The sequence below is a fragment of the Girardinichthys multiradiatus genome, chromosome 11, assembly GCF_021462225.1.
Source record: "Girardinichthys multiradiatus isolate DD_20200921_A chromosome 11, DD_fGirMul_XY1, whole genome shotgun sequence".
In the NCBI taxonomy this organism is placed as follows: domain Eukaryota; kingdom Metazoa; phylum Chordata; class Actinopteri; order Cyprinodontiformes; family Goodeidae; genus Girardinichthys; species Girardinichthys multiradiatus.
The window spans coordinates 3,898,069-4,042,247 of NC_061804.1; the positions used below are offsets into that span (position 1 = coordinate 3,898,069).

The following is a 144,179-nucleotide window of genomic DNA, read 5'->3' on the forward strand; positions in this document are numbered from 1 at the left end:
CCGCCCGGTTTAGAATCGGGGACCTTTCGCACGGCTGTCGGCTGACTTAACTTTTCCCATTCGTTTCCAATGGTAGTTCTTAACACTACGGATGCAATAAATGTTTTGACCACTAGCGTAATTGTGGGGGCGTTGTTTCTTCCACTTCGAAAAAGGGAAACCTACGCTACAGTACCAATTGGGACACCTGTATATCTGTAAAGTTAAGTGTTTAATGATCAACCTCTCTGTCATTAAAATACTGTAATTTTGTTTTGTTTCACATTAGATAAAAAGTTTAACACATTAAGATCTGAATGACTCATCAATGACATTCAGGATGCTGTAATCTCTCCTGCCTCGATGTCAGTAGCTGTATTTTGTCCTAATGAGTTTTTACACCAGAAAACCTCCTCTGCTTTTAAGAGCTTTATCATAAAGATATATTTTATTTGACACTTAAGGCTACAGTCTTTAGTAGAGCTTCACAATATCAGGAAAACATCTAATTGCAATACTATTAGATACTGAATATCGCTATGTCGATATTGATTACCAATAACTTCTGTCATTGGTGGAAAGCATCTTCATTCTTATGCAAATAGACTGACTGGGTTTACTTCTATCTGAAGCAAACATTTTATTATGTTCAATTAGTGATTTTACTGCAGGTGCAAGAGTTGTTTGGTTTGGTTGTGGATCCTATGTCAGGTTAAAATTCTATCTAATAAATCAGCCTTAAGCAGTATATAACTGTACTTGTATTACTCTTAAAGCATAGTAGAATAAAAAGTCACAGAGGAGTTATGTTTTGAAACTAAACCATGGAGGTTTTCCAGTTTTAGGTTTCACCTGGATTTTTCTGCAGTCTGCAGGATTAACACCGCACTGCTGCAACATGACGGTCTAATTGTGTCATTGCAGTGATAAGCAGGCGAGTGAGTTCTCTAATAGAAGAAACAAAGGTGTGAATGACCCAGATTTAACCTCTAGACATGACATGCACTCACCTCCATGAGATACAGTACAAACTGCCACAGCCCAGAATCAGCTACCTGGGAGGGGACACATTCCATCCCCCTGGGTGCCTCATCTGCACTGACATATGGACACACACACTCATCACCTCTCCAGCTACATCCTCACCACCCCACACACACATGTCCCACTCATTTTCCCCCTGAATCATAATCTGTTCAGAGACTCACACAGAGCTCTGACATATTCCAGTGGGACCACTGTCTGTCACTACAACCCATTCACATCGGTAAAAAGCCTGGAGGCTCCAAAGCATTGCTCTGCTCCATCGTTACCTGCATTTGGAAGGATTTCAGAATTCAGCCCTCAGAGATAACATGAATTTGCAGACAAAATACTGATGATTACTTTGATATGTGACCTGCAGCCTATGGTTTCAGCCTCTCAGGTCTCCACTTGTTCCTCTATCATTCCTGTAAAGATGGAGCTGTTTGTTTTCTCTTCATGTTGAGCATCATTGTAATCAGACAGGTGTGCCCTATTAAATATTTGAGCACACAGCTGGACTGAAATCTGAAGAGGAGTTCTATGTTTAGGAGGCTGACTCAGGCAGACTAATACTATTTTCCTTCTAAGCATCAACAATGTGGAAATTCTACCTTTGTGTGTTAAAGTCATTTGGGCATGAAATGTTTATTTGTTGTCATGCATGGTGGAGGAGTTGTTAATACTGTTACCACAAGAAGGTCCTGGGTTGGAATCCGTGCCTTGAGTCTTTATGCATGTTCTCCCTCTGCATGTGTGGGTTCTCTCTGTGGCCTCCAGCTTCTTCACACAGTCCAAAAACATGACTGTTAGGTTAATTAGTGACTCTAAATTACCCGTAGGCATGAGTATGTGTATGCATGGTTTTTTTGTCTTGTGTGTCTTTGTGTTGCACCGCTTTGGTCTGATTACTTTTCCATCGTGTACCCTGCCTCTCGCCCAACAACAGCTGGAGACGAGGCGATAAAGAGGATGGATGGATAGATGTTGGTTAGGTATCAGACTCCTCAGTCCAGTTAAACATTGAGAATATTTTTAAATGTGTATAAGTATTTATGCTTCAGACTTTTTATGAAAGCATCATGGTCAGAAAAGTGCATCAAATATTTAATTACTTTACTATTAAATATTTAATTACTTATTATTTTACCTGAATTTTCTGGTACTTTCAGGCAGACCTCACAGAGTCTTCAACTAACCTTAAACATGATTTTTTTTCCAACAGTAATCATTTTTCTCTATTTGACAACACACACTGATATTTTAATGCCAGTTTTTGTTATTATAACCCTTATCATGTATTCTTAACTTTTAACGTTTTTACATCTTTACTTCAGGTACTTATGTTTTGACTATGATATGGTTATTACAAAGTATCAAATGGTTGATGGTTCAAAAGAGAAATTTGCAACAATGGTATTATGTTATTTAAATTAAGTTACCTTTTAAATCAAATTTGCTTTCCGCCCCAATATCAACAAGTTGCTGACGTTCAAAAGGGCGGTGTCCATGACGACAGATTAAAGTGGCAGTTCACTCGAGATTTCTCTGCCTACAAAGAAGATTTTGCTTTTCCTTCAAGCAATAAATGGACGGACTTGGACAATCACCAAATGATAAATTTTCTCATGGCGAGTTGTTATTAGCACACATGCAAAAACTTACAATGACCATACCTGGAAGACCTAAGGTTTTTCAACAAAATCTGCCAAAATAGCAAACACCACAACATTGTTTTCACCAGCATTTCACAATTTATAGTTTTGAATTCTGCCCCTGCATCTAAAAGTTAAAAAACTTCTACAGAAGAGTGAATACCTCCTTACAAACCAAGAGAAAGCACAAGATTAAACACAGAAAATTTTACTATATCTAGTTAAATTATAAGACATTTGGATCCCTGCTTAAATCGATCCATCCATCCATTTTTTATCCCAGGGTACAGGGGAGCCCTCAGTCTACGGGTGAGACCCTGCTTAAATCGATTCCATAAAATCATCTCGATTAGTAGTTTAAAAGATGTGAATTTGGCGCCATCTAGTGTACACTCTGCAAAACACGGCTCGCCTCTTGTCAGTAACTGGAACAAACGTATTACACCTGCAACAGAGAACTAATTGGTGCCTGCTTTCAACCTGTATTAAAACTGATCCTTCAATCGCTCCAACTTCAACCTGCATCATACAAACCAATTTCGGTATATATAAATATTAAGCTTTCGTTTTCTATTTATTTTCAGTATGCCAATTGACAATAAGGAGATGCTATGACAAGAAGGAGTTGTACCTCATGGTCAATGAGGGATGCTCATTGACCAACTCATGGCAAAGCATCATGGGCAAAATGACTCTCTTACCAAAGTTGATGCAGAGTATGCAAATGTTCAGGCTGCATCCAGGGATCCAAGCAACCTCTTGCATCCTACCATTAAACAGCATATATCTCGCTATGTGACTAAAACCCAGTACAGAGAAGATTTTGGAGACCCAACAGCTGTGGCATCACCTCACAGAAGGAGGTGAGACTGTAGCTGTTCCTGTGGTAACTATTCCACCTGCCACTGTTAACCCGCCCAGAATTAACCACTGGATGCCCTTTTGACAAAATCAGAAATTGAGAAAATTGTCAAAGACATTGTTCAGAAGCAGCAGGATCAGCAACAACCACCTGCAAAAAAAAGAACAAGGAGCTGTTTAGCTTTTGGCCAGCCAAAGTCATGTTTCCTGGGGGATGGATCTAGTGTTCATTTTTTTTTTTATCAATCAGGAGACGTGAAAAACTTTTACTGTTCCACTAAAGTCAATCAGACCTATGCAGCAGAGAGCCTGGCAGATCCAAGAATGCCATTTGTTGATTTTGCCAGCACTCCGTTTTTCATGAGAGAGCTTGAGGCTGCTAAGCAGCGCTCCGCAGCATCACAGCAGGTGAGGAAGGAACGAGAAACAAGAAGGCTAAGGAGGAACATCCCACTGGGCGGCTGTGCAGATTCTGCCACAGGCCTCTCAAACAAGGACCAAACAGTCAACATGTACACACCAGTTTTCCTGGTGTGGCAGGAAAATATATTTATTGTCCTGATAAAGGTTTTTTCCCTGTACCAGGCTGAGGGGTTGACCAGGGAAATGACATGGGCAGAGTTCTGTCAGTCTTCTTTTTATGAGGCTGAGAAGAGGAGATGGGCGGTGGAAAAGGGCAAGCAATGGCTGTCTAATCAGACAGCCATTGCTCTATGTTTTATGAAAACACTGCAAATATTCAGCCTTTTACATCACTCTATGTTCTTTACATGTTTTACTTTTTCCCTGTGTATTTCTATATAGAAAATTCTAATTACCTTTTACTATATAAAAGTATTTTAAAACATAGAGTACAAGTTGCCACGATTTGTATTTCTTGTGCGGCCTTTCAAATAAACATAATTGAACTGAAACCAAACAATTTTCTTATAGCTGTTTTCTCATTTAAGTAAAATATTGTGCATATGTATATGATTCGTCAAAGGATTCATTCTTAATGCTTTATATATTATAAACTTTAATTTGTTTTTTTGTTTTAGCACTAATTCACAACAAAGGCAAATTATTTAAAAAAAAAATAGGTCCTTTAGATATCCTGTCCAAATTCATTTTTATCCAAATATTCCAATTTAATACAATGCCATAACAGTTAGAATCTGATTTAATTCTAATTGAATACAAAAACTTTCAAAACATTGGATCAAAGAGTAAGTATTTGTTTAATGATATTCTTTCAATTTCTATCTAAAAACAAGACATATTGTATAAAAAGTACGTTTTCAACTCTTGCCATGACTGGGATATCTTCAATAAGAAAAAACAAACTTTACACTTTTAATTACTGAATAATTCCTAAAGTTTGTGGTTGTAACATGATAAAAGAAAATTGCAAGATTTGTATAAATATCAGGAAACTTAAAATTCTGTACAGATTTTAAAGTATGCAGTCTATTTTCTTCATATTTGTCGCTTAATATGATTCCAACTGCTTTTAAGATATGACGAAATTCACTTTTTATATTTCTGGTCTAACAACCAAACTACAGGTCCTTCTCAAAATATTAGCATATTGTGATAAAGTTAATTATTTTCCATAATGTCATTATGAAAATTTAACATTCATATATTTTAGATTCATTGCACACTAACTGAAATATTTCAGGACTTTTATTGTCTTAATACGGATTATTTTGGCATACAGCTCATGAAAACCCAAAATTCCTATCTCACAAAATTAGCATATTTCATCCGACCAATAAAAGAAAAGTGTTTTTAATCCAAAAAACGTCAACCTTCAAATAATCATGTACAGTTATGCACTCAATACTTGGTCGGGAATCCTTTTGCAGAAATGACTGCTTCAATGCGGCGTGGCATGGAGACAATCAGCCTGTGGCACTGCTGAGGTCTTATGGAGGCCCAGGATGCTTCGATAGCAGCCTTTAGCTCATCCAGAGTGTTGGGTCTTGAGTCTCTCAACGTTCTCTTCACAATATCCCACAGATTCTCTACGGGGTTCAGGTCAGGAGAGTTGGCAGGCCAATTGAGCACAGTGATACCATGGTCAGTAAACCATTTACCACTGATTTTGGCACTGTGAGCAGGTGCCAGGTCGTGCTGAAAAATGAAATCTTCATCTCCATAAAGCTTTTCAGCAGATGGAAGCATGAAGTGCTCCAAAATCTCCTGATAGCTAGCTGCATTGACCCTGCCCTTGATAAAACACAGTGGACCAACACCAGCAGCTGACACGGCACCCCAGACCATCACTGACTGTGGGTACTTGACACTGGACTTCTGGCATTTTGGCATTTCCTTCTCCCCAGTCTTCCTCCAGACGCTGGCACCTTGATTTCTGAATGACATGCAGAATTTGCTTTCATCCGAAAAAAGTACTTTGGACCACTGAGCAACAGTCCAGTGCTGCTTCTCTGTAGCCCAGGTCAGGCGTTTCTGCCGCTGTTTCTGGTTCAAAAGTGGCTTGACCTGGGGAATGCGGCACCTGTAGCCCATTTCCTGCACACGCCTGTGCACGGTGGCTCTGGATGTTTCTACTCCAGACTCAGTCCACTGCTTCCGCAGGTCCCCCAAGGTCTGGAATCGGCCCTTCTCCACAATCTTCCTCAGGGTCCGGTCACCTCTTCTTGTTGTGTAGCGTTTTCTGCCACACTTTTTCCTTCCCACAGACTTCCCACTGAGGTGCCTTGATACAGCACTCTGGGAACAGCCTATTCGTTCAGAAATTTATTTCTGTGTCTTACCCTCTTGCTTGAGGGTGTCAATAGTGGCCTTCTGGACAGCAGTCAGGTCGGCAGTCTTAAATTTAAATTTAACATTCATATATTTTAGATTCATTGCACACTAACTGAAATATTTCAGGTCTTTTATTGTCTTAATACGGATGATTTTGGCGTACAGCTCATGAAAACCCAAAATTCCTATCTCACAAAATTAGCATATCATTAAAAGGGTCTCTAAATGAGCTATGAACCTAATCATCTGAATCAACGAGTTAACTCTAAACACCTGCAAAAGATTCCTGAGGCCTTTAAAACTCCCAGCCTGGTTCATCCCTCAAAACCCCAATCATGGGTAAGACTGCCGACCTGACTGCTGTCCAGAAGGCCACTATTGACACCCTCAAGCAAGAGGGTAAGAAAGAGAAAGAAATTTCTGAACGAATAGGCTGTTCCCACAGTGCTGTATCAAGGCACCTCAGTGGGAAGTCTGTGGGAAGGAAAAAGTGTGGCAGAAAACGCTGCACAATGAGAAGAGGTGACCGGACCCTGAGGAAGATTGTGGAGAAGGGCCGATTCCAGACCTTGAGGGACCTGCGGAAGCAGTGGACTGAGTCTGGAGTAGAAACATCCAGAGCCACCGTGCACAGGCGTGTGCAGGAAATGGGCTACAGGTGCCGCATTCCCCCGTCCTGGGCTACAGAGAAGCAGCACTGGACTGTTGTTCAGTGGTCCAAAGTACTTTTTTCGGATGAAAGCAAATTCTGCATGTCATTCGGAAATCAAGGTGCCAGAGTCTGGAGGAAGACTGGGGAGAAGGAAATGCCAAAATGCCAGAAGTCCAGTGTCAAGTACCCACAGTCAGTGATGGTCTGGGGTGCCGTGTCAGCTGCTGGTGTTGGTCCACTGTGTTTTATCAAGGGCAGGGTCAATACAGCTAGCTATCAGGAGATTTTGGAGCACTTCATGCTTCCATCTGCTGAAAAGCTTTATGGAGATGAAGATTTCATTTTTCAGCACGACCTGGCACCTGCTCACAGTGCCAAAACCACTGGTAAATGGTTTACTGACCATGGTATCACTGTGCTCAATTGGCCTGCCAACTCTCCTGACCTGAACCCCAGTAGAGAATCTGTGGGATATTGTGAAGAGAACGTTGAGAGACTCAAGACCCAACACTCTGGATGAGCTAAAGGCCGTTATCGAAGCATCCCGGGCCTCCATAAGACCTCAGTGCCACAGGCTGATTGCCTCCATGCCACGCCGCATTGAAGCAGTCATTTCTGCAAAAGGATTCCCGACCAAGTATTGAGTGCATAACTGTACATGATTATTTGAAGGTTGACGTTTTTTGTATTAAAAACACTTTTCTTTTATTGGTCGGATGAAATATGCTAATTTTGTGAGATAGGAATTTTGGGTTTTCATGAGCTGTATGCCAAAATCATCCATATTAAGACAATAAAAGACCTGAAATATTTCAGTTAGTGTGCAATGAATCTAAAATATATGAATGTTAAATTTTTATCATTACATTATAGAAAATAATTAACTTCATCACAATATGCTAATTTTTTGAGAAGGACCTGTATATGTTGAAATTTTGACCTCTCAGGTAAACATGGGAGAGAAAGTGTCAAAACTGCATAAACTCTAACCTTGTAGGACAAGAAATGTGGTGGTCCTAAAGGTTAAGTCAGCTGACCCGTTCCCAAGAACTGGAGTTTGCAGAATTGTGGTTCTCCTGTTTGTCTGTGTGAAAGAGACATTAAAACACAACATATTCAACTGATTTAAAGAAACAGCTCATAATGATAAAATGACTTCACACTAATCCAGTAAGCTGAAATGACTCATGCTTTCCCATGTTTAGTCAGTCTTTGGTCACATCATCCATGTTTGGCTTTCTTGATATCTTCTGAGTCATATTTCTTTTGCTTGTCATCAGATGTTTCTCCTGACAATAATGTGACTATGGATGTGTCACTGGCCGCAGAAGGAAATCTTCTCCATTCCCAAACTTTAACTGCAAGTTTCTGAATCAGCAGGGACTTTTACACATCTGGTTCTGTTTGGTGCAAAACAGTTGGATGATAGCACAGACAATGAGTTTCTTTCAACACATTAAAAAAAAGGAATTATAATAATGAACAAACAATTGGTTCAATGGAAGAGAGCTAAAAGTGGGTGTTTGTTCTTTTTGCAATGTTTTTGTTCCTCTTTTTTGTTGCAGAAATGTAAGAAATAACAAGTTTACTTCAAAACCAACAAAAATGACACACACGCATAGAGATAGAATGCTGCAATAGAAATGTATTAGAGTTCTTGACAAATGACAGATTTTGGGGGAAATCCCCCTCTTGCAGCATTGTTGTACATTATTGGTCCTAGTGAGAAATAGAAGAGAAAAGCTAATGAGGCACCAACTCAACAACTTCTTTAAAGTTATTGAATTGAAAAAGATTTCTTTGTGTATGTTTTTCAACTTATGCTGTTTTTGAAGATGCTCAATCTGAAAGGCAACAGAATGGTGAGAAGTCCCAGGTGTTGAGGTTCCTTATGTTATCACATGAAACAAAATGGGCAATTCAGATGCCCAACATGTCAAGTAAATATGTCTACATATTCACCGACTATACAGTACCATGCAAAAACCTTAAATCAGCATGCCTTCCTTAATTGTTAGTTGTCAGACGCTCTTGAAATCAATCAAAGTGGTCTTGGTCAGTAGAACGCCAGGCGTTAATGATTGCCTTTCAAAGGTTTTCTTCATACTTTTGCTGATTGTTTTGCTCAAATTCTAGCTTACTATGACAGCTTAGTCTGAAGTGTGAGCCTAAAAAATATCAGCATACTGAAAAGCATGTCCATTTACTGTACAATATGTGCAGTCAATACTTTGACAGGGCTCCTTTTACATGAATTACTACATCAGTGCAATAACTGTATTAGGTATCCTCCCCACTGCTACAGGAGCTGTGTCGAGTATCCACCTACAGATCATTCCTCCATGAGTTGCTCGGTCTCCCATATCAACACCATTTCCTCTGTCTAAGATGACTCATACAGATATGAGGCAGATGTCATCTACTCAGAAAAAGGTAATTGATATTTACAGGACAAATTACTATTTTTTTACTGTCATTTCATTCAATCTTTGTTCTTTGATCAGGAAGACAGGGATGAACGTAAAGAGTGGTCTCACCCAATGCTGAGACATAACAGCCTGTATGTAATCAGCACTGATTTAAACAGTTTGATTGTTTAAATAAGAATTGTTAATATTGTCTAATTGCTCGAGATAGTTTTTTTTAACCAAATGAAGTAAAATGAAACATTTACATTCATCTGAAAAGATTTCTTTGAAATCAACAATAATCCAGTCCCTTTTCTCCTTAGCTCAGGGATGCCCCTTCTAACATTGTGTTTGGTTTAGGAATGGATTTCTGTAAGAAATGTTACAGCTGTAGTCCATGTCCTGGATATGTCTGTTTGATGGACTTAGTAGCACTCCATCCAGCTGCAGTCCTTGCATCACAATCATCTTAAGGCTTTGGCTATCCCTGTTGCTTGTTCATTTTTATGCCACAGTTTTTCCTTCCACTCAACTTGTGGACAGCAGTACTTGTTGACAACAGATGGTGTAATCCAGGACATGTTACTGTGAAATGTCCTCTTTGCAGCCCAGATGTTGAACTGTTAGCAGTATTTTTCTGTCCATATTATTTACCCAGAGAGTTCAGCAGTGTTATTTTGGCAACGGCTTATTTTCCAACATCAGCTGTTGCTAACATCTGGTTAGTTTAATTACACCTCACTCTTTGCTACACTTCTAACATTTCAACAGTTTGTCAGCTGCTCTAACAGAGAAAACAAAATATTGGTTTTGTTTTTATGCATATGTCAAGTAAAAATAAAATTGTGAGAAGTTGAAAAAGCCCTGTCAGGTGGTGCTGAAGCTATAGACTGAGATGCACTATGCCTGCCACATGGAGAGGGCAACAAAGCCATGATTGGGTGTGTGAACAACTATATAAACTTCTGTGTGGATCACACCCCAATAGAATGGTGAGATGCTTCCCAAGTAACAAACCCTGGATCAACAGTGACCTAAAGGACCTGCTTAACAAGAAAAAAGAGCCTTCAGAGAGGGAGACGGGGAATTATTGAGAAGTATATAGAAGCAACTTAAAGTCAAGATAAGAGACAGCAAGGAGGTGTACAAGAAGAAGCTGGAGAGCAAGCTCCAGCAAAACAATATTAAAGATGTGTGGTCAGGGATGAAGAAGATCACAGGCTTCAAGCACAAGGATGATCAGACGAATGGATGTCTGGACAGAACCAATGAACATGAACATATTCTTCAATAGGTTCAACTCAGGAACAAACTCGGCATCCATCTCTCCTGCCCAAAGCCAAACAGATGTCCCAGATGGCCCTCCTTTGATCCAAAGCTTCCCTGTCACGCCCTTAAATGGTTTATCTTTCACCACAGCCATGGACCCTTCTGCTTCTACAAGTTTGTCTTCAACCAATCAGAAGATGCTTTTTCTCCCTTTGCCTCCTCATTCCACCTGTGTGTCTCTGGAAGTCAGGTGAAGAGACTTCACCAAAATATTGCTGCAGGCCCAGATGGCATCAGCCCTTGAGTCCTGGAAGCCTGTTCAGAGCAGCTATGTGGGATTCTGCAGCACCTCTTCAACCCTAGCCTGGCCCAGAAGAAGGTTTCTGTGTTGTGGACCTCCTGCCTCATTACAGTACCAAAGAAAACTCACCCAACATGTCTTAATGACTATAGACCTGTTGCCCTGAAATCCCACATCATAAAGGTTCTAGAGAAATTCCTGTTGGCCCTCCTGATTAAGCAAAAAAGGAAGCATCAGCCCCCCTTCAGTTTGTTTATCTCCCTTGAAGATGCCATCATACTCCTGCTTCAACAAACCCAGTCATATGGACAAAGCCAGCAGCACTGAAAGCCATATTAGGGGATAAATATTCTGACAGTTAGATGTCTCAGGGAAGTACTTTCAAATTTGCCTCTTGGAATTGTAGGGATCTTCAAAGACTTCAAAAAGTTAATTAAGTTATGAACAAGTTAAAAGAAATGGACTCAAAAATTGTATTCTTGCAGAAGACTCATCTTCCTGATGATGATAGCTTGTCTGTGAGGAGGAGGTGGAGGGGTAATATATTCACAGCACCATTTACATCCCAGTCTAGAGGGGTGATGACACTAATACACCAATCTGTCCCATTTCAGGCTTACAATGTGATCAAGGATAAAAAAAGGAAGATATTTAATTATTCAAGGTTCCCTCTTATCAGAAAATTTAATTTTGACAAATATATATGGTCCCAATGCCGATGATTCTAAATTTTATAATGATCTTTTTATTTAACGTTTGCATCATTTAAGGGGCTACATCTAATAGGGGGATACCTAAATTGTGCACTTAATCCTAGCATTGACAGATCCACTGGTGTTGACCAATCACACAATAATTGTAGAGTTACAATTCATAGATTTATGAAAGACTTAAAACTGTTAGACATATGGAGGAAAATAAATCCACATGCAGTTCCTACTCTTGTTACTCAGGTACATTTCAAACTTACTGTCATGGTTTGGTTTTGGATCGGACCAAATTGCAGACAAGAGCTCGGCTTTCTTCAGAATTACAACACAAAATTTCTGACTGTTCATATGATAACATAATGATCTCAGATCATGCCCCATGCTATCTGATTTACAGAGACAACAAATTGAGAAGAGACCCCCCGAGATGGCAATTTCAACAGAAATGGCTACAGGATGAGTGTAAGAATTATGATTATTGATTAATCAATATTTATCAAGAATCATAATTTAAAATCATAATTTGAAAAAAAATATATTTCTTAACCAAACATCATTACTTACGAATCAAAATCAGAGGTGACCTCTGGTGTTGTAATTATGGCTCAAGGCCTTTGATAATTACAATTATTAAATTCACAGTAATAATTGATAACTATTACCAGATGTTACTGTTTAATCAACCACTTCACCGAAGGTGGGGGAACTTTGACCTCATTTTGACAGACAAATCACTCTTGCTCAAAATAAACACAAACGCTTTCTCTTTATCTACGTGAATATTTATTAAATCAACAGCCTGATACACCTCGCTATTCCGATTCAATAACTTCTACAAAAAAAAGGGGGTAAAATAAGTAACAAAACAGATAAACAACATTGAGTGTGTGTGAAGTCAAATCAGCAGTTATGGCAAAACAATAGAAAATATGGTACTGAGCAAAACGTTGGGAGGGGCCTCCACCAGGCTGCAGTCATAAAACCCCAAACATTGGAGCTCAGTGAAACACAAGGGTTCATAAAACGTTTAGGCGGCAACCAGTGGAAAAAGAATGAAGACAAAGGAATAGTGAGTTTTCACCATGAGGTTCTAGCAGTCCAACTTTAAGTTCACCTGAGACTGTGCTCAGGTGTTCAAAAACACCATTAGACACACACAGCTTCAAAGCACGGCGGCTTCAGAGTCCAACAGCAATCCAAGTTTCAATAAGACATTGCATGCACATACAACTTAGGACACATTGGACTATAAGTGCCTATTCTAAATCGCCCTAAAATCCTACTCTATCCTGCCCAAGCTATTCCTAATAGAAATAAAACAAAACGGGATTACTTGTTGTCATCTTCTCTGGAGAAGGGGGAGAAAGGGGGGGAGTAGTTACGCGTCAGTAACTAACTCAAAGGAAAAACAGTCAGTCTTCATCCTTTGGCCTCCTTTGGCAAAAGTGGAAAAATATGGCAGACCGTCAGCAGTCAACTGGAACAAAACAAGCATGAAAATTTCATCTCCTTGAAACCTCCGTGGATTTTTTGGTCACGTGTTAAATCCACATGTTCGATCGGTAAAGTAACGTTTGCTGGTCTTCTTATCCCAGGAACCTCTTTCATGTGTTTGGCCAGTTGGGAGAATGAATGAAAATCCACGTGTGATTTTCTTCTCCAGAAGGATGGGTGCATTCGTTGCGTGGTAACCGGTCTCGGTTTCCAGCGTGAAAAGCAAAGGGGAGAGGCATCATATTTGTTATATAGTCCACTGTGACATCAGAGCTGCGACGCCCCTTCCTATCAGCTGCAATTCCTGCTGGGAGTTGTGCTAGTAGACCATACTGGGGTATGTAGTAGCAAACAAATGGTCCAAAATGAGGGTCTGGTCAAGTATTTAGGAGAACAAATTTATGTTTTTTTTCAGATGAACACGACCCAAACAACAGCAGGCGTTAGATGGGAAGTGTTCAAAGCATTTCTCAGAGGACATATAATAAGCTATACAGGATCTAAAATAAAAGAAACTCAAATATCTAGACAACAAGTAGAAAGGAAAGTCAGAGAACTACAAGAAAAAGTTAACAGAAGAAGGGATCCGCAGTTGGAAAATGAGCTGTTGTATTGGAGGGCAGAATACAATAAACTTTCTGCTTCTAGAGCGGCATCTAGTCCCTTAAGACTCAAACAGAATTTTTAGGAACAAGGCGATAAGGCGGGCAAAATATTGGCATGGCAAATACGACAACTGGAATGAAGCGCGCCGATTGCGGAAATAGTAACCGAGGAATGCATCCTTTCAGATCCTGAAGAAATTTACTTGGTATTTAGGGAATACTATACTAAGTTACATACGGCACAATCTACTATTCAAAAGAAAAATATTCATCAATATTTAAGCAAGCTAGAGATACCCAAAATCTTAGACAAAAACAAGAATGACTTGGATTTGGAAATTACAAAGGAAGAAATTAAACGTGCAATAGATTAAATGAAATCTGGGAAAATGACTGGGCCAGATGGGCTTCCAATAGATTTATACAAGATATATAAAGGCAAATGACTAATCCCTCTACTGGACATGTACAATGAAATCAGAAAATCAGAAAATCTCCCTCCCTCACTGAATATGGCAATGATTACCCTTCTGCCAAAACCAGGTAAACCATTAAATAAATGTGAATATTTTAGACCAGTTAGTTTACTAAATTCAGATTTCAAAATAATCTCAGAAATACTTGCTTAGCGACTTCAAAACATATCAACAAATATAATTAATCAAGATCAAAATGGCTTTATCAAGGGGAGACATGGTTTCCACAATGTAAGGAGAGTCTTAAATATAATACACTTTAGCAATGGGGAAACAAACAAAGCTCTTCTATCACTAGATGCCGAGAAGACATTTGATAGAGTTGAATGTACCTTTTTGAAATTATGAAGAAATTTGGATGTGGGGAAAATTTCCTAAAATTGATTAAAATAATTTGTATAATAACCCCTCTGCAGAAAAAAACCCAAATAGCAACATTTTAAAAACCAAATGAAATTAAGAGAGGCTGTAGACAGGGTTGCCCATTGTCACCCCTGTTATTTGTCCTCGCCATTGAGCCACTAGCCATCACAATACACTCACATCATCGCCTTGCGGGTATTAGGATTGGTCCACATGAGCATAGGATTTCGTTATTTGCTGAAGATATTATTTTGTTTTTGTCGAACTTGAGTGAATCCTTAGAGTATGTTTTAGAAATAATTAATTCATTTGGTAATGTTTCAGGCTACAAAATTAATAAAATATAGTCTTCCATCTTGTTGCTAAATGCGAATGACAAAACTAATTCAATTCCAGAGCACAACAGTTTAATGTTGTGCAGCAATTTGAATATTTAGGAATACAAATTTTGCCAAGCCTTCAACAAATTGTGGAAAAAAACTATAATTTGATAATGAGAGACTTTGATGATTTTATTGACAGATGGATGCCATTAACAGTATCCATGATTGGGAGAATTAACATAATTAAAATGAATGTATTACCCAAGTTTTTTTATGTATTCCAGAATATTCCCCTGCCCCCTCCTCCTGGCTTTTTCAGACGAATAAGTGGGATGCTCCTTCGATTTATTTGGAAGAACAGAAGATCCAGGCTTTGATTGTCATTATTGTAGATGCCAAATGATTGAGGGGGTCTGAAATGGCCAGACTTTAGGTTAGGTTAGGTGCAGCTGAGCTATATGACCTTTTATTATTCCACAGATTCGCCGCACTGGGTGGACATGGAAGCTCAAGGGTTGCAAATAACATTCCCTTCTTACTTTTATTCAAATTCAATAAAAAAATAGCTTGAAAATACTAAAAATCCAATACTTAAAAACATGATTAGAGTGTGGAGAGATGTTAAAAAATTCTTGCACGATCCTTACAATTTATCTCAGTTCAGTCCCAATTGGGGAAACCAATTGTTTTCACCTGGCAAAACAGATGCCTTTACATTATGGTACAATAGTGGATTACAAATTATCAAAAATCTTTATCTACCTTGTTCAGATGTGCTAATGAGCTTTCAGGAGCTCAAAAATACTTTTCATTTGAATAAGAATAATTTTTATTGATACCTCCAAATCAGAAAGTTTATAAAAACTAGCCAAAACAGTCAGCTGGTGAAACCTAGTATGACAACATTAGAGAAAACCCTGTCAAAGGACTGTTGGAGAAAAGGTATAATTTCAGACTTTTATAATTTCATGATATCTGAAGCTCCCGAGGGCTCAAATGACTACAGGGTTGGAAGGCTGATTTATCATTAGATCTGTCAGAGGAAGAATGGCAGAGAGCATGTACTCTGGCTCATACCAGATCTATAAACGCGCACTTTAAAATGATACAGTTTAAATGATTAATGCGAGTATATGTAACACCGGTAAAATTAAATAGATATAATGGTGATATACCTGATGTGTTTCCAAAATGCATAGAGCACAGAGGTATTTTGATACATTGTATGTGGTACTGCAAGAAAATAATGAAATTTTGGGAAGAGATTAAGGATGTCTTTGAAAAGATTATTTCCAAAAGTGTAAAAACAGACCCCAAGTTGTTTCTGTTTGGGCTTTACACAAAGGGGCATAACTATACTAATTATGAACGGACACTTATGGATCTAGGCTTGCTCAATGCTAAAAGATGTACAGGGGTTGGACAATGAAACTGAAACACCTGGTTTTAGACCACAATAATTTATTAGTATGGTGTAGGGCCTCCTTTTGCGGCCAATACAGCGTCAATTCATCTTGGGAATGACATATACAAGTCCTGGACAGTGGTCAGAGGGATTTTAAGCCATTCTTCTTGCAGGATAGTGGCCAGGTCACTACGTGACACTGGTGGAGGAAAATGTTTCCTGACTTGCTCCTCCAAAACACCCCAAAGTGGCTCAATAATATTTAGATCTGGTGACTGTGCAGGCCATGGGAGATGTTCAACTTCACTTTCATGTTCATCAAACCAATCTTTCACCAGTCTTGCTGTGTGTATTGGTGCATTGTCATCCTGATACACGGCACCGCCTTCAGGATACAATGTTTGAACCATTGGATGCACATGGTCCTCAAGAATGGTTCGGTAGTCCTTGGCAGTGACGTGCCCATCTAACACAAGTATTCGGCCAAGGGAATGCCATGATATGGCAGCCCAAACCATCACTGATCCACCCCCATGCTTCACTCTGGGCATGCAACAGTCTGGGTGGTACGCTTCTTTGGTGCTTCTCCACACCGTAACTCTGGGATGTGGGGAAAACAGTAAAGGTGGATTCATCAGAGAACAATACATGTTTCACATTGTCCACATCCCAAGATTTGCGCTCCTTGCACCATTGAAACCGACGTTTGGCATTGGCATGAGTGACCAAAGGTTTGGCTATAGCAGCCCGGCCGTGTATATTGACCCTGTGGAGCTCCTGACGGACAGTTCTGGTGGAAACAGGAGAGTTGAGGTGCACATTTAATTCTGCCAGTGATTTGGGCAGCCGTGGTTTTATGTTTTTTGGATACAATCCAGGTTAGCACCCGAACATCCCTTTCAGACAGCTTCCTCTTGCGTCCACAGTTAATCCTGTTGGATGTGGTTCGTCCTTCTTGGTGGTATGCTGACATTACCCTGGATACCGTGGCTCTTGATACATCACAAAGACTTGGTCACAGATGCGCCAGCAAGACGTGCACCAACAATTTGTCCTCTTTTGAACTCTGGTATGTCACCCATAATGTTGTGTGCATTTCAATATTTTGAGCAAAACTGTGCTCTTACCCTGCTAATTGAACCTTCACACTCTGCTCTTACTGGTGCAATGTGCAATCAATGAAGACTGGCTACCAGGCTGGTCCAATTTAGCCATGAAACCTCCCACACTAAAATGACAGGTGTTTCAGTTGTCCAATCCCTGTATATCTTTATCTTGGAAAAAGTCACACAGACCGACATTGGATCAGTGGCTACGGCAAATTACATCAACTCTTCCACTGGAAAGAATTACATACATGCTGAAGAGCAAAGGGCACATTTTTTAAAATATCTGGAAACCTTTCATTTCATTCATTAAACAGAGAGGATTTGAAGAGGTCTAGGGCTGTAAAGAGACTGATGGGGCACTTGTTTTTTTTTTATGTGTTATTTCATTATGCTGCATGTAACTCCGGTTTTGTATATATTCTAAATTGGAAAAGTAAAATAATAACAGTTATGGAAAAAAAAAAAATTCTTTTATTAGTCTTATGCAGCAAACAAATTTTCTAAGGAACTGAATTTTGGGTTTTAATTTTCTGTAAGCCATAATCATCAAAATTAACAGAAATAAACACTTGTAATATTTCACTCTATGAGTAATGAATGTGTACAATATGAGTTTCACTTCCTAAACTGAATTTGTCACGGTGGGGTTTTGGGTTGGACCAAAGCGCAGACAAGAGCTTGGGAAGCGCATTTCATAGCAGTCTCTCAGCTTTATTCAAAAAGTCAAAAACGTAACAAAACACTGAACAGGGTCGAGATCCAAACACTTACACTACAGACAGTGCAGGAACATGGAGACTCATGGCAGGGACGAGGGTAGAGGGTCGAGTTGTAACGCAAGGAACCCACAAAACATAATGAAACAAACCAACTAATATGCAGAGAGAGAACAAAGGCAGGTAATCAAAGGAACTGAGGACAGGTGAGGCAAGGAGGCAGGAAGGCAGAGGGAACAGGTGAACCTAATACAAGTAATTAACAAGACACCGAGCAGACCTAAAACAAAAACTATAAACAAAGATAAATAAAACATAAAAATCAAGAATAAACATGAACCAAAGGAAACTGAGAACCTTGAGGGAACACAACAACCTAAGACCTAAACACTTAACAAAGTAGGAACCAAAAGGGAACCTTGAATAAAAAGTAAACAAACCTAAACAAACACTGACTGAACCAAAACTGAGGATGAAGCAGAGGAAATGAGGAAATAAAATAAAAGTAAACAATAACTAAAGCTAACCTATAAAGGAGGAAATAGAGAACAAAGATAAACTAGAGGAACAAGGCTAAAGGGGATCGGAGAACTAATAATAACAATAATAATAATGAAACCATTCTAAGAACAGGAAAGCAACGCCAAGGGAACAAATGGTGAGAGGAGAACACACTGGGAGGCAGAAGAAGACTAGAACTGTAGGAAAAACAGAAAACACGAATACAAAACCATAAACAAGAAACCTCTAGTAAACAGTAAACAAAACAAAACACAAAGTCCAAAATGTCACATCCTGACAGAATTACTGAAATAAGTAAGCTTTTTGATTATATTGTGATATATGGAGATGAAACCTATAAACACAGTAGTGGTCACTGACCTAAAATGGAGGAAGAGGACACTAAAACAGCGATAGCATTTATCATAAGCAAGAGAAAAATAAAGAGCTGTTTAAGATTGCCGCAGTTAGTAGCACTTTTGCCTTTCAGCAAGAAGGACATGAGTTTGAATCCCAACCTTAAGTTTTTCTGCATTGAGTTTATATCTTCTCTTCATGCTTGAATGGGTTTTCTCCAGGTTCTCTGGCTTCCTCTAACAGTCCAAAACTATGACTATAAGATTGATTGGTTACTCTAAATCGCCATTAGATATGAGTGTGTGCATGCATGGTTGTGTCTCTGTGTTGCTCTGTGATGGACTGGTGATCTACCTATGGTGTACCCCACCTCTCGTCCATTGACTGCTGGAGATAGGCATCAACTCTGCCACCCACAACCCTGCAAGGATAGTCAGGTACAGACAACATATAAATAATCAATGATTTCATTATTATTGTCATAATTTAGTAAATTTTCACCATTTTTATTACACTTAACAAGTGAAAGCCCCAGTGTGAGACTCCTTCCTTTTTTTTGTTTCAGAAATGAAGTTGTGCCATGTCCAAACACTGACAAAGAGGAAATGAGTTCTTGTGGTGCGTTGTCGACACACAGACTATTTAAGCAAAGTGCTTGCAGCTCTTCACCGACGTTGGACTTCAGTTTTCTGACTTTCAACATGGAGGAAATCTATGTCAGGCACTTGGAGCTGCTCGGCTTCGAGAAACGCTTCTTTCCAAGTCAGCACTACGTGAGTCAAGAAGTTCTTCAATCCGAAATACAAACTGTGCAAAACAAAAGACTTTAAATTCTCTTAAACCTTGAAATGTAGAGACACTTTAAAGCACATACAGACACACAGTGAGAGTCTGAAGAGAAAATATTTGTTGGTGTGTCTGATCTTTAAAAGTAACCCCAGTTCATGAGTGTCATGAGTTTAAAATGTTGTGCAGGTGTACAGGCTGATGGTGAAATGGAGCGACGAGTCAGAGAAGCTGATCTACAGGACGTATCCTGAGATCCACACTTTTCATGTTAGTTCCTCTGTAGTTCGCTGTCAAAGCTCTGCCTTATTTGAAAAATGCACGGCTTCTGAAAGGTTCCTTCTTGTTTTGTTTTTTTGTTTTTTGCAGAAATCTCTGAAGGAGATGTTTCCCATCGAGTCCGGCCAAATAGACCGGAAAGACAGAATAATCCCATCACTACCAGGTAAAAAACAGCACCGTTTATGTGTTTGACGGGTCCCCAGCCCCCATTTCTATCTTCTGGTGTGGTGGATGTAAGAGAATGTCAAGTAAGTTCACAGCTTTGGTGTAAAACCCCTTCATATGCTGTAATCATCTTCCAGGAAGCACCTGTCATTAACAAACATATGGTGCTAAATTCACTTCTCGTTTTTATCCTTTGAAGTACTACTGAAATCAACCAGATGAGCAGCAGCCAACGTTTAAAATCATGCACAGATAAGACAAAATAAATTAGAATGTAGTTGAAGGCAGCTTCAATTCTCTGATTGAGTTCGGCAGGCATAAAGCTGAACTTTTCTGAGGTCAGGGGGTTTTAGGTTAACCTGAAAACTTAAATCTCTTTCAGGTTGGAGACTTTTAGGCTTTAGTCTTGTTTTGCGTGTGGCACCAGCAGGTGTGAGCCTTTTTTCTGAAAATGTGTGAGAAGTTCAAGTTTCACCATCTGCAGCTGCCTATTTATAACAGCCCAAAGTCCCCTTTAAAAAATAAAGAGAAGATTCAGTACAATTTAAAGGAATGTACTTCCAAGCAGGAGCTACAGGAGCTGTGTCGAGGATCCACCTACAGATCAGTCCTCCATGAGTTGCTCAGTTTCCCCAATAAACACTTACTCCTCTGTCTAAGATGACTCACACAGATATGATACAGATGTCATCTTCTCAGAAAAAGGCATTTGACATTTACAGGACAAATGATTAATTTTTACTGTCAAATCATTCAATCTTTGTTGTTGGATTAAGACAAGTTGGATTAACAGCAAGTAATCAGCACTGATTTCAACACTTTGATTGTTTAAATAAGAACCGTTAATATTGTCTGGGAACTATAATTGTTTTTACAAAAGGAGCAAAAGCATTAAATGAAGGAGCCACTGTACACTCAGACTTTGAGGATAAATTTTAAACAACGCATGAAAAGAGTGGTTGGCCAATATTAACACAATCTAACCATCTGCCTGTGACACTCTTTGACAGGTGGAGTCATGACAGGGGTCATGTAACTTGGATGGTGTTGCAGTTAAATTATGCTGTAAGCCTGGTTGTATCGCTCCTCTCCAAGGCGGGCAGCCACTCCCACATCGCTTTAGTCTGCCCTACTCTGGCTTTCACGCTGCAGACTGGGCACTCTCTCCCATCCTGGGCAAGACCAGATTGCAAGTTGACTGATACGTCTGACAATTTAATAAGATTATAAACTAAATAGTGTGATTTATATGAAATAAAAAATCAAAAAGGTAAATATTTAGTTTTAATTGGTGGGATCTGAACTTGAAACAAGTTCTTGTGCAGGGTGAACCTGCACATTGCTAGAACGTTCTACATGCACAGATTAGCCTATAAAACCATGGTTTAATGTTTTTGGAGGCAATACTAGCTTCGCTTCAGTAATCATCATCATTGACCTGACTGCTGTTTGAAACTGTGACTCCATGGGCTTGCAACTGTGCGTGCAAATTAAAACAATATAACCAATTATTATCCAACTAGTGAAAATTGCGCAACAAAATTAGTTGTTAAATTGAATTTAACCATCTTCCCCTGAAGAAAGAAATTGAGCAAAGGTCCTGTGATGTCAGAGCAGTTTCCCATGAATTCCTAAAAGGACAGAAGCAACGTGAACACCTGGGTGGGTTTTTTGGATTTTATTATTCATGGGATTTGATGCCTCTGATGTTTGGTAAATCGATTTGTTTTCAGAGAGGAAGATCTTTATGCCTCCAGGCATCTATATAAACACGGTCCAACACTGCTTTCTCGAGTAATTTTGTTTGAACTGTTCTCAAAAATCATTGGAGATATTATGAAAACAGGCTGATGTCATCATGTACAAAAAATGTGTGTTTTTGGCACCTTAGTTGCTTTTTTCTTTTCAGGAAGTAAAGTAAAACTGTTCATTTTCTCAAAATATCAAATTTGTTGTTATGTAATCCACGACACATCTTCAGATTTAATTTATATTTGCAGTCATGAATTAAAGTGCTTATTTTCTGTGAAAATCATGCATCTAAAATCCTTAAATGACAGGAAAAGCTGATATCTAAAAGTCAGTTTATCATAAAAATATTTCAGACTAAAGTAAAAGTGTCTCTTCCACATGTTTAAATCATGCTTTAATGCATTGCACTGAGAGAGTTTAACATCATACTTTAATGTTTTTTTGGCTCAGAGGGAAAGATTCACACTTAGATCAATGATGAATAGGAAGGCAACAATTTATTTGAGTTCAAGCAAGATAGAAAGCAAATTAGAACCTAAATGTCGCATACATAAGAAATACTGCACTGTTACAAATGTGTAAAGCAGTGCATAGTGAGTCCTTTAATTTAAAGAAATTACAGAAAGGATTCCAAGCAGGAATGATGTTGGATTTGATAGAAAAAAGATATCATGTTGTTGCAGTTTAATGGTAACTTTTCCTCCATCTTCTCTCCACTTTTCTGCAGACAAAAACAAAGGAAAATTGAAGTGAGATTAGCTGCTGAACAGAACCAGAAAAAAACATCCAGGCCAGGATATTTTTACATAGTATTTATGGGTATTTCCCATGTTTGAGGTTTTCTAGTTTCTGTTTTTATTCAGGCTATGAATGTACAACTTATTACTCCTGTTTTGCATTTGTGTTCCTGTTGAAACTCTGAGGGAACTATCTGATTAAAAAACAGAACTACAGCTTTACACACTCGCTTTGTGAAATGTTACCAAACTTTGTTGCAGAATGGAAAGAAGAAGCAGAGACAAAGCTGCAAAGTCCTGCAGCTCGCTGTTATTTTGTCGAGTACTTCCGGCAAACATATCAACATGTCTTTTTAGCTTCTAAATTCTCCAAAATTCTGTTTGGGACTGGTGAGGACAGCAAGCAGGCAGGTCCAGTAACTCTACCCTCCTTTCTCAGCCAGGCCTTTAGAATAAGTGCATAAGTGAATAAGTGTTTTTTATCGCTGTCTCAAGAAATGTTGGGTTTTAAAAGCAGCATTTGTGACTTTAGAATCTCTAAACTTTCCTCATTAATGCTGCCATCACAGACGTGGAAATATGTTGTGCCATTAATACAGCTCCATAGAATCACAAAGCCTAGCACGGGGACTCCTATCTCCATACCTTCTAACAAATATCTGGAATCCCGATTCACTCCAGATTCCTTACATGGTTTAAAGTTCAACTCTGTTCCAATCTTTCTTTGAGGATCATTGTTAATATGTTTAATTATAACTGGAAATCTCTGACCATCTTTGAGTCTCACCAGGAAACTTTTTGGTCTTTTTGTTTGTCTCCTCAGCTCCACGGTTGGTGGACAGTCAGAAGTCGAGAGAAAACCGGAAGACCACTTTGGCCGAGTATTGTCAGTCGCTCATCAACCTGCCGGCTCACATCTCCCGCTGCAAACATTTGTCCAACTTCTTCAAGGTCCGACCCGAGGACGAAAACCCGCCTGCACCGTACACGTCAGTATATCACACTCGCAAACACACAAAGAAGCACCATATTTTGGAAAAGACATGAAAAGTGAGCAATCTTCCTACAGAATGAAAAGAAACGAGACGTTTGTGGAGTCCAGGGAGCTCACAAGAGGCACCGCTTCTGGTGGGTGTTGATGAAATAAAACCTTAATTTACTTTTATTACTGAAAAATGGATCTCAGCTATTATCAAAGGGTAAATCTGAGCAGTTTTGCATGTATAAAGTCAACCTACACGTCTGACTGATTTACTACCGATCTCTTGGTGATCACACAGTCTACTAGATGGATGATTTAAGTAAGATGTTGCAAGTGTTTGCTAAATTTTAAGGGGAACCACTGTTTTTCACCTTGCAGAGATTTCTGGCCCCATAATCCTGGACACCTACAGAGTGATCGCAGACTTTGAAAAGACTTCTAAACATGAGATCAACCTGCACACCGGAGACCTCGTAGAAATTGTGGAGAAAAATCAGAATGGTGAGAAAAGCATCAAAGTGTTGGACCAGGGACACATCCAAATTTAGCAGGATACTAATCCTTAGGGACTGTAGTTTGACACCTTTGATCAAGAGAGATTGTACATACAGGAATGGTCAGATATTCCCCTCTCTGTATGCTGTAACCTGGAGGAGAAAATGAAGAGCTGTATATTTATTGAGGTATGACATGAAAACAAAGTGAAGTCACGTGTTGGAGCCAAAATACACTAAGTTGTATTGTTATATTTAACTTAGTTAAATTATTAATGAAGTTATTATGGTAACTTTGGTTGTTTTATTTGTTCCTGTAGGTCTAGATTAAAATTTAAATGGTCTTAAAAGTCTTAAATCTAACTTACTGAACCCGTTTTCAAAATAAACATTTCTCAACAGTGGATTCTTCCCCCACTGAATTAATGTACTTAAATTAAAGGTTGGATTTTAAAAAAGAAAATCACTGTGACATTGTTCTACCGAATTTAATGGATTACTTTATTTCAAGGCTTTTCACACATTTTACCAGGGATTCCAATAGTTGTGGAATATGTTGTAAATAAGTGTGATAGATAGATGGAGTGAATGATCTGCTGATTATGATTTAACTTCATGTGTGGGGAGCTGGAAATTAGAGCAACTATATAGAGCAGAGGGAAGCCACCAAAACAGGGTTTGAATTATTTGGTCATGGAAGAATTACAGAAGAGTGATTCTGTTCCACTAATATTATACTCTATTTCCTACTGCCAACAGTCTTTTGATAAAAGTGCATGTTTTGTTAAATACACAAGAGACACCAGAGATCCATGGAAATGTTTTCTGTGAATATGTCAAGCTTGTTTAAAAACAAAATATGTTGAAATATAAAAGGACTTTTTACGCAATTTAACCTTCAGCAAAAACATTATAAACTAACTTGAACAACTTTTTAACAACATTAAAACAGTAGTTAAGGTCTTTACATGGACATCTTTTCACATATTTTCTTTTACCACATTTCTTTTGCCACACCCTCATTTCAATGAAACATTATCTGTAAGGTAGATTTGATGTGCATTTGAATTGTTATTGAGTTGTTGCTGTTGGTTTCAGGTTGGTGGTTCTGTCAGTGCGAGTCCAAACGAGGATGGGTTCCTTCCTCCTACCTGGAACCCCTTGATGGACCGGAGGAGGCTGAGGAACCTGAACCGGACTATGAAGGCAAGAGTTGTTGTGTTATTTACTGCCATCAGCAGCATGGTGGACATGAGTGTGTTTGTTTACTGAAAGAGAAGCATGTGTCTGCAGGAGAGCTGCACGTCACCACCCAAGCATACCAGGCGGAGCAGGAGGATGAGATTTCTCTGGAGGTTGGAGACACTGTGGAGGTCATTCACAAACTGCTGGATGGGTGGTGGGTCATCAGGTAAAATCTGAACAATAAACACTCAGGCTTTTTGTAATTTGTTCAAGTTGTCTCCATTAAAGGTGTTCAGGGGTTTTGAAGATTATTCAGCTGTTATTTGGACTTTGGCTTCCTTTTCATTCAGTTTCAGCCCAGACCTGACCATTTTCAGAGCATTGGTTCTTACAGTGTGCTGGCAGTGGCATATTATCTTTCTCTACTGGTATGCTCATGAACTTGGTTTCTGCATCAGCAGACCACTCAGGATGTTGCTGATGTCGAACATTTTTGAGCTTCATGTTATCAGCTGCAGATTGACCATAAAGGCAGACATAAAACATTCCAGCTTAATAAATGTGCATCACAGAAACCTCCAGGTCATTCCAAAGATCATACTACTACTCTAAATTTTGTTGTATATTGGGTTTTTTTTGCCAGAAAAGGAGAAGAGACTGGTCATTACCCTTCAATGTTCCTGCAGATGTCCGACAAGAAAAATCAAACAGGCAGGACAAACATGCAAAGACAGAAACCTCCACCGCGCAGGTATGCAGATGGTTTTGTGTTTAAAACCTAAATTGTGTGGTGCACAAATGTGTCAAGCTGCGGCTCATTAAAACAGGAAGGTATAGGTTTGCACTCAATTATTTTGCCATTTGTGGCTTTTCTTATGTCACTTCTGTTTAAAGGGAGGTGTTTCCTCTTTTTGGCAATAATCTTATAACAACTAATCTTATAATGACATTATACTGCAATGAATCTGGTCAAGCTTATTATTTACTCTCTAAATGTCTAGGTGGATGGGTAAATGTTCGTATTGATAACTTTTTTGCCAAAAATCAACTGATTTGGCGGCAAATCTTCCCCTACCAACTGTCCACTGCACCTTCTGTCTTTTCTGTCTTTCTCAGGTCCACCATCAGAAATGCCAAAAGCATCCACATCAAATCCCGGCAGAAGCTCAGCCAAGACGCATATCGCAAAAACAGTCGGCGTTACCTGCAGCAGAAGGGCGTCCTCGCTCCACACAGGAGCTCTGCAATGTCACCACTGAGGGAGAGGAAGAACGAGGGTAATAAAAACAAGCTTTCATATTTGCAGCTGGTTCAATATAAAAGGCACCACCTGATCTCTGTCCTCTGTTTTTATTCAACAGACAACATTCCAGAAGTGTCTGGATCCAGCTCCGAGAGCGAGCTGAAGAAGGAAGCTCCGGTCATCCCACCCCGGCCCAGTCCTGAGCTCATCCTGGAGCGCTGCACTGACAACACCTGCAAGAAAATTAGCATTAATGAGTCCCACTCTGGCTCCTCCAGCTAGCATCAGGTTCATCCAGGGATGAGACATTTCTCTTCAGTGGTGAAAGTCAGTGTGGTGATCTGGTTGTATTTCACCACAGCACCTATAATCTTTCTGACTGAAGAAAACTATCCACAAGCATTTAATTTTATAGTCTCTAGCAAACAGTCCTGTTGGGAAACATTTTTTGAGGCAAACTTTCAAAGAAACTATAGTTTCACACCTAACAAAACGTACTGACTGTGATGTGCTGTATCTGTTTTTCTAACCCAAAAATGATACATTGAATTCTACACCCCATGGCCTCCTCCTAATTTTAACTGGCCTAAATATATTTTTAGATTGCATGAGTTAATTAGGCCTCCTCTCATTGGGACAGAAACAAACTCAGTCTTTTCAGATTTACTCTCAACTCACTTTATCTTTATTTGCTTTTATTCAGAAAGAAATAAAGCTAAGAAAACATGGGTCAGTAAATGTTACTTCATCTTCTCTGTTTGTGAGCTTTGTTTTTATGTATTTGGTCAATAAATTTATGAAGCAATGAAACAAATGTGGACAGTTGTGGAGCGTGAAACAGAAAAATTGTTGGGTTTAGGATTTTTGTTAATTATCACCCTTCAGTTGTCTTTTTCATAAAACCAGAGCATGCATTCTGAAGGAGTTTTGACATTACAACCGAGATAATAAATGGAACAAAATCATTTAGAGTAATTTAAAGAGTAGATTGAAATGCGTAAAAGAGCTAGACCACAAGAACCATTGTGCTTTTTTTTTTCTTTCTTTTTTGTGCCTTGGAATGTAAAAGGTTGAAAACCCTAAAATATGACATTGACCAGAGGAACCACCAGGGTTCTTGGAAAAGGTTTCTAATCTGTTGGGCCTTTATTTTTCTGACATTTCTTATTATAAACTATAATATTGTAACCTTTATAATTATATTAATAATAAGAATGGTAAATTTTATTTGTAACGCACTTTACTTTTACAAAAAATTTCAAAGTGCTCAAGTCGGAGAAAAAAAAGATCTACTAATAAAAAGCAGGAACATGAAAATGCAGATAAAATACACAAATAAAAGTAGTCAGCCAAATAAATACACAAAGAGATAAAAACACAACAAAACATTTAAAGGGAGGTCAATAAAAACATTGGGTAAAAAATGTTTTAAAGCATTTCACGGTCTGTGGAACCCTCAGATGTGGACGCAGTGTTCCACAGTCGAGGCGCAGCGCAGGAAAACTGTGCGGAATCGAGTCCTGGGAATGTGAAGAGTTAAGATGGCGCATTACCATGCAGACAGAGGAAGGTGAGCAGATATTTTGTAGGCGATACAGAAAAGGCAAGCCAGTGAAGAGAACAGAAGGGTGTGATATGATCATGTTTACGCACTCTCATCTGGAACCGGGCAGCGCAGTTCTGAAAAAAACTGTTTGTTCTTGCCAGAAATCATGACGAGAAGTGCGTTGCAATAAGACTGGTAGGGACAAAGGCATGGACGGAGTTTTGCAATGTTTCGGAGGTGGAAGAATTAGATTTTGCAGATATGCTTAATATGGCTTCAAGGGTGAGCTGTGGATGAAAAATAACACCAAAATTGGTGGCCTTACTGGAAAGAGAAATGCTCTGGCCAGAGAAGGTAATACTGAGAATTTGTTGTTGTTGAATTTGATGTGAAGTACCAAACAGAATCATCCAGTTTTTGAACTGTTAAAATAATAATCCATGCCTTCCAGATAAGCTGTAAGTGTAGAAGCTTTAAAAAAATAAATAAACAGACCTCTAGCCTTAAAATGAGAAAAAAACAAATCTCAATGACCCCGACGTGATTTGAACACGCAACCTTCTGATCTGGAGTCAGACGCGCTACCGTTGCGCCACGAGGTCCCTTGACCACATCGTCAGTACTGTATGTATAGAAAAACTCCGAACAACCTGACAAACATTACAATAATAACACAAATTATACTGGGGGGGCACATCCATTGCATTGGAATGCCAGTTATAAAACTACATGTGGCCTTCTTGGCTCTTCGTTAGATGGTGCGTTCACACCGAACGCGGATTCCGCGATAGGAGCGGCCGATTTACATGTTATCCCTATGTAGAGGCGCGTTCAGGAGCGGAGCGGTGCGAAGGAGACGAAGGACTATGGAGTTAAATTTGTCTCAATATTATTCAATCAAACAAAAAACTAATCTCAATCAAAAAAAAAACCTAATCTCAATCAAAAAAATTATATTCAATCAAAAAAAACTAATCTCAATCAAAAAATATTAAGTTGTGATCAAAACTTTCAGTGTTTTTTCTCACAAAGAGTAAAAAGTTATTTGCAAAACATAAACTTTTATTTGCGCATGTCAAAAATCTTTGGTTACGAGTCTCGCTTTTTCAGTTTTGACACTCTATTTTTGGTTGAACTCAACGAATTTTGAGTTCTGGGAACATGAACATCCTGGGCGGGGCCTAAAGACGAATGCTGTAAGACGTTTCCTTATTGGTTAGCGCTGACTAAAGCAGCAGACTCTGATCCTCCGCATCTCTGAACTTCTGCTCGAACTGCAGGGTTTGCAGCGTCGCTTCAGTGAGGAGACATCAACTGTACAGAAGAAAACTGCGGTCACGCCAGCCGACACCAGCTCTCTCTTAAAGATTAGCGTCGCGCATACAAGGTGCTTTACGGTAATGGAGCAGAAAGGACGCCGATCCTGACAACGGTTGAGAAAATAAGAGGAAAACAGAAAAGTAACCTACAGAACATTTATATTAATTACATTTTTACAACTTTCACATTCATGTTTTATGTAAAAGAATAAATATTTTATATTTTACTGTACAGTTTTGGAGAAATATCTTGTCAAAATACCTCAAAATGCTCAACCATTATATGCATTTGTCCAACTTTCAGGAATTTATTTCTCCAAAACCAAGAGAGGTGACAACACAATCTCTTCAGATTTTATCAGAGGGTCATCTACGCTATAACCAGAATTAGTATTTCATAATTTCACTGTAGGTTTCTGGAGAAATACACAACTACCCCAACAAAGTACCACAAACGCTTCTTTTTGGTGAGGTCGATGAGATCCTGGGAAGTGGTCTGGACAGCTTAAAGTGCAAGAACATCCAGATCTCCTCTGACTTCTCCTGGACCGGAAACGCCCTTCGCCTGTTGAAGAAGGTACAACAACAGCTCTTCTTCATCTCCTCAGCTGCTTACAGATGTCTACAGGGCCACGGTAGAAAGCACTCTGTGTCTCAGCATGACAGTGTGGTGAGGGAACTGCACAGGAGAGGAAGTATCACGGGTTGTGAGGACAACACACAGGATTATGGGATGCCGTCTGCCCGACATGGACTCTGTTTTATACTACACTTGGGGTAGTTGTGTATTTCTCCAAACCTTTACAGTAAAATTATGAAATACTAATTCTGGTTATAGCGTAGATGACCCTCTGATAAAATCTGAAGAGATTGTGTTGTCACCTCTCTTGGTTTTGGAGAAATAAATTCCTGAAAGTTGGACAAATGCATATAATGGTTGAGCATTTTGAGGTATTTTGACAAGATATTTCTCCAAAACTGTACAGTAAAATATAAAATATTTATTCTTTTACATAAAACATGAATGTGAAAGTTGTAAAAATGTAATTAATATAAATGTTCTGTAGGTTACTTTTCTGTTTTCCTCTTATTTTCTCAACCGTTGCCAGGATCGGGTCCTTTCTGCTCCATTACCGTAATGTACCTTGTATGCGCAACGCTAATCTTTAACAGAGAGCTAGTGTCGGCTGGCGTGACCGCGTATTTCTGACTGTCGGCTCACTGGACCGCAGTTTTCTTCTGTACAGTTGATGTCTCCTCATTGAAGCGACGCTGCAAGCCCTGCAGTTCGAGCAGAAGTTCAGAGATGCGGGGGATCAGAGTCTGCTGCTTTAGTCAGCACTAACCAATAGGGAAACGTCTTACAGCGTTCGTCTTTAGGCCCCGCCCAGGATGTTCATGTTCCCAGGACTCAAAATTCGTTGAGTTCAACCAAAAACAGAGAGCGTCAAAACCAAAAAAGCGAGACTCGTAACCAAAGATTTTTGACCTGCGCAAATAAAAGTTTATGTTTTGCAAATAACTTTTTACTCTTTGTGAGAAAAAACTGAAAGTTTTGATCACAACTTAATATTTTTTGATTGAGATTAGTTTTTTTTAATCCAAATATTACAGATGGAAAATGAGCAGAATTAAAATTTTTTTTAAAAATGTAATAATTTTTAAATGAATGAGGAAAATATGTAACTGCATGAAAATATGACTGAAGACCTGGGATGAATTCTTAATTTTTGTAGAAGACATAATTATACTATTCTTTTGCTGTCATGTGAACTGAGTACTTGTATCTATAACAGAGTTGATTGTGACCGTAGTCTGACAACTGTTGTAAAATTGTAATTCATTGACAAAAATTTTCATTTAATTCAAAATGTAGTTAAAATCGTATTAGATGACAAAACAACTGAATTGTGCAAAAATAAATGACCAAACTATTTATTGTACGATATGTAAAATGCAAAACTAGCTTTAATAAATAAGTACTTGCACTACCATTTCTTCAGTTTATTAATTACATCTGCACCAATAAACTGTATCTGATCAAAACTGGACAAGGTAGAAATGTGCCCAAGTCCGAATGAGGGTTCATCCTCCTTGGCATCATTGGCAGCAGCTCCTTTTGAAGTCAGTCACCACATTTGCTGACCTCCCTGAAAACAATACAGAAACAATCAATATCATAGCTAGAAGGCAAAAAAAAAAAGTAAATGTGTTCCTCTGTAGGTTCAGCAGGCTACCATGGTTGGGTGTGCTGCATTAGGATGCACCAATCGGTCATGCTTACAATGAGCTAGCTGCAGTTAAAATACAACAAGCGAGTTAACATGCTTAATTAACTAAACCTGGCGATATAAAATATTATTGCTAAACTGCGATACAGAACAGTCAACTAAAGCCTCACAATATCAATATAATGTTGTATTTTCATCAACTTACCGTAAAAATCCTTACGAAGCACCGAGAATGAACTACGTCCAATGCTGGAGCTGCTGGTGTTTGGACCTATTAGCAGCTCCATGAACCACGTGACTTCCGCATTCCATTCTTTCTATAGAAGTCAATGGGAGTGTCGTAACTCTCTCTTTCTACGACGCTGCTTTAAAGAAAGCTGCGGTCTCACTTCCCGGGTATTGCTAAATAAAGGAAGGGTCATTTTTGCTTACATGATCCCTGGTGGTCTAGTGGTTAGGATTCGGCGCTCTCACCGCCGCGGCCCGGGTTCGATTCCCGGTCAGGGAACATGTTTTATGAAATGGATTTACTCACAGTAAATATTTATGAACATTTAGTAATACCAACTCCAAATACTTTCTTGCAAAGTTGCATAGAGTTCGGAACTTCACTTTGACCATCAGTGTTTATGTGCTAATGAGTGACCCACAGCTACATGAACTCTAAGTCTTGGAATTGTTTTCCTCATCATTTGTTTTCCAGTAAAAAAATATACAAAGTTTTTAAAGTTTTGTGGGATTTTATAAAAACAAAGACAGCTGCGCTCCCATAACAAGGGTGTCAAATGGGAGAGGACCGATGTTTCCAATATGCGACTCCATCTTCTTCCCTTTTCTCTATTCTTCAGAAATATTGCGCGACCTGATTTGCTGCAGGGAAGACCAAAAAGCTGGCGACATTTAGAAAGAACCGGATATAAAGCGATTGCTGAATCCCTACAAAATAAAATAATAAATAACAAAATAACATCGATAATATTAGTAATTGTCATGGTTAAATTACAGTGGGGCCAAAACGTATTTAGTCAACCACTGATTGTGCAAGTTCTCCTATTTAGAAAGATGAGAGAAGTCTGTAATTTTCATCATAGGTACACTATACCATGAGAGACAACTGTATATAATCGCAAGGTTGCCATTGCCTGTCCTTGCATGTATTTGCAGAAAAATAAATATTTCAGCTTATTGCATTTAAAAAGTTAGCAAAGTATGCTTGAGACTTTGGTGCACATTGATTGAGACTAAAGTAAGCTACATTTAAAAAATAAGTACTTTGATGCATGACTAGAATTGATTCTTAATTTACTAAAACCAGCCACCACAGAGACAGTTTCTTCCCCCAGGCTGTTTCTCTGATGAACATTTAATAGAGTACCAAACAACCTCATACTGAAGTCGCAATTCCACCTTGTATATGTGTATATTGTATATATGTATTTAAGGACATAAAGATATATGCAGAATATATCTCATAATACACACAAAAAAAATAGAAACCCAGAGAGCAAAGTGTACCGGAGTCAAATTCCTTGTTTGTTATACGTACGAACTTGGCAATAAACCTGATTTTGATTCTGATTAATTATATTTATTCCCTACTGGGAAGTGGTGTTTAGAACCAGCACACATTTAAGTTTATTTTAGTATGACAAATTAAGTAATTTTGTTTTTACTTTTATTGCTTTTAGCTTTTTTTGAGGTGACCTTGTGTGCCCTGAAAGGCACCTTTAAAAAATTATTTTGGATAATGATAGGAAGCCAAAGTACCTTGAGAGATCATAAAAGCTCCACTGAAAAAGATTCCAGCAGGGATTTAAACTGTTTCTTCTTGTTGCAATAGTGCTATCATCTGCATCACCACGCTGCACAGAATGAGTTTAGGGTGACTAACATGAGCTCCATCCATAGAGTGGCTGAAATTTGAGGTGCTTCAAGTAGAGCTGCTGCTCCTCCACATTAAAAGGAGTCTTCTGATCTGAATGTCTCACGTTGGAGGTTTTCTGGGTACTACTCCCACGGAGGAGTTCCAGGGCCAGACCCAGAACTGGACCAAAATACTTTGGGGGTGCAAACAAACTGGTAGAGCACAGTGGTTGATAAGTCATTTTCTTTGTTTCAGCTTAACAAAAAAATGAATAAAAATCTATGAAATGCTATTAACTACTTTGTACAGCTTTGTTTAACTTTGGCTTGGACCTCCTTCAATATGAGGAATGCCTTGAAATCCCCCAAAATGAGCTGGAAAATATCACTGGGGACAGGAATGTCTTGGTTTCCCTCCTGGACCGGTTACCCTAATTCAATTCAATTCAATTCAAAAATACTTTATTAATCCCAAAGGGAAATTAAATGTTTTTATAGCTCATATTATGAAGGTTTCCTCAAAGAGCCGTTGTAGATGCTGATGGCTGTGGGCAGGAAGGATCTCCTGTAGCGCTCCGTCTTACAGCAGATCTGAAGAAGCCTCTGACTGAAGACACTCTGTTGTTGTAGGACAGTCTCATGAAGAGGATGCTCAGGGTTCTCCATAATGTTCTTCATTTTATGAAGAATCTGTCTTTCCACAATGATCTCCAGAGGTTCTAGAGGAGTCCCCAGAACAGAGACAGCCTTCTTTATCAGCTTGTTGAGCTTTTTTAAGTCCCTGGTTCTGATGCTGCTTCCCCAGCAGATGATGGTAGAAGAGATCACACTTTCCACAACAGACTTATAGAAGATATGCAGCATCTTGCTGGAAACACCAAAGGACCTAAGCTTCCTCAAGAAGTACAGTCTGCTCTGTTCCTTCTTGTAGATGGGTTCACAGTTGCATCTCCACTCTAGTCTGTTGTCCAGGTGAACACCGAGGTATTTATACTCCTCCACCACCTCCACTTCTTCTCCCATGATATAAATAGTTTTTGACTTGAAAGAGGTTGTTGAAGGGCTGGACGGATGGACAGATGATGGATGGGGAAAAAAACACATTCTACACATGTTTCAAAAACATGAATGAGGAGGAAGGGAATATGGCAACTGGCCTGCCTGCAGTCTCTGACCTATCTCGAATAGAGTCCCATTGTCGTCGCGCAACATCGTTTTATTCTGAAAATCGGGTCCTGGAAACGGGTTCGTACTTTGCTGCTAGATGTCGCTCTGTCCTGCATCAGCAGGCGGTGCAGTGATACAGAAGGCTTGCACGAAAAGGACCCGAAGCTCCTGGCCCCGCTCCTCCAAATGCCTCCACCAGACACAGAAGGAGGACTGAGGCAGGGCAACCGGACAACAGGGCGGCAGGTGGCGAGACTGGGTGGGAACATGGTCGCGACGATAACAACAACGACCTGCTCGGTCCCATGGCGTCAATAAATCAAAGGGACCGTGCGACGTGACGGACGAGCATCACATAACCCAGGTTAGCGAAAATCACCTCATCCTCTAATAGATAGATGTGGCGCTCATTATCTGTCTGAATATCGAATGCATATTTTATTATATATATGCTTGTACGCCACCTATGTTCTGTAATTTAATAACGCTCTTACTGTCTGATGAAATGTATAGCTTTCTTATCCGTCCTACATTTCCTCAGTAAATATCTTACTATTTTCTCATCCGCAATTTAGTTTGCGGATAAGCAAATTAATTTAACATCTTTGGATCAAATTACGTGCAAGAAGAACCCATCTAACCCAGAAATGTGTCATGTATTGTATAGAAAATTATTTAATAGTTGACAAGAATATATGTAATGTTGTGCTCAATAATCCTAAAAGAAATAGCATTTTTTATTTTTTTTTGTCAAAGATGATCTGAATCGTGATCAGTTATCTGAGTTGCTCCTTTTTCTTATTTAATCTGAGCATTCCGAGTAGTGGTGAACACCCCCAAAGTTTTAAAACCTTCTTTCTTATTTATTCATTAAATTAGCTGCATCATTAGTATTGGTGATATAACCAATGAATAGAATTTACTCGGGTTCAGATAGCAGTTTACTATCAACCAATTCTGTTTATTACAAAAGCTCTGGATTGAAACACATCCAACTTCATCATACCTTCAACATAAAACTTTTCCAGTACAAAAAAAAATAATTCACTCTAGCACTTTGAAACACTAACCGTGCAAGACAAATAATATATTGTCTTTAGTAAAAAAAATAAAATAAAATAACGCTGGCCAGCAAACAAAAGATGCAAGAAAAGGCTCAACGTCTCTGTCCTTCGCATCCACAGGTAAACCTCAGCCGTCTTCCCGTCTAGCAGGAAAGCATATTAGCAGGCATAAAAATCAGGTGCAGTGCAGAATGTGAACAGAGACACACACGTCTCGGCTTCGCAGCAGTTCTGATACTGTAAAGCCCGCGGTTTCCCTTAGGAACAGCAGTCGTAAAAGCTGCATTCTGATATAAGGTTTAATAACCTCCATCACAGAAATATAACCACATAAAATAATGAACAACTTTCTGTCAGCATAAGATGCATTCCATCCAACACGACACATCTTAGAAATCGAAAGACATGAAAATTCACTTAACACGTGACTAGCAAACGATTATTTTAGCATGCAATGACCACAATAAAAACATAAGTTTGGTTTCTAAAACTCTACCAAATTATGATCGACCTAATACGTAAAATAATACAGTTGACAACACATTAACAATATTGCTTACCTAGCAGGAAAGCATATTAGCAGGCATAAAAATCAGGTGCAGAGCAGAATGTGAACAGAGACACACACGTCTCGGCTCCGCAGCAGTTCTGATACTGTAAAGCCCGCGGTTTCCCTTAGGAACAGCAGTCGTAAAAGCTGCCGTAAAGTGACGTCGCGCTTAACCGTTAAAGGGACACTACCTACAAAACCGAAACAATACTAATATGACAGTAAACACTCATACCACACAGACATATAAACAAAACAAAACACAAACAAAAGTGCAGCTGGGTTACATGACAACAGAAATTACATCGTCTGTTCCAAAAAGTGGACATGCTGCACACTGGTGATGATTTCAGCCGTTAACACTTCTTAAACTGAAATATTTTAGAGGAAAAGGGATTGCATGATTGGGAAATGGTGATTGTAGGAGGGACTCATGTCTCCTACAGGGCCTTGCATATGTATTTATACCCTTTGAACCTTTTCTCGTGTTCCATCCACAAACCTGAATGCTTGTTCTTTGTGTCATAGACCAACACATAGTGTGGCATAATTGTGAAGCTAAAGAAAAATTATGCTCTAAGGTTTTTAAATTTTCTACAAATAAGAACCTAAAGATGTGCTGTGAATTTTTATTCAGCCCCCCTTGAGTCAACACTTTGTAGAACCACCTTTCACTGCAATTACAGCTGAAGGTTATTTGGCCAGTGTCTCTACCAGCTTTGCACATGTAGAAATATTTCTGCCCTTTTCTTCTTTGCTATATAGCTGAAGTTCAGTTAGATTGGATGGAGAACGTCTGTGATTATCAACTTTCAAGTCTGGCCCCACATTCTTAATTGGCCTTAGGTATATACTTTGACAGGGCTATTCTAGCACATGAATATGCTTTGCTCTAAATTCTTCCACTAAAGCACTGGCGGTATTTTTAGGGCCATGGTCTCTTGCTGGAAGCTGCCCCAGTCTCTACACATTTGCAGCCTCTAACAGTTTTCCTTCAATGATTGCCCTGTTTTGACTCTGATCACCTTCCTGGCCCTGCTAAAGAAAAACATCCCCCCTGCGTGATACCGCCAGCACCTTGTTTTACTGTGGGAAATGGTATGTCCAGGTTGATGCGCTGTTGTAGTTTTCCTTCATGCATACCATTTTGCATGGAGGCCGAAAAAATTTAATTGTGTTCTCATCTAACCAAGGAACCTTGTTCCACATGCTATGCCCCCGAAATAGCTTATGGCAAACTACAAAGGGGGGCTTTGTTTTTCTAAACAATGACTTTCTTCTTGCCACAGCTTTGTGGAGTTCATGAATAATAGTTTTCCCGTCAACAGATTCACCCAACTGAGCCATTAGCCTTTTGCAGCTCCCCCTACGTTAGCATTGCTCTCCTGACTGTTTCTCTGATTAATGCTGTCCTTGTCCGACCAGTTACGTTAGATAGACAGCAATGTCTATATTTGGTGTACTTGCAGTTGTACCATACTCTTTTCATTTTTAGATGATGGCATGAACGGAGCTCTGTGAGATGGTCAAAGCTTAGAATATTGTTTTTTATCCTAACTCTGCTTTAAACTGTTTCTCAGCTTTCTTCCTCACCTATCTGATGTGTTTCGTGGTCTATATGCTGCTGGTTGTTCACTAAACCTCTGAGGCCTGCACAGGACAGCTCTATCACACATTGTCCAGTCGCACTTAATTTGTGCAGCTTTCCCAATTGAAGAAATGGATGCACCCTCACAGTTTTTCCACAACTGGATTCCACTCAAAGACCAAACAGTTATCTTCTTTTATCTTCCGATTATTGATCACTGTCAGGAAAATTGTTTTCTTTACAGTTGGTCCAAAGCAGGTAAAAACCTTTAAACAACCCCAAGAAAAAAAAAAAATATATATATATATTAACACATGTGGAATTATATACTGAACAAAAAAGTGTGAAACAACTGAAAATATGTCTTATATTCTAGGTTGTTCAAAGTAGCCACCTTTTGCTTTGATTACTGCTCCATTCACTCTTGGCATTCTGTTGATGAGCTTCAAGAGGTAGTCACCTGAAATGGTTTTCCAACAGTCTTGAAGGAGTTCCCAGAGATGCTTAGCACTTGTTGGCCCTTTTGCCTTCACTCTGCGGTCCAGCTCACCCCAAACCATCTCGATTGGGTTCAGGTCCGGTGACTGTGGAGGCCAGGTCATCTGGCGCAGCACCCCATCACTCTCCTTCTTGGTCAAATGGCCCTTACACAGCCTGGAGGTGTGTTTGGGGTCATTGTCCTGTTGAAAAATAAGTGATGGTCCAACTAAACGCAAACTGGATGGAATAACATGCCGCTGCAAGATGCTGTGGTAGCCATGCTGGTTCAGTATGCCTTCAATTTTGAATAAATCCCCAACAGTGTCACCAGCAAAGCACCCCCACATCATCACACCTCCTCCTCCATGCTTCACGGTGAGTACCAGGCATGTAGAGTCCATCCGTTCACCTCTTCTGCACCGCACAAACACACGCTGGTTGGAACCAAAGATCTCAAACCTGGACTCATCAGACCAAAGCACAGATTTCCACTGGCCTAATGTCCATTCCTTGTGTTCTTTAGTCCAAACAAGTCTCTTCTGCTTGTTGCCTGTCCTCAGCAGTGGTTTCCAAGCAGCTATTTTACCATGAAGGCCTGATTCACACAGTCTCCTCTTAACAGTTGTTCTAGAGATGTGTCTGCTGCTAGAACTCTGTGTGGCATTGACCTGTTCTCTAATCTGAGCTGCTGTTAACCTGCGATTTCTTAAGCTGGTGACTCAGATGAACTTATCGTCCGCTGCAGAGGTGACTCTTGGTCTTCCTTTCCTGGGGCGGTCCTCATGTGAGCCAGTTACTTTGTAGCGCTTGATGGTTTTTGCGACTGCACTTGGGGACACTTTCAAAGTTTTCCCAATTGTTCGGACTGACTGACCTTCATTTCTTAAAGTAATGATGGTCACTCGTTTTTCTTTACTTAGCTGCTTTTTTCTTGCCATAATACAAATTCTAACAGTCTATTTAGTAGGACTATCAGCTGTGTACTGTATCCACCTCCTGCACAACAAAGCTGATGGTCCCAACCCCATTTATAAGGCTTGAAATCCCACCTATTAAACCTGACAGGGCACACCTGTAAAGTGAAAACCATTTCAGGTGACTACCTCTTGAAGCTCATCAACAGAATACCAAGAGTGTGCGGAGCAGTAATCAAAGCAAAAGGTGGCTACTTTGAAGAACCTAGAATATGAGACATATTTTCAGTTGTTTCACACTTTTTTGTTCAGTATATAATTCCACATGTGTTAATTCATAGTTTTGATGCCTACAGTGTGAAGCTATAATATTCATAGTCATGAAAATAAAGACAACTCTTTGAATGAGAAGGTGTGTCAAAATTTTTGGTCTGTACTGTATATATAAATAAATATTCCAAATGTAATTGTATTATTTAAGTTTTACAGAAAGTATTTTATTTACTCAAACTGCAAAAAATAACACTAAGCTAAATGCTGTGAATCTCAACCCCTAAGAGGGCTTAAATGAAGTCAAATCAACAAAGTAATCAAACTTAATTTCTTTAACTTTAAAGTCAGTCAGTCATTTTCTACAGCTTATTCCATAGTGGGTCCCGGGGAAGCTGGTGCCTATCTCCAGCAGTCTATGGGCAAGAGGCAGGGTACACCCTGGACAGGTCGCCAGTCCATCGCAGGGCAACACACAAACAACCATGCACACACTCATTCATACCCCTAAGGGCAATTTACAGAGACCAATTAACCTAACAGGCATGTCTTTGGACTGTGGGAGGAAGCCAGAGTACCTGGTGAGAACCCACGTATGCACAGGGAGAACATGCAAACTCCATGCAGAAAGACCCACAGACAGGAATCAAACCCAGGACCTTCTTGCTGCAAGGCAACAGTGCTACCAACTGCGCCATCGTGCAGCCCTAAAGCAGAATGTTAGAAAATTGGACAGAAAATGGCACTCTACACACCTAGAGGATTCCTACTTAATCTGGAAAAATAGCTTGCCGTTGTATAAAAAGACACTTCATCAAGCTACTCGTACTCGCCGTCTTCTGCTTTATCCGGGACTGGGTCGCAGGGGCAGCAGACTCAGCAGAGATGCCCAGACGTTCCTCTCCCCAGACACCTCCTCCAGCTCCTCCGGGGGGAGCCCAAGGCATTCCCAGGCCAGCCGAGAGACATAGTCCCTCCAGCGTGTCCTGGGCCGTCCCCTTGGCCTCCTCCCGGTGGGACAGGCCTGGAACACCTCCCGAGGAAGGCGTCCAGGAGGCATCCGGTATAGATGCCCGAGCCACCTCAACTGGCTCCTCTCGATGTGGAGGAGCAGCGGCTCTACTCCGAGCCCCTCCCGGATGGCCGAGCGCCTCACCCTATCTCTAAGGGAGAGCCCGGCCACCCTACAGAGGAAGCTCATTTCAGCCGCTTGTATCCGGGATCTCGTTCTTTCGGTCATGACCCAAAGTTCATGGCCATAGGTGAGGGTAGGAACGTAGAATGTCAACAAAACAGTCAGTCAAACTTTATTAATACACTACAAACCAGCGTTCTGATAACTCCATTCACTCTCATGGTAAGGTCTCCTCTACATAGAATTCTATTGAATAGAGTCAACCGCACGTTAGGAATGCATTGGAGTCTATGAAGTTGAAGTTGAAATCAAACGTTAGTTAAAACGTGAAAGGGAACTTTTCCCTGATTCAGTAAACACGTAAAAGAAACAGTTTGATGCACTAAATCAAACGTTAGTACTGTTAACCTTTCCTGTTTCTGTCCCCTGACCGTAGTCTGATGACACAGGGGAGACGCTTTCTCCAGGGCCGAAGTTACTAGTTTCCTCGGGGTTAACTCCCTCACTCATACGTTGCTGAGTTGAGCATGAAGAAACAGCATCAAAACACTGAGTTGTTGACGAGATTCGGGGTTCTTTTTAATGACTTTGCAGCACGTAAAAACACAGGGCTTACAGACTCATACACCGCTGCTCCGGTCGCCGTCTCTACCCACCCCACACACACAATAATACCGACGTCACTCCTTCACTCTTGATTCTCAGCTACGGCAGCACACAGCGCCCCCTCTGTCCGGAGGAGTAATGTCAACATCTTCCATACACACACACGAAACATACACCCCACACACTGAGCTTCTAATCACATATAGTTCAGGCAATTCCTGCAACAGTACATTCAAACGTTATACACACACAAGTGGTGTTGGACTAGGAGTAAGCACAGTACAGGTGTTTACCGCTATTACTTTGGCGACACCCCTGACTACGGTAGCCGTAATGCTGCAAGCGGTGCGGCTTTGTAGTTTACCAGTCGTACTGAAACATTTGACAGAGCGCCGTGTACAACCAGTTTGGATCAACCAATTAACCAATTGATCCATATATAAGGCGCTCCGGATTACAAGGCGCACTGTCATTTTTTGAAAAAATTAAAGGTTTTTAAGTGCGCCTTATAGTGCGGAAAATACGGTACTTCTCTTTTTTCCAGCCAAACAGAGGTGTACATTTTTTTTATCTCTCCTAGTGCAGCATAGGCTCCTTCTCTGAATCTTAGTAGGACACCACAGATCTGGTTTAGGACAACTGGACCTTTCATCACCAGGTCATTCATAATTATCCCTTTGAGTTTCTGTAAGCTGTTCCATGCAAGTCTTACAGGAGTCGTCACTGAGTGCAGATTTGAAGCGATGAGGTGGCTAACATACCACACTGGGCCGTTCCATTTAACGATTGCTTCTTTAGACAGTTTAATTGCAGCTTCTCGCTCAAGCATGTTATGTACTTATTCATTGTAAGCAGCTCTTCGCTCAGGTTCTATGGCCAGTTGGTTTTCTCTCTTGAGGAACGATGCTTCAACTGCTTTTCTATTGTCTGGCAGGGATGCCAGATCTCCCATCCATGGGTACTTAGTGTGCCAATGAGGTTCATCTATGTGACTGTCTCCTGTATTATAAGTGAGGGCCTCTGTCACCACTTCAAACTCCCTTTTCTCAGCAACAGTCATCTCCTTGCCACCCGGCTGGCAGTTTCCACATCGACACCCTCCTTTGGTTCACAGGCGATGCCAATACTGTCCCACCTCCACCACTCCAAGACTTTGATGCCTGGGGTTGAATGGAGACCTGATGGTTTAATGGTAGTTGCTGTGGGGTCTCATGGGTGAGCTCCTCATATCTCAATGCAGCCATCCTCATTGACCTTGTAAAGTGTGTTTAGGTCATATGAGCTGTCATGGTAAGCGTCTCAAAGATTTATGGAGGAGTTCCTCCAACTAGGTTTCCCAGGGGCCATGCCACAGTACAAGGTTCCCCACTACTCTGATTTTTGTGGGGTCAGCTGACCTTTCCTGTGGCTTATAAGTAGGCTTATTTCTCTGGGTTTTCCAAACTCATCCAGTGGTATATCTGGGAAAACTTTGTGGAGCTGTTTTGCCATCACATGCTTGTGAATATCTGCAGTGCTATCAAGCCCATAACAAATAAGCTGATAAGACCTAAGGGTGCATTTGGGTGGTTTCACACAAATTTTCAGGGGGTAACATTTCATCTCCACACAAACTTTCATTCCTTCAAGTCCATGGACAATGAGCGTGAAGTCCTCACCATTAAGGTTTAGTCTACTTGCGGCCTTGTGGGTAATATAATTTGTGTCTGAGGCCAAATCAATTAAGGTGCCAATCCTTTGTCCAGCATTTGCAGTTACTTCAAGCAGCATCATTAACACTGGCTGTTCTTGCAGACCACTATTCATTAAGCAGTTTGTTGGGTCCTTTATGATGTTTTAAACCCCTATTGATGGAGTATTTGAAAATACATCTCTACAATGTTTGGCCAGTTCAGGTGACAGTTTCCAAAGAAATTCCTCCTGTTCCTCAGTGTATTACCTGCTGCTTTTATCCTCCACTGGACTAGCTCGGCTCTTCCTCTGGACTATGGTGCTTTTCTTGACTTCAGCACTAGATAATAATGGGCTTAGATAATAATGTCCAGATTGTCCCCATTTCTGCAACTTTGATTCCTGCACAAGTAGCTAGGTTTGCAGTATGAATTGTCATCCTGTACTTCCAAACACTTGGTACGTGCTCTTATTTTCTTGACAGCAGCTGTTTTCTCAACTAATGTTAGCATCTTGAACTGTTTGCAAAAGTAGAGCCTCTTACTTTGCTTTTCATCGCCACAGATGACACAGCCTACCGGTTCTCTGGTAGTACATAATTTTTTTAATCAGCTACATAGATAAGCCACTCCTTTTTCAGAGATTTATGACGCTTAGTCTCAATTGACTTTGTCATAAGAGGGTTCTTAATGGCAACAGTGTCTCCAAGGTCACTTACAAGGGTTGGACAATGAAACTGAAACACCTGTCATTTTAGTGTGGGAGGTTTCATGGCTAAACTAGACCAGCCTGGTAGCCAGTCTTCATTGATTGCACATTGCACCAGTCAGACCAGAGTGTGAAGGTTCAATTAGCAGGGTAAGAGCACAGTTTTGATCAAAATATTGAAATGCACACAACATTATGGGTGACATACCAGAGTTCAAAAGAGGACAAATTGTTGGTGCACATCTTGCTGGCGCATCTGTGACCAAGACAGCAAGTCTTTGTGATGTATCAAGAGCCACGGTATCCAGGGTAATGTCAGCATACCACCAAGAAGGACGAACCACATCCAACAGGATTAACTGTGGACGCAAGAGGAAGCTGTCTGAAAGGGATGTTCGGGTGCTAACCCGGATTGTATCCAAAAAACATAAAACCACGGCTGCCCAAATCACGGCAGAATTAAATGTGCACCTCAACTCTCCTGTTTCCACCAGAACTGTCCGTCGGGAGCTCCACAGGGTCAATATACACGGCCGGGCTGCTATAGCCAAACCTTTGGTCACTCATGCCAATGCCAAACGTTGGTTTCAATGGGGCAAGGAGCGCAAATCTTGGGCTGTGGACAATGTGAAGCATGTATTGTTCTCTGATGAGTCCACCTTTACTGTTTTCCCCACATCCGGGAGAGTTACAGTGTGGAGAAGCCCCAAAAGAAGCATACCACCCAGACTGTTGCATGCCCACAATGAAGCATGGGGGTGGATCAGTGATGGTTTGCTCTGCCATATAATGGCATTCCATTGGCCCAATACCTGTGCTAGATGGGTGCGTCACTGCCAAGGACTACCGAACCATTCTTGAGGACCATGTGCATCCAATGGTTCAAACATTGTATCCTGAAGGCGGTGCCGTGTATCAGGATGACAATGCACCAATACACACAGCAAGACTGGTGAAAGATTGGTTTGATGAACATGAAAGTGAAGTTGAACATCTCCCATGGCCTGCACAGTCACCAGATCTAAATATTATTGAGCCACTTTGGGGTGTTTTGGAGGAGCGAGTCCGGAAACATTTTCCTCCACCAATATCACGTAGTGACCTGGCCACTATCCTGCAAGAAGAATGGTTTAAAATCCCTCTGACCACTGTGCAGCACTTGTATATGTCATTCCCAAGACGAATTGGAGGCCCTACACCATACTAATAAATTATTGTGGTCTAAAACCAGGTGTTTCAGTTTCATTGTCCAACCCCTGTATATTGTCATCACAATATCAGCGCGTGCAATATTAATATAGTAAAGGACTGTTTGGAGTGCAGTAATTGTTGGCTAATATATTCCAAGTGTTTTGAACTTGCATTTTACATGTTAATGTAATATTTAGCCAGTTGGACATAGTCTCGTGACAATAGATGCTCACACTGGACACAAATGACTTTGCCCAAAACGCTAAAGGTCACAGAGGGATGGAAGAATAGATAAGACAGAGAGGAAATAAGAAAATAGGTATATATCACAACTGAATATACACTACTATTATCAATACCATATTTGGACTTCTTTAGGCGGTTTATAGGTAGAAATGCCCTGATTGCACTTTCTCAAGGTAAATAGCGATTTTGTTTTATAAAGCTACCTATTCTGATTTTGGCCAGTTGATACAGATTTACCCTCCTGTATCAGCCGTGAATGCAAAAAACAAGCACCCCAGTGTATAGAGCATATAATGAAACCAGTGCTTTGTTTATGTCTCTTGCAGAGGAGATGAGCGGAGACCTGAAAGCTACAGTGTGTTTCTAAGCAACAACAAACACACCATGGGCTACAAGGTAACATTTTTAACATTTTAAACATCTAAAACCATCCCACTAGTGTTTAAGATGAAAATTGGTTTCATTGATGGAGTGTGTAAAACCTCAGCTGGCTCAGTGTTCATGTGGGTGAAGATCTGGATGATTTACAGCAGCAGTAGCAGCTGCTGCAGGTGTCACGCTTGTTTCTTTACTCTGGCTACCTTTGGTTGTATGAATAACTCTGGTTTAAACACAACAAGCTGAAACAAAACACAGCAGAACACAGGGGTACTGAGGAAGAATACATCCTGTTTCCTTTTGTTTGCTTCTTGTTATTTCTGGTTTATTGTCCCTAGGTCTGTATCAACAAAGCCTTTCCTGTCTCTCATTAGGGCGAAAGTTTGTTTCAGTTTAGTTCATATTTAAAAAAACATTGGAGCGGAACAATAAAGCCCGAAATCTGTGTTCAGAAAGATGGGTTTCTGGAGGAGTTCTGGTTATTGAAATTTGACCACCACGATTTGTTCATGCAGAACAGATCCTATGAGTTTACTCACTTCCCCAAGTATTGACATATACTTTTAAGGAAATTCATAACTTCAAATTTCATGACCATGCGTGCTCTAACCTCTCACAGAGGACATGTTTAAGCTGGGATCGTAAGTTCTGCACACCTTAGCATCTTTTTTGGAAGGACTGATACCGAAGTGGGACGGCAGCACTGCTGTCAGTCACTGATTCTACAATGTCGGCTTTACTTATGTACAAGACATGACTGTGTTTCATCAAGTCCAAAGTCAACGCAGTCAGGGAACCAGGACGTTTTAGAGCACTTCATGCTTCGGTCTGCTGAGACGTTTTATGTAGAAGTGGGTTGACTGATTAACGAGCATACAGGCCTGGCTCAAACCGCATAGAGAAAACATGGAATTTTGTCAAGAAGATGAATCACCAAAAATCAGCTTCTAATAAACAGATTTATACATTTTGTCTAGCTCTAAGCCATAATCATTGACATTATAAGTAAAAAAAACACTTGAAACATATCACTCTGTTTGTAACAAACCTATACACATGTATATTTACTTCATATACAACTGTCAGGATAATCAAGGCATCCAGGAGGCAAAGTCTGATAAATACTTTTACAGAGGAGTTATTGTTGGTACAGTTAAGTTAATTGCACTGTTAAAGTAACAGTTCATATAGGAAGCTGTATAACTTCCTGTTCTGGAAACGCTAACAAATTATTAAGCAGGATCGGGTAAGTCTGCTTCTCTTGTTTTTCATGAACTTCTGCTAAACGTCCATGTAATAATGTTGTATGGATCATTGGTTAAGTTCCTTACATACAGCTAGATTGAGTCCATCATCGAGATTAGGCTGAAATGACCTGTTGCTGGCGACCAATCAGGTGCTGTGTGGTTTAACGCTTTGCTGATGCCTCCAGACGCATAACCGTCTGGCGCTGTGCCAGTCTGCCTGCAGAGATTAAAACATGCACTGCAGCAACAAACACACACACAGACTCTTTCCATTCATTGCTTTACCTGACTTCATAGGATCATACACACGCCTCTGCTGACTGTAATTATGTGGGAGAGTCTGGGGTTCTGATTTCAGCTGGAGGTTATTCAGGGAAAAGGATGCTGACTTTCTCCAAGACACCTAAAGGATCTTTTGAGGCTTCGTCTTTCAGAAGGGTTGATGAATGGCTTATGTATACATAAATGTGTGTTTTTGTGATGCCCCATGTGGGGACTTGGTGCCTTTTTTCCTCCCTGAATAAGAAGTGGTAATCTGTTCATTTATCGCAAGGTTTAAAGTTCTGAAGCACTCCCAGGAGATTAATGTGAGTGTCCTCTGGAGAGATAAAAATACAAATGTTAGAGAAGGCAGGGACTTGGGGTAAGATCTTTTTGCACATACTGATTAAGAGCACCATCTGTCTGACACTAATCCAAGTCGTACAGGAACCCAGTCTTTTGTTTCACAACTGCTGTTTGCTGGTGGTTTACACCAGCAGTGTCCAATAAGAAAAATAAACCGGTTAAATGAGACAAAACATGACAAAGTCATGTTGGGACCCACAGCCATGGATTGCAACATGAAAGATGCGGTACAAACTTTTCTGGAACTTTCAAAATAAATTGCAATTAACCAACTTCCAACATTTGGAAAAGGGGGGGGGTAACATCGGACTTCCCATGATGCCACTGGCCGTTTAAAACCCCCACCTTTCCAATGGTCCGATCTCTTCTACACAGGTCACACAAGGACCTGGACAGAGAGACCCAGCGCGCTAATGTCTCTTTTCTGGCAAACAGACATAACTCTTCAACTGGATCCGAGAGTGTCATACAATCATTGATCATATGCACAAGTTAAGTACGAATGAGAATCACTGTAGCTGAAGCTAACCTTCGTTCAAAGTGGATGTTTCTTCAAACTTCGTCGTCACCCGGACAACTCCTCAGCATGGTTCATACGAGGTTAGGGTTTGGGCAGAGAAAGATTTATGATGAAGTGATCTAAACAATCACATTTTATGAAGTTTGGTTTTGTTTGTGTTGAACTCAGCTATCTTGGTGCTAGCAGGCTATCTGCAGCACACGTGCTCAGTTTTGTGTTCTGTGTTTGTGTTTTTAAAGTTAAGACAAATTTTACTTGAAGGGTGATTTTAAACACAGAACGCGCCGTCCGCGCTTATGCATTTTAACCCTTTTATTAACTGTATTTTAAAGGTGTGTGTTTCATTCTGGTGCTAAGCTATCAGCTTCTTTAGTTAGCTTTCACTGCTAACAGCTACAGACACGTGCTTGCATACTTAAGCCTATTTCTCCAGAAAGATTTGGTTCTTTTGCAAAATACCTGCCTAAATATTTTACTATTTCCTTAATAATATTTATTTAAAGTATTATTTCAATAAATAAAGGCAGCTAATGAGACACCGTTGAGAATAAAACTAACCAGACGGTTGGTTTTATTTAGCAGATCATTGTTTGAAACATCATTTTATTAAAATAATATTTTATTTGATCTTGCATTGTGAATGGTTGTCTAAATGTTTGCTGATTATTGCCTAAGTTGGTTCCAAGACTAACTTAACTTCACTTCCAGATTCTTCAAGATAATCCTTGGTTCTCAAACATAAACATTGCATGATGATGTTGCATCACTCTTTCAATCATGGTTTTCAGTCATCTCTTTAATCAACTTGTTTATTTTGTACATAGTCCATTAGTCTTCGTTATTCTTTAATTCTGCTTGGTAGTTTAGTTGGATTGTTTTAGCAAAGTAAAGAGTTTGTTGATTGAAATATGTTTGATTTTGAGTTGACTTATTTTTGTTAATAAATTCTTGTATTTTAAGAAATTGTGTGAATTCATTCCATATATGTGCAGAGTTTATGCTGTTCAATAATGTCAGAGCTTGGCTCACTCTTTTTGATTTTGTCCGTATACCACCACCTTATTGGGCTGGCATTCACAGGACAACCCTTAACAGACCGAAATATTATTTGATAAAATATCAAAGTATTAATATTAAATATAAAATGATATATTCAGATTCGGCTGCACGGTGGTGCAGTTGGTAGCACTGTTGCCTTGCAGCAAGAAGGTCCTGGGTTCGATTCCTGGCCTGGGGTCTTTCTGCATGGAGTTTGCATGTTCTCCCTGTGCATGCGTGGGTTCTCACCGGGTACTCCGGCTTCCTCCCACAGTCCAAAGACATGCCTGTTAGGTTAATTGGTCACTCTAAATTGACCTTAGGTGTATGAATGAGTGTGTGCGTGGTTGTTTGTGTGTTGCCCTGCAATGGACTGGCGATCTGTCCAGGGTGTACCCTGCCTCTCGCCCATAGACTGCTGGAGATAGGCACCAGCTCCCCCGTGACCCACTATGGAATAAGCGGTAGAAAATGACTGACTATAAACAGATTCATAGTCACAACAGTCAACTCCCTTTCATTGGTGCTACCTCAGATGTTTCATAAATTACTTGAATTCCTTAAATTACAGACATTTTCATTTCCTAAGTTAGAAGTAACAGGAACAAATAGTTAAAATAAATTTTAGAACCTGTCAAAATAAGGTGAGCTCTTTCCATGTAATCCATACAACATTTATTAACTGCTCACAGGTAAATCCATAAAAATTACAATAAATATCCTTTTGTGTAATCCAAGCAATAATTATTAAAATACACAGTTGAAGCAGTAGAGAGTGAAACAAGCATATTCTCATATTCTGGGACTGAAAGATTGGAGAGGCCTGTGTGGAGCCACATATTAACTGTCTTATACTTTGCAGAAATATAAACAAGTGCATCCAAAGAAATGATGTATGATGATTTTCCATTCTTTTACAAGTATTAAATGAAATTGGTAATCTTTGATTATCAAGTTAAAAGATGTACGATTGAAATATGGTTAAGAACTGATAATTAAAGTAAAAGACATTAAGGTTTGAAATCAGCTATATATGAAAGAGATATAATGTTGATCAGTTGTGATGTATGAATAAATAGAGTGAAGTGATGGTTTTAAAACTTTTAAAGTTAGAGCTGAGAATGGAATGTGTAATGCTGTGTAAAGTTTAAGACTGAGCAGATTAGGGAGAGAACTAAGATGACTAGGAGTGATGAGAACCAGCTGCATGCTGACTGCGAATCTTTTGAAGACCAGCGCAAGGAATGGAGGATGAGACTACAGCCAGCTGCGTGGCTATTACTGGAATCTCCAAGGCCGATAAACAGAACCAGACAGTCATGATGACCACGACTGTCTTGAGCAATAACTAAGAACAGCTGATTGCTCTAAGTTTCAGGCTTCTGGAAGTCCTGAATCAACCTCATTTATGTCTCCGGGGTTTCCTTCAACTCTTCAGCCTCTGGAAACTACTGTCTTCTGAGACATATGACAACAAAGTTTCTCTTTAACCTTCAAAGCCTGGAGCATCAGTGCCTGTCCACTTAGAGGAAGAAAACTGAAGATTAAGTCGTATTTCCTTCAAGAAACCACTCGTTGTTACCAGAAGAAACGTCTCCATCAGGTGCATGGATGAGCCTCCGTCTTCAAAGCCTCTCCAAACTCACTAGTTTCAGCATCAGGGAAAGACAGGTTGAGTTGATTGATTCATTGCTATTATTGAAATTATTTTGTGTTGCCGAATTTAAGCTGTTACTGACCCCTGTAAAAGCGTTACTAATTAAAGAAAGCATATAAAATTTTAATTAAATCGTTGACATTCAATTATTTGAGTCACCGTATTGTTGGTTTTTCATTGGTGGTAAAAAGTATTGTTGCCTGGTTCTAAGATATTTTAGGAGGTTTTTATAGGTTGCCTTAATCAAGTTTGTTAAAAGAGCGCCCTTGGGGCTCGTGCCGAGTCATTAAAATTAACCTAGCCCATATACCACGAGCCAGTTGTAATATTAGGGAATGAGCAACCGTGAACAAAAGTGACTGTTGAAAGTGTGGATGACTGCGATGGGCTACTCAGTCGTCCAGACCTACAGCTGAAGAAGGGCGAGACTTTTGGATGAAGGCTGTCAGAGGCTAGGCGAGTCATTTCCCGACACCACCTTAAACAGAACTTTCAGTAAACCTGCTTAGTAAGATCTTTCAGGTTTAAGGAAGTCCGGACCCGTTGGATGGAGAGCTGGATTGAGGAATCCCCTTAGACATAGGGAAGTAGGAGGGAGGGGTAAGCTCACCTAGGAATTCAGATGGAAAGCAGCAGTGAGGTACTTCCAATCAAATGAATTGATGAGCAACAGTGTGAGCATGTCTATAAAAGCAGGGGTCGTGGCAGTTTGCAGGTGTGGGATACCTTAATGCCAAGATGGAAAGACATCAGCAATGACATCAAAAAAGAAACTGGGGCTGCCCATTAGTGTGAAAAGGTTACAAACTTCCTGAAGTTCATCATTCTACACAGAGAAAGATTATTCACTCTTGGAAAAGGTTGTTGTAGAAACTTTATTAAAGAAAGAAGAAAACCACTTTTTTGAGCATTATTTGACGTAAGTAAAGACAATGAAGAAAATTGGGAAGTGAGGTCGGACCCCCTGCAGCATGGCTAACAATGATAAGCCCCATGGAGACACAGTCATAAGGATGCTTTTTTTTAAAGTTTGTTGCTATCAACTCACAGACCATGTAAACATCATGTTGTTCTGTTTCATAATGTTCTATGAATGTGGTTTCTAATGGAATGTACCAAACAGTCTCTGAAGCAGGTCACAGAGTCAAAGTGACCTAGATAAAGTTCTTGCATGCATGTTCACACATGCCAGTGTGCAATCAATACAGAAAGCATTTTAGACAGCTGTCCAGGAGTGGGTGTCCCAGAAAATTCTCCCCATGGTCAGACTATACAATGATATAATTGCATCTGAGCGAACAACCAGAATTTCCAGACTCTAAAAATCCATGAAAATTGATAAAGATAAACTTTTGTAGTTTCTGTGTTGTTAATTAAAACTAGTAAATAGCCTGAATAATGTAATTTTTTATCAGATTGAGCTAACTTCAGAAGCAGTCCCAAACATTTTTCTGTATATCAGAAAAACTCTGGGTTTGTCAAAGAAAAAACAGAAGGCTGTAAACATCCAGTTCCTTTTAATTGTGGAAAAATGTTTCCTCAAGAGACTCTTTGTTTTGTCCTCTGGGTTCCATCTCAGAGGTCTTCAATGCTTTCTAGACATAGAAAGGAAGTACAACAGGAAGTACAGCTGGTCAGTCAACATGACTCCATCAAAAGCATGTATTTTTTCTATTCCATTGAAATGGATGATACAGTTAGGTCAGGGTTCATGAAATGTTATTGGTAATGTTTTCCCTCTTAAAGTCCAAAATGGGACCCTTCTATTGAAGTCTATTTCCCTTATATTCAAGCACTTTCAACCTTGGACATGTTCTTTGAGTAATTTGCAGTGTTGCAAATGTAGCTGTTTTGGGACAAGTTTATCTGTGCTTTTAATGGGCCATGAATCATTTTCCCACAGTTCTCTGGGATACCTGGGGCGTTGTTTTCATAAAAATGTACCCAAACATTGTAGAGTTTTATCACATGTAAAACATGCAACCATAATGGAGATTTCCAGCATCTCCTTCAGTGTTGCTCAGACCCTTCTCCGTCTTTTCATAAATTGTGAGGAAACGTCCAGTTTTTGTCACTCCACAAATGGTTTACAGACATTTTCTCCACTTTTAGATGACCGTCTTCACTATGGTCTGTGCTATCTGTGAAGGCGTGGACATTATTTTTCATCCTTCTCCTGTCTGATACTTTACAGCAGTAATGCCCTGTGATTCCTTGTCTGTTTAGCTGTTGGGTATCTGAACTTCATTTCTGGTTTAACAGAGTCCATTTAAATTAACGAAGTTGTGCTATATATAAAGGCTAAATAATAAAAGCAATGTAAAGTTTTTTCTAATATCTCTCTATTTTGTACTTCCGGTTAATCCTGCCTCGGCTTGTTAGGGGGCTGGTTCACATGTCCAGCGTTGAGGGGATGAGAGGCACATCAGATCCTGGTCACAAGTTGTTTCTACCTTTTATAGCGATTAATACACATATACACTAATTTTCAAAAAAATAAAGCAGACTAATTCAATCTTTTTAACAGCACAGTGAGGTTTGCATTTACCTCAAATTTGTTCCTTTTGTTTGTACTTCTAAAAGATATTCTAAGGACACCAAATTGGATCTTGGGAAATAGCAAACAACAAATACATTTACAAAATTTTGGTATCTTTTGATTCATTGTGGAGGATTTTATATTTATCTTTTCTGTCCTCTTTTTTCCTCAGTACCTCTCATGGGATTATAAGGCTTTTCCAGGTCAAATGAGTTACATAATCCCTTCAGCCTGTTGTTCCTGTGTCCCATGGTTCCCTCCCTGATGGGCATTACTGGAGAGTCTCTATGGGGAGGTGTCATTATAATAGTAGCCTGATTGTGCTTTCAGTGAATAGTGTCCTGAATGGAAAACAATTCATCACGAGGCAGCTCAGCCACAGACAAGATTGAGATTGGCTTGCCAGATCTTTGTTGTATAGCCAAGAACCAACAGCGTAACCAAGGAAACTGAGTATGGAGTTCATCAGGAGAGAAAAACAAGTCAAGTCCTAGTTTTTAAATGCTGTCCACAACCCAGAAAGTTTTCCTGTAACACTTTAGAGTCTGAACAGCAAATAAACCAGAAGCCTCCCACTGGAACAAAAACTAGAAGAAACTTCTGAAAATGTTGGCATGATGGTCAGTTACCTAACCTGTGTTTAAAATTTGTCCGATATTGACAACCACTGTTTATTACCATCGTGTTGGCGTTTGTGGAGAGGAAGGAAGGGTGTTGGCCTTGTGGTACTTGTTTCCCTTATGTGATACAGTAGGGAAGTATGTATAATATCAGTTGTTATCAGCCATAACAGCAATATTAATATCAGAAACGTTTCATATCGGTGCATCCCTAATATATACGTAGTTGGTAGGCTTACGTTACCAGTTCATAGGTATTTTCACCACCAAGTTCATAAGAACTTGATCTCTATGTCAAAACAAAAGAATTACACTATACATATAAGTTGGAATATGATATGTAACTATTGACCTGTCCGTTTGTCAGTTAGCAACATGAGCGCATAGAAGCAGGTACCTCACAGCACATTCATACTCGCAAGCAACTCCCAAGATTGTCTGGCATGTAACATTTTAATGTTTTTATTTAATATATTCAGAAAACATGGGAGACCACATCATGGAGGATGTTCAAACCACAACATTTTATTCATCAGAATTATTTATTTTAAAAACTTTTCACCCGAACAAGTTTATGCACAAAGCACCACAATGATAGCTGAATACCAGACAGAACTGTCACATGATGATTAAACAGAAGCTATCAGCTCAACTCTGTAGTGTGCAATCATAGTTAATCAGCTCATCTTAAATTGTACATTCAAGCTATACTTCAAAGTTTCAAAGACGCCAAATGCCACCAAATCTTTAAATCCGTCAGAAAGCTTCATTTAGGGGCAATCCTTATGGAATAGTATAAGCAAATAGATGCTTGGAGATGTTGGAGACAGAGATTCAGAAAATTCTGAGTCAAAAATTTAGAGCCAACCTTCCATTTTTCTTCTGTTTCTGTTTTTATGGCAGTTGGCAAACAACTTTCAGAGGCATTACTGTCACCTTCTAGATTGTAGTATGGATCAGAAGCTGTCGTTTCATCATATTCTTTTTATTCCTGTTTCTTTAAAAAATAAAAATAAAAATCACCTTGCATTTTTGTCAGTGTCATCACCACCTTTCCTTGCGTTGTTGCTAATTTCCCCACCTGGATCCACTCATCTGATTATCTCCAGCACAACCGGCAGATCCCTTTCTACTCCTATAGGTTTAGCTCTTTTTCACATTCTGTTGGACTTTTCCAGTCTAGTAGTTTTACTGTCAGTAAGTTGCTGTATTTTTTTCTGTTTGCTTTTTTATCTCCTGTGCATTTATGTTTCATCTTGCATTAAGACATAATCTAAATATACAATTATGGCAGACTTTTCAAAAGTCTGACACATTGGTAACTGCACTTTGTGGTCAGATTTGAGGAGACTGTTAGTCAGATTTCCATCACTGCAATGCGGCAGCTGGAGGTTATTCAAATACAATACAAAACTTATGTTAATTTTTATTTACGCACTTATACAAACCATAATCAGAGTTTGAAATTTAAATATCATGAAACCTTAAAATTTACTTTATTTTGAAAAACCAACACCGCCAGCTCCTTCCTGCCTGCGAAGCTGCTACAGTTATTCGTAGAGGGAGGCGAAAGAATTCCACATCCGATTCCGATCTACTGGAAGTAACAAAAATTAAACTGTGAACGCCATGAATGATAAAACTGAAGTGGTAAAAAGGGAGGCATTAAATCAAGGCAGTGTATTAAAACGGGCCACTTTAAATTTGATAACCTTAATATTTACAACATTAATATTTACAATGTTATCATTTTAATGACTTCCAAATTCACAGATTCTAATTTTTGCAGAGGCGATATTAATTAAAAGTTGGTTATTATTGCACTAAATTTGACCATGTTCAGTATTTCACATCTTCAATTGATTTCAAGTTAATTTTTGTTACTTTGACCCCTCATACCAAGGAACTTGGAGTGGACATATATTGCATTTGAATGACAGTAATGTAGTCAATTAATATAACTTTTGCCTTAATGCTTAATGTTTCAGATACGCTTTGAACAGCATGACGTAACCCCACCCCCACCAGCCAACCGCCGCGATTAAAAAAAAAACCTAGAGGAAACCCTGTATTATATTTTGTTTTTGTTGTAACATTTGGATTTTTCATAATCCTTTGAAGAATAACATTTATTTTAAAATTTGACTTTGCTTCTTGATTTCATTGGTTTCATAGAAATGAACTTTCATTTTCTTTTTTGAATGAGCATTTTATAATTTTCAGGGGGTTTTTTGTTAAGCAATTTTTTTTCATTGTGCATTGAGTCACTAAGTTAAAAAGAAATTTTAAGAAGTCAAAGGCAGAAATAAGTCAGTCATTTTCTACAGCTTATTCCATAGTGGGTCACAGGGGAGCTGGTGCCTATCTCCAGCAGTCTATGGGCAAGAGGCAGGGTACACCCTGGACAGGTCGCCAGCCCATCACAGGGCAACACACAAACAACCATGCACACACCTAAGGGCAATAACCTAACAGGCATATCTTTGGACTGTTGGAGGAAGCCAGTGTACCCAGTGAGAACCCACACATGCACAGGAAGAACATGCAAACTCCATGCAGAAAGAGCCCCAGCCAGGAATTGAACCTAGGACCTTCTTGTTGCAAAAGCAACAGTGCTACCAACTGCACCACCGTGCAGCCAGGTAGAAATAAATAAGACTGAAATACTAAAACTGAAAATTAGTTGGAATATAACTATAAGTTAGAGCAGAGTCTCACAAGTCAAAGCAAATGCATTAGTTTTGTCTTTAGCAGATGATTTATAAAGAAGCTGAAGAATGATTAACAGTAATGCAGTCAAGAAGAACAGACTAAAGAGCACGAAATAAATTTTGCTAATATTTCACCATTCCTTTGTTTAAAACAGAAAATAAAGATGTAATGTTGGTTGGTTGGAAAATTACCTCTACCTATGTGCATTTAAATTATTTACATTTGCAATATTTAATTGTTATGTATTATATAACTGTAAGATTCATTTTGTTTCTGAGATTCAAATGTTTCTATGTATGTAATAGTTCAAATTTCTTGTTTTTAAGCCTCTTTAAAAAGGTAGGTCATGTTTAAACCAATTAATCTTTGACCGATCTTAGGCGAAATTACTTAAAACAAGAGGCTATTTTGTCAACAGCTGTTGAAGTTATTCAGATGTGATGTAAGAGATCTCTTTATTAGTTTTATGGGCAAATTTTTTATCAAAAATTCTGGTACCAAAATGGATTTTCTTGGTTTTGATCCACTTTCTTCCTTGCTGTGACATTTCCTGCTCAGATTCCCGGAGCAGCGATGGACAGGGTCAGCCTGCTGTGGCGTCTGAGACGTCGAGCTCGCCGTGGAACCATCTGCATGACTTTCTTCTGCATCTCAATGGCTCTGCTCTATGCCCTGTGCGCTGAAAACAGCGTGCCTGTCACAGATGCCATCTTCGGCGTGCGAGCACGAACCAGGGCTCAGCCTCGTACACACTCCGTCATCAAGGTTTGTTGTCGTTCTTCATTCTCGGTGATGTTAAAGCTCCAGTTTCTCCTAAAGTTACAGAATGCACCACTAATTATCACTTATTTATTAAAATACAGATGAGTTGTGTAATCTTCCAAAACGAGTCTGAAAGAAGAATCTGAGGTTCTGTATATTTCTCAGGATTTAAAAACTATTTAAATTAAACCTAAAACTGGCACTTCAACCAAAGATTCTAAGATCAATCAGCAAGCACTTGTCAGTCATAGAATTGGGAATTAAATTAAATTCTCAAATCATTAATCAAGGCATTAATGATTACAGCAAAAAACAAATCCATAAGAAAAGACCAGGATCAATCAGTTCTATTCTGTAACTTCAAATAAAAGAGGACGTTTTATGACTCGGGAAGGAATCTTAAGATGCTTAGTGAACAGATGGAAATATAAGAATTATCAAGAGCTTATATAGTTTTCCTAAATAAAATGGTTTAACAACCCAGTTCTGAGTTCTAATGTCCAATTTTAACCATAGAGGGAAATAAGAGGGATGACAAAAATTCAGAGCCAGTCTCGATGTGTCAGCTTTCAGTACCAGAACAGCTGCAACAGAGGCCTAAAGGAGCGCCTTACTGAGTCAGACTTGGCTGTTTTCAGCATTACTGACAAGACTAGAAACTTTTTATATTTTTTGGAACTCTGTGGGTAGGAAGTTTCGGTGGAGCTAAATTGGGGCCATAAAGTTTGTTCAAAAGAAAAAAAAATTGAACCTGAAAAACAAAAGTTTGTTCGAAAGAAAAACATTTGAACCTGAGTGCCAACAGATAAAGACGAGGCCATGGCGACTAGAGCTCGGGTCGAATACTCCCGCCGCTCAGTCTGGCGGTTCTTCTGCTTTACGTTGAGAGCATGGGAAATCTCCAACACGTACTTAAAATGCTGTGCAAATCTGTCAAGATCATATTTTCTCCTCTGAGATTCGCCTCGTGTGTTCAGTAAGCTGTAAGCTGCTTCTATCGGTGAAGCATGTTATCTTTTAAAACCACATACATACATACATATAGAATATCAATGATGTTACAGATAATTCCAGTTCCCACAGTCCCTGAATGCAACAGCTGGGAATATGTTGTTCAGCTGCTGTGTTGAGCTGTCAGTCATGATTCCACACCCCTGTGATCTGAGGCCAAACCAGGACCAGAAGTTTGAAGCCGAAAAATAAAATCTGGAAGTGCGAAAAAGCTTGCATCTGAAAAGCAGTTTTGAACTTCTTTTTTTTTTTCAGTTTCACATCTTTTTTTTTCAGTTGCAAGACTGTTTTGCAAAACTGTGACCCCCTCAGGTGCTGCGGGGTGGAGCAAAAACTGCGTACATAGACCCTCAGAAGCATCCAGGTGTTGTTGCAAGTGACCCACACCGCCCAATCCCTGTCCTGTCCTCACCCAACCACACCGAGGACTGGGAATCTACACCAAAGCGGACAATAAAAACGAAAGAGTCTTCTGGCTTTTTTTCTCACCTGCTTCCCCGCCCCTTCACACGAGCTCTAGAGACCCTGTTTGGCGGCCGGCGTAAAGGTGAGCTAAGCGGCCGATCGGGGGACGCAGAGTTCTTCGGGCCTAAAGGGCTTTTGGGAGAAGTGTGGAATGACGAAATGTCCAGCAGCATGCTGGGTAGCAGGCTGAAGAAGGTGGTGCAGAACTATCAGGTGAGTTACTGCTGCTTTTACCCTCAGCAGATAAACTTGTTTCCTCATGCTTGCTTACACTAGTTCATGTACTTTCAGGCAATGAATAAATATGGAGTCAAGGTGTCTGGCCCTGGTGGCACCTCCAACCGGCCAAAGCTGAGTGGCCCCGAGCTGCTCTGCCAGGTCAAGGAGAAGGTAGAAGTCACCACTTTGACTGCGGATCTTCAGCCTTTCTCTGCATTGTCCTGGGCCCCCCTGCTTCTGCCGCCACAACAGCTGACCTCCGACCTCGGGCCATACAAGAGTTGTGCTGTGGTGTCTTCTGCAGGGTCGCTCCGCAACTCTGGACTAGGCAAAGAGATCGGTGAGTAAAGTGTATTTTGATATGTCTCCCCGTAATACAGCACTTTCCCAGGAAACTCTCTGTTAGGTGTTAGGAAAACATGATTTAACAGAATTATAAATGTTATCTTTAATAAAAATGTAATGCAATCAAAAGTAGTGTCAAAACAATCGTGAAACTGCAGGTGTGAAATCAGCAGCAGCCGCTGTGTGTAGGATCTCTGCTCCTTCCCTTCTGGTTGGTTCTGGCAGCTCATTGTCTGCAGCTGCAACGCATTCTCCTAATGAGCTCATGGGCTCCTTAAGGTAGCTGCTGATACAGACCTTTGCTGGAAACAGAGAATCAGGAAAGAGTGGCAAAAATGGTGGGATGAAGAAAAGAAAGGAAGATGGTTTTACAGAATCAACAAGATAGTAGGAGAAGTAAGAACTGGAAGAAGGAGTAGAAAAGAGGAAAGATTAATTACAAGATTAAGACTAGGACATACAGGACTTAATTCTACATTGTTCAAGATAAAGAAACATAATACAGGAAAATGTGATCATTGTGGAGAGGAGGAAACAATAGAACATGTAATATTGAAGTGTCAGAAATATGAACAAGAAAGAACAATTTTAAGGAGAGAATTTGTAGGTATTAAAGAAAATTTTATATTGAGAGATACTTTGCGAAGAAGTTTAGGTAGCAAACATATTCAAATTATAATTAGATTTTTCAAAAGCACTAAATTAATAAATAGAATTTAATTGTTGTAATAGTAAATAAGATTTAAAACCATGAAGAAACACACTCCATACCAGTCGGTGGCGGTAATGCACATCATAACGTTATTTGCCAACTGCCAAAAAATAACACAGAAGAAGAAGACCTTTGCTGGAGGACTACGTCGAAGAAGAACGGTTTTGGTGCGGCGCGGGAAAAACAAAAATAGAAATATATCGGATTCGGAAAAGGTGGATTTGGGCATAAACTGGTATGTGAATGGTTCGGTTGGAAATGGAGACAGGAAATGAGGAAGACATGGATTTTGAAGGGTGGACGCCAGCTGGGAGAGGAAGAGGGAAAGGACGTGGAAGAAATAAAATAGATGAAGGAAAGGGAATTGGTGATATCCAAGGTAGCAAGCGAGAATTGGAAGGAAGCAGTTCAGAAGAAGAAAGGATAGTTAGGAGGAAAGTTATGAGGGAGGAATTTAAAATAATATTGAAACTTAAGAACGAGGAAGAACAGGATAACATCAGCCCCATTGTGTTGTCAAGAAAGATAAAAAAGAAAATTGGAGATGTTGAAATGGTAAAGATTTTGAGAGATGGAAACTTATTGGTAGTTTGTAAAAATGAAGAACAAAAGAACAAGGCTTTAAAGGTGGATAATATCTGCAAGAAAACGGTGTTGGAGAAAAAAATCATGGGAGAAAATAAAAAAATTAGAGGAGTGATTTATGGGATCCTCTAGATGAAGATCTTGATAAAATTAAGAGAAGTATTATTGGTGCAAAAGTGAATAACTTGAAGAGATTGTCAAAAACAATAAATGGAGAAAAAGTAGGAAGTATGTCAATCTTCATTGAATTTGACGAAAAAGAGTTGCCACAAAACATCAAAATAGGTTATCTTAGCTTTCAGGTTAGACCTTATATCCCTCCACCACTTCGTTGTTTCAAATGTCAAAGGTCACATAGCAATGGACACATAGCAGCAGTTTGTAAAGGGAAGCAGAGATGTCCTAAATGTGGTGAAGATCACAAGTTTGAAGAATGTAAAGAAGAAGTACAAGAAAAATGTTGTAACTGTGGAGGGCAACATAGAGTTACGTATGGAGGATGTGAAGTAAGGAAGAAGGCAAAAGAAATACAGATTAAAATGACTAAAAACATAAGCTATGCAGAAGCAGTTAAAAATGTGAAGGAACAGAAAACAGGAAAGATTGAACAAATAGCAAATCAAATTCCACAGCAAAGAAAAGTACAGTCAGAAGAAAATTACAATATCAGTAGAAAAACTAATATTATTCGTAGCATATGTTATCAACTGTACTGACCAAGCCAAGCATAAAACTGAGAAGATTAAAATAATAGTGAGAGGAGCTGAAAAGTTGTTGGGGTTTAAGGAGGGATCGTGGGAGAACATAAATAAAAAGTTGGAGGTAGATGGGAGACAAGGACCATCTGGTGAAAGTACATGTTAATATTACAATGGAAGGCAAGAAGTTTAATCGCTAACGGACAAGAATTTAAAGGTTATATTGATAGTCTTGAAGAACAACCAGAAATGATTTGTGTTCAGGAAACATGGTTAAAAACAACATTGGATTTTGTGATAAAAGGATATGATGGTGTAAGAAGAGATCGACAGGAGAGAAGTGGAGGAGGATGTGGAATATTTATTAAGCAAGGGATACAATATCAGGTATTAGGGAAAGGGAAAGAACTTGAATATATAGTAATTGAGATATGGGAACAAGAAGGTAAATTTAAAATAATAAATTTTTATAATCCATGTAAAACATTGTCAATTGAAATAATGGAGGAGTTAAATGAATATTTGGAAGGGAAAGTAATTTGGTGTGGAGATTTTAATGCAAATAGTACATTGTGGGGTAATTGTAATGATAAAAATGGACAAGTTATAGAAGAATTAATGGAAATAAAAAATCTAGGATGTATCAATGATGGGAGGGGAACAAGAATCAATGTAAGAACAGGGATGGAATCAGTTATTGATTTAACAATGGTTTCAAATGGTTTAGCTGGTAGTTGTGAGTGGGGCATTGATAAAAAATCAACAATAGGTAGTGATCATTATCCCATTACAATAAGAGTAGGATTAACTTTAAATAATAGGAATATAAGTGTCAATAAAAAACTACATTTTAATAAGGCAGACTGGACTAAATTTAGATACTTGAGTCAAATAAACTTAGAGAAAGTAGATATGAGAATGGATATAAATGATGTAAATTAAAAAATTTGTAAGATAATCATGGAAGCAGCAGATAATTCTATAAAGAAAGCAGGGTGTAAAAGTAATAAGAAAATGGTACCATGGTGGACAAATGAATGTAAAGAAGCAATAAAGTTAAGAAATAAAGCATTTAAGGTACTAAAAGGAAATCCAATTTATAAGAATTTAATTGATTATAAAAGAAAGCAAGCAATAGTAAGGAGAACTATTAAGAAGGCAAAAAGAGAATATTGGAGACATTTCTGTAGCACAATAGGGAAAGAAACAAAAATAGAAAAAATTTGGAAAATAATTAAAAGAATGAATGGCATAAAGAGAGAGTTTGAATATCCTATATTAAAAATAAATAATATAAATATAGTAAAAGATGAAGATAAAGTTGAAATATTGGCAAGAATATTTAGTAAAATTAACAGTTCAAATAATATTAGTGAAGAGGGAAGAAAAGGAAGATAAAATACAAAACTTATATATAAAGATGTATTACAGAGTGTTGAAGAAACAAATAATCTGTTAAATGTTGAATTTACAAAAGCCAATAGCCTTAACATCAAATCTATGTAAAATAATGGAAAAAATTATTAATAGTAGACTAGTATATTATTTAAATAATAAAGGATATATGTCAAAGTATCAAAGTGGTTTCAGAAAAGGGAGGAGTACTAATGATCCAATGCTATGCTTAGAGCATGAAATTAGAAGAGCACAGGTAAATAAAGAAAGTGTAGTGGCTGTATTTTTTGATATAGAAAAAGCATATGATATGATGTGGGTGGAAGGATTATTAATTAAATTACAAATACTGGGCATTAAAGGGAAAATATTTAAATGGATCAAAGACTTTTTAACAAATAGGAAAATACAAGTTAGAATTGGGGAAGTGATCTCAGGAAAATATATAGTAGAAAATGGAACTCCACAGGGGAGTATTATAAGTCCGTTATTGTTTTCAATTATGATAAATGATGTATTTAAAGATATTGGAAAAGTAATGGGATGTTCACTTTTTGCAGATGATGGAGCTGTTTGGAAAAGAGGAAAAAATGTAGATTTCATTGTAAAGAAATTTCAAGAGGTTATTATTGAAATAGAGAAATGGGCGTTACAATGGGGATTTAAATTTTCAGTTGAAAAAACCAAAGTAATGATATTTAATCAGAAAAAAATAAACAAGGAAATAAAATTTTAATTATATAACCAAGAATTAGAGCAAGTAAAGTATATAAAATTTTTAGGATTATGGTTTGATGAAAAACTAAAATGGAATATACATATTCAAAAAGTTGTTGATAAATGTAAGAACATTTTAAATATTATGAGATGCTTGGCTGGCAGTGACTGGGGAGCAGATAGGAAATGACTAAAACAGATTTACACAGGAATGATAAGATCTAACATAGACTTTGGTTGTTTAGTTTACGGTTCAGCAGCTAAAACACATCTGGTTAAATTAGATATTATCCAACATCAGGCATTAAGATTATGTACTGGAGCATTTAAAACTACACCAACAGCAGCAATAGAAATAGAAATGGGAGAAACTAGAAATAAATTATTGGTTAAATTTACAAGGTAATAACTTGGATCATCCAATTTGGGAAATTTTAAATCCATGTTGGGAAAAAGAAAAGAAAGAAATGAAGAGTTTTGGATGGACAATTGAAAAGAAAGTAAAAAAATTTAAAATGATTGATTTAGAAATTAGTCAAACATCACCAATATCAATTATACCACCATGGATTCTACCAGAAGCAACAGTAGATATGTCAATAATGGAAAAGAAGCAAGATAAATCTTCCATAGTAGATAGTTATTCAGTACAGATACATTTAAATAATTATTATAGATATATTCAAATATATACAGATGCATCAAAAATAAATGGAAAAGTAGGAATAGCTTTTGTAGTACCAGAATTCAATCTAAAAATAGGAAAACGAATTACAGACGACTTATCAGTAAACACAGGAGAAATATTGGCTATATTATTAGCTTTACAATGGGTAGAAGACATAAAACCATTAAAAACAGTCATTTGCTCAGATTCAAGCTCTGCATTATTAAGTTTAAAATATAATCAATCAGATAATAGGATGGACATTTTATTAGAAATATTTCATACATTATACAGAATACAAAAAATGGGCTTGATAGTTATATTTGTGTGGGTTCCAGCACATATTGGAGTAGAAGGAAACGAGAGGGCAGATAAAATAGCAAAGAGGATAATTCAAAATCCTATTAGTTTTATAGTTAAAACAAGTAAATCTGAGGGAAAGAGTATTGTTCAAGGAAAGCTGATGGAAAAATGGCAAAAAAGGTGGGATGAAGGAAAAACAGGAAGATGGTTTTATAAAATTCAGAAGATAGTAGGAGAAAGAAGAAATGGAAGATGAAATAGAAAGGAGGAAAGAGTGATAACAAGGTTGAGATTTGGGCATACAGGACTTAATTATACACTTTTTAAAATTCAAAAGCATAATACTGGTAAATGTGATTACTGTGGAAAATATGAAACAATAGAACATGTTATATTAGAATGTCATAAATATGAAAGAGAAAGAAGATATATGAGAAGAGAGTTTGAAGGTATTAAGGAAAAGGTTAATTTATTAGATATTTTGAGGAAGAATTTAGGGAGTAAACATGTACAAATAGTGATTCGTTTTTTAAAGAAAACTAAATTATTTCATAGAATTTGATTATAGTAGATAAAATTGTGAAAGTATGGAGGATATAGAAGGGTAGAATACAATGTAATGTGTAAGTATGTCTATTTGTATATATACATATAGGTAAGATATATTTATTTATTTAATTTGTAGAATTAAATATATATATATAAATAGATAGACCGACACGAACCACACTCCATACCAGTAAGTGGCGGTAATGCTACTAAACGTTTGTTGCCAACCGCCAATAAAACCAACAAGAAAAAGAAGAAGACCTTTGCTGGAACATAACCTCAGTTATGTGGACTCCTGTCTGTCTGCCTATCTGCCTACCTGCCTGCCAACATCTGGTAATACTCCCTCCTAAGGACTGCACTGTAAATATTCTCATCACCAGTACTCTCTTTCTCTCTCCTTGGATTCCTGGGTTTACCTCCTCCTCCTCTGGCTTCTGGACAACTCCAGCTCAAGATTCCTTAAACAAAGTCTACAGTAGAAATAAACCTCATTTACCGTCTTATCCTGTGTGCTGAGTCTGTTTCATCCTGGTTTTGTTCTACTTCGACTATCTAAGCAATTCATGATAGTATGTTCCAGCCATCTAACATGTCGAAGAACAATTCAGATGATGAACAGACTTCCTTAAAGGAACGCCTACAATCTACTGAAACCATGCTTCAACAGCTACTGCAACAACAAAGGACTACGGATTCTCATCTCACAGAACTTGGTGGTATGGTTCATGCTTTAAGCGAAATCATAACCAAACTCTCACCTGCCTCTTCCAATCTTCCAGTTCGTTTAGAGAATCCTCAGCCACCCACAATTCTATCTTCTGGGATCCGAGAGCCTGACTTCCGTCCGTCTGAACTGTTTGATGGTAATCCTAATAACTTTGGTGGTTTTTCTCTCCAGTGTGAATTAGCATTTAGTCGTTCCCCCTCCCTTTTCCCTACTGCTGCCTCCAAGATTACTTATATTGTTACCTCGCTAAAGGGATCTGCTCTGCCTATTTGGCATCTAACCCTGTTGAGTCTCTTAGTTATGCCATGTTTGTCAGTCACTTCAAGAGAGTCTTCGATCAACCACTCCAGCAGGAGGCAGCGGCTAAGAAGATACTCACCCTCAAACAGGGAAGGAGAGCATTGGCGGAGTTCGCCGTCGACTTCCGGGTGGCAGCGCAGGAGGTGGGTTGGGATGAAGCGGCACTCAAGGGTATTTTTGTTAATTCCCTTGCAGATCAAGTAAAGGACCAGTTGGTTTTGAGAGATGAACCCGAAAGACTGGATGAATTAATCAACCTATCGATCCACATTGACAACCGTCTAAGAGAGAGACAAACAGAAAGGAACTACAATTCACAGTGGCAACACTCTCTGGCGCCTCGAACCACTTTCCTCAACGCACCCACTTCCTCGTCAGAGGGATCTGCGGAACCGGAACCGATGCAGATTGGTCACACTCGACTCTCCCCAGAGGAATGACAACGTCGCTTTGAGGGTGGTCTTTGCCTATATTGTGGACAAGGAGGACATTTTATCACAAGATGCCCCAAGAAGGGAAAAGAGAGGGCTCGTCAATAGGTCAGGGGACTTTGATGAGCTGATATCCCATTCTTCCCCTGTCTCTCGTCTGTGTTTTCCGGTCACTATTATTGTTGGCCAAGAGAAGTTTCCTGTTGACGCTTTTATTGATTCTGGTGCTGAACAGAATCTTATTTCCTCGGATCTGTTGATAAACTTCAAATACCCTCTCAGCCTCTCAACCATTCCCTTTCTGTCACTGGCATCACTGGTCAAACCATGTCTCAAGTGAGATTTAAAGTGCCTCAGCTTCACATCATCACCTCTGGTAACCATCATGAATGGGGCGAGTTCTTTGTTGTCTCTTCCATCTCTCCACAATTAGTTTTGGGGTTTCCTTGGTTGCAGAAACATAATCCTGCTATTAATTGGGTGGAGGGCAGAGTAGAGAGATGGAGTAATCTCTGTCTCCAGAACTGCTTAAGAACTGCTGTCTCTCACTCTATCAAACAACTCAAACCTTCTGAGCCTGTTGATCTGTCCAAAGTTCCACCTGAATACCACAATCTCGCATCTGTGTTTAGCAAACAAGGGGCTCTTTCTTTACCTCTGCATCGTCCCTATGACTGCTCTATTGATCTCCTCCCAGGCGCTCCGCTACCATCCAGCAGACTCTTTAATCTCTCCGGACCCGAGAGAAAGGTCATGAAAGAGTACTTTGAGGATTCTTTAGCATCTAGGATCATTCGTCCATCTACCTCCCTTGTTGGTGCCGGATTCTTCTTTGTGGGTAAGAAGGACAGCACATTAAGACCCTGTATTGATTATAGAGGATTGAATCAAATCACTATTAAAAATAAAAACCCACTACCACTTATTGATTCCATACATGAACAATTACATTCTGCCAAGATCTTCACTAAACTCGACCTGCGCAATGCTTACCATTTGGTCCGGATCCGAGAGGGTGATGAGTGGAAAACGGCTTTCAAAACCCCCCTAGGACATTTTGAGTATTTGGTTATGCCTTTCGGGTTGACTAATGCACCCGCTGTTTTCCAGGCTCTTATTAATGATGTTCTTCGTGACTTTCTCAACCTCTTTGTTTTTGTTTATCTGGATGACATTTTGATTTTTTCCCAGGACATAGAACAACATCGCCAGCATGTCAGAACAGTTCTCCAGAGGCTTTTTGAGAATCAACTCTTTGTTAAAGCCGAAAAGTGCGAATTCAGTGTCACATCTGTGTCTTTTGGGTTTTATTTTTGAGACAGGCAGGTACAGAACTGAACCCGAGAAGACCAAGGCAGTGGCAGAGTGGCCTACTCCAACTGATCGCAGGCAACTTCAAAGGTTCTTGGGATTTGCAAATTTTTATAGGAGGTTTATAAGGAACTACAGTCAGGTCACTGCACCTCTCATTCAACTCACCTCCTCTCTGAAAACGTTCCATTGGACTCCTGAGGCAGAAAGGGCATTTGGGGAATTAAAGACTCTATTTTCTTCAGCGCCCATATTGACCCATCCTGATCCATGTGCACAATTTATTGTAGAGGTTGATGCTTCTGACATTGGAGTAGGGGCTATTCTTTCTCAACGGTCTCCTCTGGATGATAAGGTACATCCATGTGCCTATTTTTCTCGTCGCTTGTCTCCAGCAGAGCAAAATTATGATGTGGGCAACCGTGAACTTTTAGCCATCAAGTTGGCGCTTGAGGAATGGCGTCATTGGTTAGAGGGTACTGAAGTCCCTTTTCTCATTTGGACTGATCATAAGAACCTCTCCTACATTCAAAATGCCAAGAGACTTAACCCCAGACAAGCCCGTTGGTCTCTGTTTTTTGCTCGTTTTCATTTTTCTATCTCCTACAGACCCGGTTCCAAGAACATTAAGCCTGACGCTCTCTCTCGCCGGTTCTCTCATTCTGACCAACTCAAGACTGAAGCTTCCATCCTACCGGATTTTTGTATTGTGGGCGCCCTCACCTGGGCCATTGAAAAGGACATCAGGGAGGCACAGAGGTCCAAACCTGACCCAGGTACTGGCCCAGTGGGCAAGCTGTTCGTTCCCAACTCTGTCGTCAAAGTTCTGGATTGGGTGCACAACAATAAGCTGACTTGTCATCTTGGAGTGACTCGTATGATCACATTTACCAAAAGGTATTTCTGGTGGCCGACTATGAATCTCAACATTAAAGATTTTGTTGCAGCTTGTCCCACATGTGCTCGAAACAAGAACACTAATCAACCCCCTGCTGGTCTTCTTCAACCTCTGCCCACCCCTAACCGCCCCTGGTCCCACATTTCCGTTGGTTTCATCACTGGTCTCCCGCCATCTGACGGTAACACAGTCATCCTTACTGTTGTTGACAGATTCTCTAAAACAGCCCGTTTTGTTCCTTTACCCAAGCTTCCGTCTGCATTGGAGACTGCCCAACTCCTGGTTCTCCATGTTTTCCGCATCCATGGCATACCTTTGGACATTGTTTCTGACCAAGGCCCGCAGATCATCTCGCAAGTTTGGAAGGAGTTTTGCAAAGCTCTTGGTGCCTCCGTAAGTCTTTCGTGTGGATACCACCCCCAATCTAATGGACAGACAGAAATATGCAACCAGAAACTTGAAGTTGCCTTGAGGTGCGTAATAAATGACAACCCCTCTTCTTGGTGCAAACATCTGACATGGATCGAATATGCTCACAACACACATACTTCCTCTGCTACTGGTTTGTCCCCCTTTGAGGCTTCACTGGGCTATCTACCCCCGCTGTTTCCCAGTGTTGAATCTGACATCCTGGTCCACTCTGTTCAGCATTATGTTTCCAGGTGTCGTAGGATCTGGCAACAGACCAGGAGGACCCTCCTACGCACCCTGGAACAAAATAAGAGGTTCGCTAACCGTCACCGTTCTGCTGCACCTGTCTACCGCATCAATCAGAGAGTCTGGCTTTCCACCAGGAATATTAAATTAAAAGATACTTCTAGAAAGTTGGCCCCCCGTTTCATTGGCCCTTTTCTCATCGAGAGGATCATCAACCCATCTGCGGTGAGACTCAAACTACCATCTTCCATGCACATTCACCCTACTTTCCATGTTTCCCAGATCAAGCCAGTCTCGGAAAGTCCCCTGAGTCCTCCCACCAAGCCCCCTCCTCCTGCTCGACTCATTGATGACCACCCTGCATATACGGTCAATTGTATCCTGGATGTTCAGCGTAGGGGGCGTGGTTTTCAATATCTTGTGGATTGGGCAGGATATGGACCTGAAGAGAGAACCTGGGTTCCCCGTTCTCACATCCTGGACCCTGCTCTCATCACGTCCTTTTACAAACGCCATCCTGAAAAGCGTTCTGGATTGCCTGGAGGCAATCGTTGAGGGGAGGGTACTGTAGGATCTCTGCTCCTCCCCTTCTGGTTGGTTCTGGCAGCTCATTGTCTGCAGCTGCAACGCATTCTCCTAATGAGCTCATGGGCTTCTTAAGGTAGCTGCTGATACAGACCTTTGCTGGAAATTTTTATAATCCATGTAAAATATTATCATTTGAGTTGATGGATGAATTAATGGGATACTTAGAAGGAAAAGTAATCTGGTGTGGAGATTTTAATGCTAACAGCACATTATGGGGAAAATGTAATGATAAAAATGGACAAGTTATTGAAGAAACAATGGAAATAAAAAATTTGGTATGTATAAATGATGGAAGAGGAACAGGAATTAATGTAAAAACAGGTACAGAGTCTGTGATTGATTTAACAATAGTATCAAATTGTTTAGCCAATAACTGTGAGTGAGACATTGACAAAGATACAACAGTAGGCAGTGATCATTACCCCATTAAAATCATAACAGGAATATTACTAAATAACAGGATTATATAAAAGATGGAACTTTAATAAGGCTGATTGGGAAATTGTTTTATATTTAAGTCAAAAGAAATTGGAAGAAATAGATGAGTCAATTGATATAAATAGTTTAAATATAAATATCTGTAAAAAAAATCTTACAGGCTGCAGAAGAATCAATAAAAAAAGGAGGAAGAAAGAACGATAAAAAAATTGTGCCATGGTGGACAAAAGATTGTAGTGAAGTAATAAAATTACGAAATAAAGCATTTAAAATGTTAAAAAGTAACCCAATTTATCAGAATCTAATTGAGTACAAAAGAAAGCAGGCAAAGGTAAGAAAGATCATTAAACAAGCAAAAAGAGAATATTGGAGAAACTTTTGTAATACCGTAGTGAGAGAAACAAAAATTTATCAAATTTGGAAAACGATTAAAAGAATGAATGGTATTAGAAAAGAATATGGATATCCTTTATTAAAAATAGATAATATAACTATAACGGAAGATAAAGAAAAAGCAGAAATATTAGCTAAAACATTTAGTAAAATTCATAGTTCAAATAATATTAGTGAAAAGGGAAAGAAAGGTAGGGAAATCACAAAGATGAAATATAAAGAATTAATGAAAAATAATGTAGATACAAATAAATTAATAAATGAACCATTTACACAAGGAGAATTGAACTTTGTAACCAGGAAAACAAAAAATACATCACCTGGAAAAGATCAAATGTACTATACGATGATAGAACATCTTAATGACAAAGCAAAAGACAAAATATTAGAATTATACAATAAAGTCTGGGAGGAGGGAGAGCTGCCACAGAGCTGGAAGGAAGCAATAATTATTCTAATAGCTAAACCAGGAACAGATTACACAAAACCAGAAAATTATAGACCGATCGCATTAACATCAAATATTTGTAAAATAATGGAAAAAATGATTAATAATAGATTAACATATGATTTAAATATTAATGGGTATATATCTAGAAATCAAAATGGGTTTCGAAAAGGGAGAAGCACAAATGACTCTGCATTATGTTTAGAATATGAAATTAGGAGAGCACAAATAAACAAAGAAAATGTAGTAGCTGTATTTTTCGACATAGAAAAAGCTTATGACATGATGTGGGTTGAAGGATTATTAATTAAATTAAATAAAATGGGTATTACTGGAAAAATGTTGAACTGGATTAAAGATTTTTTATCAAATAGAAAAATACAAGTAAGAATTGGTCAAGAATTGTCAGATAAATATATAATAGATAATGGTACTCCTCAAGGAAGTATTATAAGTCCGTTATTGTTTTCTAAAATGATAAATGATGTATTTAAAAATATTGGTAAGGACGTCGGTTGCTCACTATTTGCAGATGATGGAGCTATATGGAAAAGAGGTCGTAATATCAAATTTATTGAAAAGAAAATACAGGATGAGATTATTAGAATAGAACAATGAGCAAATCAATGGGGATTTAAATTCTCAGTGGAAAAAACAAAAGTAATGGTGTTTACACAGAAAAGGAAAAGAGAAAATATCAAACTAAAATTATACAATCAAGTTTTAGAACAAGTAAAAAATATAAAATGTTTAGGTATATGGTTTGATGAAAAAATTATATGGAAAGTACATATAGAAAAAATCATAGATAAATGCAAAAAAATATTAAACATTATGAGATGTATGGCTGGTATTGATTGGGGAGCAGATCGAACATCATTAAAAATAATTTATACAGGATTAATTAGATCAAATATTGATTATGGAAGTATAATTTATGGATCAGCAGCAAACACACATCTTATAAAATTAGACAATATACAACATCAAGCTTTAAGAATTTGTACAGGAGCAATCAGAACCAGTCCAATAGCAGCACTCCAGGTAGAGATGGGAGAGATGCCATTAGATCTACGAAGGAAACAGCAATAAATTACTGGATAAACTTACAAAGCAATAATCCGGATAATCCCACACGTGATATTTTAAAACCATGCTGGGAAAAAGAAAAAAAACAAGTTAAGAGTTTTGGTTGGATTATCAATAATATAGCAGAAGAATTTCAAATATATGAAAAAGAAATAAGTTCAATGTTGCCTTTGCCAGTAGTGCCACCGTGGCTGTTACCAGAAGCAGTGGTGGATATGGCGTTGATGGAAAAGAAAAAGGATCCAAAATGTAGATTAGATTCAAGTATAATACAAGAATATATAAACAATTACTATCATTATGTCCAGATTTACACAGACGCATCAAAAACAGATGAAAAAATAGGAGTAGCATTTGTAATACCAGAATTTAAAATAAAAGTAGGAAGGAGAATTACAGATGGATTATCAATATATTCAGGAGAATTATTAGCCATATTGTTAGCAGTGCAGTGGGTGGAGGATATAAAACCATTAAAAACAATCATTTGTTCAGATTCAAGTTCAGCATTATTAAGTTTAAAACATAATCATTCAGAGGGTAGACCAGACATTTTGTTGGAAATAAAACATACTTTATTTAGAATACAAAGAATGGGATTAATATTAGTGTTTTTATGGGTACCAGCACATGTAGGAGTTAGAGGGAATGAGATGGCAGACAGGATGGCAAAGAAGGCAACACAAAACATTAGTTTTATAATAAATATTAGTAGGTCAGAGGCAAGAAATATAATTAAACAGAGAATCAGGAAAGAGTGGCAAAAAAGGTGGGATGAAGAAAAGAAAGGAAGATGGTTTTACAGAATCAACAAGATAATAGGAGAAGTAAGAACTGGAAGATGGAGTAGAAAAGAGGAAAGATTAATTACAAGATTAAGACTAGGACATACAGGACTTAATTCTACATTGTTCAAGATAAAGAAACATAATACAGGAAAATGTGATCATTGTGGAGAGGAGGAAACAATAGAACATGTAATATTGAAGTGTCAGAAATATGAACAAGAAAGAACAATTTTAAGGAGAGAACTTGTAGGTATTAAAGAAAATTTTATTTTGAGAGATACTTTGCAAAGAAGTTTCGGTAGCAAACATATTCAAATTATAATTAGATTTTTCAAGAGCACTAAATTAATAAATAGAATTTGATTGTTGTAATAGTAAATAAGATTTAAAACCATGAAGAACCACACTCCATACCAGTCGGTGGCGGTAATGCACATCTTCAAGTTATTTGCCAACTGCCAAAAATAATACAAGAAGAAGAAGACCTTTGCTGGAACATAACCTCAGTTATGTGGACTCCTGTCTGTCTGCCTATCTGCCTGCCAACATCTGGTAATACTCCCTCCTAAAGACTGCACTGTAAATATTCTCATCACCAGTACTCTCTTTCTCTCTCCTTGGATTCCTGGGTTTACCTCCTCCTCCTCTGGCTTCTGGACAACTCCAGCTCAAGATTCCTTAAACAAAGTCTACAGTAGAAATAAACCTCATTTACCGTCTTATCCTGTGTGCTGAGTCTGTTTCATCCTCTGGTTTTGTTCTACTTCGACTATCTAAGCAATTCATGATACTGTGATCATAGCAGCGGTTTAGTCAGATAAAACCTCTACTTGTTGACTGTTTCTGCTGAAGTAGGTATCTGCCAAAAATAAAAAGGCATTGTGTTGAATGTTGGTTCCTCTTTTGGTTATTTCCGGGAAGAAGGGAATGTGTTGCATCAGTAACTATAAATTTGCCTTTCTCTGAAACTGTTTTGATTTAACCACAGACTCTCATGATTCAGTGCTACGGTTCAACGCTGCGCCCACCAACGGCTTCGAGAAAGACGTTGGCTCCAAAACAACCATCCGCCTCATTAACTCGCAGGTAAACCCACAAACGGTGACCGATTATGGTTACTTCTTTATTACATTCAATCTATATCTGTGGTTGAACGTAATCACACTCACTGCAGAAACTACAGTCATGGCCAAAAGTTTTAACATGTGTAGACGTGTTACCACCTTCGCATCTTCAAATTTAGATCGAATGGAGATTAGGTGCAAAGAATTTTATCAGCTTTAAAACATTTTCTTTTACTCTGTTTGGTTGCCCAAACTGATTGGTAAACTTCAATTCAGTAGTCATGTCATGAGCCCATGTGAAGCTGTAAAAGACTTCAGCTGAGATCACCCAATTGGTCCAATTAGACTGATTGCTTTAGAGGAGGAGAAGATGTTTGCCTTCTGATATTTAATGGATAATGGAACACAGAGAAAAAGATAACATCTCAAACTGTTTCATTGTCTGTTCTAAATGTTCTAAAGTATTAAGTGATTCTAGTGAGCAGCAAACCAAGGATGAGGCTACTGCAAGATGAACTGGGTGCAAAGGGTCAGTTCTTAATGCTGCTGAAGATTAGTTTCTTATTGTTACGATGGATAAAATAAAAAAATGAGGAAATGACCAAACTGATTGACAAACATGAATCTGAAGTTCAAGCATCTAAGTGATAGTAAATGCTAATATGAAGTTTCAGATTGTTGCAACGCTTTCACCAATTTTAATTCAGTTAAAACTGCGTTGTATACAATGCTCATTTTTATTGAAACCCTTTTTTTTGTTTTGTTTTGATAAAACAAATCCAGATAAAGTTGGATCAAACAGTAGTCTGTATTGTTTAATGTAAGTGATTCCATATTTCCCCTGGGCACTGAAAAATAATTTTCATTAAAACTGTAAGAGGCCCAAAAAAATATCATTTTAAACTGAATTAAATGTTTCATTAACAAAGCCATCTGTCTTCCATATCTAAGCCCAGGGCTCAAAGTTTTAGACTGAAAACTCTGAAAAAAACTATTACAAATGTGCAGAAACATAGAAGCAGTGATTAAGAGTTGCAGAGTGTCCAGAACACACTCGAACCATCTTGACCCTAAGCAGGTCAGCAGGTGTCTTGAGTGCATCTAATAGCACTGAAGTGAAGACCTTTGGGCAAGAAGGGTTGTAAAGAGGCCACTTTCGTCCAACAGAAACATAAGTCTGAAATTCTGCATAAAGTGTCAGGATGAATGGCAACAGATTGGTGCAAAGTTATTCTCCTTCATGAATCCTCCTTCTGATCTGGAAAAAGTGAGAGTACCATAAGACCTTTGTGGAGGTGCAGCATTCAATCAGCCACACATCAGAATTGGACATTTTGGTTTTTCCCCCTTGATCAGGTCTAAACGGTGATGTGTATATGAAATACAACAAAATTTGTTTGGGTATTAAATGCATCAAAACTAAAATCCCCCACTATTTTCAGACTATAAGCAATCAAATATCAGCATGTACTTTCATACACTTGTGAGTTTATTCAAATATCAGAACGGTTAATGAGACATGCTGTGATGCAGATGCGTTGCAGATTGGATATTTACATTTTTTATTTACTGTTTGATTTGGAACTATTTTTATCAAAAAAACCCGCTGAACATTTTTTTCTTCTGTCATGTTTGAAAGAACACAGTCAGTCAAAATCAGAGCAGCTTAGACTTAAAAGAAAACCCGAAATTGCTCTCAAACTAAAAAACCTGATCAATAGATCTCTATTCCCGATGATGCCAACATCAAAGGATCCTGATCCAATCCACGGTTAATGGGTAGAATTGGGAAGAACCCCACTCTCTTGGATGAGAAGCAAGCCCAGAACCCGGCCAAGAAGGGTAAGATGGAGCACCTTGTCATAAGGTGCTATGGTGGCTCAAAGATCACAACATTGAAATTTTGGACATGTGCTCTGGGAACTCTGCAGATGTTTGCCCCAATGAGAACATATAGTCAGTTCTGAAAAAGCAGACGTAGAAACAACCCAACTTTACCAACTCAAACAGTGTGTCTTCATCAGTCAGGTTTGGGAACAGAAGTCTATATTCAGCATGTCGGAGAATTATAAAAGTTATGAAGTATCAACTTTGGAAATGTTGACTCTTTAAAGAAATTACAGTAGTTGGATTTGCAAAAAGATGCAAACGAAACTAAAACTGAAGCTATAAACACAAGACATTTCCAACTGCAGAAACATTGGCACGTACAACATGAAAAACTGTTTGAATAGGTCACTGTTACACTAAACTGCCTTTCAGACTAGAAGTCTGTTTTAATTCCAAATAGCTGACTGGTTGCTATAGCAACAGTCAAACAGTTTCTCCATGTGTCACGGAGGGGTTTTGGAGCGGACCGAAGCGCAGACAAGAGCTTGGGAGCAGCATTTCAAAAAAGCAGTCTCTCAGCTTTAATCTAAAAAAGTCAAAACTTAAAACAAACACTGCAGGTACTGAACAGGGTCGAGATCCAAACACTTACACTACAGACACTGCAGGAACATGGAGACTCAAGGCAGGGACGTGGATAAAGGGTCAAGTTGTAACGCAAGGAACCCACAAAACATAATGAAACAAACCAACTAATATGCAGAGAGAAAACAAAGGCAGGTAATCAAAGGAACTGAGGACAGGTGAGGCAAGGAGGCAGGAAGGCAGAGGGAACAGGTGAACCTAATACAAGTAATTAACAAGACACCAAGCAGACCTAAAACAAAACTATAAATAAAGATAAAAATAAAGCATAAAAATCAGGGATAAACATGATCTGAAGGAAACTGAGAAACTGAAGGGAACATAAGAAACACCAAATCTAAGAACGAACAAGGAACCCGTAAAGCAAACCAGATTACAGAGTAATGAAACCTGACACCACACAGACTGAACAGACAGGAAGGGAAGCAGAGAACATGAGGACTAGGATGTAAACAATAAGTAAACACAACCTAACCAGAGGGGCTGGAGAAATATGATCATTAGTAAACAAAACAAAACACAAAGTCCAAAATGTCACATCCTGACACCATGTACCTGATCAGGAAAGAAAATCTAACATTTCGAATGTAAGAGCACAAAATGACAGCAGAAATGAGCTTTCGTTGTTTTTTTTGGGGGGAGGGGTTATCAAAGTTTAGGATTTCCAGGTTTACTCATCACATGACATGCTGAGCAGAACCATGTAACTAAGCATGGTCTGTATGTTGTGGGTGTTAAACTGCAGAGATGAGCTGCCTTTCAGTATTTTTAGATGTGATAGCAGCACAGAAAAACTGTTGGCCATGAATCCTTTCAGACCAAGTTAGAAGGTTATGGTTACAGTGAAAATGCTGTATATTGTATTCAGTTCATATATACACATTATATGACTTAAATATATATTTTCCCATCACAGAAAATAAAATCTTTTTATCAAATACAGACGGATTACAATAAACCCAAACAGAATTTTCTTTGCATCTGAAGACTTAAGAGGAGGAACTCAAAATAAATTCTAATTTGTTAAATACTAAAATCAAGGGCCTCAAATGTTTTCATACCACTTTAAACTAACATTTTATCAAGTTACAACCCACACTCTGTTTCATTGGGATTTTATGTGATTAGTATAAAGTAGAGCATTTTTGTGAAGCAGAAAGAAAATATTTGACAATTTGAAATAAAAATTTGTGCTTGCCTCTTTTAATCTGATGCCCCTAAATATAATCTATTTCAACCTGTGTATTACCTACCACAACCTGTATAGTCAGAAGTCAGCTGGTTAATAGTCTACTTGTGTGTAGTTAAATCTCTTTGTAAAACTATCTGTCCTGTGAAGACCTCTGAGGTTTGTTAGACAATTGGTCAATAAACGGCACCATTTTTAGACGTTAAGGTTAAGAATAGTGTTGCGAAATAGTAAAATAAAATTAAAAAACTCACCCATCCCTCGCTTTTTTTAACATCTCAGGCCTTCTGAAGATTTTTAAGTTCCTTTGCTGCTTTTTTACCCTTGTTCACCCAGTTCCTGAACATCTCTATGAAATATTTTTTTCTCATCTGGAAAGGGGAGAAAAGATTAACACTTTTTGTTTTGGACTGGGTGCAGTGTAGTATTGAAACATTGCCATTTCTTTTTGAAATGACATCTATCTTGCAAAGTGCTACCCAGTTAGCATTTGTGTCAGTATAAAAAGTATCTGCCCTCTCCAGGAGGTGAAATGTATCTTAAAGATAAAGTTTTGTCTTCTAGGTGATGGCATCTGATGACCATCGCTTCCTGTCCAGTTCACTGTACAGCTCCGGTGTTCTGGTTGCCTGGGACCCCGCCCCCTTTTCCTCTAACCTCAGTCAGGTAATTTTATGAAGCTGTTTTTTTTTTCCGCAACCCTTATTGAAAACCTGCCCGCAGGCCAGATTGTTTCCTCACATGTCTCCACATGCTGTTTATCCCTCCTGCAGTGGTACAACCACACAGATTATCCCATCTTCATCCAGTACCAGAGATACAGGAGGCTTCACCCGCAGCAGCCTTTCTACATCCTGCATCCTCGCTTCGAGTGGCAGCTCTGGCAGCGGATTCAAGACAACATGGCTGAACCCATACAGAAGAACCCACCCTCTTCCGGCCTGCTTGGTATGAGAACTTCCAGCTGTCTCACCATTTCCTGCTTATGTTCTGTTGTCTTTGGGCCTGACATGTTACAGACAAAAATAACTTCCTGACCACATATGAAAGCTTAGTGTGGGAAACGGATTGTCAAGCTATGAAACCCCAACATGGGAGTTGATTTGTGTTGAAATGATCTTGAGAAAAATATCTAAAAGTAAAAGATAACATTTCTGAAATCATGAAAGTTATCCTAAGAAGCAGCTTTTCTTCATATCTGTAGCAGAATGATTGTGGGAATCTGTTTGGTGATAGACTACAAAGTACTGGGACTTTAGGATTCAGAAAATCCTTAAACATGGATTGCATTTAGTTACTTGTACATTCTTTTTTCAAATTAATAAGTGTAAACACACACCTTCGTCTTGTACATGCTGAGTGCCATCCTCTAAAACAACCTCATTCTTGTCTGGGACCTGGATTGGTTTCAAACATAATCCCCAACTCTGTCTAATTCTTTAATGTCCTAAATTTGGGCTAATGACCTTTTTAATATTAGTATTGAAAGTAAAGCTGGACATGCTGTTCCTTTTTTACTTTCATTTCTCCTGACTGATGTTGTAAGAGCACAGCTAGGGTCAGGGATAGTACAATGTGGCAAAAACTAATCTTTCAGTTCTGGTTTATAGTTTCAGTGTTGGTTTTGCTTGTGCTGTGTTAAAACATTGTAAAAAGCTATTTTTAAATGGCTAACCTTTCACTTTAACCTACTAAGTGAGGAAACTGTGGCTGGAGGCTCCTTGTTGTTCCCCAAAAATCAGAAAATCTGGTGTAAAAAATGAAAATTACAAAAATAATCACAGTCCAGGAAGCAAAGCAACCAGTTTCCTAAAGGATAAACAGTCACCGATCATGCTTCACATTATCAACACCTGTCTAATGGTGTGTTGGTCCACCTATTACTACCAGACCTGTCCTGACCCATTGAGGCATGGACTCCATTGGACTCCTAAAGGTGTGTCGTTGTGTCTGGCGCTAACATGGTAGCAGCAGATCCTGGTTCAGTTCTGAGTCTTACAATTGGTATGCAATGTATTCTTATACATTTCAATAAGAAACAGCATTAGCATCAGAAGTTCAAATCATAGTAGCTCATCTGTTGGATCAGACTTGATAGGCCAGACTTTTCACGATCATCTTGGTCTCCCATGATTCTGTCGCTGCTTTCTGCTGTTCCCTCCTCGGACCACTTTTGATGGTTTCTTTACACTGCAGACCGGGAACACGCCACAGGAGCTGTAGCTTTAGAGATGACCTGGTTGTCACTCAGCACAGTTTGGGTCTTGTGAAATTGCTCACAATTTTGTACTTGTCCATTTTTCCTGCTTCTTATCAACTTTATGAGCAAAATGTTCACTTGCTTCTGAATTTATCCCAATAACCAAACAGGGACCACGATGAAGAGATAATCTGTGTTATTTACTACCTGTCAGTGGCTGTTAGGCCTGATCAGTACATGTTTCCACTAAAGTATATCCCCTCCACACAGCTGCGACTTTTTCCATTATCGTCTAGTCATTCATGCTCATTCCTACTCTGTGTTTATGTGCAGAAATGGGTGTCCTAGTTCTGTTTGAGATTAAGAGATATTTTTGTTCCAGCTAACCATTTCAACAAGCTGCACATATTGATGCACTTACAAAATAATTTTTCTTATTTATTATGTTTGCTGCCATGTGAAATTTATTTTAGGAAAATCTCAAGAATGAAATGTTGTCCTCCTTTCCTTTGCAGGCACCATCCTGATGATGTCACTGTGCGAGGTGGTGCACGTCTACGAGTTCTTGCCATCCCGCAGGAAGACGGAGCTCTGCCACTACTTCCAGCGTTTCTACGACGCCGCTTGCACGCTCGGGGCTTACCACCCACTGTTGTACGAGAAGAATCTAGTTAAGCGCATGAACCAGGGCTCGGATCGAGACATCTACATCCACGGACGCGTCACATTGCCCGGGTTCAGCGCCATGAACTGTACCGCAAAAGCGGTGCGAGAGCACTGACTGACCACCAACATGCACAGTGCAAAGCTGAAATCTGAACCTGCATGATGAGCGAGGACAGACGCATGAAGCCCTCACATTCACTGCTTTTGTTTAATGAGCGCCTTCTATTGATATTACATGACAACACAGAGAAACACTGGAGTGAAATGACAAATACTGGCACAAGCACTTGTATGTAGGTAAGCTATTCCATACAGTATTTTAGAATTATATACAGTGAAAGCCTGAACCTCTACAGATCCATAATGCTGTCTCAAGACATTTTGAGAATCCTTGATGGTACTAACAAATATTGGTTAAATTACACAGAGATATCAGGTCTGATTATCGAGTCTAACTGCAAATTATTTCATTCTAAAAACAGGATGTTTTGTCTGTAAAATATTTGGTGCCAGTGTCCAAAAGACCTATAACTGACCACCTTGCAAAAACTGTCAACTTTTATGGGGAATATATAACTTTACTGCAGATAAGTAAAGGAATGTTCATAACAAAAAACAAACTTCATCCTGTTTTAGTTTTCACTTCTTAAATAAATAAATAACCACAAATATGGTTCAGCTTTTGCCTAAACTGTTGTAAAACATTTTTTTAAATCTTAGGTGATTATTATTAAATCGTAGGTGGCCTGAAATATTCAAATCAGCAGGATGGTCCTTCACTCGACTCTCTGCCTTTACTGTTTAAAGCCAGATGTTCATTTCATGCACCTACCTGATCCCATTTTCCTTGGATCGACCAAGCTGCAATATATGAATCTTAATGAAAAACACACCAATTTAGGATAAAACCTCCTATATTTTAAAGAAGACTAAACTGCCATGTTCTGTTTTTACCTAGAAAAAGAGAATATACGTTAACAGTTCATTAGGAACTTTAATTTTCACTATCATGTTTGTCAGTTCGCTTTTATTTCAGCACCTCTTGTTTAAAGCTCATCCACTGTCCTAAAAGAAGTGAATTCTGTTTTCCGGTTGATTTGAGCACTTCTAAAGTCCTTTTACAGGCAAGGAATGCATAGTTCACTATCAACATTTGATTTGTTGCCATCACCCGTTGCGATTTACAGACAATTTTACAAGTGCAACTTTCTTACACAATCTATAGAATTTACAGATAAGCCGCTGCTTGCAACCCCACTCTCTCTCTCAAGAGAGAATTTGAAGCCATGGCATTTATGTTGGACAGTGTGACAAGTATATTTTGCATTAAAATTGCAGACTAAAAGACCCATAACTTCTGACTTTCACATATAGCAGCAACACCCAAAAATGTCAAACTACGCAAACCTCTTCTGTAATCTATCTGTTGGGTCATATTTATTGTCTGAACTTGTATCTCTTTTAAATTATGAAATTGTGAGGCTGTTTGAGAAGGCAGAAAACTCCAACACCATGCATGGTAACATATATTTAAAATGTACCAATGTTTAAAAGTCCTGTAACAAACTGCTTGCATCCTAAGTAATCATTCAACATATATCATTGTAACACCCAGGAGGAAAATCTGTTGCTTGGCTACACAAAGCAAAAGGGAGTTTAATTTTCAAAAGGGTTTGTGTTGGCTTTTTCAGAAACTGCACGTCAAACTTCTTAATTTATACATGGTTTTGGTAGGCTGTAGTGTGTGAAAAGTTTGTATTTTAAATGGTTTGTAAAAAAGATTCTGTTTAATGCTGAATAGGTTTTGATTTTTGGACATCTGGAGATGTACAGTACAGGTTCTGCCTGGTTTCTTTAGGCACTGGATCTTTTAACACTAATTTTAGCATTTAAAGAAAATGGATATTAGAAAAAGTCTCTGTATATCATACATGCTTTAGCGCTGCAGGTTTTTGTTGCCAACCTCTGGACAAAACATAAGTTCATGTTAGCCAGTAAGAAAGCCCTAATTGATGCCAAGAGTTCTGTATTTAAGGTCATTGTTTTCCAATTTGCACATTTATTAGACTGTCTTGGTAGCTAGAGCTGAGCCACTTATGAAGATAAAGTTGTATGCAGAAGTTTCCATCCACTCATCATGGGGACAGATCATCTTTTTATATGGGGCTTTTTTTCCAACATAGAACTTTAGTAATTTCCTTTTTTTATAGACAAACATTTGGTGGATGAGTTTAAAGTTGTTGTAAGTTTCATTCAATCCCCACTGGGTCAAAAATATAAATCAACACCTTCTGATGTCGAGTTTAATGTCTCTTCAGAAGTAACCGGTCAACCATTCTTTTTTTAGCCATCAACAGACTTCTGGTGTAACTCTGCCTGAATATAAAAATATGGCAAATTACTCAAATCAATTTAAATGTATTTCCTGGCACAAAGTTGGCATTTAAACAAAGTTTATTAATTATCATCAAGGCTGGTGTGTTTTTGGGACCATTGTCCTGTTGGAACACCCAGTTGTGTTTATTTATGCACCAGTACCACTGACAGCAAAACAGCCCCACAGCATGATGATGCCACCACCATGCTTGACAGTTGGTACAATGTTCTTAGGTTTCAAACCGTAATCTTGATTCCACTGGACATGCTACTTGTCTTTGTGGCCCTAAAATATATCCATTTGGCTTGTTTATGTGGTCAGCTAGCTTGAAGATGTCTGTTTTGGAGCAAGGTTTTGTTGGCAGGCATGTCCATGATGAAGTAAAACTGTGTTCACTGTGGACAGTGTTCCCAATTTTGTCTACTTCAGACGAAAGGAAATTGGTTTGATTTTCAGGAACAACCTGGAAACCTCCAAGGCTCACATGGACAGGGAACGTATTGGGAACACAACTGCCACTGTCAAGTAAATACAGTCCTGAATTTGATGATGCTCATGTCCATGAGGAATGGATGAAAACTTTTAACTGAAACTGTAGCTGTGTAATAAGTGGGGCATTAGATGCCCGTATTGGCACATGTGCTTTAGTTTTTAAAACAGCAGCTATAAAAGGCTATGCTGACTATTTAAAAACGAGAAAACATTTTTAAATGACTCCTTGCCTCCACATAGTACATTTACAGCACAGAAACAATGGGGGAGATGTTAAACTGCCCAAACTTAAACTGGTCTGAACCTTAAGCTCAGAATGTTTCAAATTGTTCCCGTAGCATTATATTTCTACCTTTGTCTCTGTTGAGACATATCCCTAAGCATACTTTAGCAAATCTGCCGTTCACACTTGACACTGTTAACACAAAATCAGATGCTATGGTCCAGATTTAAAGAAAGGTGGCCTGCACGTTGCTCAATGAATGAGCTGGAGTGATTTTCGCAAGGGAAAAGCAGAACAATTCACGGATGTTTTTATTTGTTTGCAGCATATCTGCAATTAACTCCATTTGTAAAAATTCAGTATGTTAACCTATGCATGGCTATTCTTTTTCGTAATAAAGAGCCACCCAGGGGTACTTTCACCTATTATGTATATGTACTCGTACTTGTCATTTTCCGCTTTATCCGGGACCGGTTTGTGGGGGCAGCAGACTCAGCAGAGACGCCCAGATGTCCCTCTTCCCAGACACCTCCTCCAGCTCCTCTGGGGGGAGCCCAAGGCGTTCCCAGGCCAGCCGAGAGACATAGTCCCTCTCCAGTGTGTCCTGGGCCGTCCCTGGGCCTCCTCCCGGTGGGACGTGCCTGGAACACCTCCCGAGGAAGGCGTCCAGGAGGCATCCGGTATAGATGCCCGAGCCACCTCAACTGGCTCCTCTCAATGTGGAGGAGCAGCGGCTCTACTCAGAGCCCCTCCCCCTATCTATAAGGGAGTGCCCGGCAACCCTACGGAGGAAGCTCATTCAGCCGTGAACAAGGCCCCGAGATACTTGAACTCCTCCACTTGAGGCAGGAACTCCCCTCCAACCTGAAGAGGACAAGCCAGCCTTTTCCGGCCATGGACTCCTCCAAGTCCATGGCCTCGGACTTGGAGGAGCTGATCTTCATCCCAGCTGCTTCACACACGGCTGTGACCCGCCACACCGCATGCTGTAGGTCTTGGCTAGAGGGGCCAGCAGAACGACGTCATCTACCAAAAGAAGAGACGGAATCCACTGGTCCCCAAACCAGACCCCCTCCGGCCCTTGGCTGCGCCTAGAAATCCTGTCCATAAAAGTTATGAACAGGACCAGTGACAAAGGGCAGCCCTGCCGGAGTCCAACATGCACCGGGAACAGGTCCGACTTAGTGCCGGCAATGCAGACCAAACTTCTGCTCCACTTGTACAGAGACCGGATGGCCCCTAATAAAGGGTCCCTGATTCCATACTCCTGGAGCACCCCCCACAGGGCATCACGAGGGACACAGTCGAATGCTTTCTCCAGGTCCACAAAACACACGTGGACCGGTTGGGCAAACTCCCATGAACCCTCGAGTACCCTGTAGAGGGTATAGAGCTGGTCCAGTGTTCCACGGCCAGGACAAAAACCACACTGCTCCTCCGGAAGCCAAGGTTTGACTATCGGCCGGACTCTCCTCTCCAATACCCTGGCGTAGGCCTTACTGAGGAGTGTGATCCCCCTGTAGTTGGAGCACAGCCTCCGGTCACCCTTCTTATGAAGGGGGACCACCACCCCAGTCTGCCAGTCCAGAGGCACTGTCCCCGACCGCAACGCAATGTTGAAGAGGTGTGTCAACCATGACAACCCTACAACATCCAGAGACTTGAGGTATTCAGGGCAGATCTCATCCACCACCAAAGCCCTGACACCGCGGAGCTTTTTAACCACCTCAGTGACTTCAGCCTGGGTGATGAAAGAGTCTAACCCCTATTCCCCAGCCTCTGCTTCCACCTGGGAATGTGTGATGGCAGGATTGAGGAGATCCTCGAAGTACTCCTTCCACCGCCCGATAATGTTCCCAGTCGAGGTCAGCAGCCTCCCACTTCATGTAAACAGTGTTGGCGAAGCACTGCTTCCCCCTAGTGAGGCACATGTATATGCATGTTTGAAATGTGTAAAACCTTTCTCTGAAGTTGCCACGTTACAGGAGAAAGTAAAAACCCAACTGTGTAGCTGCATGACAGCTAACGCTCATTCTTTTCATTCACATATCTTCGTTGGCATGCAAACAGACGACAAACTGTGGCGTTCCTTGGACTTTGAACACCATGTCTTCTGAACTGAATTATAAACCACACGGTGCAACCCTGAAGCTCAAACTGAAGGCAAGCACTCAATTGTTCTGAAAAACAAAGTAGCCATTTTTCTGTGTTACTGCCAATATAACCTACATATAAAAACGGTTTACACCTTTTATCTGATGCAGAGTAGCTTTACACTCAAATGCAAATTACTTAATTTTCTACTGTTCTGTACTCTTTAAAACATTCCTCCCACTATGTTCAGCAGCATGTGATTGGTCAACCTTTGGAAGCATCTCACATTGTGTACCATTGAAGATTTCCTTTGTTGCCTAATAGAAACAAGATGTCAGGTCAGCCGCCATATTGTGAATCAGAAGTTCATCTCAAAAAGCAATAAAAGTATAGCCGGAAATGGAATATTCCTTATAAAGATTGAACCATTTCACTCCATGTGAAGAAACCATGTGAAGAATAATTGGTGACTGACGAGATTAATAATAGTAGTAGTAGTAGTAAGAAATCTCTGACTCAAGTCTAGCTGACTTATAGTTTAACATTTCTTTCCTATGTAATGTGAAACACCAGAGCCTTGTGCTGCTAATGCATAGCATTACAGAAGAGCGGACTTAAAACCCTTGGCTTAGAACTGTCTTGCAAAGCTTCTTGCATGCGTTTCAGCAGCAAACACTGCTCACACTGTGGTGGCAACATGAACATACGATCCACTCATGAGGCATCTCATTTTATTCTGACCGTGTAGCACAGTGGTTCCCAACGTTGCTTTTTAAGCTACTTATGTTACAGTGGATAAAAATTAAAAGTTAGCAGTATTAATTGTTAATCACATTTATGTTGTACCTCTGCTTATGTGACTGACTACCGCTAGTAAATTCATTTAAAAGTCTGGGACTCTTCCATAAAGTTCGGGAGTCACCACTGTAGCATGTGTAAGTTTAATAAATAAAATTTCCTAAATGTTTGGGCTATAAATGGTTTCTCAAATGCAGAAGAACACATTGAGAAAATAGGTGTGCTTTTCAGTTATAAATTGGAAAAGATGGGGTTTTGCTAACTATAGTGAGGTATACAAGCTGATGACGTATTTTCCCTGAAATATTTATACCATCTACTTCTCACCTTTAGAAATGTGACTGTCTAATAAGATACAAACCGTTAAAAGTGCAAATTCTGCAACTACCACTAGTTTTAATACAAGAAGCAACTGGTTGGTAATAAACTTCCAACCAGTTGTTAAATATCAATTTAAGTCCAAATGGAACGCATTAATTGTAGCAAAGGCTGCCTCACCAGCAAGCTCCACTTAACCATGTAGCTGCCACTGCAGTTTGATTTTTAATGTGCTACATTTTTACAAAGAAATACTGATTTCTGCATCAGTATGAACTAAACAAATGAAATAAATATTATGTAGTTCTGTTTTTGATTAACCATGCTAGCAAATGTAAGCTAATGGAATGCTAGCTTATGCATTTTTTTTTTTATTGCATATATTTTGTTCTTTACCAAACACTTGGATAATTTTCATTGTTTTTCAGATGATGACTAAAAACTTTTATTTCCTATGCAGTTGCAGTTTTGTAGTGAACCAGCATCTGTCAGAAGTTTTATTTAAACTAACCAAAGCACATTTCATTCTGCTCTGGCTGCATACTTTGGGGTTGAGGGTTGGTTGGACAGTTTAAATGTAATATTGAGTTATTAATTGTTTTTTCCTCTGTTTTCCTGGCCTTGCGAGCTAAATGCAAAATAAGCCTGATTTGTGTTTAGCATTAAAAAACATTGGTCACAATCATTGTCTCACCTCCTTTTGCTGTTTCTATGCTGACAGATCTGTAAAAAAAAAAAAAAAAGTAGATCCCTGCAACAACACCTGATTCTGTTCTGCATTTTCCTTATCTGTTGCAGATCAAACTCTGAAGTGTAAATATAGACTGCTTGGAATCAAACCCTGAGTCCAATTATTCATTTGTTCACTTTTACTGACTTATTAGCTTCTTAATCCTAAAGCAATGGATGTTTAACAGCTTTCTCTCTGCAAGGTTGAATATCAGTGAGCCATTTATCAACTGCTGATGGAACCATATTGACAAGGGGTTACTATGGAAACCCTCTGCTGCTTCAAGCCTTTCTGTGCAAACAAGAAGCCATATGCAAACCTTGTGCAGAAGTAGTGTTCAGTTCTTTGGGTCTCTGGGACATTTCTGATGGACTGTCGCACTGTGGGAACATAGGTTGTGGTGGGATAGATCAGTATTCCACATCTTTCTAGAAAGAAATGACGCTCGGTGGGACACGGGTATCATGACAATCAGTAATGGGTTTTACTGGTGTCCTCTGCAATGCTAATTTGCACTTCTGTGATGGTCCAGCAGACAGTTTAGAGCAACTTATGCTGTCTTCTAAACCACACATTTTTCAGGGACTTGGAAATGTTTTTTTATTATTATTATTGCACTGAGTATGTCAGTGAAAATAAAATATTTTAGAGCTTTTTAGATTTTTTTTTTTCCTTAGATTTTAAGAATATATGCCATTTCATTTTAATACAGATCAACTGCTAAACTACCTAAACCTTTTACATCAACAATCTAAAATTTTGCAGTAAGAGGTTCCAGTCACTTGGAGGTGGCATCTCACCACACCATCTCAAAGGAAGATGAACAAGCTCTGATAAAGGTCTGGTTTATCAGCTGTCAAACTGTTCTCAGGTTCAGATTTTGCACTTAAGGCCCATTTTAAAAGGTGAGTTTCCTCATTGTGATTTCATGAAAGTCAGAATAAAAATGTCAGTTATTAATTGAGGGGTTGAATGAATCCTGGTGGTCATATTGTGTAAATGCCTGGCATCTTGGGTGTACAGATGTTGGAGCAGCCAGATGTTGAAACCAATTGGTACATGAGGGCATCCACACATGCATCACAGGCCTAACAATAACACAACTCGACCACGAGGCCTCATGAAAATCGGCACTATGACCCATATCAAACTGTCCAAGGCATCTATTAGGCGTTCCCTTTTCTGCTGACCTTTACATACTTATGCCACCAGAGGGCAGAGGTGGTCCCATCACTGGTCCACATCAATACCAAATTGGACTGTTTCTGGGTGCTGAGGGGATTTTTTAAGCATGAAGTGAAGCCTGTGAACATTCTTTGGATGAATTGTGTTGCTAAATAAATGTTAAAGCCTGACTGAATGGGTTTGCTTTTAAACTCAGAAACACTCTGCATTCAGGTCTAAATATGGGTTTCAGTTTCATTCAGGTCTTTACCACCACAAGAGAATTTTAAGTAAATGTACAGCTAAGCCCCTAAACATTTTTCAAAGCAAATAACAAATCTTAAAATTAGTCAGTTTCTTTAGCAATGGCCTTTTGTTGCTTACCCTCCTTGTTGAGGGTGTCGATGTCTGCTGGACACCAAGTAACAGTATTCCCCATTATTGTGCCAATCCATGCCATAACATTTCTGTATTTAAAACTTGTTTTTGGCTTTCATTAGCTGAAAGCTATAATCTGCTTCTCTTACAGTGCTGTGAAACAGTATTTGCCCTCTTCCAGGTTTCTGTTTTTGCTTTTTGTCACACTTAAATGTCTCCAGATCATCAAACTAATTTTAATATTGGATCAAAATAATTGGACTAAATACAAAAAGTTTTCAAATGATGATTTTAAAAGTTATCTAAACTAACCTGAGCTCATTGTCACAAACCAACCCCAGGACTGATTATTACTTTATCTGCAGAAATAATAAATAACTCTCTATGGAGAATAGAACCTCTCTAAAGGCTGAACGATTTCAAAAAGGAACACATCGTCTAAAAGAAACCAAAAACAGATAAAATCAGTGACATGTATCAGTTTGCAAAAGGGGTACAAAGTCATTTCTAAGACTTTGGGATGCCAGCGAACCAAAGGAAGAGCCATAATCTACAAATGTAGAAAACATGCAGCAGTGGTGAATCTTACCAGAAGAGGCCGGTCAACCAAAATTAGAGAGCTCATTGATGATTCAACTAGCTGGTCACCAAAAAACCCAGAACAACATCTAAAGCACTGCAGACCTCACTTGGTTTAGTTAAGATTAGAGTTCAAGATTCATCAACAGGAAAGAGAGACTGGGCATCAATGAGAAACTTCCAAGGCCAGAACCACTGCTAAACAAATAGAACACAAAGGACCTATCTTGAATTTACCAAAAACATGTTGATGATCCAAAAGACTTTTAGGAGAAACATGTCATTCATACTCAGAAACTCTCCAACGTGGCTGAATTAAAATATTTCTGCAAATGAGAGAGGGACAAAATTCCTTAGTGGTGATATTAAACTCTCGTCGGTTATCACAAACTCTTGATGAAAGTTGTTGCAGCTAGTAGTGCGCAACTAGTCATTGGGTTTAGGGGGCAATTACTTTTTCACAGAGGGCCAAGTCAGTTTGGATAACTTTATTTCCTTAATGAATGAAATTATCATTTGAAAACATCTTTTTGTATTTACTCCGGTTACCTTTATCCAATATTAAAATGAGTTTGATGATCTGTGTCACAAGTGTGAGAAAAAAGCAGAAACAAAAAAATCTGTAAGGGGGTTTCGTTGTCCGCTGAGCTAACCCCTCCCTCCTACTTCCCTATGTCTAAAGGGATTGCTCAATCCAGCTCTCCATCTAACGGGTCCGGACTTCCCTAAACCTGAAAGATCTTACTAAGCAGGTTTACTGAAAGTTCTGTTTAAGCTGGTGTCGGGAAATGACTCACCTAGCCTCTAATAGCCTTCATACAAAAGTCTCGCCCTTCTTCAACTGTAGGTCTGGACGACTGAGTAGCCTATCGCAGTCATCCACACCTTCAACAGTCACTTTTGTTCACAGCTGCTCATTCCCTAATTTTACAACTGGCTCTTGGTATATGGGCTAGGTTAATTTTAGTGGCTCGGCACGAGCCCCAATGGCGCTGTTTTAACAAACTTGGCTAAGGCAACTTATGAAAACCTCCTAAAATATCTTAGAACCAGGCAACAAGACTTTTTACCACCAATGAAAAACCAACAATACGGTGACTCAAATAAATGAATGTCAATGATTTAATAAAAATTTTATATGCTTTCTTTAATTAGTAACGCTTTTGCAGGGGTCAGTAACAGCTTAAATTCGGCAACACAAAATAATTTCAATAATAGAAATGAATCAATCAACTCAACCTGTCTTTCCCTGATGCTGAAACTAGTGGGTTTGGAGAGGCTTTGAAGACGGAGGCTCATCCATCCACCTGATGGAGATGTTTCTTCTGGTAACAACGAGAGGTTTCTTGAAGGAAATACGACTTAATCTTCAGTTTTCTTCTTTTAAGTGGCAGGCACTGATGCTCCAGGCTTTGAGGGTTAAACAGGATCTTTGTTGTCATATGTCTCTGAAGACAGTAGTTTCCAGAGGCTGAAGAGTTGAAGGAAACCCGGAGACATAAATTAGGTTGATTCAGGACTTCCAGAAGCCTGAAACTTAGAGCAATCAGCTGTTCACCGATCAAGTTCACTTCTGTTGTCTGGATAAAAAGGCTTTAGATGAAATCAGATTCTTAATCTTGAGGCACAGTCCTTCAGGACACATGGGTTGATCCTCTTTTTAATGCAGTCGATCAGCTGGGCTGTGTCTCTGTTCCTTTTCCATCCAAGCTTATTTTCTTTCTTTCTTTAACTTGTTCGCTGGTCTTCTGCGAGGAAACAACCCCGTTTCTGCTCTCAGCATTGTTTTTATAGCGCTTGATGTCTTCACCGGTGAGGCCCTTATTAGGCTTCTTAGTTATTGCGCAACCTTTCAGCTCAGCTTCTTGATTATTGCTAAATACTTTAGTCATGGTCATCGTGACCTACTGATTCTGCTTCTCAGCCTTGGAGATGCCAATAATAGCCACGCTGGTCTGTAGTCGCATCCTCCCGTCGCTGTCAGCATGCAGCTGGTTCTCATCACTCCTAGTCATCCTCCAGTTCTTTCCCTAATCTGCTCAGTTTTAAACTTTACACAGTATTACACATTTCATTCATCAGCTTTCAGCATTTACTTTAAAACACCATTGCAAAATCATCACTTCATTCTTTTTATTCATGCTTTACAAATGATTAATGTTATATTTCTTTCATATATAGCTGATTGAGAATTTCAAACCTTAATGTTTTTCCTCTAATTCTCAGTTCTTAATCACATTTCAATCATACATCTTTTAACTTGTTAATCAAAGACTACTAATTTTATTCAATACATGTGAAAGAATATAAAATCATCATACATCATTTCTTTGGATATACTTGTTTATATTTTTGCAAAAGATAAGACAGATAACATGTGCCAGATAATATGTGGCTCCACACAGGCCTCTCCAGTCTCTCAGCTCCAGAATATGAGAACATGCTTGTTTCACTCCTCAATGCTTCTACTGTGTGTTTTAATAATTATTGCATGGATTACATATAAGGATATTTATTGTAACTTTTATGGAGTTAACTGTGAGCAGTTACTAAATGTTGCATGGATTACATGGAAAGATCTCACCTTATTTTGACAGGGGCAAACACCTTGTTTACACTGTATATTTAATTTTTTAAGATGTACCTGTGTGTCGTATCTGCTGAGGAGGGAGATGCTGAGATAGAACAAAGACAATCAAGGAGATTAGTGGCACTGACTTATGACGCATGAACAGAGATAGAAATCCAGAAAAGAAACAGAAACCAAACATTAAATCAGTCAGGCAAGAACAAGAACATTACCAATGTTAGGGTTTTAAAACTTTTGTATTGTTTATCACTCATGTCTGCTCTAAGTGCTTTTCCCTCCTTACATGTTACAGGAAGGGAGATGGTCACAAGAATGAGTTATGCTTTTATTCTTTTATTAGCAGCATCTGGGGGCTATTCACCAGGTCCCCACTTCCTCTGTTTGTTTATAATCAAGACAAATGAACCCTAACCTTTCTGACCCCACACACACACACACACACACACACCCTGAATGTTGTTTGAACTGTGTGTGACCAAGCATGTATAAATAAAGAGGGAGGAGTGTTAATACTTCGTAGTTTGTATTGCACAGCTACCCTTGCCGCAAGTAAAACTGACTCTGTGTCGTTCCTTACCTCTGAGTTGATTAAATAATACCTAACATTAATTTGGTCCTTCGAGCCGGAGATTATAAGAACTAAACTGATCTTATTTTTCTTTGCAGTGACTGGCGGATCTCTGGGAACAGCCTGACGTCGAGTTAAGCGCTGCCGCACAGCTGCATCTAGGCCTGGTGGCTGAAAGTCCCGGTGTGTGACGTTCGCATCTGGCCGGTGGGTTATTGTCTTGCTCGATGCCAGGTTGCTCTGGGGGGTCCGACAGAGTCACCTAGAAGTCAACTCCGAGGTGAGATAGTTTTAAAATACAGTACATGAGAGAAGAGTAAGCGCTATATAAATAAAAGAAGAAAAGTACTTTAAAGTCGTTCGGTAGTGTGTCGCCGGTAAGGACACTGCATTGGAAAGGTTTTATTTCGCCGCAAAAAAATAGTGATAAATTTAGGTAGTTATCTCGCCGTAAGGAGATTTAAAACGACTAGGCGCCGTAAAGTGAACTGGATAATTTGGTTGGTAACATTCCGCCGGAAGGGAATGAAATTAAGTGTTAAATAATAAAGATAGCTCATCAACTAAACTAGGTCGACCATACATATTACTGAAGGGACATAAATTTGTTCAAATACTAACTGTGTGAGTGTTGTTTTGTGTGTTTGGAGGACAGAGCATTTTAATAGAATCTTAGTAGGATTCTGCTGGTCTTGTGTTTTCTTTTGCCCAGAATAGAAAGACGTATTGGTGATTTTTGGAGATAAAGGTCGGGTTTAATCCCAGAAAATTAACACCGCTGCGGATTAGTCGCAGTAGAAGGGCGTGTTAATGTCCTCTCCTTGAATCTCATGCCAGTGAACTTCTAACTGGGACATTTATAGTATTGTGAACTAAAATTAAACATAATGGGGAAGAAACAAACTAAACTAATTAACTTAGAAGGGGATGTAAAGTTTATGGAGAATTATGTAAAAGGAGCAGGTATGATCTGTCATAGATGAAATAAAAAACATGGTTTCTTGGGTAAACTAAATATTAACGATATCTTAAAATTACAAGGGGATTTAAAATTAGAAATAATGAAAACCAAGAAACCAACTAAAAAGGAAAAGAGAAAGGTCGAGTATAAGTTCTCAGACAAATGGCTGGAACAAAGTAAATTACGAAACATGCAGAGGCGAGATAAGAAGGAGAAGCGGAAGGAGAAGCTGACAGCTGCAGTCTTGGTGCGCCCACATGAGGAAACAGTGGTCGCATCCAGACAGCGAGGTGTTCGGCCCCCTGCCGTGCAGGAAGCAGGACAGGAGGCTGGAGCACAACAAATTGGAGGAGAGATAGAAGGAGCTGTAGCAGTTCCTAAAACTCCTATAAGTAAGCAAGAAAAATTAAGCAATCCTTTTAAAACAGAAGAACAGAACTCTTCTAGTGAACCCTGGTCTCCTAATTCCTGGGGGGGCACAGGAGTACGAACTAGGAGTAAATATAAGAAAACTACTCCAAGCATATACCCAGGCGAAGCCTTAATGGCTCACGAACAGAAATTTCATCCATCTGAAATAAATTTAGAGGGAGACACATTTCCTCTAGTTGAAGTAGCAAATCCAAATGTAGGTGACCCTAATCACCGACAGCCGCCAACTATTCTAGTATATAGACCATGGACACAGGAAGACAGAACTGCTGCTTTCAAAGGTATCCCATCGATACAAGAAGGCGTAGAGGAGTTCCTAGCAGCTATTACAGAACTCAGAGGAAGCTTTCATCTTAATGGCAGAGAGATGCTCCAGTGTTTTACCCAGCTGTTTGGTCATCGCTGGTGCAGAGTAGCAGGAGGTTTCACTGGATGCGATGATAATGGTGACATATTGGCACATAATTCACTAGATTTAAGGGACGCCTTACGCTTACTCTTTGAAAGTTTTCGAAGAGTTTATATACAGACAGCAGATTATGGTAAAATCTCACAATGCAAACAGAAGGATGAAGAAGACCCACAAGATTTCTTGGATAGGATGAGACGTGTTTTTAGAGCAAACTCTGCTATACCATATGATGAAGCAGAGGCAGGAGCCTATCAGCAACAGTTGATGAGAGCCTTTTTGCAAGGCCTTAAAATTGAACTCAGACGGTATATAGACAAACACTGGGTTCATCAAAATACAGGAACTGTTACCCAAGCCTTAGAATACGCGGAGCACGCTATTCCACGCTAGAGGTCACAGAGGAGGAGGAGGAGGGCCACGGCACAATTACACACAGAGCAATGCGTGTCTGAGGTGTGGAAAAATAGGGCATTATGCTAGAGAAAGTAGGACAATTTTACAAAACCCTGGCGCAAGAGATGAAAACTGCTGGATCTGCAATGAGCCAGGACATTTTGCGAGAGAATGTAATGAAAAGCGGGTGTATAACCCCAATTCTACCCAGAATTGACAATTACAGCCACAGCCTCCACCTCCTCCCCCACTAGCAGAGAGAAACAGTAGTGAAATGGAGGAAGTTGATATACAAGCCGCATTAGAACTTATAGCACTAAGTAGGACGCAAGATTTGCCATATAAAAACTTAATAATAAATGGCAAAGTATATAGCTGTTTGTGTGATACAGGGGCATGTAGAACTGTGCTAACTAAACCTCCACCCAGAGTAAAATATTCTAACACCGCAGTGCATGTTAGATCAGCAGCTGGCACACCCTGCCTTAGCTGCTGTCCCACCTGAACTGTGGTCCCAATCATCGACTGATGTAGGACTTATAAAGGGGTTTCCACCATATAAGGTTAAATTAATATCTGAAGAACGGCCAGTAGTTCGCCAGTATCCCTTGAAACCAGAAGCTGAAGAGGGTATTAAGTCAGTAATACAGGACATGTTGAAATCAGGAATATTAAGGGAAGCACCTGATGCTACATGCAACACACCTATCTTTCCAGTGCAGAAAGTCAGCACAGGAAAGTGGAGGATAGTCCAGGATCTTAGACCGATAAATAAAATAGTGTGACATGCGATTCCAGACGTCCCAAATCCACATACATTACTGCATTCATTAACTGCAGATAAAAAATATTTCTCAGTGGTAGACCTTAGCAATGCTTTCTTTACAGTACCACTGCATGAAGAGTCACAGCATTTATTTGGCTTTCAGTTTAAAGGGAAAAAATACACTTACACCAGACTACCACAAGGCTTCAGTGAACGTCCACATGTATATACACAAGCCTTAAGATACTCTATGAGCACCTGTGAGGTGCCTGAACATAGTCAAGTCCTGTTGTATGTAGATGATATTCTTATAGCTTCAGACACTCAACAACACTGTGAGGAAGCTACTGTAACAGTTCTGAAACATCTCTACCAGACGGGGCACAAAGCCTCTAGGGATAAACTGCAGTTTTGCAAGGACAAAGTGATTTATTTGGGACATATGTTATCACAACATGGCCGTTCCCTCCTAAGCAGCAGAAAAAGCCATACAGGAAGCCCCAAAACCACGAACTAAACAACAAATGATGTCCTTTCTGGGACTGTGTAACGTTTGCAGAGAATAGCTACCAGACTATGCAGCCATTGTACAACCTTTGCAATCTATGATCTATGGCAAAGACATGACATTAAGAGATACAATCACATGGACTAAGGAGGGAGAAGCAGCATTCACAGAGCTAAAAAATATGCTTCAAACAACAGTCACCTTAGCTCTGCCGGATTATAGCCAGCCTTTCACACTTTGTGTAGATGCATGTAAGGGTTATATGAAAGCTGTATTAACCCAGCCATTTGGCTCCAAAAACAGACCTTTAGCATTTTATTCTAAAAAACTGGACTCTGTGGCATGCGGATTTCCCAATTGTTTGCAGAGCTGCATCGCCGCAGTAGAAGCCGTGAAGCAGACAGCTGAAATTGTGTTGTGCCACCCGCTCACACTGAAAGTTCCTCATTCAGTGTCACTTGTATTGTTACAAACTTCACTTCCTTTCTTGACTCATGCAAGGCATATTACGTTGACCTCATTGTTACTCTCACAAACAAATATAACTCTGCAAAGATGTGGTCCACTGAACCCTAGCATGCTAATTCCAACAGCAGAAGATGGGAAACCACATTCTTGCAAAACAAAGGTTGAGGAAGATACAAAGCCTAGGCAAGATATCTCTCAGACACCTCTGGAAAACTCACAAATAATCTTTGTAGATGGATCAGCATCAAAAGATGAATATGGAAAAAACAGAGTTGGTTATGCAGTAACCACTGAAACTAAAATTATAGAATCACAGGCCCTGCCCCATACATGCTCAGCACAGACTGCAGAGCTGTATGCTGTTATCAGAGCGTGTGAATTATATGAAGGAAAAATCCTAACCATTTATACAGACAGCCAATATGTATTCAGTTCTGTTCACCATTTTGCCAAAATATGGGAAAATAGAGGGTTTAAAACATCATCGGGAACAGAATTGACAAATTTTAATCTGTTAAAACGCCTGCTGTTAGCTATCCAGCTACCTGCAAAGATAGCACTTTGTAAATGTAAAGCGCATCAATCTAATGAAACCATGGAAACAAAGGGAAACACCTTTGCTGATATTTCTGCTAAAATAGCTTCGAGACTTCCCCTCACTTTGAAAATGTCAGATCTCTTATTTATAGATACAGATGTGCTGAAAGATTCACAACAATCTGCACCAGCTGCAGAAGTTAAATCTTGGTTGAATAGAGGGGCCATAAAGAAGGATGACATTTATCATTTGGAAAATAAGCCAATATTACCAAAGAATTTATACAAGACGGCGGCCCATGCGACACACGGGGTTTCCCATGTGTCGAGCGGGGGGATGGTACACTTAGTAAACCTACATTTCCATACCATAAATTTTTCTGACTATGCAAAAAACGTTTGTAGATCATGTATTATCTGCTGCAAACATAATCCACGGGGAACATGAGACCCAAAAGAGGCAAGTTCCCAGCAGCAATTCATCCTTTTCACACGATACACATGGATTTCATAGAGTTATCATGGTCAGGGGGAAAGAAATATCGTTTAGTGGTCATAGATGCATTTTCAAAGTGGGTTGAGATATACCCTGCCAAACACTGTGATGCGCTCACAGTGGCGAAGAGTTTAGTGACACATTTCTTCCCCACATATGGTATCCCACAAATCATAAGATCAGATAATGGGACTCATTTTGTAAATAATGTAATAGAACTGTGCTCTAAAGCATTAGGGTGTCGGTTAAAAAACCATTGTTCTTACCACCCACAATCTGCTGGGTTGGTTGAACGAACAAATGGAACAATAAAAAATAGATTAAGGAAAACAATGGAAGAAACAGGGAGGCCATGGCCTGAAAGCCCATCTCTGGTTAAATTATGGATGAGAATAACTCCAAATCAAACTGGTCTCACTCCATTAGAAATAGTACATGGAAGACCTTTTCCATTGCCATCAGAAATGGATGACATAGGAAAAGCACAGCAGGAAACATCATTAGCTGAATGGATGAATAAGATGTTACAAACAAAAGAAGTACAGTTGTCCGGTAGTCTGCCAGTAAATTCTGCTCCAATTTCACAGAACAACCTGAGGCCTGGGGACCTGGTCCTGATTAAGACACTTCACAGAAAGGACTGGAGCACCCCCTGCTGGAGAGGGCCATACCGTGTTCTCCTGACCACACCGACAGCTCTGAAAATCGCAGAGAGACCATCCTGGATCCACAGGAGCCACTGTAAGCTAATATTACCGTTACAGGAGCCAAACCAACCGACAGGGTAACAGGGGAAAGACCGAGTACAAAGGGGTTGGAAACCCATATGGCCCAACATCTCAAACCGGCGAAGAAAACAACTGACCTGTGCCCAATTTAGCATGGCTTTTTGTAACGTGTGGACAGGACTGATAAGCCTGAGCCTAACCCTGGTAGCAGGGCTTTTTCTCTGTTTAAAGCAGGATCCACATGATGCAACATCACACGAGAAGAGATGGACAAGATGGACACTGGACCCAAAAAGCAGATGATTATGACGACATGTTGTAAATGAATATATCTTCAATGCCTGAGTGTATTCATACTTGTACTTCATCAAATGACCTTATGGCAGAAAATCGAAAGAAGTTGCTGTTTAAGTGAAATGAGAAAAAGTGCAATGATGATATGAACAAGGCTTGTTTTAATCCTTTTTATTTTTTATATTACATTTTGTTTTCTTTGTTTTATTATATTGTTTCACTCTGCCATGATTGGTGGTTGCCTAGGGCGGAGGAACCGTGTGTTTCCCACAATAATCTGCTTTCCGTCCTGTGGGTTTGTGTTCACACAGTGTTTTCTTTTATTTGTATTTACTCATGACTTATTCGTGATAAAACAGGGGGGACTGTTTGGGTTTTAAAACTTTTGTATTGTTTATCACTCATGTCTGCTCTAAGTGCTTTTCCCTCCTTACATGTTACAGGAAGGGAGATGGTCACAAGAATGAGTTATGCTTTTATTCTTTTATTAGCAGCATCTGGGGGCTATTCACCAGGTCCCCACTTCCTCTGTTTGTTTATAATCAAGACAAATTAACCTTAACCTTTCTGACCCCACACACACACACACACCCACCCTGAATGTTGTTTGAACTGTGTGTGACCAAGCATGTATAAATAAAGAGGGAGGAGTGTTAATACTTCGTAGTTTGTATTGCACAGCTACCCTTGCCGCAAGTAAAACTGACTCTGTGTTGTTCCTTACCTCTGAGTTGATTAAATAATACCTAACAACCAACAAGTCAGAAACAGACTTATTTGGTTTATTAGTTCATTGTGGGTGCTTTGTAACCAATAAATCCTTCATTTCTGGGTATCCACCATTCCACAGAGGGCCCCCCACGTATAGTGTGTTATTCCCTCAGATATAATTTGTGCATTTGTTATGGTGCTGCTGCAGCCAAACTTTGGCAGGTAAGCAGCAGGACAACTGGCCTGAGGAGGTCACATGCATTATTCACTCATCAGCAGGGAAACATGATCCCTGTGTCATCAACACGTTGGCGCAGGCAGGTGCAGGAGGAAGGAACACACAACACAACCAGAGTGCTCTGGCCCTGAATGATTTTTTTTTATTTGCATTAGTGATGTTGTCTCTGTACACAACCACTGAATTTCCAACAGGTGATGTGATCTGAGTCTGCTGCTGGGCCTATTTCACAGGAAGGCTGAAAAGAAAACAGAAAGCTGACGGATGTGAATTTGATACGACGCTGCTGTGAGTCAGAAGTCTACTTGGACAAGGTGCGTCTCTCAGCAGGTGAGCAGGCATCGGAACTCCAGAGCAGCGGCTGGATCTGAAGATAACCCCCCTCAGGACATAGCTGGTAAGTTTTAGGCTCTGTCTACTGGAAGCTTCTCTATTCAGAACCAAATGTGTTTCTTTTCTGTATCTGTGACCTGCAGCATTTAAATCTGGCCTCAGGTTGGTGAAGCAGCTAGGTGAGTCAGAAAATTCATTTGATTATTTGCAAATTTGATTCTGTGAAAATAAGTTCCTCCAGACTCGCCAAACTTATATATGAAGTAGTCACTGTGTTTAATGTAAAAAAGAAAAATGTTTAAACTAAAAAGAAATAACATAAATATATGTAAAGTTTCAATGAGAAGAGACAGTTTTCTATGGAGTAAAATATGAGCTCAAATTCTTTTTTTATATTTGAAACTAAACATTTAACACCAAATCACACATACACCAACTGGGATTAAGTGCCTTGTATCATTATGTGACAGAGGAAAGCTGGAATCAAACTGACAACCTTGCCATTGGAAGACAACTACTCTACCTACTGATCCAAAGTCATCCATGAATGAACTTGTTTGTGTTCATGTGAGCCTGTATTCACTTTCATTTGCCTTTTTAAAATTAAATTCTTTCACTTTCATTATTGATTTTAGACAAACAAAAGCAGGTCACATAGTTAAAATGTTTCTTTAATTAGGCCACCTTATAACAAAGTGACTTTTCCAGTTGAATTGGATTCATAAAGCTATTTAGGAGTGAAAAGAAATGACTGTTTTGCTTCAATATGAACTGGGTCCTGGAAAAGATTTGTAATTTCCATTCAAACAGTGCTGCACAACATGATACACATGAATAGAAAGTATGAATGTAAGTTAATTACCCTACAGTGTTCACTGTTTAGTGTACCTGTCATTTTGCAAGCAACTCATTTATTTAGTTAACATCAATTCCTGCTGGTGAGTTTCATTATTTTCTCAAAGATTCATCGCTTAAGAAGTTTCAGGATTAAAAAGCTCAATACGAGGTCCATGCCAAGGTGTCAGTTATTAAATAAGATGCTAAACTGCTTTCTGCATGGGATGTTTTCTGGTAGAGAAGGTCGGGAGATGTTTAAGGGTGAAGGAAGATATTAACTGATGTTACCAGAAAGCTGTAATGGCAGTCATGGTTAAAAGAATGTACTCCCTCATCCAATAAGATAAAGCTAGCTTGACGTAACCAGTTTATTAATTCATGATAAGCTCTGCAACTTCTTTCCCAGAGCGGTTCTGTCAAAAACCCACAAAGACAAGCTCCTCTGTGGTTGTTTGTTCTTCACAAATAAAAAAAAAGAGGCATGGAGGTGAACTCTCCTTAGATAGAAAAACTTTTTATCCAATTTGAATAAATAACTAACTCCGACTGCACTGTTCAATGATTAGGATTAATAGGAATGTATGAACCTGACTGTTGTGAAGAACCTTGAGACAACATGTGTTGTGAATTGGCGCTATATAAATAAAACTGAATTGAATTGAACTCTGCAGTATCACAATAGTGTGTTACACAGAAATAGAGGCAATATTTTCCCTTTCTAAAAGGTTAAAGACATCAGAGGACAATTTGTTTTCTTTTCAAATAACCGCTACTGTAGGTGAAGGAACTTCCCTATGAAAGAAACACATCCAGTTTTAGAAAATGTCACAAACTCTTTTCACATTTTTGCATCACAACTTTGAGTAGGGAAGCTGGCTCACCCCTACATAAGTCAGGAATTTGGCTACCTAACATGGCAGCTCAGGCGCGGTGTATAAGTAGTAAAAAAGCATAATTACTACAATTCCTCTGGTTGCAAAACGAGCTCAACTCAGAACTCCTCCACCACCATGTTTGACAGTTGGTTTAAAGTGTTTGTGCTGATATGTTGTGTTTGGCTTCCTCAAAACATGAAACTGTATAATATGGCCAAACAAAAACAACATACTTTTGTCTCATTTGTACCTGGCGTCATGAAGGTCAATGCTTCCAAACAAGCCATACTTGTTTTGGTCATGGCCCTAAAACTTCTTGGAGCAATGGGTTTTATACATTATTTTTCCTAAGCAATTATACTTATTAAACTGTCATGTTTGTGCATCTAGAAGTTAGCTTCTAGGAAAGAGCAAATGAGTAAAACATAATTTGATCAAGGGTTGCAAAATATATATATGGGTATTAGAAAATTTAGTGCATTTCTTGAAACACAACAGGTGGAAGGTTTGGTGCTTGAAATGGGGTTTACCTAAAGTACTGGAATAAATACGCAGAAAATACTGGAATAAATTAACAATTCAAAAATGAATTCAGAAATCCTGCCTCTTACATACATATTACATCATCAGGCCTGTAGAGCCTGACATGGAGCACTTGGTTTTTTTGCAGTTTGTCTGAACATTGCACACTCTGACTTTGCGGTGAATTTATTGTGACACCCACCCCCAGGAAAGATTGTTAACTGTTTGAAATGTTTCCCACCACAGAAAGATGCAGTTAAAATTTGTTAAGCAACACCTTTTCATTTTGGTTTAATCTTGTTAAATAAATAATGTCCTGACAGATAAAATGCAAGACTTTAAAAAGGGTGTACTCTTACCATGACTGCATTTGGGGTTGATTAATATTTATATTTTACAGCTTCTTTGTGTGATCTGAATTTTGACTGGTGGTTTATTTCCTGACAGGAGACAAGAGAACAATGAACTGGGGATTCTTGGAGAACGTTCTCAGTGGGGTGAACAAGTACTCCACTTCGATTGGCCGCATCTGGCTCTCTGTTGTCTTCTTGTTCCGGATCCTGGTGTATGTGGCAGCGGCCGAGCAAGTCTGGAAGGATGAACAGAAGGACATGGTGTGCAACACGCAGCAGCCAGGCTGCGAGAATGCCTGCTTCGACCACTTCTTCCCCATCTCCCAGGTTCGTCTTTGGGCTCTGCAGCTCATCATGGTATCTACACCATCTCTGCTGGTGGCCCTACATGTGGCCTACAGGGAGAACCGGGAGGCCAGGCACAAGCGAAAACTCTACAAGGACAAAGGGAGAATTGATGGGGGTCTTTTTTGCACCTACATCATCAGTTTGATCTGTAAGATTGGCTTTGAAGTGGGCTCCCTTCTGGCTTTTTACTTCCTGTACAATGGCTTTGGGATGCCCATCCTGCTTCAGTGCAGCCAGGCCCCCTGCCCCAACACTGTGGACTGCTACATAGCCCGCGCCACAGAGAAAAAGATCTTCCTCTACATCATGGGCAGCACCTCCATCCTGTGCATAGTTCTCAACATTGTGGAGCTCCTCTACATCATGTGGAAGTGGCTGTGGAAACGCTTTAGGAGGCGGTACATTCCTGTGGAGCAGAAGATTTTAAAAAGCAGTCAGCTGCTTGTTTCATCTGGCAACAGGTTCACATCAGCTGAACATTTTGAAAACATGAAGGTCTGCTCAATAGAACCTGACAAGGCTAAAAAACCTGTCAGTCCAGCTCTGCAGGGCTCGGAACATCCGGAAGCTAGTGGTCCTAAAGAGAATCCGCAGAGTCTCTTTCAAGTTTAACATACCTTTGAAAATAATTAACATTTCTTTCTCTTCAGAGGATCATTTAGGCTTGTTAAAGCAACCAAAGGGCCACAGGCTGAATGGAAATATGTTACACAGTATGTTATTTGCCTCTTTTACAGATGATATTCTATCATCATTCTATCATCCCTCCTCTGTGCACGTTAAGGTGCTGTGAATCCACACACATTTATGGTTCTTAAACTTATATTTTTAATAAATGTTCCGTTTCTGCACTTTTACCTGTGCCATGGTCTCCAGTTTTTGTTATGGCCCTGAGCTAGTTATTACAGGTTTAACGGGTAATTTTCTTGATTTGGTGTCTATATATATTTTAGGAAGAACTTTTTCAGTTTCTGCTGGTAATTTTGAATCACATAAAATCAATGTTACTCAAGGAGATCCACAAGCAACATGGCTTAGACCTCTTTGCTCTGCTTTTAGATTTTACCTGTTCCTGTTGAATGTTGAGACATAGTTAGACATGCTGATAAAGTTAAGCTTTTAAATACCCTTGTTTACTGCTTCACCGATGTTAAAAGTTGGTTTTCTATGAACATATGAAAGCTTAATAAGGACAAACTGCAAACCTGACGAATGATAACCTGAAAAACATTTATCCACCATCCACTGATGGTGAAAAGGTGCTGGCCTTGGAGTAAGATTTTAATTTTCAGAGTAGACTATTATATAGTAATATATTTTTCCCTTAGAAACATCTGAAGTTTGGTCTAAATTACATGCTGTATCATGTAATTGGAAGAAAAAACCACGATAAACGTGAGGGATGTCGAGAAAAATAAAATATTGAACATATATTGCTGAACTGTGAAGTGGATACATCTGAAAAAGAAAGAGTTTCTCAATACCCAAGTACGCTCTTGCATACTTGGAAAGTACGTTCTTGGTAAGTACAGTTGAAAGTATGTTCTTATCGTGAACGCAAGGACAGTACAGTAGTTCTGCAATTGGAACAGAGCGTACTTAGTGACTTCAAAGCTCAGGTATATCTTTCCTGGAGTTTCAATAAATGGTTCCGTTTTATTGGATCATACAAAAAGCTTTACTGAGTGAATAATGGTGGTTTAATGATTGCCTCCTGCTGGGGCAGCACTGGGGGCATATATATATAGTGTGTGTTAAGTGTTACTCTCATCTGTGACCCCCTCGAGATCTCTCTCTCTCAGCAAAGTCGAAACTCAAACCAATTAAAATGTATCAATATTTTTACTTTAATGTAGGCTGTCTGTATAAGGCAGATATTAGAATCACTTGACAATGTAGAATATATACAGGGGTTGGACAATGAAACTGAAACACCTGTCATTTTAGTGTGGGAGGTTTCATGGCTAAATTGGACCAGCCTGGTAGCCAGTCTTCATTGATTGCACATTGCACCAGTAAGAGCAGAGTGTGAAGGTTCAATTAGCAGGATAAGAGCACAGTTTTGATCAAAATATTGAAATGCACACAACATTATGGGTGACATACCAGAGTTCAAAAGAGGACAAATTGTTGGTGCACGTCTTGCTGGTGCATCTGTGACCAAGACAGCAAGTCTTTGTGATGTATCAAGAGCCACGGTATCCAGGGTAATGTTAGCATACCACCAAGAAGGACGAACCACATCCAACAGGATTAACTGTGGACGCAAGAGGAAGCTGTCTGAAAGGGATGTTCGGGTGCTAACCCGGATTGTATCCAAAAAACATAAAACCACGGCTGCCCAAATCAGGGCAGAATTAAATGTGCATCGGTGTTACGTCGATTCGCGTTTCCCCATCAGATACGGTTTCCACACCGTCTGCTCGCCGCTCACGCGGCAAAAAAGGCGCGTGCTTGTTCAGCGCTCGTAACCAGTATCGATATCTGTAGGCTGTGTGTGTGTATATATATACATATACAAATTTCTGTATAGATGTAACCCTCCTTGTTCGTTCTGATGCAGCAGGTTGACTTCACGACAGACACATTCTGGTTCTCTGTATTCTAACAAGAGACAAATAAACAAGTTGGTGGTTAGCAGCTCCAGCAGTTTCTGTCCCACAGTAACAGACAGCAACATAAAAAGGGGAAGAGCTGACTGTTACTGGTTGCTATGGTAACCACCAACTGATAAGAGTAACATGAAAAATGTATATAGCAATAAAAGTCAGGACAAAAATAAATTGTGGATTAAATAAAATTAATTTGAAGAATAAATGAACCAATTTTGACAAACTTCACAACAATAGTGATGTTAAAATAAAACCCCGTTACACATATATATATATATATATATATGAATGTGTGTGTGTGTGTATAAATCTGTCTGTCTGTCTAAAAAAGTGGGACAGCTTCGCCGAAACACGTTGTTTGAGCTTTCACGGTGTCCGTAGATTTCCTGCGGCGCAAGCACGGCGCGCTGGTTACGAGCGCTGAACAAGCACGCGCCTTTTTTGCCGCGTGAGCGGCGAACACAGACTGTGTGGAAACCGTATCTGATGGGGAAACGCGAATCGACGTAACACCGGCTCACTTTCACCCCTGGTTTTCCGTACAACTGCTGCAGATGACGTTCTGAACAAAAACCAATCACAACCGTCAACGTAACCAGCCATCAAATCAGAATAATAAGAACTGCGTAAACTTTAGGCAGCAAGCCGACAAATATATTTTTTTACTGGTTTTCCAGGCTCAACATTGTAAGAAACCACTGGGTTCAGAGTGAGTCTGGGCAGTCATTAGGCCATAACACTGAAGTTACCTTTCAAACAAACACTGGCGCGGCGAGAGTCTGGTGTATAAACCTCCTTCGCTTCCTGCACTTTATTCTCCACAAAACAACTGCTTGTTGCAATTTTAAATTGTCTTTTTAGCAGCAAGACTGTGAAAACAGCGCTGGTTCCCGCCCTTTTTGATGTTTCAGTTACGGTGCAGAGGTTGATGACGTAACCTCTACTGTCCCAATTCTCCAATTTTGCACGCTTGTAACCTGCGCACTTCTTCTTCTTCTTCTTCTGTGTTGTTTTTTGGCAGTTGGCAAATAACTTGAAGATGTGCATTACCGCCACCAACTGGTATAGAGTGTGGTTCTTCATGGTTTTAAATCTTATTTACTATTACAACAATCAAATTTTATTTATTAATTTAGTGCTTTTGAAAAATCTAATTATAATTTGAATATGTTTGCTACCTAAACTTCTTTGCAAAGTATCTCTCAATATAAAATTTTCTTTAATACCTACAAATTCTCTCCTTAAAATTGTTCTTTCTTGTTCATATTTCTGACACTTCAATATTACATGTTCTATTGTTTCCTCCTCTCCACAATGATCACATTTTCCTGTATTATGTTTCTTTATCTTGAACAATGTAGAATTAAGTCCTGTATGTCCTAGTCTTAATCTTGTAATTAATCTTTCCTCTTTTCTACTCCTTCTTCCTGTTCTTACTTCTCCTACTATCTTGTTGATTCTGTAAAACCATCTTCCTTTCTTTTCTTCATCCCACCTTTTTTGCCACTCTTTCCTGATTCTCTGTTTAATTATATTTCTTGCCTCTGACCTACTAATATTTATTATAAAGCTAATGTTGTTTTGTGTTGCCTTCTTTGCCATCCTGTCTGCCATCTCATTCCCTCCAACTCCTACATGTGCCGGTACCCATAAAAACACTAATATTAATCCCATTCTTTGTATTCTAAATAAAGTATGTTTTATTTCCAACAAAATGTCTGGTCTACCCTCTGAATGATTATGTTTTAAACTTAATAATGCTGAACTTGAGTCTGAACAAATGATTGTTTTTAATGGTTTTATATCCTCCACCCACTGCACTGCTAACAATATTGCTAATAATTCTCCTGAATATATCGATAATCCATCTGTAATTCTTTTTCCTACTTTTATTTTAAATTCTGGTATTACAAATGCTACTCCTATTTTTTCATCTGTTTTTGATGCGTCTGTGTAAATCTGGACATAATGATAGTAATTGTTTATATATTCTTGTATTATACTTGAATCTAATCTACATTTTGGATCCTTTTTCTTTTCCATCAATGCCATATCCACCACTGCTTCTGGTAACAGCCACGGTGGCACTACTGGCAAAGGCAACATTAAACTTATTTCTTTTTCATATATTTGAAATTCTTCTGCTATACTATTGATAATCCAACCAAAACTCTTAACTTGTTTTTTTTCTTTTTCCCAGCATGGTTTTAAAATATCACGTGTGGGATTATCCGGATTATTGCTTTGTAAGTTTATCCAGTAATTTATTGCTAACTGTTTCCTTCTTAAATCTAATGGCATCTCTCCCATCTCTACCTGAAGTGCTGCTATTGGACTGGTTCTGATTGCTCCTGTACAAATTCTTAAAGCTTGATGTTGTATATTGTCTAATTTTATAAGATGAGTGTTTGCTGCTGATCCATAAATTATACTTCCATAATCAATATTTGATCTAATTAATCCTGTATAAATTCTTTTTAATGATGTTCGATCTGCTCCCCAATCAATACCAGCCATACATCTCATAATGTTTAATATTCTTTTGCATTTATCTATGATTTTTTCTATATGTACTTTCCATATAATTTTTTCATCAAACCATATACCTAAAAATTTTATATTTTTTACTTGTTCTAAAACTTGATTGTATAATTTTAGTTTGATATTTTCTCTTTTCCTTTTCTGTGTAAACACCATTAGTTTTGTTTTTTCCACTGAGAATTTAAATCCCCATTGATTTGCCCATTGTTCTATTCTAATAATCTCATCCTGTATTTTCTTTTCAATAAATTTGATATTACGATCCCTTTTCCATATAGCTCCATCATCTGCAAATAGTGAGCAACCGACTTCCTTACCAATATTTTTAAATACATCATTTATCATTATAGAAAACAATAACGGACTTATAATACTTCCTTGAGGAGTACCATTATCTACTATATATCTTCCTGACAATTCTTGACCAATTCTTACTTGTATTGTTCTATTTGATAAAAAATCTTTAATCCAGTTAAACATTTTTCCAGTAATACCCATTTTATTTAATTTAATTAATAATCCTTCAACCCACATCATGTCATATGCTTTTTCTATATCAAAAAATACAGCTACTACATTTTCTTTGTTTATTTGTGCTCTCCTAATTTCATATTCTAAACATAATGCAGAGTCATTTGTGCTTCTCCCTTTTCTAAACCCATTTTGATTTCTAGATATATATCCATTAATATTTAAATAATATGTTAATCTATTATTAATCATTTTTTCCATTATTTTACAAATATTTGATGTTAATGCGATTGGTCTATAATTTTCTGGTTTTGTGTTATCTTTTCCTGGTTTAACTATTGGAATAATTATTGCTTCCTTCCAGCTCTGTGGCAGCTCTCCCTCCTCCCAGACTTTATTGTATAATTCTAATATTTTGTCTTTTGCTTTGTCATTAAGATGTTCTATCATCGTATAGTAAATTTGATCTTTTCCAGGTGATGTATTTTTTGTTTTCCTGGTTACAAAGTTCAATTCTCCTTGTGTAAATGGTTCATTTATTAATTTATTTGTATCTACATTATTTTGCATTAATTCTTTATATTTCATCTTTGTGATTTCCCTACCTTTCTTTCCCTCTTCACTAATATTATTTGAACTATGAATTTTACTAAATGTTTTAGCTAATATTTCTGCTTTTTCTTTATCTTCCGTTATAGTTATATTATCTATTTTTAATATAGGATATCCATATTCTTTTCTAATACCCTTCATTCTTTTAATCGTTTTCCAAATTTGATCAATTTTTGTTTCTCTCCCTACGGTATTACAAAAGTTTCTCCAATATTCTCTTTTTGTATGTTTAATGATCTTTCTTACCTTTGCCTGCTTTCTTTTGTACTCAATTAAATTCTGATAAATTGGGTTACTTTTTAACATTTTAAATGCTTTATTTCTTAATTTTATTACTTCACTACATTCTTTTGTCCACCATGGCACAATTTTTTTATCGTTCTTTCTTCCTCCTTTTTTTATTGATTCTTCTGCAGCCTGTAATATTTTTTTACAGATATTTATATTTAAACTATTTATATCAATTGACTCATCTATTTCTTCCAATTTCTTTTGACTTAAATATTTAAATTTTTCCCAATCAGCCTTATTAAAGTTCCATCTTTTATATAATCCTGTATTCCTGTTATTTATTAATATTCCTGTTATGATTTTAATGGGGTAATGATCACTGCCTACTGTTGTATCTTTGTCAATGTCCCACTCACAGTTATTGGCTAAACAATTTGATACTATTGTTAAATCAATCACAGATTCTGTACCTGTTTTTACATTAATTCTTGTTCCTTTTCCATCATTTATACATACCAAATTTTTTATTTCCATTATTTCTTCAATAACTTGTCCATTTTTATTATTACATTTTCCCCATAATGTGCTGTTAGCATTAAAATCTCCACACCAGATTACTTTTCCTTCTAAGTATCCCATTAATTCATCCATCAACTCAAATGATAATATTTTACATGGATTATAAAAATTTATTATTTTACACTTTTCCTTTTTATTGTAAATTTCAACTACTATATATTCTAACTCTTTGCCTTTTCCTAATATCTGATATTGTATCCCTTCTTTTATAAATATTCCACATCCTCCTCCACTTCCTTCTATTCTATCCCTTCTGATACTATTATACCCTTTAAACACAAAATCTAGGTTTGGTTTTAACCATGTCTCCTGTATACATATAATTTCTGGTTTTTCTTCAATTCCATCTATATACCCTTTAAATTCCTGTCCATTAGCGATTAAACTTCTTGCATTCCACTGTAATATTATCATATATTTCTATCAGCTGGGGTTCCTCCTTGCCTTCCATCTGTTTCCAACTTTTTATTAATGTTTTCCCAAGATCCTTCTTTAAACCCTAAGAACTTTTCTGCTCCTCTGACTATTATTTTAATCTTTTCTGTTTTGTGTTTAGCCTGTTCAGTGCAGTTAATGACATAAGCTATGAATAATATCAGTTTTTCCACAGACATTGTAACATTTTCCTCTGATTCTACTTTTCTTTGTTGATAATCTTGAATCCTAATTTGACCTTCATCCCTTGATCTTTCTTTCTGTACATTTTTGACTGCTTCGGCATAGCTTATGTTTTTAGTCATTTTAATTTGTTGGATTTCTTTTGCTTTCTTCCTTACCTCACATCCCCCGAATGTAACTCTATGTTGCCCTCCACAATTGCAACATTTTTCCTGCACTTCTTCCCCACAATCTTCAATTCTGTGATCTTCTCCACACTTTGGACATCTTTGTTTTCCTTTACAGACAGCTGCTATATGACCATATCTCTGACATTTAAAACATCTTAGTGGTGGAGGAATGAAAGGCCTCACAGAAAAACTCAGATATCCTATTTTAACATTTTGTGGCAACACCTTTTCTTCAAAATCTATTAAAATTGACAGGCTTCCTACTCTTTCACCATTTACATTTTTTGTCAGTCTTTTGAGATTTTTTACCTTTGCACCAACAATGCTTTTTTTTAACTTGTCTATATCTTCCTCCATAGGAATGCCATAAATTACCCCCCGAATGATTTTATCTTCTCCTATAATCTTCCTCTCTGTCACTGTTTTCTTGCAAATGTTTTCCACTTGTAAAGCCTTTCTTCTTTGTTCTTCAGTTTTACACACCACCAGTATATTTCCATCTCTCAAGACCTTCACCATTTCAACATCTCCTATCTTTTTTTTAATTTCTCTAGATAGTGAAATAGGACTCAGGTTCTCTTTTTCTTCTTCATTTTTTATCTTTAATATTATTTTACATTCTTCCCTTCCGATTTTCCTCCTAACTACTCTCTCTTCTTCAGAACTGTTTTCTTCCAACTCTCTTTTATTCCTTTGGCTGTCTAACATTTTTCCTTCTTCTGCTTTACCTCTTCCGCGTCCTCTCCCTCTACTTACTGGCGTCCATTCATCAAAGTCCATATTATCCTCCTGTGTATCCATTCTGAACCATTCACATACCAGTTTATGCCTTTTACTGCCACTTCCAAAAGTAAATAATTTCTACCACTGTGGGGTTCTTAGTAGACCAACGTTTTCAGATCGAAGTTTCGCGCCAAGATCCTGCCTCCAACCAATCCTTTTCCGGGTTCCGCTCCAACCGTGCACCAATTCACTATAAGCTGTTTGCGATCCGCCATTATAGAAAAGAAGAAGACAGAGCGCGTAGTACGTCTTACGTAGCTGTCACGTGGTAGCGTGAGCAGAAACAAATATGGCGCCGCGAAAGTGAGGAAAAATCTGCTGAGAGCTTTTAAACTGAAATTGCTGTAGCTTTGGTAGCGTTCAGATTAAAACAAAAACTCAAACAAAGACAAATTAAAAGTTAATTTGCGTTTTAACTTGATAGTTATTTGAACAGAAAACGGAGACAACTAACTTTATTTGCGGCTTTTTAATATCTCGTGCGTTCAGTTTGTTTGCATACCAACCGCCGTCCTTGCGAGCTGTCAGTTAACGTTCGGTTGACGTGTTCTGTTTGACCGGAAGGAGCTGTTTAAACATTCATTTATCCGGTTTGTTTGGTTACTTTAGGCCTCTCCTGTCAGTCAGCGCTCAGGGGTTGGATGATCCCACGAGCCAATGAGAGGAAGAGGAGGACACTCTTCATCATCGTCATCAGGTAACAGCTGCTGTGACTCCCGTTTAGTTAAAAAAAAAAAAAAGAAAATGCCTCTGGGTTTGCTCACCCGCAGTTTCAACATACAAATCCATCAGAATAAATCTGGATATTAGGGGAAAGTTAATTTATTTCATGTGAAATCTTGATATATAGTTTCATTGTACAGTGATACGTTTGTTAATTTAGATAACTGTGGCTTACCTAAGTAAAAACCCCAAATTAAGTTTCTCAGAATTAATAATTTTTAGATCAATTATACTATAAAACCAGTAAAATTGAAAGTATTATTAATACAAAAATATCAACCCGTTGAAAAGCATGTTCATAAACTGCACAGTATTTGCTCTCCATACTTTGTCAGGGCTTCTTTTCCATGAATTACTGCCTCAGTGTGGCATGGCATGGAGCTGATCAGCCTGTGGTATAATTGACATGTTGAGGAGGAACAGGTTTCTTTAATAGCGGCCTTCGTCTCATCTGACTTGTTGCTCTGATGTCTCTCATCTTTCTCATGACCAGTGGTTCTCAATTCTGGTCCTCAGTGTCCACTGTGGTTTGTGTTTTTTTGTTATCTTTGCTTCAACACAACCGATTTACACAACTCCATTGCCACCTCAGCATCCCATCTAGTGCTGCAGAGGCCTCTTAATCCCCCATTCATTGTAGTCAGATGTGTGGCAGCATGGGAACACTTAAAACACACAGGATAGTGGGTCCTGAGGACAATGAGTAACTACATTGTTGTTGACATCGCTCCACTGATGCCCTAATGCAACTCCAGTTTTCAATAGCCTGTATGCTGCCAACCTTAAAGATGCATCCTTGGTCCAACACACCTAAATCCTGTGGCTGAATTACTTCTTCAGCATGTAATCAAGGTGTAAATTTAAATGTGTTGAAGCAGATACACATCTGAATGGACTGGAGTTTAACATCCCTGCTTTAAGGCGTTTAGGTCAGGACAGTTTTGCTGAACAGTCAAGCACAGCGATACCTTGTTAATTTAAGCAAATATTGGGACTTTTGGCGGGATGGGCAGGGGCCAAGTCCTGCAAGAAAAAGAAATCAGCATTTGCTTCAGTCCTTTCAATGCTGCAGCAGCTTTTTCTACAGCACTTTTTCCTTCCTCTCAACTTTTGGTTTATATCATTGGAAACAACAGTTTGTGAATAATCAGCTTTTTTAGCAGTGACGTTTGTGGCTTGCCTTCCTTGTAGAGGGTGCCAGTGACTTGCTGCTGGACATTTGTTAAGTCAGAAGTCTTTTCCATTATTGTGCAGGCAATAATGAAAACATTTCTGTATTGAAATCATTTATTACTGGTCTTGGGTAATACTCTGAGAAAGAATAATATGGGTTTTAATTGGATGCAAGCCATAATCATAAAAAACAAAATATATATCACTCTGTGTGTAATCAATCTATACAGTGGGGAGAACAAGTATTTAATACACTGCAGATTTTGCACATTTTCCAACTTGCAAAGCATGTAGAAGTCTTTAATTTTTAACAGCTCAGTTCAGCTGGCCAATTTATATTTCAACTCTCACTTATGGTCATGAGATATGGACCATGACTCAAATAAAGATATACTGGATAAATAAGGTTCTTTGGCTCCTCTACAGTGACTGTTATAATACATTTTAACTAAAAGTTATATCTAAAAATGAGCACAAGTTTTATATAATAATGCAATAGGAAAGGTTAGTTTTAGCAGCTCTGAACATCTGCTTAGACGTCAGTTCTACATGGCAGATGTTTTCTTTTTAGTACTTTAAAGTCAGTCAGTCATTTTCTACCACTTATTCCATAGTGGGTCGCAGGGGAGCTGGTGCCTATCTCCAGCAGTCTATGGGCGAGAGGCAGGGTACACCCTGGGCAGGTCGCCAGTCCATCACAGGGCAACACACAAACAACCATGCACACACTCATTCATACACCTAAGGGCAATTTAGAGTGACCAATTAACCTAACAGGCATGTCTTTGGACTGTGGGAGGAAGTCAGAGTACCTGGTGAGAACCCACGCATGCACGGGGAGAACATGCAAACTCCATGCAGAAAGACCCCAGGCTGGGAATTGAACCCAGGACCTTCTTGCTGCAAGGCAACAGTGCTACCAACAGTGCCACCGTGCACCGTAAAGTCATATAACTGAAATACAGTATGTGCTTTAACTAAAATGTGTTGCCTAAATACTCTATTCTTTGACCCGAATCCTAAAAAAATGAAATCAATTAAATAGATATTTAATTTCTCAACAATGCTGAAGAACCATATGTTCAAAAAACTTTGTCATCTTTTTCTAAAGTCAAGTTTGTGGCTCTAAATTGAATTAATTTACAGCAAAAGCAAAATGGCTTTGTGGAGTGAAAAGGTTGGAGTCCTGCTCTAAAGGATGGCTGTCTCTGAGATCAGGAGCTGCTATCCAGCAGCGCTGTTGCTCCTCTAGATGGAAAGGAGTCAGCTAACGTGGAACATCTGCCTCTCTTAAGAGGTTTTACTCCAAGAGGAGACCCCTGGGCAGACCTAACTAACGAGGGAAAATAAAACAAAATAATTTGACTGGGAGGAAATTTGATTTGAGCTCCAACAGGTTTATAAGATTTTATATTTTAAGTGGGCTAAAGAGGGTTGTTTTCTGGGTTTAAACTAGGAATATATTAATATTTTTCTTTATTATTGTGTAAATAAATGGACTTGAGAAAATGCAGATAAAAGGTTTAGTTTGAAATATAGTTGATGTTTAGCAGCTGACTGGCTGAAGATTTGATCATGTTACGCACCCACTCTTTTCGTCCCATATTGATGTAATTTTAGCAAAGTTCTATGATCAAACAGAAACCGTGTGCTGCCCACATAAAGTTGTACAGGAACCCTCAAGTATCAAATTTCTTCCTATCACAGCGATTCGACAGCAGATCAGGATGGCTCTGAGGAAGCAGCTGATCCAGAACATCTCCTGCGACAGCCAACAAGATGAAAACACACAGGACGAAGCTTCTGCTGACACAGATAGCAGGGTAAAGATGTTTAAAATGAAAACCTATATAGTTTAAATGTCTGTACTAAAAATGGAACCTAAAAGTTGTTGACTGATTAAGCTACAGAAGAATAAATTGAATATGTGGCTTAAAATGGTATCTGTTTTTCAGGATGAGGTCTCATCTTTACTTCGGCCACCGTCATTAACACGAGAGAAGCGGCAAAAGGAGAGGGAGAACCACTCCAACCAGAAAGGTGAATGAATAAATAATAATTATGGTCCATGGATAAAAGCTTAGACTTTAAATAAATTAACTTTAAAGGAGGTTCTGCCAATAACAGACTGAGAACTGCAGCAGCTGCACATGTCTTCTGACAGATAATACATTTTCTGTCGCGGGCTGTTGAAAACTGTTCAGAAATTTTCCAAATGTTAAAACATTTGCTCTCAAACTTTCAGTTCAGTTTCAGTTTAGTTTTTTTATTTATATAGCACCAATTCACAACACATGTCGTCTCAAGGCACTTCACAAAAGTCAAGTTCATACATTCCAATTAATCGTAACCATTGAACAGTTCAATCAGATTCAGTTATTTATTCAAATTGGATAAAAAGTTTTTCTGTCTAAGGAAACCCAGCAGATTGCATCCAGTCAGTGACTTGCAGCATTCACTCCTCCTGGATGAGCAGATAGAGACAGTGGACAGTCACTGGCGTTGACTTTGCAGCAATCCCTCATACTGAGCATGCATGTAGCGACAGTGGAGAGGAAAAACTCCCTTTTAACAGGAAGAAACCTCCAGCAGAACCAGAAACAGGCTCAGTGTGAGCGGCCATCTGCCACGACCGACTGGGGGTTTGAGAGAACAGAGCAGAGACACAAAGAAGCACTGATCCAGGAGTACTTTCTATGGGAAGGAAAAGTAAATGTTAATGGAGGTAGCTCCTTTAGTTGTTTCATCTAGAAAGAAAGAACAGATAAACTCTGAGCCAGTTTTCAAGGTTAGAGTCTGAAAGAGAGCACATAGAGTTAGTTACAGTAGAAGCTCAGTCAGTAGTTATTTCTAGGAGAGAGAAAGGGTTAAACACTAAAAGACAGGGCTATGTGGATCATCGGTAGAGGGTGAGCATTAAGTTGTTGCCAGCAGAAGCTTGGACAATGCCCCTCTCCAGAAAGGTGTCACAGGTAGACACAGAGCCAGGCCAGGTGTAGCTTCTAGGAAGAGAAAAGAGAGAACAAAGTTAAAAGCTGAAATAACAGCAAATAATGCAGAATTAGAGAGTAGTATGAGAATGTAGCGAAGAGGGTGAAAGTGGTCATTATGTCCTCCAGCAGCCTAAGCCTATAGCAGCATAACTACACAGATAGTTTCAGTTCAGATTATTTAGTTAAACGGCGCTTATTTACAACAATGTCGTCTCAAGGAACCCCACAAAGGGTCCCACTGATGGTCATTGTTATACTAAAAACCACAAGGATTGGGATACCTCTCTCTGTCAGACTGATTATAACCATTGGAAAAGAGAAGGGGTCATACAGGTAGCAGAAGTGGAGGTTGTGTTTGCACCTCAACCATAACTGAGCCGGTTTAGGCTAAACCTGACTCCCCCTTACTCCATCCAACAGGGAGGGAGGAAGGCGGAGGTAAAAAAATAAGGAAGATAGCCTAAGCCACTCTAACTATAAGCTTTATCAAAAAAGAAAGTTTTAAGTCTAGTCTTAATAGTAGACAGGGTGTCTGCCTCACGGACTAAAACTGGGAGCTGGTTCCACAGGAGAGGAGCCTGATAACTAAAGGATCTGCCTCCCATTCTACTTCTAGAGACTCTAGGAACCACCAGTAAACCTGCAGTCTGAGAACGAAGTGCTCTGTTAGGAACATATGGACCAATCAGATCTCTGATGTATGATGGAGCTAAATCATTAAGGGCTTTATATGTGAGGAGGAGAATTTTAAATTCTATTCTGGATTTAACAGGGAGCCAATGAAGGGAAGCTAAAATAGGAGAAATATTATCTCTCTTTTTAATTTTCATCAGAACTCTTGCTGCAGCATTTTGAATCAGCTGAAGGCTTTTAACTGCATTTTGTGGACATCCTGATAGTAAAGAATTACAATAGTCCAGCCTTGAAGTAACAAATGCATGAACTAGTTTTTCAGCGTCACTCCTGGACAGGATATTTCTAATTTTGGAAATGTTCCGGAGGTGAAAGAAGGAAACCCTAGAAACCTGTTTAATATGGGATTTAAATGACATGTCCTGGTCAAAAATAACACCAAGGTTTTTTACTTTATTATCGGAGGTCAATTTAATGCCATCCAGGTTAAGTGATTGACTAAGCAGTTTCTTTTTTAAAGACTCCGATCCAAAGACGAAAACTTCTGTCTTGTCTGAATTTAGAAGCAGAGAATTTAAAGCCATCCAACTTTCTTTCCATAGACAGTATGCCTGCCATCATGGCTGTTTCCTGGAGTGGGCCACTAATAGTTATTGTTGCTGTTAACCTGGTGAACTCTTCTGTATGTTTTCTTTACTATAGAAAGTACCCCAAGCTGTGTGCCTATGGGTTTGTCTTTCTCATAGAAAATACTCATCTCATTCTGCTTATGTTTTTTTCTGTCCTGTAGAAAGTACTTTTCTTAATAGAAATCATTTTACCAGGTGGCAAATAATTTACTAGTAGTTGTAGTAAAGTCATAGAAAACCATCAGATTCATTACATTCATGCTCCTGAGTCTCTGTAATTAAAAAATTGATTGAATGAGGCATGTTCAGAATAATAGCAGTGTGTAGTTTAACTACTGAGGTCTTTTATTTTGTGAAAAGACAGATGTCATCAGGTGGCCCTTATTTAAGGATGATGCCAGCTCATGTTGTACATGCATTTCTCTAATCCGATTGAAAACTTGTGGGATGACATCAAAAATGCTGTGTCTGAGGCAAAGCCAAGAAATGCAGAGTTGTGAAATGTTGCCAAATCATCATGGATTGGAAGCCAGATGTTCCCAGAAGCCAGATGTTGGTCGATTCCATGCAACACAGATATGAGCGGATCTCAGAAACGATCGTTATACAACTAAATATTAGTTTAGGGATTCACAGGAATGATAAATCACACAGTAACCATCTGAGTTTGTAAAGAATAATCAGACACTGCTATTTAGATATAGAGCTTAATTTTCATTTTTCTTCCTTTCTGTGATGTGATTTTAAGATTGATGCATATTTCTTCATGGTTTGATTTAAAATATCATGTGCAGTGTTCCCAATGCATGTAAATAAAAACGATTCTAAAGATGTTGAGCTTTACACACATTTTTAAACATACTGCTATTATTTTGAACACAACAGTTGTCCTGGCCAAGTGCTTTTATGGTTTTTGTCTTTTCTATAGAAACTACTTTTGGCTCCATTTGTTTTATTTGCACCAGTTTTTCCATGAAGGAATGCCTCGCCTAGAAAGCACTCCTGACCCAGTCCCTCTCTTACTTTCATTCGCATACAAATAGTTTGTGATCAGGCTCTCTTGTCCCAGTGTTTCAGATTTGTTAAGTCCAAAAGAAAGTACCCCTCAGGGCCAGTATCTGCATTGTATAGAAATGAACTGGATTGGTTTTAGGTTAATTTGGATTGAACTAGATTCTGAATAATCCGATGAATGTGGCTTTAGGTTTCATTTGTTGTGTTCAATAACTGAATTAAATTCAATTCTGAAGGCATGTAAGATCCAAGCCTTGTTGGATAAGTGTGGTCAGGGTGTTTGCATTTATCCTGTCTCCTGCATTATAAACATAAGAGTTCTTTACGAGGGTGACTGTGACACTCTTTGCCGTGTCATTTGTGTTGCATTTAGCACAGAAAAGTTTGAAGAACACACAGAAGTTTGGGTTTCCAGGTCTCCGTATTTTCCTTCTCAGAAGTTTAAATTTTCCATGACATTTAACCCATCACAGAGTTTTGTATGTACACACAGAAGAGCTAACTGTTTATAAAGTTAAGAAAACTTGACTCTGCGGCACAAATGGACTATTTTCTGTGTTCGTTCCTCAGAGATGACAGAGGAGGAGATGATGGACCTGGCCCTGCAACTAAGCAAACAGGAAGCCAGCAATACAGCACTGAAAAAGCAGCGAGAGGACGAGGATGTGATGAAGGCCATCCAGGAGAGCGTGAGTTCAGGTTTTACTTAACTTTCTGCAGAAATCCTGTAGAGACAGAGCAAAAAGTCAGCACATCTGAGTAGTGGAATAAATGTAGGATTATATCAACTCAAAGTTTCTCCTTGCACAACAGCAAATCAGTGCATCTCAGCTCAGTGTGTTCATATTTAAATGCAGACAGAAATCTGTTCTCTGTTGAAATCGTTTCATTACGTTGGAATTCAGACTCTTCAAACATTTCAAAGATTTTTCCGTTCAGAGGTGAAGCTGGAACAGAGTCTCAAAGCATCAGGTTAGACCAAAACCTGCACAAAAATTATCCAGATGTGAGCAATCAGTTCCCAGGAAGAGAGTAAACCTTGACATCTGCTGGATGCAGCTTTTATCCCAGAAGGTTTTCTCTCTTGTAGATGATCAACCAGACACAACCTTGTCTTAATTCTCCAAGTAAATCTCCGCTCGATGGCGCCCCCCTGAGTACCGCTTCTCGACAAAAACTCTCATACTCCAATGGGGAGAAGTTGCCGGGGAATGGCTGCACATTGGAAGGTGACATGAACTCAGGTGAGTCTGTGGAGTCTTGTCTCCTTCACTCAGACCTTCTGAATTACTAAAGTTGTTTTCAAATAAAAATAACGCATTTGTATAAAAATTGCTTGACATTGTGTTGTTTTCTTAGAAGTTGTTGGACCAAGAGGTGAAACTATTACCAGGAGTAAGAAGCGGAAAAGAGGCACAGGCAGTCCTCTGTTGGAGATGCCAGATTTGTCACAGACTCAGATGTCTTCTCAGAATTCTCCCTCCAGTCCCGAATCATTCTCAGCTCATTTGGACTCTCCACAGGTCAGCCACAGTTTCGCTGTCTCCTTTCTTTTCAATTGTAATTTATTATCAGTAAAACATCCAAAGAAAAGTGATAGTTTTTGTTGTTTCTTCTCTTTGGAACCAGAGTTCCAGCTCAACTCATATCGATGACTCCCAGCTCCAGATGTCTCCAGTCTTCCCACTGACCGGCTGCAAAGCGGAGGTCCACATCAACCGGCTCAACTCGGATCTAGTGGAGACCTGCAAGAGCACCGGGTTTGTCTTGTGTTCTCAGGATAGGTTGACTTTGACTCAAAGTTCTGCTCAGTCCAGAAGCCCCATATTTCCCCAGAGTAACCAGATATCCTCTCCCAAAAGTCCTGTGTTCCCAGGAGATGACGAGGGAAATGAAGGACAGCCAGAGTGGAACCCCAAGTTTAAGAGTCCAGTTTTTGGCAAGACTGCTGAGTGTGAAATGTCTCTGCATGCCTCTAAACACTCTGCCACTGAAAATGCAGAGTTTGGTTTTTTCACTCAGGAGAGTCTAATCCCCACTGTGAGGTCGTGTCCCCCCCAGAGCCCTGTGCTCCCTAAAAGGTCTTCAGATTGGTCATTACTCCTTATTGACCCTGACCAAGGACAGGTGGAGCAGAGAGATGAACGCTCCACGAGCCCGGTGTTTGGTTTGACTGACCAGCAGGTAAAACCTGCAGAGCTCAGAGGTTCTGAGCATGATCAAAGTCCCCCCGACTGCAGCAAGGTGAGCTGTTTTTACATTTATTGCAGGTTAAAGAAAAACAACTTCACTGTCATGAAACTTACAGGACAGAGTACAGAAGCTGTTTTTTAACTATTTACAAGCTGTTGATAGTTTGGCTATTAAAAAACTTAACAATTATAACTATTATTTAATAATTAAGTATGAATAAAGTTAGAATATAACATTTGTAGGCAGACTAAAAAAATCAGGCAACCACCTGATCAGGAATCAATAGCCAAACAACTTTGGGTCGTTCAGGTATTGTCCTGTTAATCCCAGCCCAATATAGTGTGGTATTATAGAACAATACATGAAATTGGAGATATGGGCACAACAAATTATTTTCAGAATATGAGAATTTATTAACAAAAATAATTAAACTTGAAGTTAAAAATACTTCAGTTAACAAACCCACAGAAACCCATAACTAATAAAATGATGCTGTGATACCACGGTTCAATGTGAATATACTTGTTTAACAACCAAGGTTTGTCTGGGGGAATTTGGGATTAGGTCAAATTAGTTTTAAAACTAATGAAGAACAACAACCAGTTCATAATGCAAATAAGAGAGATAAAGTATTATTTCAAGTACTATATACTATATATTCAAGTATTATATAAATTCAGTCCATTTACTATTTAAAATTGTATTTTATTATTATTATTATTTGCTGAATTAGAAATGAAAAACCATTTGGACAATTGATTTTTAATGTTGTTAATGAGTCGTCACAGTGGATAATTTTGAAATGGAGTGATGGACTACTGATAAGCTAGCCTCTCACAAACAGGCAGACATGATGATGTCACATCAAGATTAGGGGTTCAGCTACACAAAGGAAAAATAGCAGTCTTTATTTTGCAGTCCCTTTAAGTCACATATATACCTATAACTACTATTAATATAAATGTTGATGTGTGTATGAGCGCTGGGCTCGCGGCCCTTTACGGCGGATCGTAACACAGAATGAATGAGCTATGCTGCAAACACAGCTACCGTAGCTTTTGTTTTAGCAATAGCAGAGCTTTTAGCCTTAGCTTGGCAGGTAACTGATAGCTGGCTTATAAGGCTATGCGGACATATTTAATATAGGTTGGGGAGAGGAGATGAAGGGAAAACATGGATAAAATGGGCAAGCTCAGGTGACTGGAGCATCAGTGCTCAAACCACTCAGGGTCCTGAGGGTCGGGATACACTCTCCTGTCTTCTTCATGGAAACTGTAATCTGCAACTGAACAGCAGTAGGAGTTAATTCAGACATGTTTAGCTGCAGTTAGATTTAGAGAAAAGCTTGTGTGGCTGAAAGAGGCCAGAGCAACCCTTCCTTGTGGCAGTTTATATAACTTTGAAACAGCTGGTTTGGCATCCTTTTATGTTTTTTTTTTTGTGTCTTTTTAGACAAATATTGTGAAACTCTGTCCAACTAGACTGTGAGAATTAGCTCATCAGTTTTATTCCACGTTGATCAAAAAATGTACGTTTTTTAACCCATTTGAACTGTTTTTGGTTTCCTGCCTTTTTCATCTAAAGGACATAAAGTCTGATGGCTGTCAAACTGCTGAGTGCAACAGACATTTACCTAAGTCAGGTACAATGAAACATCACACATTATTTTTATCAACAAACCATATTGTGATCAGAGATGGACTCACACCGTTTTCATGTTTCTCAAGTGTTAGAAGAGCTAATTGAAAAACCCAAAGGCTTGAACTCTGCAGAGACGTACCTGACGAGTGACAGGGCACTGGTCTGGTCAGAACAGGATGAAGATGACGTTCTGGTACAGAGAAAATTCAGATCAAAGCTCTATTATTGTTTTTTTGCTATTTGTATTGGTTTTGTGTCACCAGATATAACCTTATTTTTCTGCTGCTGTCAGCATTAAGAGCTATGGTTTACATTTGTTTTCATTGATAAATCTTATTGACCTCCTTTCGTCTTTATTGTTTCTGTGTGCGCTACTGCAGCCAGTTGGTTCTCCTAGCCCAGTCTTCCCTGAAGAGAAAGTTGTTGTTCCAAATGTCAGCCAGCCTGGATCCTCCCCAAATCACTTGTCGGAATCTTCCCAAGAACCAACTGGGCCGGGCTGCAGGTAAATGGATCTTATATCACAGACGACAGTCTCTAACTGGGAATTTTCAATATTACAACTGCAAAAAAATTTTGTTTAAATTTTTGTACATGTTGGTCTTCAAAATGGATATAATTTTATAGTTTAGTTAATATATAAAACCCAGGTACATCTTTTGTTCTCCTTTTTAACATTGGTACCATTGTGCTACAAAGAGAGTTCTCCCTATAAAATGCCTAAAACCTGGAGCTGACTAAAACAGGTGCCTTCAGGGCAAACCTGATGAGCACCTCTGGTCTTTCTGTTTCCAGCCTGAAATCCCTGAAATGTGATCCGGGCTGCAAGAAACATGTATCATCTGGAACTATCTCCGCTTCTACGTCCACCAACCAGCAGCAGTTTCACACCTCAGGGCAGGAGCTCCATCTTGTGAGTAGACAGGAGGTGGTCCCTCCACCTGGGGAACCTTCAGGCAACCAGACGATTAACTACTACTGGGGGGTTCCCTTCTGTCCGAGAAGCCTGGACCCAGACACATACACCCAGGTGATTCAGACAGATTAAAGTTTTAACCAAGTGACATGCTCAGGAATCTGGTTCCCACCAGGAGAAACGCAGGATTTAAACTTTAAGCCAGTTTAGAATGAAAGAACATGAGTTAAGTTATTATTCTTTATATTTTAAAAACAGATAATGAGCTCATTGACCATAAAAATGTCAACAAATGAATAATATTTGAACTTCTAACTTTAGCATCAGTGTAAAATGTCAGCCTTGCACAGAGATGCTGAATGGGTTGTTTTTTTTTCCTAAGGTGATCATGGCTCAGATGGAGGTTTATGAGAAGAGTCTGAAACAGGCTCAAAGGGGGCTTCTAAGGAAGGCTGAGTGGGGGGAGGCCATCCAGCCGCAGCCACAGGTGAAACAATCCCCCCTACGGTCCTTCAAACGGCTTCTCAGTTATTGACTTGCACATACAAGCTTCAAAATAATTGCAGTGTGTTTTTAAAACAGTCCTCGTAATGGCTTTCATGTCCATACAACCAGAAGTTTTCTGTTTCTATTAAGGATTAGATTGGATTAATCTTGCTGGTCTAGTGATGCTGCTCATTTACTGGTGTGTTCAGGGTCATTGTCTTGTTGTCCTTTTCCAAATGAAAAGTTGATCAAATTTTTTATCATTGTACAGAAAATGGAGAAAGGGGAATGTTAGGCTGTTCAAAAAATAGTAAGACATCTATGAATCTTTCAGTTATTTAGCTGTATAACTACTGTTTCATCACTATTGTGTTGCATAGAAACCACTAATTTCTGACATCTGTGAACAGATATTTCCTGCCAAAGAACACATTCGGTTGTCTCAGAAACAACATTTCTGGTGTCACCTCACAAGTTTTCCATTTGACTAAGAATTTAGTTGGTTTCTCCATGGCTGTAATCTTGTTGGTCTGGTAATGCTGCTCCTTTATGCCCCTTTTTTATTAGTACCTATTCTACTCGACTCGGGTCAGGTCGGCTCTACACGGTTTGGTTTGTTTTCCAATTACAACTGAGTACCATCTCGATGTGGGCCAGATCAACAATAGCAAAAAAGTAACATGTGACGAAACACTCTGGATAAGTATAGGAGAGAGGTGGAAGCTATGGAGCGCTATCAAGCCTACAACGATTTAATGGTTAAAGATATTAGTTATTACAATATGCTGTGATTAGTGACGCCACCTACCTACCCAATCACTGACAGACAGTCTTCTGACGTTTTCAGCACTGGTCGGCTCGCTTGGAACCGCAAGCAGGCAAGTCCTAAAAACCGTAACAGTACCTTGTAACTGTTAGCAATGGAAAAGCCTAAAAAGCGAGTAGAGCCACACCGAACAGCGCTGAGTAGAGACTAGTGGAAAAGGGTTATACCTGGTATGTTTAGTGTTGTTGTCTTGTTGAAACACCCATTTTAAGACATTTTCATATATTTCGATCTAGTCATACTGACCCATGATTCTTGGTATGTGATAAACATTCCTGACACTACAATGAGAAACATCCCAATATCATGATACACGAGCCACCGTTCTTTACAGTGTGGCTTGAATTCAGTGATGGGCGTCATCTGACAAACTGTCTGTGGCCCCTTGACCCAGAAAATAATACGGACTTCCTGTCTTGACACCTGTTCAAAGAATAAATGATCTTGCTGACTGAACTCTACACTGCTATCACTTTGATCCTCTTTTCATTTGATTCACTAGTAGGGTTGGGCATCATTTGAATTTGAATTATTCCAGTTCCAATTCCTTATTTCGACTCCGGTTCCTAATGATTCTCGATTCCAATTCTTTTAAGAGGCAAGGTCAATAAAGTTTCATGGTTTAAATGAGCTAGCTAACCAGAGTTCTTTCTAGATGAAATAGGGTGCCACAAAAAGGTTGCAGCACATATTTTGTAAACTTTTCCTTATATATGTAGTAACCTTTCTGTGGGACTCTTCAGTTTGTTGCACCGGCATCTTTCCCTTGGACGCTATGGTGAACGAAGTAGCACATTACGGAGTGTGGTCTACTCAGTGTTGGCATAAGACGGGTTTTTTTGTTTTCCTTACCTGATTCTAACTGTAGTGTGGCGCTGGGCTGAGTGTTGGAGCCAGAGGAAGGTTGGCGCAGCGTGTCAAAGACGGGGCACTCTGTTTAATTCGGTTGTTTGTGTACCTTCCTTTACATGATGCAATCTTATTGCAAGTGTTGCACTGAGGCGACTGGTCATTTCTTTTATTAAAGTTAAGGTACACTTCGGATCACCGGCGCACACTTCCCATGGTCGTGTGCACACTTCCAGCAGATTCATTTCGTTGGTGTTTGGCGGTTTCGCCTTCTGGTTGGTAGACTAGGTATCCAAACTAGGAATCGAAATTAAAAAATTTGAATGATTCCAGGAGAATCATAACGTTACTCCCGGTTCCAATCTATTCTCAAGACTTGATGCCCAACCCTAATCAGTAGCATGCATGTCATGACTGGCTGCTTTCTATTACTCTGTTACATCTGCTAGTAAATGCTTGGCCATGTACAAATATAAGCTAAAACCGTGATTACACGGTTACAGATTTTGAACCCTTCTGATGCTCTTTTGTTTTCTCCCAGAAGTCCCTGTCCCCCAAAGCACCAGCTGAATCGCATCAGCCTTGCGTTTCTCGAAGGTAAAATTCATTCTTAAAAACTTAATATAGTAAAATTGTTGAGGTTGTGTTGGGAACAGGGCTCCTAATAATGGAATTTTTTCGAACCAAGCTCATATGAATTTCATATAAAACCAGGGATTTACATTTCTACTTTGATTAAATTCCCAGGACAAAGCTATGTTTTTGTTCCTCGTCATGTTTTTTTCATGAACTCCTTTGGTTTAACAGCCTCTTTATGAAACGGTAGATGTTGCTTTCTCTGTATGATGATAAAACTTTACATACAGGTGCAGCTTAATATCTAAATTATCATTGAAAAGTTGATATATCCTAGTAACTCAGAAAAAAAACTTGCATATTAAATAGATTACTTAAAAAAAGAGTGATATATTTCAAGTTTCTAAATGTTAATTTTGATAAGTATGGCTTACAGATAATAGAAAACCTAAAATTCACTTCCCAACAAAATTTGATAATTACGTCAGAATAATTACGATTTTTAACTCCGAAATGTTGACTCACTGTCACCCTCCACAAGGAGAACAGGCCACAAAAGGTTCATCGCCAAAAAAGCAGGCTGTTCACTCAGTGATTTATCCAAGCATATTAATTTCAAAGTTAATTGGAAGGAAAAACTGTGGTGTATCTGTGGATATAATACATGTCCCTCATTGCAGTCTTACTTAATTTGGCAGCAGTCCCACCTCCACTTTACACTTGATGATCAAGAGACAATAACATTGAAACCACAAATGATTTTAAAGGCCTGAATAGGGATAATGTTGAGTCTCTCATTGAATTTTCTCATCATATCATTGCGGTTGGTCTCGAGTCTGAAAACTTAAAACAAATTTGACTCGTTGATTTTTTTTATTTTATTTTTCTCAGATTCTAAGCATTTTTACATGCACCCCACTAAGCATTCATTGCATAAAAAGTTAACAATTAGATGATGAGGTGATCCTCAGCCTCAAACGTTCACCACTTAAGGGCCACTCCAAAGATTTCAGAATGTCGCCTTGTTTAACAGCACTTCAGTCTTTCCTCTGATCCGTTTGGTCCTGTTTGTCAGGAGAGGCCTCCGACTGAGAGGTAGTAAAAGGAGCGAAGCTGCTGGTTTTCTTCCAGATGAGGAAGAGGAGAGGAAAGATGAAAGAGAAGACGAGCAGCAAGACAAGGAGGAAGAGGAGAAAGAGGGCGATGAAGTACAGATAGATACTGACTGTGAGGTTTGTCTAGGTACAGAAGCTTCGTTTTATAGCTTTAACTCCACTGTTTTCAGTCTTCTTAGCTGCTGACTACAGATATCTCATGTTTGTAACAAACAGAAACACAACTGAGCGACAACAACAGCACAAAAGACCTGAGCTTGGACGCTGATACTGAAGCACAAGTAAGATCCCTGCTAGAAGTTAAAAAATGTTACTGTACCTACAGTCCCTTAACTGGCAAATCCTGTACCGATTTAAGGTGATAATAGCAGAATACGGCATTCACTTACTTGACGAGTGGCAAATATGAATGAAAACCCATCAGATGGACTATAAACGGATATAAAAACAGATTTGTAAGAGTTACAAAGATGATCATTATCAGCATCATCATTTGCTTCAGCTTTGTCATCCACAGCAGCTTTCATGGCTCAGGAGTCAGAGTTCTAAAAATTCATTTTCAGACTAATATATTTCAAGAATTGGTTTCTGTTGATTTAAACGATTATGGCTTACAGATAATTAAACCCCAAAATTCAGTAAAAAAAAAGGTAGAATATAACAGGATTAAAAAAAATACATTTAAACTGTGAAGTTACGACCCACACAAAAAGGGAGAGACTGCTGACTTGACTGTCACTGAGCCCCACAGTAAACATTAATATTTAGCGCCACCTTCTGTTCACACTTCAGGGTAAAGAGGTAACATCAAAACACCAGTAATTTTTTTTCATTAAAATGTTTAAATGTGAGCAATGTTTAATTTCTCTCATTGAATCCCTGAAATATTTAATTCAGTTATTGTTTTAAAGCCAGAACTGATCGACCCTTTTGTAAAAAAAAGCTTCATGGTGGAAATCTTTGCAGAAGGAAATAATTCTGACTAAAAACAGAGACTGATAAATCTAAAGCTTGTTCCTGTTGACCGCTGAGTGGTGGAATCTACTTGTCATTTTTGCATCTGAATTTGTTTCATACTGAACTAACCTGATAATTTAATCAACCAACAGGTGCTTTAAATCTACAACAAAAACCTGTAGAAGATTCAAAATGCTCTTGGGTTTAGTGTGAGCTCTGGGGTAATTTTATCGCTGAGTCTGTATGGATGAAAAAATATCCTGGGATGATCTTATGGTCAATTTCTCTCCCATTTTTCTCTGATCTCTTTACAGCCTCCACAGAAAAGTCCTGAGCTGCCTGAGATAGAGATGGTTCTTAGAGATGATGTTCCGACCAGAGACATGCCTCTGGAGCAAAGAATGAAAAGTAAAAAAACTGAAAATCAAACACGTTTTGTTGTAATTCTATAAATTTGCTGTTAGAAGTAAATTTATGTGTGATTGCTTTTAGCCACAAAGGATTCAGAGATGGAGGAAAATGTCTCAGGTTGCAGGGAAGATGCTGGAGGTCAGCCTGCAGGAGAGGTAGAGAAAGTAAATGAGACCAGGAAGGATCCAGGTGTGGAGGAGATGGAAGACCGAGGTCTGCAAAGATCAGAATCTCCTGAACTGGAAGCGGCTGTTGTCCCTCACAGCCCTGAAACGTCTGTCGACTGCCCCATCTGTCAGGGATCGTTTCCTGCGAGCGAGATTGAAATGCACGCGGCGTACTGTGATGGAGAGGTCACTGTGGTCGGCCAGAGGAGGCCTGAAAGCCAACGTTTCCAAGGTGACACAAAGATTAGTCCTAGTTTGACAGATTATTAATAAACAGCGTTCCGATGCAGTCTTGAAAATTATAGAATTTGCTTCTAATTAACAGAAGTTGCCTTTTTTTTCTTTGATAAAATTGATTATGGTGTTGTAATTTTTATTTTACACCCAGTGTGATTAACAGCGTTGCAGACATGATTTTACAGATTGAATGTTCATGGACTGGAACTTTGTCACATTTTCGTTTTTAATCTTGTAACAGACACAAACTTCAGTGCATTCTATGTCACAGACCAAAGCAAAAAAGCCCAAAATTGGGAAGTGGAAACAGAATAATATTTGGTTTTTTAAAACCAACTTTTTTTACTTTTACATGTTGTTGTACAAGTTTGATATCTCATAATAATGAACCACTGATCACTAGAAAACAACCTTTAATTTCAGTGTTATTGAATAATCAAACCTTTTAACAAAATAAGAAAATCTTATCTAACAAGATATTTTTTTCTAAATTTGTTACAAAACTATTTCAAAGAAACGTTTATCTCGTGAAAAACAAACTTAAGAAAACAAGAGAAGGAAACTAATCCTCACAAATGTTTGCGTCATGGTTATCTCAAGATAATTACATAATGTAATTGTTACAAGGATTAGCTTGAGATCTTTTTATCTTCCGCTGTTATCGCAACAAAGCCAGCTTTCAGTCTTGATTTTTGACATAACAAGAACATAAACTGTTACTTTTAAGATCTCGTTATCTTATGATAGTAGTTACGTTTACGTGGAAATAAGTCATCTGAATAACAGCCGATCGGACTAAAAATGCGTCATGTAAACATGTCAGTCGGAATATTCTAATCGGATTCGGCAGGATCGGAATGAAATTATAATCCGACTGAGAGGGGTGGTTTATGCCGATTGACAATCCGATTGACATGCATGTAAACGGTTTACAGGCTCGAGTTATTCTGAATGAGACAAACTGCGCATGTGCACCCCACATCAACGTGACGTATTTGCGCTTTGAGTGGCTAGACACAGCTAGCTATGTCGGGGAAGCAAAACTGGCCCGTGTGCGACACAACTTTTCTATTAGAAATTTTAAAAGAGCTCAAAATCATCGAAAGTCTAGGAACACAGATTTATTTAGACAGTTCATGAAAAGCTGGAGACGGTCAGAATTCATCGGACAATCGACCAAATAAGCGGTTCTATTCCGAATAAAGCCATGTGCATCATGGTCAGATTGATTGTGTGCCCATATAAACGGTTCAATTCGATTTATTTTTTTTGTTTTTAGTCTGAATACATTTCAGTCCAGTCGTGAAATGTTCTGCATGTAAACATAGATAATGAAGGCAAACAAGTTGTCTAGATAATTACACAACCACAGTTTTGTCTCTCGTGGTGGGGCTGAGACTCAGGTGATAAAATGGGTTTTGTGCGCAGGTTTACAGTTTGTAATCACTGATGCTGAAGCCCAAATCTTTATAGGTAAAACTCAGGTTGGGCAACACTGCCATCTCGAGGCTGAACTGGAATTTACAGCAATTACAACCTAAAACTTTCTGACGTAAAGGATTGAGAGATTTACTGTTTTCCTGGGATGTTGTGCTGATGTTTTTTCTCTTTGTTGACAGATTCAGTGAAACCTCGTAGGAAGAGGATGAGAAGAACAGAGGCGATATCAGAGGAAACCACCCATCTCTCTGTTAGCAGGTCTGTAGAAGCTAGCTGTTAAGGAATACACTCAGATTAGCAGATCACATACTTAAATTTGATTCAACCTTTTTTTCACGACATTATCTGCCACTTTGTGATTTTTGTCTTGCATATTGGTATTCAAACCTTATGAAGCTGGTCTTATTCTAGAGAGCTACATCAATACAGGTTTTCATTTTAAGATCTCAGTAAAACTGATTCTTTGATCCACAGAACGCAGGAGAAATGTTTCATCTGTCAGAAATCTGTTCCTCCAAAAGATTACAGTCGTCACACAGAACTCTGCCTTCAGCGTGGGACAGTGAGGAGGGCAGCAGTAAGCCAAAAACAGCTTTGATCACACATTCAAATTTGGTGGCAATAAAAACTGTGTTGAACTTTTTTCCTGCAAACACCAGAAGGGAAACTTGTTGTCGGCTCTGGAGCAAACAGAAAGCAGGGACTCAGGTGAGTGGTTTTTAAACAAGCTTCTTGTTTTTCCCACTCACTTATGTTCGGTTTTCCCCTCACTTCTCTCATAAAGGAAGCTTTTCAGAGAATCGTTTTTGTCTGAATTGGGCAAAAACAAAAAAGTGATGCATTACTTGAGGAGAAAAAAAGGATGTTTTGGTGGGACTGTATAATAAAACATCAGCATTATGTTGATGTGTTAGGTTTTCCACTGTCAGCCATCAATAGTTTGGTGAAGACTCAACAATATCAGTTTTACTTCAGTAGTTTTCCTGCAGCAGGTGGAGGTTGCGAAGACGGGTGCAGTTTTTTAGTTGGATCACCAAGAGGGCGCTGAGGCTGAGCAATTGTTTCTCATCAACACCCAAACAACTGGGGTCAAAACATCAAATAAAAACAAAATATTTCTGCAGCTTCTTGTCATTCTTATCAGTGCTTTTCTGGACACAAAATTACCAACAGATCTAAAGTTGGGCAGCACACCAGGTTTCACACTTTACATGAAAGCAAACAGACAAACAGGTGAGACAAGGAAATGACAGAATTTTTTCAAATTTGTAAAGAACTTAAGCTTTGAACAAACACAAGTAAAGGGTGAGGAAGAGAGCTGTTTGTTTTTCACTCATCAAATCAGATGATTGAGAACCTCTGAGGGTTAATGACAAACGGGAACAGTTTGTTTCATTGTGATTTGTGAGAATTTCATGTTTTTCTTGTCACTCCATTCTTAGAGGATACAAAAACAACCCTGATGTGTCTGAGGTGACAGACATCAGTCTGGAAAACCAGTGAAGCATTTAAACTGGTTCATGTGTTGTCTTTAGGCGGTTGGTGTGTGTCTGTTTCCTCATGCATGGAATCTGTTTTCTAGACGGCAGAGCAGCTTTGGCCTCGCCCTCGAATCAAAGCACAACCTGAGTGCTTGAATAAAGGGAGAAGCTACGAACCGTCTGCTCCTTGTTTATTAAAGGTCCACTGAAACATTTTAAAGATCAAAACATCAGAAATTAAACATGAGTAGGAAGAAACTAAGGAACAATATTCAGAATTCCCTCTCGGGCAGCTTGAAGCATCTCCGATTAGCTTTGATTTTGTGTCTCCTCACAGTCTTCAGCTGTAAGACGTTTTCTCCCCAGAAACAAACTCAGGTTTGATGTTGTACTCTTTTCACAGCTGCTGGACCATCAGGATCCAAACCCCAACCAGAGTAAGAAAACACTTCAGATTTATTCAACACAGCTACCTCCTTCTGAGCTCCACTCCTGCATATCATCTGTGTTCTGTTTCATCATTTCTGAAGTTTGATGTTTTGTTTCAAATAGTTTTTTTGTCTTGTGTACATTGGAGCTGAAAGGGTTTCTTGAGTTTTGGAGATTTTTCTGCCTGAATGATTTGGAGTCTAGCAGCGTGTGTTTGTGTCCGACTTTCAGAGCTGTTATCGATCTGCGGGATGATGATGATGACGAGGACGTTTTGGCGTACAGGATCAGTAACTCTCCCATCAGATCATTCACTCCCATCTCTGAGGCCACCGGATGCCTTATCGACTTCAGAAAACAGCAGCGAACCAAGAAGCCCAGTCAAAGACGAAGATGACGTCATGAGGAAGGCACCAGAACCCTAACCGTCACAACACTGGATAGGCTGCCAATGCTATGATGAAGCCTTCAAGATGTTTTGCCTAAACACAAAATAAGCACTTGAACAATGAGAGGAAACTTTGTTGAAACCACTACCTGTGGCTGATGTCAAACTACCTCCTTTGTATAAACATTCCCTTTATGTTACTGTAATTCTGCTTTTATTTACATTTAAAATCTTTTAATCAAGCAAACCTTCGATTTAAAATAAACTTTGATTTTCTCTGAAAAACAGCTGAACAAAACTGTAGTGCCTCCTACTGTCAGAATAAATTATTACAAACCTAAATACAACAAAAAATCAGACCCTGACAAGTTAAATCACATGTAATAAAAACTGATATTCTCTTTAAACAGTGTTAACATTTATGAAAATTTGCTTTTATTTCCACAAGATAATTTTACTTAACTCCTGTTATCCTAAAGTATCAAATTTGTTGTATTTTCCAGCTCAGAACCATCATAGAACGCCAGAAAACAAAAACAAAACCCCTGTAGTTTGCTTACCAGGCAAACAGGTCGGCAGATGATGGTGAACATGGAACTATCCTGCACCACCTCGAGCATCACCCAGAGATGTACACCAGGACCCTGTTTGTGGACTTCAGCTCTGCCTTGAACACCATCAACACAGATATCCCCCACCGGAAGCTCATCCAGCTCAAAGTGCCGGTTTCCACCTGTCAGTACATCACCATATTTCTGACTGACTGGCAGCAGCAGGTGAGGCTGGGGAGCACAAGAACCATCAGCATCAGCTCCCCTCAAGGGTGTGTTCTCTCCCCACTCCTCTCTCTACACTAATGATTGTGGACCCGTTTGTGAAACTCCTGAAGTTTGCAGATGACATCATTGTCATTGGTCTGATCCAGGACAGCCAAGAGTCTATATAGAGGCAGGAGGTGGATCGACTGGTCCACTGGTTCCGCCTAAAGAGTCTTCAGGATTGACATTTCCTCCATCCTGGACCTGTTCAAGTTTAGGGTCAGGAAAAGGGCAACTAACATCTCTGCAAACCTCACACATTCTAGTCACAGACTGTTTAGACCTTCAGGTCAGTGCTACAGAGAGTTATCTGCAAAAACGTGCTGCCACAGAACCCGTTTCCCCAGGCTCTCTGTTGAACTCTGTTGAGAGTAGCCGTCTACTCTGCCTGGAAACAAAATAAGCATACTGCACTAACACAATCAGCCTTTCCTTCTCTTTACACACTTACATACTGCTTTATCATTTTTATTTCCTCTACAGTTTAACCTTTTTAGCTAATGTTGATGCGATGTGAGCGATGGTAACTGTTCCTTGTTTGTGCAAACAACTTGGCCTATAAAGAATATTATGTTTGTTTTGAACAAAAGACCCAAAGTAAAACTATTGTATTTAATTTAGCATTTTTGCTGCTGCACCACAATTTTGGTGCTGTAACAGCAAAACTCATCCTTTAGTCTTTGGGGTGATTAAAAGCATCTGATCTACTGACCTGAGGAGAGAACGACCGATGGACAAACTGCTGCAAAACAAGACTTTGAGAAAACTGAATTTTAAAATAGATTTGTAAGGAAGTGAATGGAAGCCAGAATTGGAGAAATTTGCTCTTGCTTTCTTCCACTGGTTAAAGATGAGAGCAGCAGCTGTAAGTGAAGCCCGGCCAATTCCACAAAGAAGCACATTACAGTAATCGAGATGAGTGGTATAGCATATATTAATGTTTCATTAATGTTTCATGGTTGCTTTTTGATACAACAGATTTTATTCAGAGAGCTGCCTCAACTGAATACAACAGGATTTTACCATTGGTAAATGGACTAGACTTGCATGGTGCTTTTCCAGTTATACCAACCACTCAGAGCACTTTTCACTACAGCCACATTAATCCAATCGCATGTAGAATATGCAGTTCAATAAGCAAACGGGATAGGTGCTTTGCCCAGGGACATATTGATTTGTACAGTGGGGAGGACAAGTATTTGACTCACTGCTAGTTTAGCAGATTTTTCCACTTGCAAAGCATGTAGAAGTCTTTAATTTGTATCATAGGTACTCTTCAACTATGAGTGATGGAATCTAAAACAAAGATCCAGAAAGTCACGTTGTGTAATTAATTTGCTTTTTATTGCATGACATAAGTAGGGGCAGCATGGTGGTGCAGTTGGTAGCATTGTTGCCTTGCATGAAGAAGATCCTGGGTTCGACTCCCCCTTTCTGCATGGAGTTTGCATGTTCTCCCTGTGCATGCATGGGTTCTCTCCAGGTACTCTGGTTTCTTCACACAGTCCAGAAACATGACTGTTAGGTTAATTGGTTTTTCTAAATTGGCCTTAGGTGTGAATGAGTGTGTGCATGGTTTGCCCTGTGATGAATTAGCGACCTGTCCAGGGTGTACCCTGCCTGTAGACTGCTGAAGGTAGGCACCACAGGCCTGTTAGTTCTTCTTTAAGAAGCCCTCCTGTTCTCCACTCATTACCTGTATTAACTGCACCTGTTTGAACTCATTATCTGTATCAAAGACACCTGTCCACACACTCAATCGAACAAACTCCAACCTCTCCACAATGGCCAAGACCAGAGAGCTGTGGAGGACATCAGGGATGAAATAGTAGACCTCCACAAGGATGGGATGGGCTACAGGAAAATAGCCAAGCAGCTTGGTGAGAAGGCAACAATTGTTGGCTCAAATATAAGAACATGGAAGAAGTTCAAGATGACAGTCAATTTATCTCGGTCTTGGGCTCCATGCAAGGTCTCAACACATGGGGCATCAGTGATCACGAGAAAGGTGAGGGATCAGCCCAGAACTACAAGGCAGAACCTAGTCAATGACCTGAAGAGAGCTGGGAACACAATCTCAAAGAAGACCATTAGTAACACACTACGCCGCCATGGATTAAGACAGCGCCTGTCTGAAGTTTGCCAACGACCATCTGGATGATGAAGAAGTGACACTTTTTATTCACCTGAAACATCTGCTGATAACCCACCCCTGTATTCCTAACACTCTTCTCCCCGTTTCCTCTCTCCTAACCATACATTTTCTTCATCCATGTGGAAAGTTTGATACTAAATTATTGCTCTTGGGGCCTGATCTAATAAAGTTTGAGTGTATAAAAACACATGCCAACTTGATAGCGTCTGCTAACCAGGTGCACAGAGGATTGCATCTGTCAAATGAATATAGTAGCAGGGTCAATTCATTTAGCGTGTTTGCCAACATGAAAATGTAGAATATATGCTTATAATCAGAACGAGCAAAATACTGGGAGGTGGATATGTAAATATCATCATTTAGCACACGCAATGTGATTTATCAAACATAAAACATATCACGGTTGCTGTTTTTAGCATGTTTGAAAGGCAGGTGCAAACTGGCACAGCTTTAGCAACACATCTGCGGTCATTGCGGGAGAAGGAGGCATAGGTACAATGACAGACAACAGAGAGAGGGAACCTTCTGTTGCGCATATTTAGACTGGCAGAAATAAAAATAGTTGTAGAATTTTTTAGGGCTGATTTGGAGCAAGTCGGAAACAGGAGCCATGCCATATCTCCTGTAGAAAAACTCTTAACACAGCATGTTCTTGTTTCTGGATAAATCTGGCGCACCATAACTTTATGGCACCATTGTCTAGAATGCGCTGGAGAAGAGCTTGTATATAGCCCAGAAATGGTGGTGCAGATTATAGTTGTCTGCTGCATGTTCCACAACATATTCACGATACCATGAATGTGGGTGAAAAAGACGTCTGCGTGGTACAGATTAATGCAGCGGGACTGCAGACACGAGCTAATCTAGTTTAAAGCCATTCCTCAGGAGACATTTGAGGTATTTTATTTAAATTCCCTTTATGTTACTGTAATTCTGCTTTTATTTACATTTAAAATCTTTTAATCAAGCAAACCTTCGATTTAAAATAAACTTTGATTTTCTCTGAAAAACAGCTGAACAAAACTGTAGTGCCTCCTACTGTCAGAATAAATTATTACAAACCTAAATACAACAAAAAATCAGACCCTGACAAGTTAAATCACATGTAATAAAAACTGATATTCTCTTTAAACAGTGTTAACATTTATGAAAATTTGCTTTTATTTCCACAAGATAATTTTACTTAACTCCTGTTATCCTAAAGTATCAAATTTGTTGTATTTTCCAGCTCAGAACCATCATAGAACGCCAGAAAACAAAAACAAAACCCCTGTAGTTTGCTTACCAGGCAAACAGGTCGGCAGATGATGGTGAACATGGAACTATCCTGCACCACCTCGAGCATCACCCAGAGATGTACACCAGGACCCTGTTTGTGGACTTCAGCTCTGCCTTGAACACCATCAACACAGATATCCCCCACCGGAAGCTCATCCAGCTCAAAGTGCCGGTTTCCACCTGTCAGTAGATTACCATATTTCTGACTGACTGGCAGCAGCAGGTGAGGCTGGGGAGCACAAGAACCATCAGCATCAGCTCCCCTCAAGGGTGTGTTCTCTCCCCACTCCTCTCTCTACACTAATGATTGTGGACCCGTTTGTGAAACTCCTGAAGTTTGCAGATGACATCATTGTCATTGGTCTGATCCAGGACAGCCAAGAGTCTATATAGAGGCAGGAGGTGGATCGACTGGTCCACTGGTTCCGCCTAAAGAGTCTTCAGGATTGACATTTCCTCCATCCTGGACCTGTTCAAGTTTAGGGTCAGGAAAAGGGCAACTAACATCTCTGCAAACCTCACACATTCTAGTCACAGACTGTTTAGACCTTCAGGTCAGTGCTACAGAGAGTTATCTGCAAAAACGTGCTGCCACAGAACCCGTTTCCCCAGGCTCTCTGTTGAACTCTGTTGAGAGTAGCCGTCTACTCTGCCTGGAAACAAAATAAGCATACTGCACTAACACAATCAGCCTTTCCTTCTCTTTACACACTTACATACTGCTTCATCATTTTTATTTCCTCTACAGTTTAACCTTTTTAGCTAATGTTGATGCGATGTGAGCGATGGTAACTGTTCCTTGTTTGTGCAAACAACTTGGCCTATAAAGAATATTATGTTTGTTTTGAACAAAAGACCCAAAGTAAAACTATTGTATTTAATTTAGCATTTTTGCTGCTGCACCACAATTTTGGTGCTGTAACAGCAAAACTCATCCTTTAGTCTTTGGGGTGATTAAAAGCATCTGATCTACTGACCTGAGGAGAGAACGACCGATGGACAAACTGCTGCAAAACAAGACTTTGAGAAAACTGAATTTTAAAATAGATTTGTAAGGAAGTGAATGGAAGCCAGAATTGGAGAAATTTGCTCTTGCTTTCTTCCACTGGTTAAAGATGAGAGCAGCAGCTGTAAGTGAAGCCCGGCCAATTCCACAAAGAAGCACATTACAGTAATCGAGATGAGTGGTATAGCATATATTAATGTTTCATTAATGTTTCATGGTTGCTTTTAGATACAACAGATTTTATTCAGAGAGCTGCCTCAACTGAATACAACAGGATTTTACCATTGGTAAATGGACTAGACTTGCATGGTGCTTTTCCAGTTATACCAACCACTCAGAGCACTTTTCACTACAGCCACATTAATCCAATCGCATGTAGAATATGCAGTTCAGTAAGCAAACGGGATAGGTGCTTTGCCCAGGGACATATTGATTTGTACAGTGGGGAGGACAAGTATTTGACTCACTGCCAGTTTAGCAGATTTTTCCACTTGCAAAGCATGTAGAAGTCTTTAATTTGTATCATAGGTACTCTTCAACTATGAGTGATGGAATCTAAAACAAAGATCCAGAAAGTCACGTTGTGTAATTAATTTGCTTTTTATTGCATGACATAAGTAGGGGCAGCATGGTGGTGCAGTTGGTAGCATTGTTGCCTTGCATGAAGAAGATCCTGGGTTTGACTCCCCCTTTCTGCATGGAGTTTGCATGTTCTCCCTGTGCATGCATGGGTTCTCTCCAGGTACTCTGGTTTCTTCACACAGTCCAGAAACATGACTGTTAGGTTAATTGGTTTTTCTAAATTGGCCTTAGGTGTGAATGAGTGTGTGCATGGTTTGCCCTGTGATGAATTAGCGACCTGTCCAGGGTGTACCCTGCCTGTAGACTGCTGAAGGTAGGCACCACAGGCCTGTTAGTTCTTCTTTAAGAAGCCCTCCTGTTCTCCACTCATTACCTGTATTAACTGCACCTGTTTGAACTCATTATCTGTATCAAAGACACCTGTCCACACACTCAATCGAACAAACTCCAACCTCTCCACAATGGCCAAGACCAGAGAGCTGTGGAGGACATCAGGGATGAAATAGTAGACCTCCACAAGGATGGGATGGGCTACAGGAAAATAGCCAAGCAGCTTGGTGAGAAGGCAACAATTGTTGGCTCAAATATAAGAACATGGAAGAAGTTCAAGATGACAGTCAATTTCTCTCGGTCTTGGGCTCCATGCAAGGTCTCAACACATGGGGCATCAGTGATCACGAGAAAGGTGAGGGATCAGCCCAGAACTACAAGGCAGAACCTAGTCAATGACCTGAAGAGAGCTGGGAACACAATCTCAAAGAAGACCATTAGTAACACACTACACCGCCATGGATTAAGACAGCGCCTGTCTGAAGTTTGCCAACGACCATCTGGATGATGAAGAAGTGACACTGTTTATTCACCTGAAACATCTGCTGATAACCCACCCCTGTATTCCTAACACTCTTCTCCCCGTTTCCTCTCTCCTAACCATACATTTTCTTCATCCATGTGGAAAGTTTGATACTAAATTATTGCTCTTGGGGCCTGATCTAATAAAGTTTGAGTGTATAAAAACACATGCCAACTTGATAGCGTCTGCTAACCAGGTGCACAGAGGATTGCATCTGTCAAATGAATATAGTAGCAGGGTCAATTCATTTAGCGTGTTTGCCAACATGAAAATGTAGAATATATGCTTATAATCAGAACGTGCAAAATACTGGGAGGTGGATATGTAAATATCATCATTTAGCACACGCAATGTGATTTATCAAACATAAAACATATCACGGTTGCTGTTTTTAGCATGTTTGAAAGGCAGGTGCAAACTGGCACAGCTTTAGCAACACATCTGCGGTCATTGCGGGAGAAGGAGGCATAGGTACAATGACAGACAACAGAAAGAGGGAACCTTCTGTTGCGCATATTTAGACTGGCAGAAATAAAAATAGTTGTAGAATTTTTTAGGGCTGATTTGGAGCAAGTCGGAAACAGGAGCCATGCCATATCTCCTGTAGAAAAACTCTTAACACAGCATGTTCTTGTTTCTGGATAAATCTGGCGCACCATAACTTTATGGCACCATTGTCTAGAATGCGCTGGAGAAGAGCTTGTATATAGCCCAGAAATGGTGGTGCAGATTATAGTTGTCTGCTGCATGTTCCACAACATATTCACGATACCATGAATGTGGGTGAAAAAGACGTCTGCGTGGTACAGATTAATGCAGCGGGACTGCAGACACGAGCTAATCTAGTTTAAAGCCATTCCTCAGGAGACATTTGAGGTATTTTATTTAAATTCTTTATGCAATTATACCAAAACAAAAAACACCACGACTGAACTTAAATATTGTAGCATGTTGAGAAACAAACAAAACTGAATATTACCAGCCACCAGAGAACATGAAACCCTTACGGTGCCTGTATAGGTACATTGAAAGAAAAAAAACCCTCTCGTGCTTGCCTAAAAGAATCTGGGGTCTCATAAAATATGGCGTAAGATCTATTCCAAAAGTGTATGTACACCCAAAAGCTGAAAATTGCGTACAGCAAGAAAACTCCAGACTTATAAAACCATGCACATGCACAACAGCAAGCAATATACCCTTTATAAATTACAGCTTCACCTCAACATTTGCGCACAAGATTCCGCCTCCCTTTCTGCCCTATACATGCCCACATTCAACCAGGAATGGTCAATGCAACACACTTCATGAATGTTATATCATGATTAACAATGGCAACCAACCCCTGGGGCCATAGAAAGGGGGTTGGAAGCCTATGCCTGAGGGAATAGCCACTGTCCCCTGCATATTATAGCAGAAGATTGCATCAGTACATCAGGCCCGAATTTCCAAAATAAATTTTTCGTTGACTTACCAAGAAGTCAGCCATCATGTATAGCAGTTGCCTGCAGTCTATTCCCTACACTGTTTTGCGACGGGATGAAGGAGGCCATCATGCCACTAAATTGGTCAGGTACATGTTGACATCACATATGACTTGCACATTAAAAGAATGCACATGCATTCACAGACTCCTCCACTAATGCAGCTCAGAGTTGTCACATTTCTCTTTTATCTGCACACACCAGAGGGCAACTCAGTCCAGATGCCAATTTCCAAAGAAATGAAACCTGGAGGCCCAGAATGGGTGTTCAGTGCCTGGACAGCTCAAAATGTGGAAGAATCTGTCAAACATTTGCCAGATATAATCCAATGAGGAACTGTGTTCTCTGACCAACCGATGGATTTCTACCATGATTTTAGCCACAGGAACTGAGATCTGCAGCCTCTTGGCTAAAAACAAATAGAGCCCACAGACATAGCCGTGGTTCATGCCAAAATGCCCGATCCAAACTTCAATCTTGTCAAACCAGAATGGGGACATGAGGGCGCAGAGAATGGACACACTGTTTTCCATCTTAAAAAGAATGGTACCGAAATAAGGTGCTATATAAGAGATAAATAAATGTTTTGTTCAGATAGATTCTTAAAGTTTTAAGCTGTTCTAATAAATTTCTAAATTGTTTTTGTCACCAATGTATTTTATTTCCATTTGACCTAACAATACATCAACTTCATTTAAATTTCTAAACACAGTTTATTTTGAAAATTACAAATAGCATTTTAAACAGAATGTGGAAAAAAAAAGAACATTCAAACAGATCAAGATTACAAGACAAAAAGCATAAAATAAAACTATGTACAAGTATTTACAATGGAGACAACAGGATCAATCTGAGTAACCGGTTCCTGGAAAAACCTCTTGAACAGAACAAAAAGGCAGATGTCTTTCTGAAAAGAAAGTCTCTGGCGGTGTGACTAAATCTCTCACAAGGTCAGAGACTTGGATGGGATGCTGCAACTGAGACCTGTGGTTTGTCTTTCTGGATGGTGAGCGAAGCATCACACAGGTGGTCTGCAGATGTTTGTGATGCCTCTTTCCGCTGTCCACGTCATCAAGTTTAAAGGGCTGGCTGAACCACATCACCAAGATGAAATCAGGAATATGCAGAATTAGAAGATGGTGCTCACAAAATATGACAATTAGTTATACCCCTCAAACATTAATCACATCTATGATATTATACTTGCCTGCATACAGTAGTCATGTTCTGGTGGTGTGTATATACACTGCTGAAAAAAAATATAGGGAACACTTCAACAACACAATATAACTCCAAGTAAATCAAACTTCTGTGAAATCAAACTGTCCACTTAGGAAGCAGCACTGATTGACAATCAATTTCACATGATGTTGTCCAAATGGAATAGACAACAGGGGGAAATCTTTGGCGATTAGCAAGACACTCAATAAAGGAGTGGTTCTACAGGTGGGGACCACAGACCACTTCTCAGTACCTTCTCAAAAGAAGGACACTTTTGTCGGCAGCATCTGACAGACCTTACGCGCCGTGCTGTGATGTAATCACCCCACAAGTATGCACTTGGAAGGATCCAGCCCCTGAATTGGGACACACCCTCGGCCTGCACATGGATCCTCCTCCTTCCTGTACAGGTCCTTCTCAAAAAATTAGCATATTGTGATAAAGTTCATTATTTTCCATAATGTCATGATGAAAATTTAACATTCATATATTTTAGATTCATTGCACACTAACTGAAATATTTCAGGTCTTTTATTGTCTTAATACGGATGATTGTGGCATACAGCTCATGAAAACCCAAAATTCCTATCTCACAAAATTAGCATATTTCATCCGACCAATAAAAGAAAAGTGTTTTTAATACAAAAAACGTCAACCTTCAAATAATCATGTACAGTTATGCACTCAATACTTGGTCGGGAATCCTTTTGCAGAAATGACTGCTTCAATGCGGCGTGGCATGGAGGCAATCAGCCTGTGGCACTGCTGAGGTCTTATGGAGGCCCAGGATGCTTCGATAGCGGCCTTTAGCTCATCCAGAAGGTTGGGTCTTGAGTCTCTCAACGTTCTCTTCACAATATCCCACAGATTCTCTATGGGGTTCAGGTCAGGAGAGTTGGCAGGCCAATTGAGCACAGTGATACCATGGTCAGTAAACCATTTACCAGTGGTTTTGGCACTGTGAGCAGGTGCCAGGTCGTGCTGAAAAATGAAATCTTCATCTCCATAAAGCTTTTCAGCAGATGGAAGCATGAAGTGCTCCAAAATCTCCTGATAGCTAGCTGCATTGACCCTGGCCTTGATAAAACACAGTGGACCAACACCAGCAGCTGACACGGCACCCCAGACCATCACTGACTGTGGGTACTTGACACTGGACTTCTGGCATTTTGGCATTTCCTTCTCCCCAGTCTTCCTCCAGACTCTGGCACCTTGATTTCCGAATGACATGCAGAATTTGCTTTCATCCGAAAAAAGTACTTTGGACCACTGAGCAACAGTCCAGTGCTGCTTCTCTGTAGCCCAGGTCAAGCGCTTCTGCCGCTGTTTCTGGTTCAAAAGTGGCTTGACCTGGGGAATGCGGCACCTGTAGCCCATTTCCTGCACACGCCTGTGCACGGTGGCTCTGGATGTTTCTACTCCAGACTCAGTCCACTGCTTCCGCAGGTCCCCCAAGGTCTGGAATCGGCCCTTCTCCACAATCTTCCTCAGGGTCCGGTCACCTCTTCTCGTTGTGCAGCGTTTTCTGCCACACTTTTTCCTTCCCACAGACTTCCCACTGAGGTGCCTTGATACAGCACTCTGGGAACAGCCTATTCGTTCAGAAATGTCTTTCTGTGTCTTACCCTCTTGCTTGAGGGTGTCAATAGTGGCCTTCTGGACAGCAGTCAGGTCGGCAGTCTTACCCATGATTGGGGTTTTGAGTGATGAACCAGGCTGGGAGTTTTAAAGGCCTCAGGAATCTTTTGCAGGTGTTTAGAGTTAACTCGTTGATTCAGATGATGAGGTTCATAGCTCGTTT

The 144,179-nt window shown here is 39.3% G+C and overlaps 4 protein-coding genes, 3 long non-coding RNA genes and 2 other non-coding genes across 22 annotated transcripts; 6 read left to right on the top strand and 3 right to left on the bottom strand.

The window, feature by feature from the left end:
- Positions 1–19,575: 19,575 nt before the first annotated feature.
- On the top strand, positions 19,576–27,401 carry ncf1 (neutrophil cytosolic factor 1). Of its 2 annotated transcripts, XM_047379905.1 has the most exons (11): positions 19,576–19,734; positions 19,937–20,017; positions 20,117–20,192; positions 23,507–23,672; positions 23,753–23,811; positions 24,044–24,166; positions 25,258–25,365; positions 25,453–25,570; positions 25,988–26,095; positions 26,461–26,621; positions 26,706–27,401. In XM_047379905.1, the coding sequence occupies exons 1-11, from the start codon at positions 19,663–19,665 to the stop codon at positions 26,867–26,869; spliced, it is 1,236 nt and encodes a 411-aa protein (XP_047235861.1). In that variant the 5' UTR covers positions 19,576–19,662; the 3' UTR covers positions 26,870–27,401. The 2 variants fall into 2 exon arrangements, with proteins under 2 accessions (XP_047235861.1, XP_047235862.1); XM_047379906.1 differs by lacking the exons at positions 19,576–19,734; positions 19,937–20,017; positions 20,117–20,192 and adding an exon at positions 20,219–21,383.
- A 650-nt stretch (positions 27,402–28,051) lies between these two features.
- st6gal1 (ST6 beta-galactosamide alpha-2,6-sialyltranferase 1) lies at positions 28,052–84,087 on the top strand. Of its 4 annotated transcripts, none has more exons than XM_047378906.1 (9): positions 28,056–28,157; positions 45,463–45,532; positions 57,033–57,239; positions 58,560–58,925; positions 59,004–59,271; positions 73,962–74,059; positions 78,266–78,367; positions 78,475–78,649; positions 80,417–84,087. In XM_047378906.1, the coding sequence occupies exons 1-9, from the start codon at positions 28,129–28,131 to the stop codon at positions 80,680–80,682; spliced, it is 1,581 nt and encodes a 526-aa protein (XP_047234862.1). In that variant the 5' UTR covers positions 28,056–28,128; the 3' UTR covers positions 80,683–84,087. The 4 variants fall into 4 exon arrangements, with proteins under 4 accessions (XP_047234866.1, XP_047234862.1, XP_047234863.1 ...); XM_047378907.1 differs by lacking the exon at positions 28,056–28,157 and adding an exon at positions 34,790–35,077; XM_047378910.1 differs by lacking the exon at positions 58,560–58,925 and having other exon boundaries at positions 28,052–28,157.
- Positions 28,664–28,735, bottom strand: trnaw-cca. Its single transcript has one exon. It is a non-coding gene; the product is annotated as a tRNA-Trp (tRNA).
- On the bottom strand, positions 31,442–32,069 carry LOC124876267. The gene is made up of 3 exons (XR_007040257.1): positions 31,889–32,069; positions 31,690–31,746; positions 31,442–31,602 (listed from the first exon to the last, which is right to left on the bottom strand). It is a non-coding gene; the product is annotated as an uncharacterized LOC124876267 (long non-coding RNA).
- On the top strand, positions 32,120–32,191 carry trnae-cuc. Its single transcript has one exon. It is a non-coding gene; the product is annotated as a tRNA-Glu (tRNA).
- On the bottom strand, positions 57,165–78,557 carry LOC124876268. Of its 2 annotated transcripts, none has more exons than XR_007040259.1 (3): positions 78,443–78,557; positions 77,956–78,072; positions 57,165–57,287 (listed from the first exon to the last, which is right to left on the bottom strand). It is a non-coding gene; the product is annotated as an uncharacterized LOC124876268 (long non-coding RNA). The 2 variants fall into 2 exon arrangements; XR_007040258.1 differs by lacking the exon at positions 57,165–57,287 and adding an exon at positions 72,331–72,376.
- Positions 84,088–99,842: 15,755 nt separating the features above from the next.
- LOC124876061 (gap junction beta-7 protein-like) lies at positions 99,843–103,947 on the top strand. Of its 2 annotated transcripts, none has more exons than XM_047378551.1 (2): positions 99,843–100,334; positions 102,837–103,947. In XM_047378551.1, the coding sequence occupies exon 2, from the start codon at positions 102,851–102,853 to the stop codon at positions 103,700–103,702; it is 852 nt and encodes a 283-aa protein (XP_047234507.1). In that variant the 5' UTR covers positions 99,843–100,334; positions 102,837–102,850; the 3' UTR covers positions 103,703–103,947. The 2 variants fall into 2 exon arrangements, with proteins under 2 accessions (XP_047234507.1, XP_047234506.1); XM_047378550.1 differs by having other exon boundaries at positions 99,844–100,219.
- An 8,022-nt stretch (positions 103,948–111,969) lies between these two features.
- uimc1 (ubiquitin interaction motif containing 1) lies at positions 111,970–133,391 on the top strand. 8 transcript variants are annotated; one of them, XM_047379646.1, is made up of 23 exons: positions 111,971–112,404; positions 115,311–115,426; positions 115,559–115,643; positions 119,443–119,561; positions 119,963–120,116; positions 120,232–120,395; positions 120,502–120,632; positions 120,735–121,116; positions 122,650–122,707; positions 122,793–122,899; positions 123,087–123,211; positions 123,463–123,736; positions 124,005–124,109; positions 126,325–126,380; positions 127,435–127,601; positions 127,691–127,755; positions 128,746–128,839; positions 128,924–129,241; positions 130,866–130,944; positions 131,161–131,263; positions 131,346–131,394; positions 132,571–132,604; positions 132,828–133,391. In XM_047379646.1, the coding sequence occupies exons 1-23, from the start codon at positions 112,365–112,367 to the stop codon at positions 132,991–132,993; spliced, it is 2,991 nt and encodes a 996-aa protein (XP_047235602.1). In that variant the 5' UTR covers positions 111,971–112,364; the 3' UTR covers positions 132,994–133,391. The 8 variants fall into 8 exon arrangements, with proteins under 8 accessions (XP_047235600.1, XP_047235599.1, XP_047235603.1 ...); XM_047379642.1 differs by having other exon boundaries at positions 111,976–112,010; positions 112,317–112,404; positions 120,502–121,116; XM_047379644.1 differs by having other exon boundaries at positions 111,970–112,404; positions 120,502–121,116; positions 126,328–126,380.
- On the top strand, positions 124,129–125,395 carry LOC124876682. Its single transcript, XR_007040351.1, has 2 exons — positions 124,129–124,866; positions 124,956–125,395. It is a non-coding gene; the product is annotated as an uncharacterized LOC124876682 (long non-coding RNA).
- Positions 133,392–144,179: the final 10,788 nt, after the last annotated feature.

What these genes read in the sequence shown, in the direction of transcription:
- uimc1 (XM_047379641.1), top strand. Translation starts at nt 112,365, where the DNA reads ATGAGAGGAAGAGGAGGACACTCTTCATCATCGTCATCAG. An exon ending in ACCCAGACACATACACCCAG is followed by an intron (nt 123,737 to 124,004) that starts GTGATTCAGACA and finishes TTTTTTCCTAAG; the next exon opens with GTGATCATGGCTCAGATGGA. An exon ending in AACAGAAAGCAGGGACTCAG is followed by an intron (nt 131,395 to 132,570) that starts GTGAGTGGTTTT and finishes CTCTTTTCACAG; the next exon opens with CTGCTGGACCATCAGGATCC.
- st6gal1 (XM_047378906.1), top strand. Translation starts at nt 28,129, where the DNA reads ATGGCGCATTACCATGCAGACAGAGGAAG. An exon ending in TGGACTAGGCAAAGAGATCG is followed by an intron (nt 59,272 to 73,961) that starts GTGAGTAAAGTG and finishes ATTTAACCACAG; the next exon opens with ACTCTCATGATTCAGTGCTA. An exon ending in TCCGCCTCATTAACTCGCAG is followed by an intron (nt 74,060 to 78,265) that starts GTAAACCCACAA and finishes TTTGTCTTCTAG; the next exon opens with GTGATGGCATCTGATGACCA.
- LOC124876061 (XM_047378551.1), top strand. Translation starts at nt 102,851, where the DNA reads ATGAACTGGGGATTCTTGGAGAACGTTCTCAGTGGGGTGAACAAGTAC.
- ncf1 (XM_047379905.1), top strand. Translation starts at nt 19,663, where the DNA reads ATGGAGGAAATCTATGTCAGGCACTTGGAGCTGCTCGGCTTCGAGAAA. An exon ending in AACCCGCCTGCACCGTACAC is followed by an intron (nt 23,673 to 23,752) that starts GTCAGTATATCA and finishes ATCTTCCTACAG; the next exon opens with AATGAAAAGAAACGAGACGT. An exon ending in ACCTGAACCGGACTATGAAG is followed by an intron (nt 25,366 to 25,452) that starts GCAAGAGTTGTT and finishes ATGTGTCTGCAG; the next exon opens with GAGAGCTGCACGTCACCACC.